The sequence below is a fragment of the Camelus ferus genome, chromosome 25 (assembly GCF_009834535.1).
Source record: "Camelus ferus isolate YT-003-E chromosome 25, BCGSAC_Cfer_1.0, whole genome shotgun sequence".
NCBI lineage: Eukaryota > Metazoa > Chordata > Mammalia > Artiodactyla > Camelidae > Camelus > Camelus ferus.
This window is the reverse complement of record NC_045720.1, coordinates 18,385,549-18,507,444: the sequence shown is the minus strand read 5'-3', so window position 1 is coordinate 18,507,444 and position 121,896 is coordinate 18,385,549. Positions and strand designations below refer to the sequence as shown.

General features: G+C 36.5%; 3 protein-coding genes across 5 annotated transcripts; 1 reads left to right on the top strand and 2 right to left on the bottom strand.

The window, feature by feature from the left end:
• Positions 1–5,698: 5,698 nt before the first annotated feature.
• Positions 5,699–103,090, bottom strand: EIF3H (eukaryotic translation initiation factor 3 subunit H). Of its 3 annotated transcripts, XM_032468109.1 has the most exons (10): positions 103,085–103,090; positions 88,873–88,875; positions 86,755–86,886; positions 65,898–66,054; positions 19,764–19,931; positions 18,131–18,230; positions 16,760–16,909; positions 9,666–9,786; positions 7,572–7,704; positions 5,699–5,922 (listed from the first exon to the last, which is right to left on the bottom strand). In XM_032468109.1, exons 3-10 carry the CDS (start codon positions 86,884–86,886, stop codon positions 5,825–5,827), a joined length of 1,059 nt encoding a protein of 352 aa, XP_032324000.1. In that variant the 5' UTR covers positions 88,873–88,875; positions 103,085–103,090; the 3' UTR covers positions 5,699–5,824. The 3 variants fall into 3 exon arrangements, with proteins under 3 accessions (XP_032324000.1, XP_032323998.1, XP_006186527.1); XM_032468107.1 differs by lacking the exons at positions 88,873–88,875; positions 103,085–103,090 and adding an exon at positions 96,403–96,421; XM_006186465.3 differs by lacking the exons at positions 88,873–88,875; positions 103,085–103,090 and adding an exon at positions 96,170–96,188.
• Positions 87,249–87,718, bottom strand: LOC102511640 (28S ribosomal protein S21, mitochondrial-like). Its single transcript, XM_032468110.1, is given in 3 exon segments — positions 87,249–87,474; positions 87,477–87,529; positions 87,624–87,718. Coding segments are annotated over 3 exon segments (261 nt in total). The 3' UTR covers positions 87,249–87,361.
• Positions 98,603–107,626, top strand: UTP23 (UTP23 small subunit processome component). Its single transcript, XM_006186466.3, has 3 exons — positions 98,603–98,901; positions 99,799–99,973; positions 100,910–107,626. The coding sequence occupies exons 1-3, from the start codon at positions 98,714–98,716 to the stop codon at positions 101,291–101,293; spliced, it is 747 nt and encodes a 248-aa protein (XP_006186528.1). The 5' UTR covers positions 98,603–98,713; the 3' UTR covers positions 101,294–107,626.
• The last annotated feature ends 14,270 nt before the right edge of the window (positions 107,627–121,896 follow it).

The following is a 121,896-nucleotide window of genomic DNA, read 5'->3' as shown; positions in this document are numbered from 1 at the left end:
GTTCTTTCTTGAGGGTGTTTGACCTTTGCGCTCCAAATGCTTCAGAGAGCACACCTCAACTCCAGGGTGCATCAGGAAAGACAGAAAGAAAGTGCATCAGCATGAAAGGGGCAACACTTGAGCTCTTTGAGAAATGATGAGACAGAGTACAAAAGAGGAGTGAATGACCTAGGCGATTTTGGAAACAGTATTTAAAGCTCTCGGAGCCTGTTTCTACATCTGGAACTGGGTGTGTTTGAGGTAGCCAACAGATCAGGCTGTGTCCCCTCCTGCTCTGAAATGTTACTATTTGCAAAATAACTTTGATCCTCCCATTGCCTTGTTAAGACTGCACCTTCTCAAATTCATTCAGGCCTAATAATAAAGAAGCCTTATTATACACGAGTTGGATTTGGCATTTTTGAGGTTAAAAGCAACAGAAACCAACTCAAATTTGAAGGAGGAAAAAAGGGCAGTGTTATTAAGAAGATTCCAAGGTGTTCTTAAAAGATCCAAGGGCAGGAATATAAACAGGCCTCAGAAAGGGACTGGAAAGAGAAAAATCCAAGTGTCAGGGACTTGGAAGCGTTCTTCCATCCTTGAACCTCTCTGCTTCTCCCCATGCTCTGGTTAACCTATGTTACCAAATGGTTAACCAGAGGTTAGATATTCTCTAGTCAAGAAATAAACCCCAGTGGACACTGGAATCCCTTAACCTCAATTCTCGTTTATCAGAAGAGGGCCACTAATTGGGTAAGGTGTCCACCCTGGTCTAATTACAAACATGGGCACTGGAAGCTCACCAGTAGGATCCTATGAATGTGGGGTTGGGTTGAATTAGGGGGCAAAACAGGAAGGGAGGAGGGGAGAGAGTGAGTCACTATAGGAGTGAAGATACCACACAAATGAGAAGCTGTGTTGAGATGAGAACTCTTTCTCTAGAGTCGTGTTGAGCAGGGAGGTTGTGCCAAGTACTCCTAAGAGAACTCAAGGCCTGGGCTCCGGTGCTGGTCCTGCCACCTAGGAGTGTTGTGAGCTTCAGTTAATCACACCTTTTCGAAGTTTGGTTTCATCATCCCTGAGCAGGAATTACCAAGTATCAAGCACACTGGCTTCATAACACATCTGTACTCCTTTCCTATCCCAAACAAGAAAACACATGAGCAATTACTTTGAGAACTGTGAAACATATTAATGTAGATCGTTCTTAAAAGCTGTTTCAAATGCAGTGCACTCTATTCACTTTCTTCTCCAAGTACCTGGGGTAACATGAGTCCCCTCTGGCAGGTTTGGAATATCAGACTAGAAGCCAAAACACCGCTCGTCCATTAAGACCAGACTAGATATTTTATGTAGGCGGCACATGCATTTTGTATTTCTTTGGCCCATTGCCTTCTGAGAGTGCATTTCTGTTATAGTACAGTGGGCTAGAAGTGGAAAGCATCAGCTGCAGTTCCTCTCTGTATCTCATTAGAGGTCTGGTTTCCCCTAAATGCACACGAAGACCTTTCATTAGCAGTAATGGTTGCTGCACGCATCAAAGAGAAAAAATAGACCCTCACCATTGTGATCTAGGAGATGAGGTTATTGGGAGAATTGTGACATTCAGAGACGTGTGATTCCAACAGGGAAAAATTTAAAATCTTTGTGACTTTAAGAAGAATGAAATGCAATTTTAAAACCTCAAAATGGAGAAAAGCAAGAATCAAAACTAAAGAATCATAGGCAGGTTGAATATCTAGGAATGAGTTAAGCAAGTGAAAGCCAAATGACAAGATAAACAAAGGTGGAGAAAGATTACCCAGGGGATTTGACAAAATAAGAACGGTTTCCAACACATACAAAGTAAAACATTGGCAAGAAGAGACTCCGGTCCAAGAAGAAAAGGCAAGGACCATTTACCGTCAGAAGCAGTAAACACTGCTGAAAGTTAAACAAATCCGTTGCCTGCAAGTCCACAAAGGAAGACAAGAGATGCCAGAAATGGCTGTGCCCTGGAGAAGGGTCAATGAAAAAAATATATTACTGAAGGAAATAGAAGTGACACCTGAGTTTACGTCTTGAGGCTGACACAAATGCTAGAAGCAATAAGAATATTTTCCTACTGCAATCAACTCGACTGTAAATAAGGACACATGGAAATGGGCCGCCCGGCACTGGTAAGGCTCTGATGATGTAGAGTCCTTCACTTTTGTCCAAATGTAAAAACTGTAACTTCTGGATTAAAAGAAGAGAAAAATCATGTTTACATTTCATTACAGTACAGTATTCATGGGTTAAAATTTCCTTAGACTTTTTTTTTTGGAGGGGTGAGGGAGGATGCACGTGGAAAGAAACTAAGTGTTTATCTGCGACCTGTTGAAAAGGACCTCCCAGCAAGTCCTGGAGTGAGCATGGACTCAGCACCCCATCTACTATCCCCTCAACTCACGAAGGTTCCAGGGACCACTTAAGTTGGTAAGACTCTGAGGCTGCATCCAATCTTTGGCAGACCACTTGCCATTGATTCAATGAAAGGACTGAAAATGGGATGTCTAATTCATAGTTGTCAGAAAATGTAACTGACCTCAAAATCAATCCCACCAAATCAAATTGTGACTCTAACAAACTAGTCATATGACAACTGATGTGAGGGCTTAACAGCCTCTGAGAACAAGGGAGATGCAGGTATTTAAAGAAATACCTGGAATAGACCAAACCCCTACACAGTGGCCCAGACTCCCAAGGTTGGGGTGGTAGCTCTCGGAAACCATTTCCACATCCATGGATTGTGTTCCTAAAATCGCTACTGAGGCTTCAGTATCGCCATTCTGGTTTCCAGCATAACGCCAAGCAGGCTTATGGTGCATCGTAAGGAGAGTGCATCCGTGTAAAAACAAAGCTCGAGGTAACGGGTGTTAGGCCACGGCTGTCTGTTCCAGCAAATTGTAGTTTCCCAATAGCTCTGGCTTCCCAACCCTCCTTCCCTGTCTCAGGTAACCTGGAGTCAGATCAACCCCTGTTCCAACTCATCCAAAGATGTTCAGAATCCAATCTGAGAGTCACTGCACAGTAAGCAGGCTCGAACTCCTCCAGTGCACATTCTCAGGCTGTGAGATGCACAAACCATCCACTGCTCTTCTGACATTAATGCACTCAGATCTTCACTGTTCCCTCCACTATTTATCTACTAACCACCGTCACTCCTTCCACACATGCCAAGTAAAGGAATCCTCTGTTGGCACTGACGACTCGATCGCGCTTTCTATAGATGAGCCCTTGCTAAAATAGGCCCTTATCGGCATTTGGCTTGTCCCAATTTGATTATCTCCTTAAACACCCTTGCCCTACTTCTATGATAGAACTACCACAGAAAAAGATGCCTAACGAGAAGAGGAAAAAAAAAATTGATAAATGGTATCTATTCAATTTGAATGAGAAATGTTTACTGTCAGATGGAATTTATAACTCAAATAAAAAATTTTTCATAACATTCTGATATCTGTTAAGAGTTCAGTACCGGCATGGTTTGAAAGTAAAGCTGAAGTAGGTTTTCCAAACAATGTTACAAAAACATACTGTATAGTAATATTTTGGAAGGCTAAAATTTAAATATTTAGATGCTGTGAGAAATCACACTGAGCTCCACTAATGAGGTTAACATTAGGTAACCAAATCTCTATTTCCAAGCTTCCAAAAATGGAGAAAAAAGTTCTTTTACTTTACCTCCATACTAAATGAATAAGGTATTTTGGGCAGGCTAAAGATTCATTCTCTCAGGTATTTTCAATTAATAATGCTGTTTTCTAGAACCTTATAGAGCACTGTCGATAATTATGGGGTTAATATCAAATACACTTTACTTTTCTTGGTTTTTAACTTTAAATATCCCATTAGATTAACATGCTAGCTTTTTCTGTTTTTTTGTTCTTGGGTAAGTGAATGATTTATTAGACCTGGTACTCAGTTTATGAGCTTAACTCATTTCAACTTCAAGAAACTGCAAATATTTATAGAAAATGAACCACACGTATTTGTTCCTGAAAAATGTCAGAATATAGCACCCAACTCAAATGCCGAACCGAAGCTATTCCCTAACGCTACATACTGTGGAGACTTAATTTCCATTAACATGTTTTCCTAAACCGTTTTTCCCACTACAGTAATTTCTAACTCAAAAACCACTGAAATCTAAGTGTCTATTCTCAAATTACTGAGTTACGGGCATCTAGACATTCATATCAAATTTAAGAATCACCTTTAAAAATATAATTGAATCTTGTTATATTAATCACACACCATAAGGAAAACAGTAGGTTGTGACTGAACTGATTTTCCTTTTAGTTTGCTCATTGACACTTCAAGGGTGCTCTGTTTAACTCCACAATACAATTCCAAATCTAGGCATTAAGGATACAGGAAAAGCAACCAAGAGAGTGTACCATCCACAAGGGCAGAGGACCACGACGACCTTTGTTTATCAATACATCCACCTGCCGAACAGTCACACTCAAATATGTGTTCACTCAAATACGAATTAACGTGGGTAGGAAAGCAAATCTGTATCATCTTTCTTGAAGACAATTTGGCAATAGAACTAAAAAGCCTTAGAGTTTTATATACCCTTCGACCAGTAAGTCCACGTACCCTAGGAAAATTTATTACATGTGAGCAAATACCTGAACTCTAGAACGTTCAAGTGCCAGACCTTTTTAAAAGCAAAAACCTGCTAACAAGCCAGTATCCTGAATGGAGAGCCTAGAGTGCCTTTTTTCACCTCTTCCCATCTCTTCTGGGTGAGGAGAGTGAGGCACAGGGAAGCTGAGCAACGTGAGGACACATTGAAGGGAAGGGCTAAGCTGCAATCCAGCTGCCTGATCCCAGAGCCCCAGGGCTACTATCAAAACAGCAATGTTGGGAAAAAAGGGTTTCTCAACACTTCTTACCTGTTATCCGTTCCTTGTGATCATCGTCCTAGGGCCATGTCTTCCAGGTGAAAATCAAGTAAAAGTCTCATTGGCACACCTCCACCGGCTGGTAAATCCCACTGATTTTGATGTTATACAAATGGCAAGATTTTTTATTTTCTTTTGAATACAAAATTATTAAAATAGTCTTTTTTTTCCCCCAATGTAGTACTGGTCTCCCAATTCTTCTTTCCCCACTCATAAAACTTGCTATTGGCAGAATCGTATTTCACGGTATGAAAAAAAATAAACATGAAGTCCTCAACACACACACAAAAAAAATATACACAGAATGAATTTCATTTTCATACAAAATAAAAATATGGTCCTTTGGTGAAATGACTTTTTTTTTTTTTTTTAAATTCTTGTGCCAAATGACTGGCCTATGAGCATGGGGATCGGGCGAACTTCACCTGCAGAAATGAAAAAGCAGATTCATGGGAAGCATGCAGAGCAACTCCAGGCCTGGGGACGAGCGGTGCCAGAGCAGGCACAGGAAGCCGGGGCTTCCAGGGGCACTCATTTGGGGGCGATGATGGACTAGAATTCACAGTAGGTGCCCGGGCCTCCAGGTCAGGCGTCAGGATAGGCAGCATGGGCTGTGGCTGGAACGCGGCACCACAGAGGTAAGAAAGGTGATGGAGCCTGCAGGTCTGAGGCTGGTGAAGCTTCGGGTCAGGCCTGCTTTATCTTTGGAAATGCACAGTTATAAGAAAAACAAAAATATGAAGCTAGATAGAATATGTCTAAAAGCAAATGAGCAAGCAGTCGAGACTGTTTTATTTTTATTTTATTATTTGCTGGAAATACTTTTCAGTGAGCAGTGTGTTTCTTCCGAGAGGTACTCCAATGTGATCTCAAGAGTCCACATTAACTCCTTTTCTGGAAACTTCCTTTTCTTAATTGTTGTATTCTTGAAGAGCCTGGGCCATGAAGAGTTTGCCTAAGTTTTGGGCAGTGAACTCCTTGATGTTCTGGCAGTAAGTATTAATCTGACCTGTGCATTTGGCAAAGAGAAAGACAGTCACAACATTCCAGAAAATTGTAAAATGACCTAGAACACTAGTCAAACGAGAAAATCAGCATAATATAGAATCACCAGAATTTTATTTTGTTATGTTTTGAAAAAAGAGTTTGTAAGAATCAATTCTATTTGTTCATAAAGGATAATGAAGAATATAAGTTGTTTTGAATATAAACTACCTTCCACTCTTGATTACATGGAGAATAAAGAAAAACTACAACTTTTTAAAAGATTTTCAACAGGTAAGCACATATTAGCTGTACTGACTGTGCAGATCGGACCAACACTGTCCTAAGACAAGTGAAAAAACAGCCTTGGCTCTTCTTAGCCAGGTAGGAAGGAGATACCAAATCATAGAACGGCAAACTAACCTGACCCAGCTGTTAACCAGTACACTAGCACAGTCTGTGCTCTGGAAATATTAACAGCCTTCCGGCACAACCCTGGAGCCGAGACAGAGCAGAAGCAGGAAGTCCATGTGAGGAAAGGGCGCAATCACTGCTTTTTAAGTCTTAAAACTAATGATCTAATCTGATGCAATGGTTTCATTTTTTTTTTTTTTGAAAGTGTAAGAAATACATTTCTGCTTTATCTGGACCTTAAGTAAGTAATGTATCTCAGTTTCCCAAATTTAATGTATATGTGTACCAGAAAGTTTGAAGGAGTTTGGAATTTCCTCCCACACTAAAAATACATCAATGGAATTGAGAAATTGCAGAAGATCAGCTTTTCTTTGATTAGGATTTTTCATTCTAAGAAATCTCTCATGGACAACTGGCTGATGGAATCAAGCAGTATTTAACAACATGTATAAAGAAATACGGCAGTACAGCTAAATAAGAGCATGAATTGTTATGTGGCCAAAATCAAGCCCGAGCATAGGAAACAAGTCCTCTACCCCTTGAAGGCGGCGTTAAATGTCAGGAATCCCCAGCGAAAGTCCATCCAGAGTTACATTCATATTGCTATAATACAAGTCTAAGTATCTGTACTCTTTTCTGTTTTTTTCCCCCAGAAATTAGAAATGTGCTGTATTTATGAAATGTAGGTATGGAGGAAATAAAGCTTATAGGCACAGATGGCACCTTTTAAACAAATGTTTATATATTTATGAATTACGAGACAAGAGTCCACTATTTTTAGTGCACTTAATGGTGTCTTCTGGGGCAATGAACAGTTAGGGAAATACTTCTTCAAATCAAAAAATCCAGTTCAAGTCAAACACCCACATACAGACATGGGCTGGGTGCTAGACTAGAACATCAAAAGTAAGGGGTTTGAGCTAAATGATCTTTTGCATTATGAGGTTATAAATATTTTTTTTCTTGGTTTCCATGAAAGATGACTCACATAAAACCTTCCCATTTTAGAAAGTTTATATAATGCCATCTCAAAAGCGTTTAGATAAACACAGAGTGAAGCACTGAAAGGACCTCAGAAACAACAAAGACTGACAAATTGTTAAATTTCAGAAATTACAGGTGCTGGATTCAAATTCATCATTCAATCATTTTAAATATGCCAGCTATTATGACGTATTATTCTGTTTGTGAATCTCTCAGTGTCTTCTGCTTCCTAAAGAGTAAAGAAAACCAGCCTCGCCCTGCACTGGCTAACAGTACCTGCAATGAGCAGAGAATCCATCCTGGCAGGGGGCTGGTGTGGTTTGAAGAGTTTGGACAGATCCTCCTCAGGGAGCGGGGGTTCCCCTCGACTCTGGCGCTGCATATTCTCCTGCTGGCGACGCTGCTGATACTAAAATTCAGAGGAGAAATGATGCGGTTATTTTTCTCTGCCTGAGACTAAAAAAGACCTCCCTGACCTCTGCAATCAGCAAAACCCTATTGCTCTGAATTCCAACCTCGGTTTTATAAATGGCAACCTTAGTTGAGGCTAAATATGGCTACAGTCAAAATTTCCTTGCTGTAAACTTGAGTGTCACTCTGAGCTCTAAGAGTCTGTAACTAATGATTTGGAAAAACAAAACTGGTTATGTGAGAAACAGGGGGTTAAAAGCAAAGAAGCTCAAGATTAGTGAGTAAAAAGGAGTAACTTTACCATCACAAAGGCGTAGGTAACTGCACTACAAGTACGATTCGTCTTTAACTACTAAGTAATGAAACACCATACTGGGGAATTTTTTCAACTTTACCTGTACTAAAAATAACAGTAATACTGATGATGTTACTATTATAACATCACCATTACCGTTACTATTATAACAGTAAATACTATTACTATTCTTAATAACAGATAATCATCTGTGCTATTAGCTCTGCAGCTAAGAATGAATATTAGCTCAGATAATGTTTCAAAAGCTTTCAAACTCTGGATTCCCATGACCCTCTGCAGAGAAGGCAGGGGTGTATATAAAGGTATAGATCTATTATAAACTTATAGTTCAAATTACAGTCAAGATGCTAATGCTGTAGCATGCTTACAATAGCAAAGAAAATAATACTCCACACATAGCCTGAAAAGGTAGTAGCCGAAATCTGAAGTCCCTGCTTTCCTAAAGAAGGGGAGTAACTTGCAACGACTTCTACACTCATGATGGGGTCTGAGAGCAGAAGTGAGACAAATCTAAAAAGGGCTATGAATGGTGCTACTAAGTAAGAATAAATGTCAAATGCAAATTTTTTAAGACATATTAGAATTCTACAGAATAGCTCTTAAGATTGGTCTCCAGAATCAGCTGTCTCATGGGTGACAGATTTTCAATTTGATCCTCCATGTTGAGTCCTTCACCTACAGGAGGAGTCAGCTGGAGGATCAAATCAAGCTGGATTTTTCTCCTCCCCAGATTATAAGACATTTTCACTATCGTCATCTTCATCACCATCTTCTCAGTTAAAAAGAGGTACTTTATAGCTTTATCTGTGTTTTTTAAATTCTATGTATGGTAGAAACAAAGTATTTTAAATTTCACTGAATATATGAGCAGTGATAATAAAAAAAAAAGTAATGTAATATTCTGAGACCCACCTAGGTGTGCTTAGAATCCTATAGTTACCAACACTTACAGTACATTTTAATAAATGTGGAGAAGTCAAACACCTCACATGAATATGCATTCTGGAATCAACTTATTTATGAATCAAATACTAAGAACTTTTCAAAACAATACAGTCCAAAGCAATACTCCAGGAGGTGGGAAATTCATGTGGCCTTCAGGCAACACTAATAAAGAAAAGATTAAATGGCTGTAGCAGTGTGGATGTGCATATGAGAATATCCAGGTAACTCTAGGGTTTTTATCTGTATCATACTATCTATTTCACAGCAGTTGGTCTATTATTCCCTATCAAAATTGCTTGCTCTTAATCACAATTGCTCAGGTTTTTAAATGAACTGAAGATTGCTAACTATGCTGCAATGAGCCACTAGCAAACCAATTACAGTTAGTAAAGAAATGAGCTGTGACCCTCTAGACTCTTTCTGCCTCTGATTTTCTCAATAAATGTATCTTATTTGCATAACACTGGCATTTCAGTCTGAGCTTCGCATGCCAGTTCTCTTTAAGACAGGTATTTATAAGTACAACCTGTAAACAGTACATTAGGAACATACTATACAAAGAATGAACTTTTAAAATATGATAGTTACTAGCTAAGAGTTAAGGCTTTAACAAAGATAATTCAGGTCATTTTGAAGGTGACTTGAAGCATCATACTTAGAAATGAATCCTGTTTGCTGAGTTTTCCCACGATACCAACCTGATGTTTCTGCTGCTGCTGTTTACTCGTGTTCCGCAAATACGTGTTATATTTAACTATGTCTTGGCTCATTTCATCCACTCTGTCCATCAGCAACTGAAGGTTCTTCCCCAGATGATTGCTGAAATATAAAGTAAGTATACTGCCACGTCACACTGTAAAAGTTTTAGCTCTACCACTCTACGCAGTTCTTAGACAGGAAACTAACCTGCCATTTGCTGAAAGAATGAGCACACGGCACAAGAAAACAAAGTGGAAGAAAGAATGGGAGTCAGCTTGTTATTAAATTTTCCGTATCGAACCCACAACTGTAACTACAAGGGTGTCTCAAAAGCAGTTCAATTTCTTACTGTCAGAGCACACATATGTCAGAGCAGGAGCAGTCAAACATATTGAGCAGGCTATCTGCAATGTGTGTTTGCTGAACCACCAGGTTTAACCTAAGCTCAGTACTCCTGAACCCTTTTCCTCAGCCCAGCCCTGCCCTCCCCAAATGTGCTCCGGGGCATTCAGATAAGTAGCCACCGAAAGGAAGAACCATGCTGAGACTTCCAGCACATGATTTCTCTACATACAAGGTTCTAAAAGAGTAACAACAGCATTGACTCTGCAAAGCCAAGGGACGGCGGGCGTTCCTTTCCTCTGCCCTTCCTAGAATCTGAAGTACTATCATTCACCATTCTTTTACTCTCCAGAAATTTCTATTGCAGCTCATTTACCAAAATCTTCTTTTATAAAGTGATGCTAATGCTTAGTACAAGGCCTGCCGTACTCACTGACTTATGCCCACAACTACATCCCACCACGGTGAGGCCCACCATACACATATGTACTCTAAACGTAACTAGTTGACAAAAGTACTCATGCATGCATTTCAAACAGGTATTCACTAAACACCTATTATGTTCCAGCCTCAGTGTTAGCAAATAAAGAGACGACAGTGAATGAGACATTCAAGGTCTCGGTCTTCACTAAGCTTACAACTGACTGGGAGAGGGGAGGAGGCAGACAGAGAGACACTTTAGAGAGCATGGTCAGGATATCTCTTTAAAATGATGGCAGGCTGGAAGCAAAAGATAAAAAGGAAATCAGCCATGTAAAAGTATTCTAGGTGGAAGAAAGCACAAGCGCTGAAGGCCTGAGATGGGCAAGAACTAGACCTATGAAAAGAAAAGGCCTAACATGGCAGGAGCACAGAGATAGGGTTGGGGTCAGACAAGCACATACAGGAAGCCTCTGCTGCACCACAGAGCACCCCAACAACACTATGCACGGGACCCTGCCACTCCAGTGTGAATGGTGCTCTGGCCACATATTTTGCCTTAAATTTTAAAATGATCACCTTGGCCGCTCTGCAGAGAATTCACTGGAGAGTAGAAACTAGGAGATGACTAAGACTCTACTGTGGAATGCTGGCAAGAATGCAGAGAAATCAGAAAACTCACATACGGTGGTGAGAATGTAAAATGGTGCTGCCGCTGTGGAAAACCGTTTAGCAGTTCCTCAAACAGTTAAACAGTCACCACACGACCCAGCAATTCTACTCCTAGGTATATACTCAAGAGAACTGAAAACTTAAACTCACACAAAAATTTATGCATGTGTGTTGATATTATTCAAAAGAACCAGGAAGGAGAAAAAACCCAAATGTCTATCAAAGGACAAATGGATAAATTGTGATACATCCATACAACAGAATACGACTGAGCCATAGAAAGAATAAAGTACTGATGCATGAGTGAAACTTAAAGGCACTATGTAAGTGAAAGAAGCCAGACACAAAAGGCCACTTACAGTCTGGGTCCATCTACATGAAATGTCCAGAAGAGGCAAATCCACAGAGGCAGAGAGCAATCAGTGCCCACAAAGGGATGGGGGGAGAAGGGACCACTTAGGGGCATAGGGTTTCTGTTTGGGTGATGAAAATGTTCCAGAATTAGTGTAACAGTTGCAGAGTATTGTGAATATATTAAAAAACCACTGAACTGTATTCTTCGTACTGTGATATTAGAGAGAGAAACAGTGGTGGCTTGGGCTGACACGGTGGCAGTGAGCATGGAGAACAGTGGGCAGAGCTGAGAGACAGGAATCAAGGGTGACTCCCTGTTTCCTGGCTTGACCAGCTAAACAGTTTGGTTAATGAATAAAAATAAATCCAGTTAAAACATGGATTCTATACAGATTCCAACTGTAACCTGAAGAAAATTAGAAAGTTAAATAGAAAGGAAGAGCGTGTGTGTGTGTGTGTGTGTGTGTGTGTGTAGATACATTTATCTTTTAATCCCAGGTCTGGTAGTTGGTCCAGCAACTTGGCCTAAAACCTAAGAATCAACTGCTTTTTTCAAATTACATTCTATTTCATATTTATCTTATTACATTGTAATTTTATGAATCACTTTAACTTTTAAAATTTCTTCTGCTTTGGAAGCCAGATTTAGTATTCACTTCTTTTTTTTCCAATTTCTTAGTAGTCTGATTTTAATTCATTCATAACTTGAGCTGATGGTGCAAGTGAGGAATTAAAATAATTTTTCCCAATAGTTAATCCAATGTCCAGACCCACTGTTACATAGTAACACTGCTTTCCAAATAACTGCGGGATTGTAATTTAACAATACTGTGCCCTCTCACAGGCGTTCTTTCAACACACATTACAGAGTACATACTTACTTTTCCAGTCACTCTGTTATAAGATACTATACATAAGACACTGTTGCACTCAAAACATTCTGGTGAGAAGAGAGGAATGCAACACAGTGGTGGGAGAACGCAAGCATAAAAGATAGTTTGGTAGGAACAGACGAGACGTTCCAGATTATCCGACAGCTAACTTTTAAGTTTCTGAAGTAGCTGGAGATGGGAACTGGAGACAAGGAGGATTGGGGGGGGGGGGGGACAGACACTGCAGATACTGTGTGTAGGCAACACATTCGGAGACAGTGGCATGAAAAGCACAATGCATGTGAAGAACTGCAAGTAACTTGGGAAAAGGGCAAGAACGGGAAAAAAAGAGAGCTGGAAAACTGAAGAGGCAAACGGTCATAGCGAAAAGACTCCTGGAAGCTAGGGCTTTAGTTTGGATTCTATTTCAAGGACAGTGGGGAATCAGCCAAAAAATTTTAAGCAAAGGAATAATATGACCATATAATTTGCATTAGCAAGATCGCTGCAATAAAGATGGAAAGGTTAGAAGCAGGAAGTTAGGAGACTGTGAAAAGTAATCAGGAATAGAAATAATGAGGCTGACTTACAAAGTAGCAAAACACAAAGAATAAGATGAAATCACATGAGGAAAGACAGACACCCAAGGAGCACTGATATTTAGGGATGAGCAGAAAAAAATCTCACTGTGGAAAATGAGAAGAAAACCAGAAGTAACCCAGTGGTAGGATCCTAGACTCCAAAGAAAATATTTCAGGAAGGTGTTAGCAACACATTAATTGCTTAAGAGTCTGTAACTCCCAGCAATATCGTGATAAAGTCACTTTTTGCGACTTTAGCAAGAGCTCCAACGACAAAGAGTAAGCGGAACACTAAGTGTTGAGGATAAGTGGGAAATGAGTAAATACAGACAGAGACATGTAGAAAATTCTATTAAAAAGCTTGACTAAAAAAAAAGAGAAAATGGAGTAAAAGATGAGAGGAAATGGTTAACAACGGTTCGAGGTCAAAAGGTGTTCTTTCTATATCTTTGTTTTCTTAAGATGAGGGAGGCTTAAGTAAGTTTAAATTTCCTTACTTAGGAAGATGCATGTTCAAGTATTTAGGAGTTAAGTGTCATGTCCACAATTTCCTTTCAAATGGCTCAGGAAATAAAGTGCACATTTTTGTCTACAGAAAGAGCAGGTGCAAACATGGCAACATATTCAAATGATGAATTCAGGTAAAGGTTTATGGGTGTTTCTTGTATTATTATTCTATCAATTTTTCTCAACAGCCAAGCATTTTCAAAAACATTTTAAAATGGGAAACAACAGTCAATAAATGTAACAGAAAAGAACCAGTTCCTCTATAGAGGAACTGGAGATGTCTGAGGAAAGAGTGTGCAGAAAAGCAGAGGCCCGGAGGCCACCCCAGGGGAGACAATGACCCTTCACTTTCCCCAGTGGGAGGACTGAGGCCCTCAGAGTCATTTAGATACAAGAAATATTGTAATTAACTACATGGGTAGTTGTTAAATAAGTAATTTATGTCCTTAAGGGCAAAAGAATTTCACAGAAGGGAAAGATCACCACCAATCCTCAACTGGATGATCAAGGAGAGAGCAGTGACACTGGAGAAAGCCACGAAGGAGAGTTACTGGCACTGCAGAGAACAGATCTATTATTCTTTCCCAGACCTTAAATCTTGGAGGCTGACTACGCTGATTGTTAGCAATGAGAAAGCTGCTGCTAGCATAGACCTTCCCTCTCCACCAAAAGATGCGGAGCACCAGCTTTAATGTAAAGTGAGAACATGATGCGCTGCAGGTGTACCTCATTACAGTGAAAGACCACAAGCACAGGTATGTGGACTATAAACATTTCATAGCATTGCTGTTACTGTAATGCTCTTCAGAAACCTAACCAGTAAGAAATACTTGAAAATTTGCACAGTAGAGGCAGGACTTGAAGGGCAAAAGGAATTAACAATAGCACGTAACTATTTCACAGATAACGTTATTCACAGGAAATCAGGTCCATTACCAAGAGCAATTTTACGGGGCCCTTTTCAGTACCAGTTCAACTAGAATACTGAAACAGGGAGTTATTGTCAGAAGCTTCAATAATATACCCTTTTCTTTTATTGCCAAGGGAACAACTGAAAACAGACAACTTAAACAGATGTGAGCCGAGACAGGCAGTGATAAGTCTGCTCTGGCTGTAGTATCAACTTATCCTTAGTATCCTTCATATCTGATGCCCACCCTTAGTTTACTTTTTTAGAGACAAAATAAAAACAAAGTTGTTTTTTCATGTGTGAAAAGTTGAAGACTGTGAAACACATTTTTAAAAATTAATAAAGGCTGTTATGAAGTAACCATTACTAGAACTTCCACATAACAAAATTAAAATTGAGAATTAGAATTTTTTAATGAAAAGGAATGCAGTATGTTTTACTCATAGCATAGAGCAAATTCATCAGGTAAATCAAAGAGCTTGTATACACATATGGGTTGTGAATAGCAAGACCAAGTGAAATATTTAAGGAGCCGCTTAAGAATGATTTCTGATGTGGTTTCTCAGAAAAAAAATTTTTATGGCAAATGGCCTGATTACCATCATCATGCTACTAATGTTAGAAATTAAAATTTGAGAGGTACAAAGGTTACATTTCAGTCTTTTAAATTAATATTATCAGTGTTGGTCAAGGTAACAGTCCATTAGTATAAGCACTGCTTCACGGTTACTTTTTTTTTTCCTCCCAACGGGAACACCAATTTACCCTTTAAATAACTTCAAATGGAAAGCAAAGGGCTTCTCTTCCTAGTTCACATAAAATACAGAAGATAAAAACTATAATAAAATATCTGTCTAGATTTTAGTTGCTGTAGCGAACTAGGAACATTTTCCTGGCTATTATAAATGCTGCTTTGGACAAACAGACATTACAGACCAACTCATTGGTAATGGGAAAGCAGAGAAGGGCTCTATTTGTTTTGTATGCTCAATAAAGGAAGCTTGGGAAAAGGTGAAGACATAAATTATGTAAGCAAAAGCTTTCACATAGTAAATCTGAAATTATTATATAACTATATACTTAATATATCAAATTGTAACCTTGCATGCTGAAAAAGGTTCTTAGCTCAAATGCTTTAAATACAGGTGCACTGAGCATGTTTGTAAAAGCAACAAAGAAAAATATGACCTTCTACAAGAGACAAATTAAAGGGCTGTTATGAATTTATGTTTGCAGTCAAACAGTACACTCTTTAGTGCCAAATTAGCCTTGCAACCTGGCTATATTACTGAGCACTCTGTTTACCATCCAGTTTCCATCTCCTTCCCCTGGACAGACTTCCTAGTGGCCTCTGTGATGGATTCACGCAACAGAAGGTGGCACTTCAACCACAGTCCTACCCATCCCAGCGCAGAAGAAAAACACTGGGTATGCTGGTCCTTCTGGGTTTAGCCCACTTGTCTTGTATCGAAGGATTCTGAAGTCTGTGTATTCTTCTGTGCAAGCTTCTATCTGGGATAACTAGAGATCTGATAAAAAAAACTGATAAATAGCTAAATGTTCCAAACTGAGCACCTTGCTATTCTCAGACATTCAACAAATGCATACTGACTGATTGCCTGCTCTTTCCATTGAATCATTCTACAGGTCCGCTGTTAGCCCTCTCCTACCACAAAACAATCACTAACATCAAGCTTAAAGGATATTTAAGAGGGGCTACACACATGATTCTGTTCATATTTCTGTCAAAAGCAGTAAGTGAGGGAAAATGAAACATTAATTCCATTAAGGAAATAATCTGTTTTGGAACACGTCAGTCCGCATTTTACCAATATAATAAATAATACCTTAGCAACTGGACAGCTAAAAGCAGTCACAATGGAGGAAACTGTGTCACCACTGCCTAAGATAGTAAAAGCCAGGGTCAGGTTCAGGAAATTCTAATTTTAGTTGAAAATTCAAAAAGGAAGTTTACTACTAATAGAGTCTACATCTGAACAAGAGTAAGTACCACCAGGAAAACAAAGAAGAATTTTCGGTTTTCTCTCAAGCATTATTACATATCCAGACATAATACCATAAGCCTCTAAGGACAGTGTACAATAAATAAAGCTGAGACAAATTTAAAAATCGCTCCCCTATGGGCATTTACTAAATCAAAATGACACAGCAAAGATAGCAGAGGGTTCTTTTAATAACAGGAGATACTACAATTCAAACACTGTCTTGCTTTATCAGTAAGCTTGGCTTTTCCCTAGGACTGTAGCAGGGCTGGACAAGTACTACATGTGAACACTACATCTTAAGAGCCTCAAAATGTGAAGTAATTTTTTTTTTCTTGTTTCACAGGTTAAAGTCTAAGTAAAAGAATCTTTAGCAGAAAGTGATTTAAAAGGGGGGGTGGGGGGGACCTTTCATTAGACAGGACCGCTTACCTGCTAGCAAGACTGAGCAATTCATGTTTATCTGCTACAGCTGACTTTTTCTCAAGCTCCCACATTAGGACGTTGATCAGATGTGAATTTTTAATTACAATCGGCACTTCTTCAAACATGTGCTCAAAGGTGATATTTCCCTTTTTCAATCTGTGAAGCATGTTAAAAAATATGTTAGTCTGGTGGTCAGAAGGAAGTGTTAAAGTGACTATTTCATACATCTTTCCTAATTACAGACCCTCTCTAGGATCTTTGTTTCATTAGCACTTTTTTTAAAAAAGGGAAAGCAACTAGAGTTTTACAGAGTTAAGCATAAGTTGAGTGACTTGAGCAACTTTGAAAATCATCTGAGTTTGAGCTATAAGACCAGAAAATAAGACTCTTGGCAAAAGAAACTATTCTTTCTCTATATCAGGTAACTTCAAAATGTCACGAATACGAAAATGTAAATGTCATAGTAAGTTATGCTATATAATCTATATCTAAAATATTTAAAATAAATAGCCAGAAAAGAGAAATACTCTAGTTCTTGGAAAATTCATTTTAAAAGCAAACTGAACTAAAGAGATTAAAAAAGCAGAAGGCTTACAGGGTATTCCACATACAATGGTTCAGAACACAGCAAGAATGCAACTTCTCATAGTTTAGTTAGAACTACCAGACACAGGAATTGTTCAGGAGTTAGCTTTTCTTTTTAAATTCTTTGCAACTGAATTTCTTTAGGAGTCAAAATGGGAAACTACCAATGAACTGTCTGTCCCACAAGAAGTCAAAGCCACTAACTTTAATTTAGTTAAGATGTAAAACTTCTTCTAATTAAAGAAAATGAAAGAATTCTGACTTATTTAAAATGTTGGTATAAAACATTCCAATGCCATTATGTAGGATCACAAAACCGCTTTATCAATTCTCTGCATACCTGTCACCCATTAAATATCCAAAAAGCCACATTCTTCATTTAAAATGTTTGTATCGTTCCACCCACCAACCCCACAATGAAACAGATCAGAAAACAAGACATATAGTTCGCAACTATTCAGACACAAAACTTACAATCTGACAGCCGCTGATTACTCATCCCATCTCCCTGTATCTAATCATTTATTTCTTCAAATCCAGTAGCTAGCTAATTAATTCCCACTCTAACTGAATTCACCCATGGTGAGAACAGATGAGACATTCCATAAAGAACAGTTTAAACATGGAAAGGGAGAGATCAAGTGGCACTCAGCCATGCAGAAACTTCTCCCGTCCACATGGCAAAAACATTACCACACCACCACCAGCGATTCAATAAATGTAACAAACTAATATCTTAAAAGAAAAACACCCAATCCTTAACATATGCCTCATAGGCCCCCAGACACTTACGCTTCAGGAGAAAAATCCTTCTCTTTACAAACTTCCATCAGTTTAGGAGTCAGTCTGTATGCCTTTAGTGAGAGAGACCCTTGGGCAGTTTTTATGGGATCTCAAATAAGGAAAAGAGAAAGAAATTACTAAGAATTTTGACACTATCAGTGCTCAAATAACACTGGTTCTAGGCATATTCTGTTACTTACTGTATAATCTTTAGAAAATGAAGATCAAAATAAATAATCAGAACACAATCGGAAGCAGATTCAAACCAGTATAGCAAACAGTAACTGAAAATGTAGGAATCTATTGCCCTACTTATAATAGGCAGAATAACTTCCTTCTGAAAGTAAAAATAGGAGATTCAAAATAGTTATTTTCAAATCCATTCCTCAGCTAGAACCAGCAATCTTGATGAAGATTAAACACAGCATATGTTCTACACATCTTATATACATCTTGCATAATTAGAAGGAAAATACTGATGAATATTAAACATGAAAATTCACTGGATACATCCGTATACTTCTTCAGTCAACTAATTTAAGTGAATGCTCTGAAAACAAAATTTATTCATTTTAATAATCGCTGTTCAAATTTTTTGGTTAAAACAGATTCTAAAAACAAAACCACTAAAGTCAAAGTGCAATCACAAGTGTCTTTTTAGTTTTAGAGAAGCTAATTTTGTCAAAACTAACTGCTTAAACGCTCCGTGAGTCAGGGAGCTTAGCGCTTTGCCGCATGATAACCGCTCCGGCACACCAATATTCGCCTGAAACCTGTGTTAACATTCATGTTGTCTGAAACTTAACACAGTGAAACTTTTAGCAATAGGTGATAAAATGAAAACCAAAATAGATTGAAACAAGTGGAAAATTCATCAAGGTCTGATGATGCAATGTTTCCAGCCAATATAAGTACACTTTAACAACTTGTTCTTTACTGTAATCCAATTGTTAACATACTGAAACAATTTGGGGGCAGCTCATAAGATTGATCGTATTCATTAGTATTTTTTCTGACAGATACTCAGGACGTTACATTTACTTCTCAGCTGGAAACTATATGCAAGTCTGCCAGATATGGCAAACTGTGAGTGTTTGGGGAGGGGGAAGGCTATAAAGCTGTTAAATTGCCTACAGTTCTGATACAGCACAGAACATCTGGTCTGGAGAGCTTGAGGAAACACCATTAAATAGGCCGAAAAGAAAAAAATCTTTGTGCTAAGAAACAGTCCAGGTTTTGTACGCTGCTGTCAGAGGTATAAAAAAAACTTGGCACGCTGTGTTATGATTGGTCAGTCACGTACAGAGCCAGACACTCCAGCAATCGGGGTTTGTTAGACATCTGGTCTAGTTCCACCAGCCCCTTCAAATGAGGGAGGGGAGATGGAGGAATAAAAATGAAGCAGCTACTCCAGCATTCCAAAATGTACACATCAGGGCTCTGATAGCAAGAAAAATAAACAGAAAGAAGGAAACCCTGTCTAGACGTAGCTGCTGCTGAGGCTGCTGCAGAAACAGGGTTGGTATTTACTTGAGAAGGCCTGCCAGGCTGCTCTTAGAGGCAAAAAGGCAGAAAGCAAAAATAGTAGTAGTAGCAATAATATTAAGGGAAGAAAAGAATAATAAAGGAAACTCCTACTAACCGTAAATGAGAACGACAGATTCTTCAATGGCATGCTGGTAACTGAACTGAGAGTCCAGAAGCGCCCGGGTGACGAACGAGCCATAGTACGTGGACTGGTACCAGCCCACGTGCAGGTGATCAATGTTTACGTGGCGAAGGCTCCGCATCATTTCCATCTGATACTGAACTAGATGATGGGGGTGCAGGGGACAAAGGAAAAACTATTCAATGAAGTCACCATATTAAAAACAAGCCTTTTGGGAAACAAATTTCCATACAACTATTTATTAGCTAAAGGGAACAGGTTTCCAGATTTAAAATTCATTTGGTTTACATATAAAGAAAACAAAATTAAGCTTTCAAATCATCAGAGCATTCCTTTCCTCATTAACAAAAAAACATTTTGTAGAAAAGGTATTAAAAATGGAATAATAATGCCTTATTGCAAACAAGGAATTATTAAATGTGGTCTCTACTTTTAAGAAAAAATTTGTGTAATTACTAAAGTGGTTGAAGGAAGTTTCAATTGAATTAATAAGTGAGAAAAGTTATCAATGTCTTCTTCAATGCAGCTTTTAGAACTGAGAAGTTAAAATCATCAAGAAAACTAATGGAGAAACAATTAACTACCACATTATTTAAATATGAACAGGATACAAGCTGTAGATAATTAAAACTGTAAGAATTCATTTTTGCCTTCATCTGGTGCCCCCTGCTGCATGTGCTAAATTTTAAAAAGAATTCTTTTTTCTTGTCTGTGTGTTCTTTTGTGTTAAGTCATCAACACTGTTTTGTTTTTTTTTTTTTCATTAGAATCGAGTTATATTTTAAGCACCATGTAAAGAATTAAATGGTTGGATGACTACTCATGAAATTAATGACTGTAATGTATATTATTAACTTCAAGCAATGTTACTAGAAAAATAGGTGCAAACTGACAATATAATAAATAATATATTTTTAAAAGCAATATAGCCCAATAATGAGTAGCAAATACATAAAACAGAAAAATATTATATAGTTAACATAATATCCAAGCTATTTCTATTACATGAATGCATGGCTACACTGAATAAATATGAAAAAATTAATATTTTGCTTAACTCAGAATCTAACAATTTCATTTTAGAAACTCTTAATCAGGTTTTAGCAAAAGTAAAGTTAAATGTCATTTCCTTGTTTATAGTGCTATGGTTTTATAAAGCAAACAAGATTCAGGATCATAAAGTATAATCCTCAGATGGACACAGTCTTTTCAACACTTGTTACTAGGTAAAGCAATTATAAATCTGCTTAGTCCAAGGAAAGTTATCTTTCTCTTGACAAAAGATGGCAGCCAAGTATTCAACTATTTAAGAATTACACATTTTTTGAAGTTTTGTTTTTATATAAAACATGATGGCTTCAAGAAGCAGCAGTATAAAATTAATATGGTAATCTTATATCAATTATCTTTTATCTTAATTTTTCGTCTCTGTAACACATAAGAAACCCCTTCCTAGTCAGTTTAATGGATTCTTATTAAACACATAAATATGGGATAGAACTACTGCTATGGTCTCTTTCTGCTTTAAAATTTCACAACTATTTTAAAGTAAAACCACTGATTCAGCTAATAAAATTTAATCAAATTTAGTTTATGAATAGAAAAATCCTAGTATCATCAGTAAAATAGGAGCCAGAACTAAATTTAATATTTAATTTAAAGGGATGGGAAACGGGAGATGGGAAAGATTACCAAGTAACTGACAATACAAGCACACTTCTATAGGATGAATTTTTTTTAAATTGGTACTTCCAAAACATGTTAACTGTACAATTTAGCTATGATAGAAGCAGAAGTCAGATTCTACCAACTAGCAATAGTAGAAAAGAAGGAAAAACCTGGAATCTAGAGATCTAGGTTCTCAAGTCAGCGCTGCAATTTCTCCCACAGGGGACCTTGCTGTCTTTCTCCGATGCTTCCTGTGTCCAGAAGGGTCTGAGAGTTCATCCCAGTCAGAATGCTACGACTCCACACTGTTCACTGGACATGCTAATTGTAAGTAATGATCTTTCTATGAACTAAAGCAGGACCTCTAGCATTAATAATTTTTAAAAATGCATTTATCTGAAAAATATTCCGTGATCTTACTAAACCAAATAGCCTGTATATAATAGATTTTATAATAGCATTTTCAGGATGCATGAGGTAAAAACCTTTACGATCAGCAGCAAACTTTCAGACTCTTTCTTCATTCCTTCTTCTTCCCTACCTTACAGCCCCCTGGATAAGGATGAGGAAAATGCAGTATTTCTCTCAGCTAGGGAAGAGACTAAGATATGAGGCCTGCTGCTCTGTGGAGTTACCATGTAATAAATACCAAAATATTTATTTCTAGACACTGAGGAATAGAGAAATAAACCTCTATATTATGGGTGGGGGTTAGAGGTGGAGCACTCCCATTTTCCTCTTCTACAGGTTAGAAAAATCATAACATACAAGATTTTTGAGGCTTTAGTAAAAATTTATTTTTAAGGTCATGAGAGTTTTCATATGACAAATATTACAGACGAAATTACAAATTTAAGGGTTCAAAGCAATGACAGGTGAGTTAATAAAACTGCTTTTGAAAATCTACAATGAACTGGAATTTCACTATTCACAAAAAATATGTGAACTTTCAGGTCATTCTTCATCTTGGTTTGGCTTACTACCCCAATTTTTTAAATTAAAAAACACTTTAAAAAAAAAATGTGTGTCCTCTTGGAGGCATCCCACAGAGAAAGAAAGGATCTGAAAAGACTGCAAGTGATCCTTGAAAAGGCGAGAGTGAGGGTGCTAGAGCCCCCAAGTGAAGCAGGGGTGCACTGAGGCCCAGTCCTCACCAGAACTACACATGAGGTTCCAACAAATGCATGGTTTGCTTTGATTTAATAAAAATAATTTTTTTAAGAAGTCATATTTTCTATTACATGCAAGCCAAGGAACAAGAGACAACTCAGGAACAGCCAAGTGAATTTTTAACTCTGCAGGCTTTTAGGTCTATGTCCTTGTTCTGATGTTGATGTAGACATGTGACTCTTGTCTCCCTTCACCCACAGTTTCTCCTCCTCCTCTAACCCAAGTTCTCAAAAAGTGCAAAGTCAAACCCTGCAAAAGCTTCCTGGTAAACCTAAGGAGGGATAAGACATGCAGAGCAGACTGTCCCACTTAACTGTCTCAAAACTGTGCTCCCAACACCTCCATCAATCAGCTAAGCTGAGCTGCCACACCAGCTGACACCTATTTACCCCTCTGACAAGGAAAAAAGGCGTGACACAGTGACATGCCAGTAAACTTTACAGGGGAAGTAGGACCAGCCATGCCAGAGTCTACTCTCCCAGGCAAACGCCATTGCTTTTATGGCTATGCTAATCCCTCCCAGGGGTTCCGCTTGACGTGGAGAATACACTGCGGGTGGGTAGGGAGGCATGAACAAGAAACCCGGTTTAGCGAGGACACTGATGCAAACAGGGAGGGGAGGAGGCTTGTGCTATCTGGAAGTGGCTGTGAGGATGCCAGTGGACCAGCCCCCAGGTTCGGGGGGGGGGGGGGCGAGGGTGATGCTATTTCCTTCTCATTCCCAGCCATCCTCACCTCCAGGCTGGAGTTTTAAAAGAAGGGTATAAAAGATGTGGCTAGACACAGGTAAGTGCCCCACCTTACAAAGAAGAGAATCACAGCAAAAGAAACAAAGAAAGGAGAAAGAAAATTGAAGTTCCTTGACACACAGTCCCATACCTCCCTATCGCTGAATTGATGCAGATGAGAAACAAGGGTTTATCGGCAACTTTGCCAATAAAAGTTGGTTCGGGGTTAGACACACTTTCATTTTTGTTCTAAAGGTCTCACATTTAACAGAAGTCCAAGCGGCAATTTCAGCGATATTCACTTCTAAGTTAATGGCTAAATATTTCTGGAGAATTTTCCAAAGATGAATAGCAAGGGAAAACTTTTTGGGAGAGGGGACTACGTTAAAATTTATGATAATATTCAACAGAAAGGCTCAGGATTGTGTAGTGAAAAGTTTAGGAAAGAACGTTTTAAACATTCTTAGTCTCCTACCGACTGAGGAGAAACAGTGCGCAGCAAATGAATTTCAAAGACAAATTGGTAGTTACTACTAAGCCAACTCAAATTACTAATACAAAAGCTACACTTAGATTCAACTGAGGTGGTGCTACAAAATTTGGAAGGATTATAAAAATGAGTCGAAGAGTTATAAATCTCTTCAACCTCTACAACCGTCTTAATTGGTTACGCCTCTCCCAAGCAAAGGAGAGCCTGGTTTACAATATTGAATACACTAGAAGTTTGGCACCAGTGTATTCATATTCACTTTTTCCAGATACCCTCTTTGCAAAACAGTCAATCTTAAGTTGCCTAGAGCTAAAACTGTCTTAACTGAGGTAAGCTGCCCAATAACTATTCCTTTCAAAAATCCACATTTGTTGGGCTTTCTCTTGTTTTTATCTTCAAATATGAAAACACTGAAAATAATGTGCTGTCTCGTATTAAAATGCTCTATCTGCACTCACAGTGGCAAACAACCAAATAAGAGTCTGAGATCTGAGTTCTCCTGAAGACCACTGGGAAGGACATGAATTAGAAGCTTTTCAACTCAGCAGAATAATTAATTAGCATTCTTTTCACTTTCAATTCCTCACCTTTATTTTAAAAATCATCTCTATTTTATTACTTTAAAGTGAGACTTCATGAAATACAATTTATCACCAAAAAACAGGAACAAAGAATTACCACAGTTGGCCAGGCTGCGATGAGCTGAAAGCAGAAAGCTAAAGTGGAGGCATACTCTAAATAAAACTCAGTATCTGTCTCACAGACGTCTTATTAGGGAACTCTTAGAGGACAAAGTAATAATCAAATTTAAATTTTAAAAGTTAAAAACAATTCAATGGATCTGTTGTCTTATTCAATGACTTAACGTCTTACAAATAAACCTAAAGCATTTAAAATATAATAAAATCACATTAAAAACACACACTGAATCAGCCTGGAGGAAAATGGCAAGGCTAATAAGCACCAGGAAAGAAACCAGCACTTAGTAAGCACTTTTTATGTCAGACTTCCTGCTAACTGGTCTACAAATGATATCTGACTGTATTCCTCACAATAACTCTAATGAGCTAATCATGATTATTGAAATCCTTTTAGAAAAGTTGTTTACCACAGCTTACAGCTTGAAAAAGTGACAGGACTCAATCTGACTTCAGGCTTTCTGACTCCAAAGCCCAGGCAACCACCCATTTACAGAATCTCATCTCTTCTTGCTGATAAAGTGTTGAGTAAATTATTTCTGAATCAGTACAGCATAACAGATACAAAAGAAATACACTTTCTAGGTTTTCAGAAACCACAGCTTGTGCACATCTGATCACCAAACAAACCGTTTTTAGCACTACCAGCAGGATTTTAAGCGATAAAACGACCTTCAAAGATTTTTAAATGTTGAGATCGAAAACTTACCACAAATATGTAATCAAAACTCCTAAAATACTGCATTCTATGTTACTATTTGCAACTTATGCCAGGACTACTTTGTAATTAAGAACTGGCTTAGATCAAGATGACCTGCACAAACACATCAAGTAAAGGAACAAAGAAAGAGGGATCTAGTACACATGCTCTTTGCAGCAAAGAAACTAAGCTCAATCAAGAGATGCAAGTATCTTTAAAAGCAAACAAACAAACAAAACCCCACAACTCTGAAACAAATCAATGATTGCAACAAACATGACAGGGAAAAGGAATACATCAAAATCTCCTATCTGTTCTAGCACTAGGGCTCACCTAAGTAGAGCTTTCTAAGAAAATAATTACAAGTCTCTTTTCCAGCAGCACCATGGGACACCAGTGAGCACCCAAAGGCTAAGAACTGTGAAGACTCTGCCCCATTATTTAATAACACAAACTATTCTGTGCTTTCCCCCTTCATATCAGACTTTCTGCCAAGCCACACATACGTTTCAGGCAATGTTCAAAGCTAGTAGCAGATGTAGATTTACGCAAACAGAATGTGCACTTGAAAAAAGAATTAAATAAGAGTCTACTTTGGGTAAGAGAACTAAAGAGTACACATTTCTTAAAACTTCCATATTCTCTTCACCCAGCATATAGTAGGTACTCACCCTTCCCCTCCACCAATACAGCTGTTATTAAGGCCACTCTGGGACTGCTTAAGAATTATGGCCAGAGTTCAATTTCTCACAGTAAACTGTCCAATATAAATTAGACTCTACCTAGAAAGTAACCTGTTCTATTTAAAAAAAACTAAAAATATTGCCTTTCTTAATAATCGTATCACAAACAGTTTTTAAACAGTTCATTTGTCCTGGGTAGTTTAATTTCTTCTTTAAAGCATTTATGAATTCTGACAAATAATTTCTTCTGAATGCCAAGCTGGAAGTAAGGGAACAGGGATGTATGTACCACTCTTATCTTTTAAAACTAGCAAAGCTTTGAAAATTATTGGAAATAGGGGTTTTGAGGTTTTTTTTTTAAAGAGATTTTAATGTATCTCAAGAGGCCTCCTATGAATAAAACTGGATTCTTCACAGAAAATACTGTGTATATACTGCAACAAATTCATATTGTTATCTTCTTAACCAAATCATGAAACATAGCCAAGAGATCCTATTTCACTGAAGTTATGAGAATTTTATACACACACACATACACACACACACACACACACACACATGCCCTTGGCTGTGAAAACAGATGCAAGAAAGATGATAGAGCAACTAAGTTAATTGTATGTCATTTGAGATCTGTTTACACAAAGTGAATTCACCTTGATGGGACCAAGGGATATAGAGCCCCTTCCTTACTTCTCATCATGAAGAATTCTTACTTAAAGAATAATATAATGACCACTGCTACCTCTTGCTACAATTAAAAGCACAGTATGTTGGAAGACCAAATGAAAATCTCTGGATTTAGAAAAATATTTCATGTTTTCATGAGGACAGGTAACATCCCTGTCATATTTAGAGCTATGTATCAGGTATTTGATTAATGCTGGCACAAAGTCAGGTGCCGAAAGAAATGTTTCAAAGAAATGTGATTGTTGTTAATGTACTAGAGAATGGTCACATTTATCAGGAAATGATAGCGATTGATCGATCTCCATCTTACCATGTTCACAAAGGACATGAAGTAGCTTGCATTAAAACATAATCAGTGAAATTAGATCTAGGGAAAGTATAAATTAGAATAAAGAAAGCAGAAATTGAAGGTGAGGCACAGACCTGAACAAAGTGAAGCAAACCATAGGCATTTTGATTAAAATGCACAAATTTAGGTCTGAGCATTCTGGCAATCAAAACAAAAGGGGAAACATGGTGATTTATATTACCCAAAGGGAGAAAAACATCAGAGCTCAAAGTAAGACTTTCTCTAGTTCTCAATCCTACAATAAAATTTTCATGTGGGATTTCAAAGGAAAACTATTGTGCAGTTTTTGGAGAAGCAAAAGACATTTGTTACAGAACAATCACAATTGATTAACCTTTTTTTTTTTTTTTATAAATCTACGATGTTAATCTAAAAACAAGGAGACAATGACTCATGAGCACTTTTCACAACACAGAGAACAGCTGGTACAAGTTACCAAAAAAAAAAAAAAAGAAGAAGAAGAAGAAGAAGTAGAAGAAGAAGAGCGAGCTACTAAAATGAATTGTTTCATCCTGTAAGAAACTAGCTATCAAACTCAGGCTGTTCAAAAAATAGAATGGGATGCATCAGTAGTGAGCACCAAATATTCAAAATAGGGAACAAATGGTCACTTTCTGGAAGTACTGTTTGTAGTGTGCAAGCAAAACTGTTCATTTTGAAACCATTGTCTGAGCACCACCTGTGCTGGGAGCCTGACAAAGTCATAGTGACATGTTGTTTAATAAAGGTGCTCCCTCCTCAATACAAGCTAATTGGTGGCTAATTAATGTATTATTCTCTCTGAACCTTAATTTCCTCATCTAGAAAATGGTGGTTTCAACTTCCAACCATGTGATGACAGCAATTTTAAAAACTTACCTCCGGTCCAGATGGCCGTTTGCTTTAACGAGCATTGTCAGAGTGACTACTTCCTTAGGTAGTGCACTCTGTAGAAGTATACCCTGACTTTATCAATCCCACCCTCCATACCTACTCATGCTATGTTTTCTCCCTCAGTGAGAGGCCACCTTCTTCCACACTCAGGTCATATAGTCAGTCTTCTAACTTCTTAGTAGCTGTCAAATTTGTTTTCTCCAAGACAGAAATCATTTAGAGTGTTTCTAAAACTTTAACTGGGAAAATGCTCATGAGATGCCAAGAGGAAAAAAAAAGTAGAATATGTGAATAACCTGGGTTGCCCCTCCTCCTAAAAAGAAACACTGGAAACAAATATGCTAAAACGGTAATGGTGATAGCTCTCCAGGGAGTGGGATAATAAAAGATTTTTGTTTTCTTATTCTTATGCTTATTTTCCATGGTTTTCGGCAAAAGTGTGCAATATATATGATATTAAAGGAGTACATACACATATCAACAGAATTTTCTTTTGCAGGTCAATTTGTTACATTTAACATAGTCACCAAATAATCTGGGTACCAGAGCTTCTAAACTGTGGGACCAGGGAACAAAATACAGTATAGACTATTCAGAATCTAAAGCAGTCAACCTGGTCTGAATACCATCTGCTATGGACTGAACTGGGCCCAAATGCATATGTTAAAGGCCAGCCCCCAATATGATGGTATTTAGGGATAGGGCCTTTGGGAAGTAAGTATAGCTGAGGTCAAGAAAGTGCAGTCCTCACAATGGAGCAAGTGCCCTTGTAAGAACAGACACCCCGGAACTTGCCTTCTCTCTCTCCAGCCACAGGCAGTATTGAGTCATCAGGCTATGTGAAGACACAGCGAGAAGGTGGCCTTAACCCAAGGAGACAAACTTCACTAAACCCTGCTGGCACCTTGATCTTGACTTCCAGTCTCCAAAACTGTGAAATATATAAACTCCTGTCGTTTAAACCATCCAGTCTACGGTATTTTGTTATGCAGCCCAAGCTAAGACATCATTTTTAACACACATTAGCTGTGTAACCTATGACAAATTACCTCAGCCTAAGTGTCTGCCACCGTAAAATGGGAGGAAACAGTATCAACTTCATGAGGCAGTAAAGAGGATTAAATGAAATCATTTGTAACAAGAACTTGGTGCCTTAAGTAACCTCAAGAAGAGCTCAATAGGTTTTCACCATCACCTATTATTCAGAAATGCTATTTATAATACAGAGGTTACGGTACTTATCTGCATCAAAGGAAAGTTTTCGGAGAATTGGGTCTGATTAACTTGGTCCCCAACTGTCGAGTAAACTCCCCTTTCCATCGGCATTTTGGGAGTAGGAGGAAATCAGGAAAATGGGGGAAAGGATTAGAGGCTGTATATGTGGCTACTAAAACACAGTCTATGGATTTGTAACATCAATTTCATGAAACAGAATTCATATGTACAAACAGGAATATGATCAAAAAATAATCTACTATGAAAAAAGATTACAAAAGGAAAAAATACTTCTGAGACACTAAAATTATAAACGAGTTATATTCAGTACAATAAAGAACAGATTCAATAAAGAAAGAGACAAGCTACAGAAATTAGGTTTCAAGGAAAGGTAATCCTGGATGTTCTATTATTACTGTGTATATAACAATATAATTGCATTGTACTGTATAAGTTTCTATCTCTTGATTTCATTTGTAACTCTTCCAAAGACAGGAAATAAGCTCTGTGCCCCTTCCCCAACAGATGACTTTAAAAACAACACTGAGAACAGGGGTGGCAATGGGAAGGAGGAGTGAGTAGCAGTGTGACCTTACACAGGGCACTAACTGGGTAAATGTTACTAGAAATACTGCCCAACCAGTGACATAGTTAAACTCAATTCACTATAGCAAACAGCTTTCTAATGTGCCAACTATTGCTTAGTGGGGTGATCCACTCCAGCATCATCAACTGTCCAAAGACTGTTTCCTTTACCTTCAAACATTAGGACAATTTAGGTTAGAAAATCAGTATTAAAGATGCTGTAAGAGGAAAGCCTGAAGGACACAATCTTTTAAGAGTATCCTTAATCACAACCCAAAGAAAGGATAGCTGGCAAGAATGGAAAAGCAGGAGTTACAGAAAAGATTAGGAAGAGCAAGAAAGTTCCTATGGATTATTTACTTCAGAGAAACAGAAGAACTTACAACCGCACTTTCCACCCAACCCTTTCTTGTCCCCATCTCTTCCCTACACATTCTGCTTCATGCAAACTTATTTTTATAGGGTAAGGAATATAGAGGTATATGTTAAGACAGTGATCAAGGAGAAATCCTCATAGCTGCCATAATAAATCCTGGAGCTTGTTTTTAATGAGACCACGTTACTTTCCTGTTACAATCTCCTTTCCCCGAAACCATATGAATGTGTACTTTTATTTAGAGAGGCTTTCATCAAATTCTCAAAGGGGCTAAGATCCAGAAGAGAGTAACAAGTACTGAGATGCAGTGGAGAACAAGCCAAATGTGGTCTTGGCCCTTAAGAACTTCTATTCCTCTGTATGTATGTAGGGGGAAGGAAGGAAGAACGTTAGATGTGAAGCAACCATCAATTCAGTCCAGGGACAGCCAAGCAGTAGCACAGATAGCGCTGAGATCACCACAGACAACCATCAGGAAGAGTAAGAATGACAAGTCAAAGGTCCCAAGAAAACCCCAGCTTTCAGCAGGAGACCCAACAGATTGTCACTCTTACCCCTGTTCTACCAAGACTATCATAAGGAAAGCTGGACAGAGGTTTCATCTAAACTACTCTGTGATTTGGACTAGTAATTCCCAAGGTAGGCAAGGGAAAATAAATGCCTTTACCCACCAGGTGATATGCCTGGAGCTAGTAAGCTAAGACTGTTCTAAAGGCAGGGAAGGGAGTAGTGATCCTAACAGAGAGAGAACTCTTTTTCTATTTAAGAATACAGATTAAGGGGGAAAGTTGCTCTCTAGCAAAAATGTTACATTATAGAAACATACTTAGCACAAACTGTATTCTGCTATGTGACTAACGTACCTTGAAATGCTGTTCTATGGTGCCACACACTAAAATCCATCCTCAAGCACCTCAGTAATCTTGTTATCTTTTGGAGTTTTTACAAAGAAATCTCAAAAAGCCATTACTGAGACTAGCCTAATCAGCTGTCATGTAATCTGAAGCTTCTGAAGATGCTTTTCAATGGTGGGCCTCTTGGATTAGAGAGGAAGAGGAAATAGAGAGTACAGGCGGGAAGTAAAAATCATTGAAAGGCAAGGAAAGCATTACAGAAAGATGCTGGAAGGCTACAAAACAGAACAAATAATTCTCTTCCACAATTGGCAAGCATGATCCTGCCAGATGTTTCAAATAGAATTAACCTCTATGGGCAACACTGATAGAAATAAACTGCAAAACTATAAATAAATAAATATCTAGGGAAGCATAAATAACTATCGAGGGCAAGGCTATCTTTGTTTTACTTTCCCTGAACTTGCTCCAGATTGTTCACCTCCCCAAAACCACCCCAAAAAATCGTCCCTCACTGCTGTGTCCAAAGATCTAGAGCCATCAGTGTATGCCGAGGCTTTTGAAAATGTGCCAAAAGCAGATCAAACAATACCTACTTTAAAAGCTAATAAGTTTAATCAGAGTATTTGCAATGTTTCAAACCAAGTAATATCACCTTAACAGTAACAACGAAAAAAAACCCTCTTTTATCCCCAAAGGACATGTATCTCTTCCTTGCAGAAAAGATTATGACAGTCAGATAATGACAATACAAATGGCTTACAGATGCTTCTTCCTTATTATTTCAGGGGGAAAAAGTCTCAAACAGAAAATTCATACGTGCATCCCTTCATATATTCATACAGTAAGTATTTATTCCGAGCTATAATGTGCTAGACTTTTAGTTATGTCCAGCCATAGGGCGATGAAGATGAAGAAAAGTTTCCTGCAGCTGACATGACAGTAGAGGAGCAGACACGACACACAGAGTACAGCCAGCGTTCCTGGGTCTACTTAAATGCTTACTGCTCCCTAAACAAAGTATCTGGGTTATCCCCATGCAGTTCTCTGGGCCGTTAAAGTGAACAAGCTATCTCTGCTAATAACAACCAGGAAATCAAGCCTGGGGCTCAAAGGCCTGGCTTCTTACCTTGCAAAATAATACAGTGCAAAAGAATAGTTGCAGGCTGAGAAGAACAGGCAACCTGAATGGCATTTTTGGCTCTGCCATTAAATACAATAAAATGAAGCAGGGGAAACCCTCCAAATAACCAAACGCCCTCAAAAGTGTAATTTTTAAATTCTAATTTTAAATTTATCTCAAATGAAAAAATGATTTGGATTAATGCTTATCACCTGGTAACAGTGATCACAGTAAATAGTTAATAAAATGGTAATTATTACCCTTGTGAGAAATCTGACATTTTAAAAGAGTTAAGGCATGAACCAGATAAAAATTCTCCATGAATAAAATTTTATGTGTTTCTTTGCTAGGTATTGAAATTGGAATCAACTATTTCTATTATGCCTTCAGGTGCTAATGTTCCAGAGATAATTTGGAAAAAAAAAAAAAGTCAGTTTCACTTCAAAATATGGTTTAGAAACCCTTACAACAAGAATGGTCAGCAGAGAGGAAGAAGTAACAAGGATCACAGTTGAAGAAGTGACAACTGTTCTAGGCTACAAAGCATATGTGGGTTCCTCGCACAGAAAACAAGCCTCAGGCTAATCCCAGAAGGAGGAAGGAAAGGTTCAAAAGACATCATTAGATTTTCTTCCCAACACAATTTTGGTTCGGGCAAATGAGCAATGGAACAGTCTCTCTCACATATGAATTATTTGCAGATCATTTAACGGACATTTGGCACTCATGAAAACCACTGACTTAAAGTTTTTAAAAAAGTTACTTTAATTTTAATTATATAAATGAAAATTTTAATAAAATTAAAAACAAAACTACTGTAAATCAGTGACAGAGATGATCTGCATTTACCTCCAGGCTTCAAATATACACCTTGGAGATGGATGACTTGGATTATAGGTTTTATATCTAAGAAGTTTCTTTTCTCATTCTATCTCTACTAAATCAGCAGCTCCTTACTCAGACTTGTAGGTCATCAGGAAAAGCAGCCAGCATTTTGTTACTGCTGGATGATCCTACATAGAGGGACTCCAAAATTATGGAGATTTCTCATTAAATCTCTGTCCAAGGAGCACACTCTACCTAAAAATTAATACTTCAAAATACCTAAAAAAAAAAAAAACTTAAAAAAAAATACTAGGGAAATCGTGTGGACTACATTCTAATCCTTGATTTGATTAAGCTCTGGAGCTATTCATATCCGGCTGCAGTATTTAGATGTAGTTTTAGAATATGTCCAGCAATCTTACCAATTTCTTCCTCTAATAAATTAAAATTATCAAGGCTTAGTAAAGTGGGAACATTACCCATCCAGTATCATAATTGCAATGTTAAAAACTGTGATATTTTTACTCAAATATAATACTGTAAAGCTACTCAAGATACTACATGTTTAGCTAGAACATGCCACTTGATATCAAGTTATTTGAAGGAGGGAATGGAAACAGGTTTTACTGGCAGTGACTGTATTCAATGTAACCTCTACTCTCATGTCAAAGAGTCATGCAGGCACCTTTCTCCTCACAGGCAGCTGGGGAAAGCAGGGTCAGAATTAACCTCTTACTACACATTTTTCATTGAGCATATTCTAAAGATAAATACTGAAAGACTAAAAGTTTAATTTTACTGTTTTCACTGTTTCTATCCATGCTAAATTAAGATTAGAAAGCATCATAACAAATTTCATCAGATCTAAAATCCCAAGTGTAAGAAAGGAAAGAGAGCCAACAACTTTGATTATGAGACACTATGGATTAAAAAGTTCATCCCTATTTCACAGATGTTCAGGTGTTAAAAAAAAGGAGAGGAGGGGAGGAAAATTCTAGAGCCAAAGAAGCCGTTCCCTGTAAACAAAGTAGCGTGTGGGCAGCCACTGTGGTAGTAATGCTCTTTTCTTGCCAAAAACATAATTGTACTCTATCAGTGCACAAACACCTTTTTCCTAGTCTATATAACTCCAAAACAGTTGTTAAATAAAAACCCTGTCCTCTTGAATCATGGATTTTCCATGATGAACAACAAAAAAATCACCCAACAGTTTTCCTTCATACAGGAACATGTATGTTAAGAATGAATGCTTTCGTGCATATCAACTGTGAAGCTGAATACCTAGTAGCATGCACATTTAACTGGAAGTGCTTTTGCATACTCTGCGTGATTGATACTACACAGTAGTAGTCATTTTGTAAAGGAAACGACATTGCTACTTTGCTTTCTCTCCAAACAGCATTTGTCATTAACCCTGCAGCTAGTTTTACAAGGGTCTCTGCAAAAGTGGGACTTTTGCTTGTGTGCTATTTTTTTTTAAAGTGCTACTATGAATGATGCTCTGGTAGTTGGGACTCCTGTCCATCTTTAGTGACAAGATTCATTATTTTTGGAAATAATTCTTTGGAAAGTACTATTTTACATTTGTCCTGGAAAAGCTTTATTAATTTAAAAAAATTGTCACTGTAGTTTAAAATCACACAAATATTTTGGTGGCACTATGCCACCACCTGACCAGTTTCATAAATAACCAAAAACTTTGGGGACTAGGTCAAATTATTCAAGTTAATAAAATCTAGTTTGAGGCATGTGCCATAGTGATTCCTATTCACACTTTTCTTTGTCAATTGCTTGTACAAATCATCACATTCTCAGATTCTCAGCCCCAGCATATATAGGCCCACATTCCATTGAGGCCAGGGTTTCTCAACTTGGGCACCACAATATTTTGGGCCTGATTCTTTGTTGTGGGGGGCTGCCCTGTGCATTCTAGGACATTTCAGGGCACCCTGTGCTTACCTTTCACTGGATGCCAGTGGCACATTCCAAAATGGTAACGAACAGAAATGTCTTCAAACACTATCAATGTTCCCTGAGTAGCAAACCCCAACTCTCTTCAGGTACTGGAGTCCTGTTCAATTATCACATTTATGTTATTCTGAGACACAGTTTTTTTTTCTTCTATTTTTATGATTGAATGACCCCCTCCTCCCATTTTTGAGATGGAATTACAACACAATAAGAATGAAAAATCCAAATTCAACAAACAAAAATATGTAACTGATATAAAAGTGGTAACCAAAACAAACAACCCTATTAACTATTGCGAGACACACTGACCAACTCACTATCCTTCAGAGCACACATACAAGGTTTAAGAACCTAACAATTATTGACAATGTAGAAAAGTCTTCCAGGAAAGTCATAATCAATCTTACACTAACACTAACACAATTGTTTCAATGCCTTTTCCTCTGAAAATACCATAATTTGAGGGTAGAAAGGTTAAATTTTTTTCTTATTTTAAATGTTGAATATAAAAATCACTACTACCAATTAGTAGTGATTAGGCACTAGTATATCTGACAACAGGAAGATGTTAACTGTGAACATCTTCTTCAAGAGTTTAAAATGCAGTTTTAACAACGATGAAAATCATTCAATAACACAACAACATGTAATATAATATGAAGCAAATACAAAATGTATGAACACTCTAAAAGTAAAAATATTAAGGCATATTTTAAAAACTCAGAAGGAAACATCAAATTATTAACCATCATTGTGTTAAAGATACAAGATGTATAATTTTTCCTCTTTTCCAAATTTTCTGAAATACTGTTCTACTAATTTTTTATAATTCAAAAAGCATATTTAAAAAAGAAAAACTTAGCAAGGGCTAAAAGTTCAAATAGAGAACATCCTGTTCCCTAATTTATAACAAAATTCTCATGCTCACAAAAGTGATAGTTAAGTTTAAAGATATAGATAAGATAGGAAAAGAAAAGGCAAAAAAAAAAAAGAGATGTAAGAATGTGAGTTCAGTAACAGAAGGATTTCAAGAGGTAAACCAGATGTTCCTATAGAACTGCAGCAGAGGGCCAAGAGACAGAAATTCATAATGCCAAAGGCTACATTCAGATCAAAGAGCATAAAAGTAGGGTCCATTTGCTACAGAACTGTCCATTACACCTGAAGGGATCAAGCCACACTAAGCTCTCAGTAAAACTCGAAATTAAAATCAGTTGAAGGCTGTTGAGTAAGAAAACACCGGAAAGATGAGAAGACTGCTTCCTCAAGCATTTCACTAGGAAGAGGAAGCTTGGCAATCAGGTCAAAACACAGAGGTCAAAAGAATAATTAAGTAAACAAGGTCTCATTTGAGGCTATAAGAAGTTACCAACAGTAACTAGCAAATACCCATTTCACTTGCTTTCACTGCCACCAATGCCTCTCTCTCCAAGCACCTCTCTTCTGATTAAGTTTTCTATAGATTAGGCAATGGTACAGTCCTTTCGTCAAAGACTTCTCAAACCAAATGAAAAACTCTTTAAAATTATACTCCTGTCTCCAGAGGCAGCATGGTTCAAATGCCCTCACAAAACACTTTGCAGGTCACATTTCAAGAGGGTAGGAGATGCATACTCTGGTTAAGTTACTCACTGATAGATAAAGAGTAAAAATTATTCTAAATGGTTGATTCGTACCTAATAAATTTACTTTCCCTACAAAATTAACAAATGGAAGGATATGCAGAGTGGTATCAAGCCACCTGAGCAGGAAATGTTAGATTTCTTGGAGGTTAAAGTCTTACTTTCCAATTGCCTGTTACTTCTACTCAACAACCTAATCAAGAGAACATTTAAAAATGAAATTTTGTGATATGTTGTTTGCTATGGTTATAAAGCACGAACTTTTCCAGAGACCTCTGCTTAGATGATAACCATCTGACACTGAATTACGACTAGTACATTAAGTGTACAGAGAAAATCAACTAAACTCACATGAATGTTTAAGGTCAAAACATCTCAGAGCACCTACCACCTACAAACAATAACATTTTACACATGGTATCATTAAACAAAAATTTCAGTAGACATCTGCTCTCCTATCAGGAATAGGAACATTAAGCAGAATGTCTTTTCATTGTCACAATGCCCTATATAATGAATTTCTCTTCAGTATGAGAGACATCAGCATACTTCCTACCTAACTACTCCAATTTTGCGCTTCCCTTGTGTATTAGTCTCCTGGGGCTGCCATAACAAAATACCATAGAAATTTATTTCTTCACAGTTCTGGAGCCTGGGAAGTCCAAGATCAAAGTGCTAGCTCATTCAGTTCCTAGTGAGAGTTCTCCTTCCGGCTCGCCAGCCTTCTCCCTGTATTCTCATATGGCAAAGACAGAGGGGGAGCAAGCTCTCTGGTATCTCTTCCTAGAAGGACACTAATCCTATCAGACAAGGGCCCCATCCTCAAGGTTTCATCTAGCTCTAGTTACCTCCCAAAGGCCCCATCTCTAAGTACTATCATGTTGGGAGTTAGGGTTTCAGTGTATTAACCTTGGAAGGACACACTCAGTCCCTAACAATGTCTGTTTAACTTTCTCAATTTGGGAATGGTGTGTGCATAGGGATGGATGACATAAGCTAAAAATGTTTATTTAAATCATAAGAATGTTTGAATAGAAAATGGTTGATATTAATACTCACAGATAAGACTATAAGAAAACAATTCCAAAATTGGGCAGAAGAAGGAAGTAATACAATCTCTGGTTATCATGAAGATGCTGCTTTGTAAATGCTATGGTTGTAATAGTACTCAGTGATTTATATAACCTAGGCAGGTTACGTATGTTGAACTCTTTTTAATTTTAGCTATCTTTATTCTTTAAGGCACAAGATGAATAATAAGTGCCTACATTTACTATCAGCCTATACCCCTCACATGTATTTATGATAATCCTCCCAACTGTTCCATGATGTAGGTATAATTATCCCCCATTTTAAAGACAAGGAAAGTATAAGAACTGTTCATTATAGTAGTACAATTTTAAAATACAGAGTTTAAAAGAATAAAGTAAGACTTCTCTAATAATTCACTACCTGGAAAAAGGATGATTCACAAATCTGTAGCCTTTCATTTGACTATTAATAAAAAGAGTCTGTCTTTGTTCTGTGTTTTAATCTCAAAGAGAAGCTATTATGCTACAATCACTGGAGAGAGCCAAGATGAAACTGGACAGAAAGGACCAAGTTCTCACCAAATGGAAGTCCTGCAGACATGAGGGCTTTTTCCAAAATATTTGATTGAAAGTAAGGAGAAAAGAGAGTGTATCTTCTGAAATGCACTAAAAAAACTGTTCTTGCTGGATGGCCCCCTAAAGTGAAGATGTAAAATGAACATGAAAAAAGCAAAGTTCCCAAAAGAAAAGACATCAGAACTCTTCCTCTTCTTCAATTAATACACATTTTTAAATTACCTTGCAGCTATTATACTTATTATTCCAAAGACAACAAGATGATGCATTTCTCAATACTACTGCTACTTTTACAAAGCAACACTTCTAACGTTACATAAAACTGCTAGACCATTATTGATGGGAAGGAAAAACACAGAAATTTGGAATATCATGAAATCTTTTCCAGACTCAGAATTATGACTAGTGCTAAAATTCAAAGATTGAAGGAAATAGATAAGAAAATAATTCTTTTGAACTGTAAGCATACACCACAGGAAGTATGCATAGCATGAAAACATTTTATAGTGTTTATAAATCAACATCCTGCAAATGTTATGATTAAGAATATCTACAATTTGTTCAATTATAAAATGTTTTAAATTGTCAAATTAGCAAGAAACTCATATCTGCTCCAAATACTTTTTTGGAAGGAGTATGTAAATCATAAATATCTGTTGCACATTCAACAAAGAATACTACTTTACTATTTATTTTGTAAGAGGTACTTCTTGAAACACATTTCTCAAATCTTTTCAAATAGAATATACATGCAATATCAACTACAAAGTATTTATAAAATGTAGCTGCAGCACAACTTATTTGATATTATGCAAATCACCCAATCTTTCAGGCTATAAAAGACTGTGCCTTTTCTCTTTCTTATTTATAAACAATCATAGTCTGCCTAAAATAAACCTCAAATTCTGATTTCTTGTATGTTTGATACAAGAAACTAACCAGAAGTTTGCCCTAAAGAGAAATGGAACATCTGGTGAAACGTGTTAGATGCTTCAGGATCACATCTGCTGCTAAGGTTAGTATTCCAATGTGATGGCTGTAAGCTCCATGCTAAGTGGTAAAAGTCTAACAGAAAATAAAAAGCTACTATAAAGGCATCTTCTTCAGTCATACGGTGCTATTCCCCCGCCCCCCACCCCAGCAATGGGCTAACAACTAAGCCTCACAGAGTACTTGGAGAACTATTTCTCTAATAAGTACACACTTCAGTTCAAAACATGGACCTATTCACCAGACTGCTTCTACCATGAGATTGCTGATTGCGTCCTTCCCCCAAGTCTATTATTAACCTAGGCATTAATCAAGACAAAATGTATGCCATTTCTTGTCTGTGATTCATCAATCTATTCTGCTTTTATTTTTCAATTCACCAACAAGAGAATTTGGAGTAGAAGAAATAGGAGAGGAAAACTGAGAGAAAGTCCAGGTGACGAGGTGAGACGGCATTATTAATTCAAAAAGGCAGCTCTCACAAGCACCCCATGCTCAGCAGCTTTTCTCCTCCATTGACTTTTTAACTTTCAACTTTCTGCCATAGACAGCAACAACAAAATTCTATGCTTACTGCAGTATAAATTGCCTTACACTTGTGACACTTTTAAAAGCCCCTACTGTGCCATCAAAGGTTCCCAAACAAGGAAAGATCTGCACAGCAGGAGAGGAACCCACTTACATTTTCTAACAGCTGTGAAGGATCAGTCCCCTTGAGTAACAGAAATCAAATGCAAACTGAAAAGTGTTTAGAAATAAAATGTTTCCATCACCTCACACTATCAGCTACTTCCATTAGTACCCATGAAAGAGACATTGGATTTTACCCAGCATTTTAACACAATAAACTTCACTGACAGTAGAAAAAGAGAACACAATTATAGACTAATCCTACTATTAAACACAGGAAGTCATCAGTGAAGAAAATGAACACTCGACTTTCCATATCTTCCGCTTCACTACTGGACTAAAAAACCAATCACAAAGCCTTAGGAAACAGTTTACAAGTGTTATGTATGAAGCTTATTTTGGGTTCCATATTCTGAATTAAAACCATATTACTTAAAATATACAACATTTAGCTTCACATCAGGAATTGATTTTACACCAAGTTCAAAGTCAATGATAAGCCCTATGGAGGAAATTTTGTATAATCTGTGGTGGTTCTGTAGATACCTTGACTACCTACTAATCAGAAAGGATAATACAATCTACATATCCAGGAAAATAAAAGATGAGTGACCAAATGGGCTCAAATCACCCATGTTATGCTAAAAATAGAAGGATGTGAAAGATATTCAAAAGTCATTACACTCCCAACTCCAGTTCCAGATGATTTCTGCCAGTATTTCCTGAGCACTTATCTCTCTTTCCAGGCACTAAGGTAAAAACTGACAATCAGATTTGAATAAAGACCCAGTCCATGCCTTCAAAAGCAGTTCACAGTAGGTAAGAAAGTCACATTAACAATATCATGTGATAAATTCAAGGTATATGGGGTGCAGAGTTGATGCAAAGGGGATTATGGGGACAGGAGCATTAGAAAGGCTTTACAGAAATTCAAAATGTGTGCTAGGTTTTGAAGGCTGAGTAAGATCTTGCCAGGCAGAAAAAGTAGGAGCAGTATTCCAGCCTGAGGAAGCCACTATGCAAGGCACAGAAGTGTGAAAGACTCAGAATTTTTAGGGAACTCTATAAACAATCTCATACTACATAATGTGCACAGGAAAAAGAATAAGAAATAAGGTGGAAACCACTAGGCCTCAGCCCAATCCCTAAGGGCCACAAGCCAGAGAGACATGAACTTTACTGTGCAGGCATCCAGTGCCAAAGAAAGGTTTTAAATAGGGAAGTGACATTCTCAGACTACTGTTTTAAGACATCACTTTGGAGTGGAGAGTGGACTAAAAAGGAAAAGACTTGGGCAAGGAAACCTATTTAAAGACTACCACAATAATATTCAGGCAAGAGATAATAAAAGCCTGAAGTTAGGTAATGTAGACAGACTAAGCAGTTAGCATGAAAATGGGACTTTCTTTACATGCTACCTCTAAAAGGAGCTCCTGCAAAAAAGTTTAAGAGTGCTACCAAGAAAACATCGAAATTCCCAAAGGCATTTTAGCTTGTGTACTGCATTAAAGGAATACTGCAAAACAATTTCAATTAGGAAGAATCAACAAAGTTCACATGCCCAAGAAAAGGACTAGAAATCCACATCCTGCCTGCTCCAAGGAAAGAGACACAAAATTCACAAATCAACCCTATAACCTGAATGTTTCCAAATAAATAACTGCTACTATCTATAATTATGTTACCTGTTACTATATTACCTAACGACAAATGGATGTAAGAATTCAAGAGAAGTTGATTCAGCCACTAGATAGGTTTTATGAAGTGTTCTCTACTGGGCTAATTTTCTTCCCCCCTTTTAAGTTAGAAGGACCAGGAGATATTTGTTTAACCTGGGGCATCATTTCCAAATTGTTTTTCCCATGGCTGCTTTCATTTCTGGAATAATTTTCAAATCTATTGAAAACCACCTAAATTTTAAAAAACCTCTAGCAAAGAGGGTTGCTAAATTATTTACGTAGTTCATGATTCCTTTTAAAGATACTTGTAATAGAAAATAAGTCACAAAAAGCAATCATTCATTCAAGTCAGAAACCTATAAAATGCCCAAGACACTAACCTAGAACAAATCAGGTCTGACTACTGCCTACATATACTTCTAATACAAGCTAAGGTTAGTTAAATAAAGTACTTCAAAAGGTCAAGAGACACAGTCTGACCACAGCTTAAATGCAATACAACAAAACGTTACTGTCAATGCAAAGCATTAAAAAAAATACCATATTTAGCCCAATTTAACTCATAATTTCCCCCACTTTTATCTATAAGATATTCACATTACTGAGAAAAAGTAAGGAAATACTTGAAAACCAACAGAAAAGTTCCAAAAACTTTGCAACAACTAACTAAGGCCAAACTCATCACAAACACATTAGATAGTAGTAAAACACCTTCTTCTCAATATGTTCAAGTACAAGCTCTAAACACAGAGTGGAGTCTAATCTCTCTGGTATTTATACCTTAAGTAAAGGTTGTTAATGGCCAACTTTAGCATACAAAATGTTTTGACATGTGCAGTGCTTTTAAAAATCTAGAAATTTCACATTAAAAACTGGAAGCAATTCAAATGCCCACTGACGGCAGAATGAATAAACAAAATATGATATATTCACACAATCGAATACAGTGATTAAAAAATGAATGAACCTCACAAATACAATGCTGAGTAAAAGAAGGAAGGCATAAAGAAAACATATACTGTCATTACATTTATAAAGTTCAAAACAGATAAAATTAAATTCGTAATGCATAAAATATAGCTTGTAAAACTATCAAAGATAAAGCATCAAAAGTCAGAACACTATTACTTCTAGGAGGAACGCAAGGGGGTTGTGATTAGGGAGGTTCTGTGGTGCTATCCACATTCTATTTCTTAACCAAAGTAGTGGTTATGTGAATGTTTGCTTTATAATTATTCAGTCAAATTGCATTTGTCTTATATACTTCTCCTGTAAATATATTTTGCAATAAAAATGTTTTTAAATGGGATATGGGAGGTACTATTTTTTAAATGATACAAAAAGTTCAAAATTAATGAGTACCTTGATTTTTTTTTAATGTGTAAATGGTTCAGTCACTTTGGCAGCTCCTCAAACTACACATTACCATATGACACAGCAATTCCCTCTTAATTACACACCCAAGAGAAATAAAAACATAATGTCCACACAGAAGTTGTACACAAATGTTTACAGCAGCCTATTCATTAAGAGCCAAATGCCCAATTCACTGATGACTAGATAAACAAAATGTGGAATATTACTCAGACATAACAAGGGATGGGGCTCCAATACATGCTATAATATGGATGAACCATGAAAACATGCTAAATGAAATAAGTCAGACACAAATGGACAAATATCGCATGGTTCCACTTATACGAGGTACCTAGAAAAGTCAAATTCTGGACACAGAAAGTAGATTAAAGGTTACCGGGGCTAGGGGGTGGAGGAACGGGAAGTTACTGTTTAATAAGTACAGAGTTTCTGTCTGATGTGACGGGAAATAGTGGTAATGGTTGCACATTATGAATATATAATTAGTACCACTTAATTATAAGCCTAAAAATTGTTAAAATGACAAACTTTGTTTCATATATATACATATATATTTCACCACAGGAAAAAAATGTATACAAAAAAAAGAATGCAGTGTTGATACATGCTACAACAGGAATGAACCTTGAAAACATAATGCTAAATAAGTCAATCACAAAAAACCACACAAATGTATGATTCCATTAAGAAATGCACAAAACAGAAATCTGTAGAGAAAGAAAGTAAATTAGAAATTAGTGGTTGCTTAAAGTTAGAGGTGGGAGTTGGGGATAAGGCCAGTGACAGGTAAAGGGTACAGGGTTTCTTTTTCAGGCCATGAAAATGTTCTAAAATTGACTGTATCGATGGCCACACAAATCTGTGAGTATACTGAAAACCACTGAACTCTGTACTTTAAATTGGTGAATTGTAAGGTATCAGAATTTTCTCAAGAAAATTTTAAAACAATGTACAAAATACACAATAAGGTGAGAACAATTTTTTCTAGTATCACTTATTTAGGAGTAACAATGTAGATGGTGGAACAATCCAAGCTACAGTTTAAACGAACATAGGTTTCTGAATTAAATAAACATGCTCATCAGCTGAATGCAGAAACAGGTTTCATTCCTTCATTCAACAATTAATTACAATGAATATTTTTTAAGACAAAGAACAACTGGGGCCAAAGAAAATAAGCATAGTACAAAAGAGCCAAGAAATATGGGTTGTATATGAGTTCATCAATCACAGTACTAAAACCAAGGTATTTCGATTGCAGAATCATCAAGAACTCTGCAAACTATGTATATATTCACTGAAAACACAAATGTAGTCAGAGGCCCTATCATATTGAAAAGTAAGATTTTCTGTATTTTAATTAACTATTATGGGTAAAATGAATGGCACTAATAGGAGAATATATGTAATATGAACATACCCCAGAAAATCCAAAGGGTTTGACATCTGGTAGCTGTGATAATGCCATATCTACTCTCCCCCCACATATGATAATATATTCTTATCAATAATAACCACTATTACTTTAATAACTGCTGAAAATCATTTCTACTTTTACAATTATTATTATAAGTTAGTCAGCCATACCTGTTCTTAGAAGACACCAAGCCCCAGGACCTTCTCCTCTCTGGCCCCTAACTTCTTTTTGTTGTTGTTTCCTACTATTGGTCTTACGCAAAAGCAGAGCTGGCCTAGGACTTAGAGCTGACAATCCTCTGATGGACCACTAACACTAACTACTAAAGACACTTGTCTATTATTGAAAATACAGAAAACTAAAACAATCAGATGGAAGGCAGTACAATTAAAAAGAAAAATGGCTCCTTTCTTCCTTTATCACCTCAACCCCACCAGTAATAGCATTTGTTGAAAATACATGGGGGTTGGGGGGCTGTTCCTAGGGGAGAAGTTTGAAAAGAAGTTCTGAGCTAAGGCAATTTACTGAAAAGTTGCAGACACTGAAGCCCAGAAAAAGGTGTACTAGATTTATTCATTCTTCCAAACTGCTATAACACTACTTTTGATCCTAACTACCATTTCTAGGTTGATTTACACTGAGATCTAATTACAACCTACTTTTCTTATCATTCTTAGTGTGTAAAAGAAAATGTTTAATATAATTGATACAGCTAATGTTCAAAGATTAGTTCTGCTCTGTGTATTCATTTTAAATAAAATAAAGAGAAAAGTAAAAACACAGGTAGAAAATGCTTTTAAGTGTATTTGCTAAATTAAGCAACTGACTAAGAAGAAAGCCATTACTCTCAACACATTAAAGGCTCTGACAATTAAAATGTGAGAACACTATGAACATGTATCATGGCTAAATTCACAGAATTTTCACAAAAATTAATGACTGTGTTGTATCTTTGAGAATACACTTAACCCTGATGCTTACTGTTCAGATAAATGTTTCCTAGTATTTTTAGATCAAAGGGGCATTTAATAGCCTCTAGTGCAAACATAGTTTATTGCATTCCTAAGTTTGACAGCAGCTCCTAGGATGAGCAAGCGCTTGCTTAAACTATTAAGTTAGGAAATATAAGAACAACTTTCATTTTCCATGTATAAATAACAAGCAATTTGCATACTGCATCCATGATACATATGCATACAAACCACAGTTTGAATGAAATGCTGCTAACAGTGCTAACAGCAGACTCCAGTTCAAGAGCAAATGCCACCTTTTGGTTTTGACCACCACTCCACAACTCCCTACAAACCTAGCTTTTGGTAGGGGAGAAGATGTGCTTTAAAAGCCCCAAGGACACGTCAAATAATGTACTCTCAAATGTTCTTTCTTTTGGTTGTTTAACATATACCAAATAATCTTGCATTTCCTGCCTGCCACACTATGTGTATTTTTCAGTCATTTAAATTTTGCTTCAAAATACCACCACAAGGCACCTCTGTTAAAAAGAAATAAATTTTTTAAAGCCTACAAAAGAAATGCCCTTCTAATTAAAAAAAAAAAAACGGGGATAGGAATGTACCAATTTTCTATTTTAAATGTTAAGGTTTGGTAGATTAGATACATTTACTTTTTATATTATTCCTCTGGAGCAGAGGTTTTCTCACAGCTAGTGAATCACCAATACGAAATTCCCTCTTCCTGAAGCTTACTGTTTTACACGGGCGGATAACGTCCTGCTTTCTAGATTAGCAACCTCCTAAGAAATCCTCCCTAGGATTCCACTCTGACACCACCCTCTTTACTTACTGGACTGAAGTAAATCTAATACACTACAAGAAGAAGTACAGAAAGATACACATGTAATTTTGCAGGCACATTAAAAGGCTCTCTAATTCCAATAAAAGTTTAGCATGACTTTGGTAATAACATGAAATAAACTAAAAGAAACTGGGGGAAAGAACCATTCTCTTTTTAAGACTTACTCAAGATTCTTCTTAATGGTAAATTCTCAGTGCATTCAAAAAGATTATCATACTTACAAACATACAAACCATGCATTTTTTCAGAAGCTTGATTATACAGAACAAAAAACAAAAAACATCAATGCAGTAAAGACCAATTAAATCTTCTGATTTACAGAAAGGACCACCTAACTCATTACCTTGTACTAAAAGTAAATACTGCTTTAAAATCTAACCTAAGTAGAACTTAGGCAAAACATTTAGAGACTGTTTTGGCACAATAAATCACTAAGAATCAAGACAGGGTTCCACAAAACAATTAAGGAAGACTTGGGAAAAGTATTATATTTCCTTCAAAAGAGAAGTCCTTTTCTGCTGTATTCATCTGATACTGTGGCACTGAGAAATTTATTCAGAAATGCTCTTCAAAATAATATGCTTAATGAGTTGATTCTCCAAAGGAAAATATTAAAATACTTGTTTAATATCTAATTTAAGCAACACTAAGAGAAGAGCAGGTCTTCAGCTGGTTTTTATCTTCTCAATAAATCCCAAATTCTTTCACCTGGCATAAAGCTTATATTAATTTTATCTTTACCATACTTTCTATGTAAGTACCTCTTTCTACACTGGAATAAAATGAATTTACTTTATCTGCCAAATAACTAATTCTGTAGAGAAGGTTTCTTAAGGTCCAAATCTTTACTCAAAGTTCATGTCCAGAAAAGCACAGAATTAAACAGAAATAGTATATCTCCAAAACACTAGGTAAGTTTTTGGCCTTCAGTAACGACACGAGAATATATTAGGATGTCAAAGTACTAAATTTGATTATGTTAGCTAATCAAATAGAGCTACACTATAACCAAAAATATAGTGAATGTTCAATTTTGGGGAAACTACATTTTTAATCGTATAACTATCTGAGTATCATTTAAACATCCAAGAATTTTAGTAACTGTTCATGAATATAAGTTATGGCTTAACAGAACATCCTCCCTAAGGGTGAAGGACGGCTATTTTCAGGGCCATTCTTTCCAGAAGTAAAGTTTTAATCACTTTTCAAATGCCATCACCTACAACATGATAATGAATAAAGAATCACGTTGTTGTGTGAAAAAGTGAATTATGAATGTTGAACTGGGCAGCCTGCTAGACTAATTCACTAAGTGATTATTTATACATTTCAACCCCAAGCTGGAAGAGAAAATGATAAATCTGTGAATGTCAAGAGACTTGATAAAAGATAAGCATATTTCATATCTACACCAAAGATCAGATTCCAAAGCACTACACAAACCGTTTCTGAAATAATGTTATTTCTGCCTAACATACAGGGTTGATTCAATGACTAGGGCTAGAGAGTACTTTCAGAATGCTTACAGTACAGGGATTTTTTTTGTTAGCATGATACTGAATTTCTACCACATACTCCTATATTTAATCCTTGTGTCATGTTTAGTCTTGAGGAAAAGAAAAAAAAATAATTTGTGAGAATAATATTGATGAAATATAAATTTGACTGCAAAAGATGAGGCAGAACATCCCTGCCCCAAATATAGAATGAAAAGCACATAAACCAAAAAAAAAAAAAAAAGAAAGAAAGAAAGAAAGAAAACAAACAAACAAAAAAACCAAAACCAAAAACAGTAAAGGCAGTACATGAAGTCAAACAAAAAGGCTAGAACACCAAGCCTTTCCATACTGCAATACATTCATACCACACAATAAGGTCACAGACATAGTCTCACTGTGGCTCTTCCAAGGGATTGCAGATCACCCCCAGGGAAATACTGGGCCTGGATGAAATTCTTTTAAAAGAAAGGGAAAAAAGGGAGAATTTTAGGTTTTTAGAAAAGCAATTTTTTTTTCTAAATGCATGCCTATTTGCGTACATATAGACACTGAAAACTCACTGTTGTGTTCACAAACCCAAAGGCTACTACCAGTGAATACCTTCCTAGAGATGGGGAACAAAGTGGGGTTTACTCCAGTGAGCTTGTGAACTAAACAGGAATTGGTATGACCACAGCCCTCTCTGTACTCAAGCCACTACAAAGAGGCGGGGCTCCCTCTGCATTCATTACGTTACAAAAAATTTTTCCCCCTTTACCAGGAACCTCTATCTGAGCCTGTCCTCCTCATACTGAATTAGTAATGGTTTATGTTTCTTCCCTCGGGGCCTAAACCTTTATTTGTTCCTATTAAATATCACACTGTTTAAAACTCCTCTAAATTTCAACTTGCCCTGATTACTTTGAAGTATACATACAATGCAAATTTGTCTACTCAATAAAGTTTGATCTTGAAATGTGATAAACAATCTCAGCTGATTAAGTTAAATTATGCTCCAGTGGAAGACAGACCCTATATATTTCATATACTGCCATGCTATAATGAACTCAAAATTATACCCCAAATGTACCCAGTTATGCTTTTGAGAAAAATAACAATATCTACCACTCATTAATGTTTACTACGAGTCAGGTTCTATCTTAACATTTTACCTGCGTTTTTACTTAATTCCCAGAGCAACCCTAAAGGTAGATGGTATTATCATGGTCAAGATCAGATCACATTCAGATGCAGCAAGAGCCTACTCTGGACCAGTACAATAGAGAGCACCTATCATGACTACTAGGTAGCTATGGTTTCACTTGCAAAATAATTATAACAGCAGTTATTTTTACCAGAGCTTTAACAAGTTGATGAATGTGATATAAAATAAATCTGACATGGCTGACAATTCAAAAAAAGTAAACCTACACATCTCATATTGCATTCAATTCAAAACTGAGTTTAAGCTGCAATTTTCTATATCCTCACATAAGGCTATTCTATAAATTAGCTGTCACTCATTAATGCAAATCACCCCTCTATCAGAAGACATCAAATTTCTCTGTCTACTCCTTCTCTCATTCTCACCATCAATGCTCAAACTGATCTTCCTGCAGTTTAATATTTTTTTCCTTAAAACAGACCTGAACATTGTCATAATACAAAAAGCTTTCACAGCCGCCTACTGTCAATGGCACAAAGGCCAAACTCTTAAATAAAATGATCAAGACGAATATACACTATGTTGTAGGTATCGACTGTCTCCATTTTACATATGACAGAATTGAAGCTAAAGGACTAACTTACCATATTCTGCATCTATCTCTAAGCACCTTGATCATGCAACAGCCTCTATTTCAAAACCTCTCCCCACCAACAACTTCCTTCCCCAATTTGAGAAATGTTAATCTCCCATGTGAACTCCAATTCTTTAATGCGGCCAACCCCTAAATTTCACTATTTGTGGGTTTTTTCTACCAAGAGTTGCAAGACATTGTTAATATCAGTGGCTCATCTCAGCAAGGGACAGGGGTTCGGCTGTTAAGAATTTATACAAATAAATTTTACACACAGACACACATGTATTTACTTGGGTGTGTATGCCTAAACTAAGTCATAGGTCCCACCATTCCTAAGTCACCCAACTCTATTATTTTATTAATTAAAGCTGATATGATGACAGTCAATTACATTTCTATCCATTTCATAATCAATTTCCCAACAATTTCTGTCATCAATAAAACACTCAGCGTTTGACTTCTCTTAGCTCAACAAACTTTTTCCTTAAATTTCACCCAAATAGTTAATTTAAATGAACACACAGGTGCTCTGATTATTCTCTTCTAAAGGCAAGGGCTCTTGGCAAATGACAACGTAGTTTGTTTTGTTTTAATGGAAATAATGAAATAGAAGACAGTGATTTAACATTCTCAAGTAGCCACTGATATCTAGCATTGGAACAAGACTGCTTAACCACCTAGGAAGAAAAGCAGGTAAGAAAACTCATACTTAGTGGGGTGGTGGCAACAGCAGCTAAAACAAAAGATTAAAACCAATGATCAATCTCCTGAAGTCTTCAACTTCTTAAAGAAAGCTCCTCTGTACTTTTTAGCCACTATTTAGCAAAAAGCCAGTGGTCAAATGCAAGCATGGTTTATTGTTCTTATTTTTAGTCGATCAACTGACATTTTTTTTTAAAAAAGAAGTAAAACAAAAAGATTTATACAGTTTGAAGGGAAGCCAGAAAGAAGAAGATTTATACAGTTTGAAGGGGAGCCAGAAAGACATCCATAAGTAAAACTGGCATCCAATATGGAAGTTAAATTTAGCATGCTTGGTCCAGAAAATCCATTTATAATGTAAAAGCTAGGTTAAACATAACATTGGTACTTTTAAACACCTTTTTTGAGAAATGGGAAGAGATTTTTCTATCATTGCTAATTTACTTGGAAATTATATGCTTTCCCAAGTTAAATCCACCCTTCTAAATATAGAGTATGCTCAAAACATTCAACCAGCTATCTTAAATCATAAAATAAGACTTCTGGCCTAAATTTATTTTGTTAAATTTCTTTATTCTAATCAGTTAGCCTTCAAAGATAAGAAAAAAAATTTTTCTAAATATCATGTTAAAATTAGGGAAGAATACATTCCTTAATCATAAACAAAATTAAAACAAAGGAAACTAGAACAGTAAATTTTTGTCACATTATTCAAACACTGTTAATACTATTCCACTACCTAAAAGAGCAAGTTTAACTAATTTAGCTTTGCATGCAATTTACAATCTTTCAATCTTTTTCAGTTCTAGCCATTCAACAAATATTTAATTGAGCATTTACCATATGCCACTGTTCTATATACAAGGGAAACAATACATCAGTCTTAGCCCCTGAGCTAGGTAAACATCCAGTCTAATGAAAGTGAATAACTGAAAAAGAAAATTAAGTCTAACAGTCCTCATAATATTTATTAATTACTGGGGTGTTTTTCACTTATCTCCAAAAATTCTTTGACACCCCTCCCACCAGGAGGTGGAACTTAACTACCCTCCTCTTGAGCAGTAACTCACTTCTACGGAAAAAACAGTAACTATTCAGTAGAGAAACCTCGTAATCACCCCCCAAACTGAGTGACCAAGTTTAGTCTCACTCGTACTAAGGCATGTTGAGATGATGTACCCCCTGATATGATGTGATGAGAAGGGCACTTTACTTGTATTCTTCCCCAAAATCTATAACCTCAGTCTAATCATGAGAAAGCATCAGACAAATTCAAGTTGACAGACAGTGGACAAAAGACCTGAGAGTACTTTTCAAAATGTCAATGTTGGGAAAATAAGAAAAAGGCACAGACTGGAGGAGACTAAAGGGACATGAGAACTAAATACAATATGGTATCCTGGACTGAACTGTTGCATAGAAAAAGAACATAATTAAGCAAATTGGAGAAATCTAAATAAAATTTATAGTTTAGTTAATGTATTGTACCAATTCTTAGTTTTGACAAATGCACCATGGTTATATAAAATGTTAATAGTAAGGGAAATTATGTGGGTGAAGACTATGCAAGAACTCTTTGTAATTTCTGTAAATCTAAAATTATTTCAAATTAGGAGAACAGAATCCACTATCCAGGAACAAAACAGTATTAGTTTGGGTGGAAAACAAGTGGTTTAGTACAGCTGGCATAATTGGGGGGAGGGGGTAGAATTTGGGGGTTGTGTCAAAGGATAAGGACAGAAAAAGAAGCAGGAACCACATCTATCTTCAAGATCTAGCTCAAATTCCACTAGTTCAACCTAGTGCCGAAGTGGCTTCGTTTTCTCAAGACATTTCCTGTACCAGCTATTTGGCCATAACCATGTACTTACCTGGGAACACTACAGTATTTACTTCATAAAGTAGCCATGGAAATTATATTAATGCATGCCAAGTGCTCAACGCAATGTTTGGCACTTGATAAGTGATCAATAAATGTCAGCCATTACAAACGAGGCTGTAATGTTATCATTACCAGTACAGTAATGATGGCAACTATCACAAAGACAGCATTCAAAGATTACTGCCTCCTCATTGTTAACTTTCAAGCCTTTTACTTCAGTTAAATAGAGGAAAAAGAAAATTCCTTACTGCTATGTTCTTACTAACAGCTAGGAAATATATCTATTTTATTAATGATAGCTAGTAAAATCTTGATGTACAATTGCTTTTTTCCCCATAAAAAGAAGAGTAATAAGGTTAGTCAAATATGAAGAGCTCCTTGGAGTCAATAATCAAATAAGACTTAACACAATTTGTAATTATTTTATTTAGTTAACCGTCTAATGTCTGTCTCCTCGACATGTTCACTATGTTATCCCTCAATATCTGGCAAAGTTCCTGAGATAACTGGCACTCAGTAAGTATCTTTTAAATGAATGAATGAATCCATCGACTTGTAAAAACTATTCTGAAGATAGGACACAACTATCTAAGGAATTCCATCCCATGAATGGACTAGTTCTTTATAATGGCTCCTTTGGAGCTTTATAATAAAGATTAATCCTCTCTCCTTAAGACAACCCTAAAAATACCAGTCTACATCTTTATCACAATGACTATTCCAAACAATATGTACTTTTCAAAATGGTCCCAAAAGTTCCCTGAATTGAAAAATCTTAAATACTAAATATTTTAGTAAAGTTGGTATTGTTACAAGTGCAGGAATCCCCCCACTGGTTATCAACAGCTCACATTTACTGTACCCATCTGCTCTATCATACATACCATTATCACAGAACAGGTGCTTTCAAGAGGAAAAGGGATGGTAAACAGGATTTAATTCTTCTAGAACATGTCAGATATTAAAGTTATTTGATGCATAAAGTCAAGCCCTCAAAATGTGTGTATAATCTTGAACTCAACCATTTTCCATTTCATCCATCTCCACAATATTCACCTTTTCATTCTTATTGCTACTGCACATATTTCATTCAAATCTTCATTATCCATTTGTTTTTTCCTGCTCTAGCCCAAAAATACTGATTTTGTACTGTCACACCTCTGCTGGGGAACCTACAATGACACACAACTTCAAGTCTAAGCTCCTTTTTCCAGCATCCTGCCTTCCATAAATGACCCTGTATATTATTAATTCAGACCATTCCCCTGAACTACAACTTTGCTCTAAGTGACAGACCTTCCCATTTTTCTATGAGTTTGTATCATATGCTTGCCCCCAAATCTATGCCTCTGCATTTTATCTGAGTTCATCTTTCCTCAGTAAACTAGCTACATATCTCTAAAACTAAACGTACTACCCTACTTTCCAAAATAAGAATGTTAATCTTGGTAAGCAATCTTTCCAATACTCAAATCATTTTTTTTTAAACACTTTGCTCCTCTGTCTTATCAGGGAAAACAAAAATGCTATTGGTTATCATTTCCATATACTTCTTTTAGTGCCAAGGGTGACTGAGGTATGTTAAAAGAGGACCATTATATTCTTAAGCATCCTTAATCAGGCTTAAAAGTTACACTGGGACATGGAAACTTTAAGCCAAATTACTAAAGCTGTAAAAGGACTCAAAAATCAAGATAGTGAAAATGAGCACATCAATAAACGTAAAAAGCATTTTACATGTAAATTTTCAAAACAGCACTTAATAATAATTAGTATTACTATTATGCTAAGGACAACAATATCATAAATTATTAAATCTTCCCTGTCCTCCCTTTACTAGGCAAAATGAACATTCATTTTCTTAAGCCAAAACATTTGCTTAATTACATAATAAAGATATTATTAAATACCTGTGAAAGACTATTTCTAAAATTAGTGGAAGGAAAGTCTGTTGATTTTGATAACTAAAATTTCATTTACTATATTAACAGGCTAACTAAAGTTTAAAATTTCAGCTCAAGGAGAAAGCAAGACAAATTATCAAACAAATTAAATTCTGTGATTAGTATAATTCACTCATTATGGGTGAAGTACTTAAAAATCTTTTCATAAATTCTCAAAGACGCTCATCAAAACCACTTAGTCCCAGCTGAAGGGGAATTGATAGCAGTACTATATTCTCAAAATATGAAATATGTATTTTAAATTCATATATTTATATCAAACAATTCACTGAATTATACCAAACAGCATTATAGTGTTCCAATACTATATGATAAACAAAAGCATAACTATGATCCAAGCAAAAAACTAAAGAGAAGCAAGGTCAGAAGAACTTGATATTCAACTGCTATATTTTCAAGCTTCTAATTTTATGTTTAAAAGGTTTTCTCCTTCTAAGGTTTGCTTAGCTGTTGAACTGGCACCTCCCCAGAATTTGGCTTGGTCAGAGCCTTTCTTTTAAAAGAAAAAATCTTTGCAGTGAAAGACATTATGGTCTAAAACACAAAGATGACAAGAAACCTTAGCAATTTAAAAAAACAAGCCTTGAAATAATATTGTGATCAAAGTATCAAGCAGCCTAATAAAACCCAGGTGTCTCAAGCTTATCATATATGGTACTCATTACCACAATTGCACTATTTAATCTACTTCCTGGTGTCAACAAAAACTTTCTGTTATTAATTCCCCCCAGTTATGGATCTGCTTAAGTTACTGCAGTTTCCTGATAAGACAACTCTTTGTCCAAAAAATTTTTAAAGAGGGAGAGGGTCTCATTTTAAATGTTTTAAAACTAGAACCATGGTTGGTAAAACCACAGAAACCATGGTGGCTTTGTGTTATTAGTCATCTATATAAGGTATGTTAATTCCTAAGGAGGAACCAGATGACTCATGATTAACAAGTTTTATAAGGGCTCATATGGTTACATCAAAAAGGTAACCATATGCACACACAAAGAACTGTTCTACAAGTTATAAGCCTCAGATTCAAATATGAGATTTACTCACTGACAAAGGTATACAGGTTAGAATCTGCCAGTCAGTTCCTCTTACCCATACACAACGTCACCATCATTCATATTGTTGGTTTGAAGCAATTTTCCCATCTATAGGTCTTAGGACCTTTTAAAAAGTACTTAAATGTTTCTCAAGAAACTCACTTTATAGCATAATTTGTTTCCAAAAAGACACCATGTAAGCAAGGTAAAAATGCTAGCATTAATAAATCTACCTCAACAATGGTGTCAAACACGGAAGCAGCAAAAATATTTCATCAAAAAAACAGAGAAAAATAAAACAAAAATAGGGTGGCATGATCATGTCATTGTCCTTGGATGAGACAGTTGGTCTCAACCATAGGTACCATGACATCCAAAAGATGAAGTTTAAGAGATATATGTATTGCAAGCCTCCAGTTTACAGACGGCTAATCATACTGGTTACAAAGGAAAATCACTAACTGCTCAGTGTTTCATGAGTGGCACCCAGTGTTCACACAGGTTCCTTACAACTAACTAATTGATCCATTTCCTTTCCATGTTCTCTTCTCTGTCACTCTGCTGGCAGATGGCAGTCACAGCAGATTGGAAGCATTGCACAACATACCACTTAAGCATACTGTGTACTCAGTAAAGAAGGAAATTCACATGACAAGCTTTATCAGTATTGTCTGTTTAAGTCATCTGCAAAGCAATGTATTCTAGAAAGTTTTCCTGTGTCATCAGACACTGATCTCCTAAGTCAAATTAAACCATCTATTCAACCTATTGTTTGTAATTACATTCAACAGCATTTAATAAAAACATACTTTTCCTCCCCTTAACCTACCCAGATCAATTTATACTTTCAATTAGTTTCTCCATTCTTTCAGCATTGAAATGGGCTTAGAGGGTCAAGCTGACTACACACACACACACACACACACACATTCAACCACCATTGTTTTCTGTTAACCTGACGGTTAGAACTGCCCTTTATTTTTATTTAATACCTAGTATACAAGCACAAATATAGGACACTTTCTGAAGTTTAATGTTAAATTCAATAATCATTTGATTCCAGCTGTGCTGACAGTAAATGATAACATCAAGAAGTTGCCTTTTAAGTAAACACATCATGCCTACAAGTCACAACTGCATGCATCTATATCACTCACTCTCAGTTATTTCAAAAAAAATGCTGGGATTACTGACAACCTCCTAAATTGTGATGGATTACGTATTAGATGGGCATATTGGAATTTCTAGTTTTGGCCACTCATTCTAAACTTGGGCCTCTTTGGGCTTCAGTTTCCCACCTGCTAAAAGAATCACAAAAGTTCCTGTTGTGATCCACTCTGGAAATGTGAAAATTGAGGCTACAGATCCATGATTACAGTTAATATAAGCCAGAACTTGATCAGAACTCAGTCTAAATTTCCTTCCTTTTATGCCTTTCAGAAAGTTTGAAAGATCTACATATGAATGATTTACATTTTTTTTTCTCAACTAAGAACTATAAAGGTATATGTGCACACACATCATTTCCATTTACTTGGAATTAGCTACACTTACTTTTTATCAGGCTGCCCGTAGGATGAGGAGACAAGTTAGAAAGAAATACAAATCTGGATCTTGGCACATCATCAGTCTCATGGTTAGTCATGTCAAACATCTAAAGGAGCAGGGAAATCACCCAGGTATGCTTACAGTGATTTTAACACTTCACATTATGTCTATACCATCCCATTCCTCATTTATTCACAGAGAAAATGGCTAATACCCATCAAGGTATTATACCAGCACTCTTTATACAACCTTTCACTATTAATGAATCTTTTTTTCCTTTAAAAAAATTTTTTTAATTGAAGTATAATCAGTTTACAATGTTGTATCAATTTCTGGTGTTCAGCATAATATTTCAGATATACATACATATATTCCTTTTCATATTTTTTCATTATAGGTTACTACAAGATATTGAATATAATTCCCAAGTACTGAACCTTTTCAATGTTTTGTTTTATCTGTGTGTTCAAGGTAGGAATGGTGATAACAGTAGTAGGAGGAAGAGAAATTTTTAAATCAAGGAGAAATAATTTACTTCACCAAAAGAGTCTTGTAAATGGGCTTTTAAAACAGAGTACACTTGTTCACAGACTAAATTATTGACAGAAATCTAAAGGTTTGGGAGTCCCCACCAAGTGAGATCAAAAATAAAAACTAAATATTTCTAATATGAAAATTAAGAAAACATGATGAATTTATAAAACTTCAGGAACCAAATTATTTTACAAAATAACGGAATCACTCTGAATTGTTAACTTGGAAATGTGTGGATTTGCAGACACATATTTGTAAAACCCAAGTCATTTTCCAATTACATAAAAATATTTCCTAGACACTTTCACCTGAACAGCAACATAATCTTCACTTTATACTAATAATCTGATTTCACTAACAGAATGCGCTAACAAATCTCCCCACACTTCAAGTCAAACATACCGCTAAGAACAGCTAAGTTCTTTAAATAATGAACACTTCAGAAAATATCCTTAACAGACATAGGAATGAAACGGCCAGTGGAAATGCCTAGCACATAGCTCCCACTGAAATACTGATCTGATGAATGAACAACAGAGGAATAAAGAAAGAAAAGAAAAGGAGAAGGTAAAGTGAGAGCAGAGGAGCCTGGAAGTTAGAGCAGCCTGAGAACAAAGGCTGTCTGAGGAGTGACTTCGGCCACCCTGGCTGCCTGCTGGGGGTTTTAGCAGTGTGCCCCGAGGCCAAAGAGCCCAGCCAGGTTCCACCGATCGAATCTTACAGCCACTGTTGCTTCTTAGGGGATTAGTAGCCTGCCACCAAAAACTCATCACAAGGTTCTCACCTACCCAATTCTACAAAACAGAAACAAGATAGATACATTTCTGCAAAGACACCTGGAATAATTTTCTGATCCCCTCATCAATCAAGTGGGAAAGAAAGACTGCATGTATATTAAAATGTCTGTAGTTAAACATTAAGAGAAAAAAAGGGTAACTGCGTACAGGATGAAGAGGCAGAGGGTTGCATTACAAACCTATGCCACTATATTGTTACTTCAGTCAAAATAAATGTTGCTTTTGTTTTTAAATGTGTCAGAAAGCATCTAAAATGTACTGAGTAAAAATTACCGATTAAAAATAAGGCAGCCAATAATCCTCATGTTGGATAAGAGATAAAGGTATGAAAACATCACTCTGAAACTGATAATAGGTAAGCCTGGAAGAGTAATCTCAGACAGATGAAAGTTTCAAGAGTATAAAAATTTCATCTAGAGATGAATATGAAACAGAATACTTCACTGGCATGACTAAGATATCACTCTTAATATAAAGGGCAGTTTGAAAACCTTAGTATCAGCACCAAAACATCAAATCTAACTACAATTAATCTACCTTGCAGATCAGGTAGTGTATTTAATTGGGGAAGTGAAGCTGGGGAGCACTTCTGGGCAAGACTGAACTGTGTGGGTTAGGACAATTTTTGGAAAAACAGAAATAGAAAGGATCTTTGGTTACAAACTGGAGCTGTGGCTTTTTGACATTTTAATTAGTGCCCAAACAGTTCATTTTTAATGGTTATTACCTTAAAGTTTAGTAATAAATTCAAATATCTATACCTAAAGTTGTTGTGGTTCAAAAGTAAGGCAATTTTTATTTAATTAAAACTTAAACCATTGGGAATAGTAATTTAAGGATTACATTTTTAGACTTGGAAACTTAGGAATTTTAAACACTATTTAAGTATTGTATCCACCTGTAATTTTCAAATCTTAAAGTATTACTTTAAGTCTGCACAAAATCTGAACAGGTTTTACTTGGCTTCTCTCCAAACCATAGCACTTATGCTTTAGGGACCAAGGGAGAGTACAGTGTAAAGCACTTTAATTTCTTAAAGAAGAAAAATCTTTTACCTTGACCACACTTTCAATAGTATATCCTTCCATACACAGAGGTTTCTCAACTCATTTATAAAGGGAGAGAGGGAACCCTAAATTTTAAAACATGAACACAAAAATACTTTTCAAGCTTTTCAAATGAAGCCAGACTTTGCTCCTACTCTTATATTTAAACTCTTGAGACACCCAGACTGAAAGAAAAAAAGCTTAAAAATATTGAGATTCATGCTTTATATTTGGATTTTACTTCTCATATCCTAATCACCTTAATGAGCCAAAAACTAAACATATAAAGTAAGGTTAAGGTTTTTAAGTTGGTTTCAAATCACAAACCATCACTTTCTTAGTGATCAAAATAATTTAAGTAAGCAATAATCTAAAGTTCATTACCCTGAATATTCCACAATAAATCATTCAAGTGAATGGTTTAACATTTTCAAAATACTACCATGAATAACAACAAAGAGATCAGTACCCTGGAGATTTGTGCCATAATTTAGTGTACAGATTCTCTCTAGTTACCTGACTATGTTTCACTTAAAATGAAATACATATGAAATGTTTTATGAAATATCTAGAATTTACTGAATATCCTATTTAAAAATTCAATAAATATTTTAAATAGAGCTAAATGCAGCATGGGTCTCGAGTTCCTGTAAACAAGGCACTCAATTATTGTCAGGCATCTTTTCATGGATCAAGAGTCTAGAACTCAAAAGGAACTTTCTCTACCTGATACAAAATCAGCAACAAAATTAAATATTATCAAGGAACATAATTATCTCTGAACAATAAAGATGCCAAATTGAATGTATATTAAATAGTTTGCTCTTTATTTCTAGAGATGCTTGTGTTATCTACGAGGACCCAGAAATGTGAATTGGAGAAAACTCACAAGGCATAACTTTCTTAAAAATTACTTAAAATACAACTAATAACCATCTACAAAATCAAACTTCACCTCCCCTGTGAAGTCATCCCGCAAAAGGAATTAGTAGCTCCTATCTGAGTGTTCCCATCATTTTTTCTCCTTCCTCACTCTAGCCTCAAATCCATTCTGTTTCACAATTCTTTATTTACACACTTGTCTCTCCCACTTAAAATCTTTCAAAGCAGTAACTAGGATTTTGTATCTGTATCTTTTTCACCACCCACTCAACGTAATTTGCTGGATAAAAGCTGAAAAGGAATTTTTTCCCTGATTTATCTGAAACATTTTATCATACCTCCACTTAATGATTTGAGATCATAAAGTAAACATACTCCTATTTCTCCAGTAAGTTTCAAAATACACTCCAAAACTGTCAATATTTCCAACATTTCTACCAAAAAAAGCTCTCTGAAATTAAAAAAAAAAAAAAGCAAGGAAAGAAATAGGATTTGTTTTTAATGAATCTGTCAAACAGTTCACAGTGATCACTGACTATTCAAGCAGATAGAAGATACTGCAAAAAAATAAGTAAACATCATGTCTTTTCACAAAATGTCCCCATCTATCTGAAAAAATATGGAAAGCTTTCTCTATCCTGACTCAATTCTTCCATGAAATCAAAAGCAACACAAGGCCGAAATAGTAATCATCGGCTAGGTTTCAGGCAGTTTTGCCCTGGGTATGAGCTGCAAGCAAACTAAGAAGAAAGAGAAGAGAGGTGAGACACTTCAGGAAGCAAGTAATTAAGCAGAGACTTTCTCCAATGTAAAATATGGCTTACTGATGTAGAAAGCATTGCAAATAATACAACTATACAAACCCACTCCCTCCAAACCCAGTGATACAAAAGTAACTCCGATGCTGTGAAAAACTACTGTGATTACATTTTATTTTAATTACATTTTTTCCAATTCATATTTTAGCCTTTGAAAAATCTGTTTAAGACTCCACACCACTGCTTTTCTTTTGGAAGCTTACTGATAAAATGATTGTATACAACAGTCTATAGTAGAGTTTCTTGCTCTAAAACCCAACATGAGTAATAGAAAAAGAAAATAATTTTCAAGTACTCGAAAATAAACAGAAAAGTTAAAGGCTATGCGTGTATACATACCACTTCAACATGTGGAATTACTTCAGTAATTATACATGCTGCACACATTAACACTCTAAATTAGGTATCATTTCATTCCTCTAACTGCATTTTAGTAGCACAATACAGTCTTAATGCTTCATTTCTGAAACAAACTTATCTGAAGGCCAAGGAACATCTTTTGTGACTGACTTACAGGATCAAAATATAAAAATCTGTCTACTCTGAATATGAAAATTATGGATTTGGCTCTGATGCAGAATAAAGTTAGCTTCTTATATCACCTGCAATATTACATTGATTTAGTCTGCTGAAAAACAAGACAGTGAGTTATTGGATCTGTGTTTAATTCAGTGCACTTTATAACATATTTAAGGAATTCAGTTGTATAAAATAGTATCTGAATCTTATAAGATGAAAATATTTCTCCCTTTTAGCAAGCCTCGGGTAGCATGTCTGAGAAAACAAATTAGTCTCCAGTTCTCCTAAGCTTGATAATAGTGCCCCCTAATGGGAATTTTAATATGAGTTTTTCTACTTAATTTTTAAAAAATCATATATTCTCCAATATGAGCCCATTACCTCTCTAGAAAGTAAATTCTGTAACATAAAAGTGCATCAAGATTTAACCCACTCGAAGGAGTTATCACATATGCAAAAACAAAATGTGAATGCACAGAGAGAAACAAGACAAACTTCATATAATACAGTTTCTAATTTTTTGAATCGTAACATAATCCATGGTAGCACTACCCAAAAAGTTACTCACATAAGAAAATATCCTTCAGTTATGTTTCCAGTATTCAGTTAGTGAGCAATTCATATGTTCTAGATAAGAGATACTAGAAAGTCAAAGAAAACTGGCTCAGAAATGAATTATTCAGCATCACACAGGTCCTAAGTACAGAGCTGAGACTTCCACCCTAGTTTTTCAGCCTCATACCACTACCTTCCCATGATACCTGGTCACAGGTCTACAACCATTAAATGAAAGCCTTTCTTCCCTACTATCTAGAGACAGTTCCCTTAAATGTCAGTAATTCAATATGTGGATTTTTTTTTTTTACAGAAAAATGCATTAAAATTAAAGCAAAAACTACCATTTAACTTTTCAGGTACACCAGTGAAACAAAACCCTTGATGATACCAGCATTTTCATTACAGTGCCACAATACATTCTGGACCAAGAGTCAGTGCTAAGGGCAAGATCTAGAAGAAATAAACAACAAGCAAAAAGTCAATTTATGATGAAAAGAAAAACTATCTTTATGAGAGCAGAAAAATAACAAGAAAAGTTATACATAAAAAAGAAGCGGTCAAAGTTTCTTAAAGAACCAGACATTAAAAAAATTCAGACTCAGTGCCCATGTGGTCTCTGTCACAAATACTCAACTAAACCACTGTAGCAGGAACACAGCCACAGAAGATATGTAAGTGCATGGGCAGGACAGTGTTCCAATAAAACTTTACACGCAAAAGCAGGCCCACAGATCATACTTTGCCAGGCCTTAATTTAAAACATCTCACTTTTGGACCAGAATCTCTACTTTACGTGAGGCACAAAAACAAAGAAAGAAAAAACCAACCTAAAACAACTCAAAATACGTAGTCACTAAAATTATTAAATGTTTGTTAAGTATTTTATTTTACCTCCATAGGGTGAAAGGCAGAGGAAAAGATCTTTCCCTGAATATTAGTTTTAGGATGCATAAAATAACAAAAAAGCAGTAAGCAAAACAATAGGACTTTAGCATAACATCTTAATCAACGTGCAGGACTATAATGGGAAAATTTAGCTTTTATCAAGATATGATAAAAATCTACAAGAGCTGCATACCCACATCCATTAAGATAAATAAATGGATTAGGTGAGAGAATGTAAAATTCAAGACTGTATAGGACGCTATGAAGAAATTCAGGGCATTGCCTTTGACTTTTCACATATATAAGAAAAATGCCAAATCCTACTAGCTTGTAAAGCAAAAAAATTCAGTTGTTTTTCCCAAAAAGCAAATTTAAGATACAGCATAGTGATCTTCTACACTCAGCACTCTCTAATCACTGGCTTCCACTTCATTAAGTTTCTAAATCAACACCATCTTAGTAGGAAAATCATGGCATTTGGGATCAGGTACCCACAGATCTCAACCCCTAGTCCCAGTTAAATGATTTTGGACAAGTTAGCAGCAGTCTCCTAAATCAGAAAATAGGACTGGTAAGACCTTCGATTATGCAGAGTGAGTGATTACAGGCAATGTACATATAATACACAGTACACAATGCTCTGTAGCTTATTTAAATTATTTAATGCTAAACTGAAGTCTCTTCTTATCTCAGTGTTATTAAAACATTTTTAATGAGCTTTCTAAAGCACCTGTTAATGAAATACCACACAGGCCAGTTGCCTCAAGTCCGTAAGAGTAAGACATTTTGCTGTGTTCACCTACCATAATTGCACTGAACATTATTTCTCACTCATATTCTAAATGAAGAATTTTATAAAACAAAATTAATTACCTGAGAAAACCACAAGACAATGTAAACTCTTCAGGAATGGATTCTACTCCCAACTGTGCCACTAACCAGGAAACTGAGTAAGCCACTCCACGTGAACCTCTCAGGCTCCTCACTTGTAAATCAAAGAAATTGTGCTAACAGTCCCTGGTCTTCTCCCGCGTCTTCCAGATCTAAAAGAGCTATTACTGAATTACAACTGAGCATCTCCAGATATGCTGGTGAATATGGGAACAGATATATCCTAATACCTGCCAGAATGGACTGAAGAGAAATCCCAACCTTAATCCTGGATATTTCACACATTTAACATTAATATTACAGAAGTTCAGAGGAAACAGGGAGATCCTGGCTGGTAAAAAATAAAATAAAATACACGTAATGCACCAAAGTTCTTTTAAATTGCAAACATCTGAGTGCCTAGAATAAAACAGCCTTGGTTCGTTTCTAGAGGTATTGCTTCAATAAGAAAAAGATTTATAGACCAAACTGCAATACCATGGTATTACCCTTAGTAAGAATATACTTTGTATTACTATTTGTTCAAAGTATTATGAGGATGTGAAGTCAATTGAGGTAACATTTTATCAAAGTTAAAAGTGACCAATTAAAACTTATACAGAAAATGAACAATAAAAAATAATTTTTTAAACAATTCCATTTATAATAGCATCAGAAAGAATAAAATACGTAGGAACAAACTTGACCAATGAAATAATCTGTACACTGAAAATTACAAAACACTGCTGAAAGAAAGTAAAGATGACACAAATAAATGGAAAGACATCAACCCGTTTTCATGGATTGGAAGATTTAATATTGTTAAAGTGTCCATATTATTCAACACAATCTACAGATTCAATGTAATCCCTATCAAAATGCCAATGACAGAAATAGGCAAAAAAAATCTAAAATGCATATGGAATCTCAAAGGACCCTCAACAGGCAAAATAATCCTGAGAAAGAAAAACACAAGCTGGAGACATCAAACGTCTTGATTCCAAAACATATTACAAAGCAACAATAATCAAACAGTATGGTACTGGCATAAAATTCCAAGAAGGAAATACACAGTAGACCCTTTGTAACACTGGTCTTGGCAATGATTTCTTGGATATTACCCCAAAAGCCAGGCCACAAAAGCAAAAATACACAAGTTGAATTATATTAAACTAAGAAGCTTCTGCATAACAACAACAACAAAAAAAAACCAATTAAAAGAGTGAAAAAGGAAACCTATGGAATGGAAGAAAATATTTGCAAACCATATATACTATAAGGAGCTAATATCCAAAATATATAAAGAATTCCTTCAACTGAACAAAAATTTAAAAATCCTAAAATGATCAAAGGACTTGAATAATGATTTCTCCTTCTAAAGAAGACATAAAAATGGCCAACAAGCATATGAAGAGATGCTCAACATCACTAATCATCAGAGAAATGCAAATCAAAACTAAAATGAAAGATTACCTTACACCTGACGGCTATCATCAATAAGACAACAAATAACAAGTGTTGGCAAGAATGTGGAGAAAAGGGAACCTTTGTGCACTGTTGGTGGGAATGCAAACTGATGTAGCCACTGTGGAAAACAATATGAAAGTTCTTCAAAAAATTAAATATACAATTATCTTATGATCCAACAAATCTCATTTCTGAAGAGATTATATATCCAAGAGAACTGAAAACAAGATCTCAAAGAGGTATTTGCACATTATGCACAGTAGCCAAATAATCTAAATATCCATTAACAAACGAATGGAAAAAATATGTACACATAAAAGGGAATATTCAGCCTTAAAAAAGAAGGAAATCCAAAAAATTAAATTAAATTAAATTAAAATAAAATAAAACGTAAAAAAAAGAGAAGGAAATCCTGCCAAATGTTACAACATGGATGAACCTTGAGGACATTAAGCTGAGTAAAATAAGCCAGTCATAAAAAGACTGCATAATTCCACTTATATAAGGTATCTATAGCAGTCAAACTCTTATGAACATAAGGTTAATACTATTGTACATTTAATAATTAAAATGATATATTTTTTAACTACCATAAAAAAATAAAAGTTATACATGCAAAATGAGTTCTGACAGTTCAGACAAGTGGGAAATTATTTTCAACTAGATTTTTTTTTAATCCTTTCGGATGCTTACTGTGACCTGTGGTGTGAGCCTTTAACTCCTACTAGCCATCCCTAACAAAGCAATTACACTTGTAGCACAAAAATAAAATGCTTAAGGATTGTCTTCCTTTTTTTTTTTTTAAAGGAATGTCTTTTGAAATAGGTAGATCAATTCATCTCTTCTTAAACAGTAAGTCAAATACTACAGAAGGAAATGGGTGTTGGGCATAAAGATGATCCTGTCCTTCACAATGTATTTGGCAAGACGGTTTCCTAATGGACAAGTTAACATCAGCACAGCTCCAATCTAGATTATTAACATCAGAATCACAAATTCCAAATAAGGAAAGGCCAAGCTAATCAAGTTTTTGATAATAAATCTTCATTTCAGAGAATGTGTTATCATTTTTTCAAGAAACAGCCTGACAGGCTCCCAACAACAGATCGTCAAAGGTTATGGTGAGAACTGGATTAATAACCATTTGTGTGCACTGCAAAGACATAGTTACGATGAGTACCCTTACCTTCATCAAAGTCAGCATCGTCTTCTGTGTGCTGGGGGAAAGGAAAGCAGTTGGTAATTTCAAGCCGATCTTCTACAACAAGGCCCAAAAGCACTCCTTGAACCACCTCAGTTCCTTGTCCTTCTTCTTGGTAATGTTTGATTATCTTTAATACCACCTAAAAGAAAACACAGAAAGGAGCTTAAATACCATTCTTATAGTTTACACTTTATTTCAAAGAAAAAATAAATTTTACTGGTGGGTTTGCAAACCCACAAATTTATATAATAGAACTAACCAAATTTCTTACAAATCATTTCCTTTGCCCTTACATAAACAATGAAGTCTTACATAGTCTAAATGTACATCTGAAACTCCTGAAATTTGGAGACACGTCAAACACATCCACGTAATAGCACTCATAACCTTCAAGTCAAGACTCCCCAAGGGTCTGGCATCCAACAGTTCCTTCAGCCAAACAATATCACCTCAACCTGCGATTATTACAAAGAAAGTGATCCTGTTCACCTTTGTTAAGAGAAAGATAATTTCCTGCCATAGATGATAAAAGTATCAATAAGACACAGAGATAAAGACCTCAATTACCTGAACACCTAAAAGCAGGGCCCTCTGACAAATTCTCAACACCTCAAGATGGTTCTTGAACAGGGCATCTCAGTCAGAGGAAGCAACAATGGGAATGGGTATCCAAGAAGAATCTGCTTGGTAATGGAGAACACAAAGAGAATCCAGTCTCCAGGACTGACTATTTCTTCTCAACCAGAAGGACATACCAAATAGCTTCTAATGGAATTGCCGGCTCTTATATTACTCCCTCCTTCAATATTTCCATAAAGATAAAGAGGTAACACTACATGACTGAAAAGGCAATTAATTTAAAATTTCACAGTAACAGTAATGATTAATAATAATTCCCACAACATGAGTTTGTTAATATATTAAAGGGCTTTGAATGGTGCTTGGCACATAGTATTTATTAGTCGTAGTAGTCTGTTATTCAGTACAAGCCCATGGGATAACGCAGTCTAAAATATAATAGAAGGTTCTCAGAGGGAAAAATAAGTCTAACAATAAAGTGGTAATTAGTATTTTACTGATCAGTGTTTCATTTAAAATACATTATTGATAGAAATTAATCATCAGTAACCAGTTAATAATAAAGGTTACAATTATTGAACATCATGGTGCCAGGCAGTATTCTAATTATTTTAAACACATTATCAAATCATGTAATTCTCACAACTACCCTAGGAGGAAAGCATTATTATACTTATTTTACAAATAGGAAAATTTAAGCAGAGAGAAGTAAATGGCTAAAGATCACACATCCAGTTAGAGCCAAGACTTAAACTAAGTCTAACCCCAAAGCTTGAGTGTATACTTTAATAACAAGGAGATGATTTTCATATCAGTAACTAAATAATTAAAACCATGGGTTAGTAGTAACATGAAGCAAAGACTCTGTGATGAGTAGACTCAAAAAGACTTTACACCAGTAAGATCCAGACCTCCTAAGGACAGCAAGCAGTTAGCAGGGAAAAGGGCTTAATGTGGAAGGACACTAACTGGTAAGACTGACAGACCTTCAACGCCATGAAGAAAGTGCACAAACCTTACACATTCCTATGTAAAAGACCTCTCCACTTCTTGAAGGCATAAAATGGGCTTTAAGAGTCATGAAGAATAGGTAGGAGTTCTAGCTCCATCATTTATTAGCTGTGACCTTGGAAAAGCTATTTAATCTTTCTAAGTTTTGGATTTCTAACAAGAAATGGAGCTGTTTCATAGCATTACTGACACAACTAAAAATGAGAAAGTATAAATACTTCACACAGAATTTGCCATGCAATAAATGCTCAATAAATAATCAACATTATTGACTTTGTCAATAAAAGGAAAGCAGAACTATTTAATTCCTATTCAACTTTCCTCTCTGCCATGGACAATCATTTTCACACTTAAACAAAACTGATAAAGAGTTACTACAAACACACCCACCAATTTGCCTAGATTACCTAGCTTCTGCGATACTTAACCCTCCTATTACAGAGATCACTGAACCACAGTTGAAATCAAAGTAAAGGAGAGGTGCTAGAAGACATCTGAGCTTAACGCATATCTTTGCACAAATTCTAGAACCGATTCCTAAACAGCTGATTCCTATGTGTGCTGAAAGGAGTATTGATGACTAGGACCTAGTATAGTTTCACAAAAAGCTGGGCCAAAATAACCTTATTTCCTTTTATAAAGAAAAGAAATGAGAAAGAATAATTACTATGTTTAAAAACCAACCAGCATAGTTCAAAAATGTCTTATATTGACACACTATCTTAACTCTTACCAATGTGAACTGTAAAGGGATTGGAGGCCATGTAACCAAACAGCACAGCCTGCCCCAAGAATCAATGCAATTTATACAGCAACCACAGAAGTACAGTGCTTAAAGTCAGAGAAACAATTACTTCACTCTTTTCAGCATTGCTGACCAGCTATATCCAGTTCTCTATGATGACCAAGAGAAAATTTACCAGTAAGAGTACTCAACTGAGCAATGGGAAAAGCAGCGGTTTAACTATCTGCTAAAGATAATCAACATGAGTAAGTATACCCAGAAAGGTAAATTGTAAGAAAGCTTAAAACCCTGTGATGAGAACCAGTTCTCTGAATTCAAATCTCTCTCCGAGGCTAGGGACAATCACAGAGAGCACCTTCCAAATAGTGAGGCACTAGAGAGAGGATGCGTCTTACTTTGAAAGGCTAATGAAGGACCACAAGTGATAGCTTCAGGGAAGAAGGTCTCAATTTTAAGGATGAACTCTCCCTAGCACTTACAGCTATCCAAAATAGAAAGCCTTTAGAAAAGGCCTGGCGATCACTAAAATAATTTCTAACTCTAATATTTATGATTTTGCCAGTTTAATAAAATGTGATGAAATAAAGCATTCAGAAAAAAAACTTTATCAAAACTAAGCAGACTCATTCTTCATTGTGACATTTTATAATCTTCCTATTTCCTACATACACACTAAAATTTCAATTCTTTGGTTTAAAAAAAATGTAGTGGAATCTCATTACAAACTTCAGAGCAGGCTCATTTCGATGTCAAAAGGAAACTCCTATCTTGTGGTGGCTCACAGCGAAAGAGAATGTGGCGGTGAATGTATGTATGTTCATGCATAGCTGAGGGATTGTGCTCCACACTGGAATTTGACACAGCATTGTGGGTGACTCTAGCTCAATGAAAGAAATGTTTAAAAAATAAATAAATAAATAAAAGGAAACTCCTGATCAGAAGTAACCAACTGACATAAAGGCTTTTGATATCCTGCATAAATACCCAAGAACTTACTGTATATATAAAAACACTCCATAGATTATATTGGTATTTATAAGTAAGACAATATCCATGTTCCACTCATGGTCTCCCCTCTTACATGTTATAAAAAGGAAGGGACGTTTCACTCATCACATCTTCAACCCCCAACACAGGTACTCGCACATAAAAGATACTCAAAATATACCTGTTAAAGGAATGCATGGTAAACATTTATTGATCACTTATTGCCAAGCACTCCAAGTGTCTCACATGGCTACATATTACAGCCATCACTATTTTTTAAACAATGATGCCTGAAACCCAACCCCTGAAATTCAGAGTTAATTAATCTGGGTTGGGGTTCCTATATTGGTTTTGGGGGTTGGGTTTCTTTTTCTTAATTTTGGTTTCTATTTTCGTTTTTAGGTTGTCCACATGATTCTAACATTCTACTTCATTTTACCTTTTGATGAGGTAGCATGGACCAGCCTTCTTTTTTTGTTTTGTTTTGCTTTAACTCATTTAATCCTCGTAATCATTCCGTGAAGTAATATTATTTTCCCATTTTTACAGAGCAGGAAACAGAGAATCTGACATGGATTTATTAAACCAGGGAGGTGAGATCTGACTTCTGACTCCAATGTACATTTAATCACTTCACAACAACTGAGTAACTTTATGCCCTAAGCCTGTTTTTCATAGAATGCAGTGGCAACAGCTCTGAAAGAAGTCTCTGTGACCAAGCTGTAGATTCAGGGCTTCTGCATGGAGTAAGACAAGTTCAGTGAAGGGTTTATGGGGTCAGGCAGCAAAAAGACTGAGGGAATGGTGGTGGTCGTGACATTTTTTTGTGCCCTGGTCACTAGAAGGAGCATGAGCAGGAAACTGCCATTGGTGGCAAGAGAGCAATTCAGCTCTTTAACAGCACTATTCTCACGAGCCACAAGATGGGAATGTTCCACCACACAAGTCCTGTTGTACTCATGCTTACTGACTTTTCATTTTCTCTTCCTCCAGCCAATCATATGCTTCTGTTCATATTTTTAATTAACCCTGTTTACCGATGTCATCTTCCCCCGTTCTTATAAGATACATGGGAAGCTTAATAGCTCTTCAAAAGAAAAACATATTCCTATATTGTATTTTGTTTTTAAGTATCACAAATGATCCCACATACTCAGGAGCTCCCTATCACTTGTTCTCAGATTTTTAAATAAATGAAAAGAGGTCTTCACCCTGGCTACATATTACAGCCATCAGTATTTTTAAAATACTGATGCCTGAAATCCAGCCCCTGAAATTCAGAGTTAATTAATCTAGGTTGGGGTTCCTATACTGGTTTGGGGGTTGGGTTTCTCTTTTTTAATTTTGGTTTCCATTTTTGTTTTTAGGCTGTCCATGTGATTCTAACACTCTACTTCATTCTATCTTTTGATGACCAGCCTTCCTTTTTTGTTTTGTTTTGCTATCACTCTTCACATGATTGCAATGCACACAACTGGCTAAGCCACAAGTTTCTTTTCCTGTTTCAAGACAGTGTTGCTGAAAAGTGAGTACACTGAGACCTCAAAATGAACCTTTAATTTATAAAAGCATAAATATCACCCCCTAATAAGAGGAACTCAAGCCCTACTTGGAAGGATCACTACACTATAGATATGAGAGGAAAGTTAATGCAAGCAGTCCATCTGAGAAGCATTCAAGTGTCTGTAGCAGAGTAAGACTTATTCTTTATGGCTTGACTCCATATTTATGACTGCTTATAAACTACTGCTGACCAGGTTCCTTTATCCTATAAACTAGTGGGTAAATGAAGATTCAACTATAAGTCATGCCTTAAAGGACAGAAACAAACTGGCCAGCAGAGCCCTAAATTACCAAATTCTTCTACATCTACCTAAAACCGTCATACTCTGGGTCTAAATGCTTACTAACCTATTTGGTGTGCCCCGCACAGTAAGTATTGTTCTTGGAATAGGTCCGCTGCTCTCTAGAACCATCTCCTAGCTTTCTAAGGTGTCCATGTTCCCAGGATGGGTGGATCTTAAAGAATCCCAAGTTGCAAGATAGTAAACAGATTTCCTATCTGCTGAAATTACCCTAGAGGAACCACTTCTACCTACTACTGTATATTATTCAGTGCCAACAATTTGAGAAAGCAAAGCATACTATTTCATAATCTCTGATGAACAAAATACTATTTCTTTAAGTGCCTGGCTTTTTTAAAAAATGAAAATCTAACTGTCCAAAAGGCTTAAAAACAGCAAAGGATTTAACTTCTAAGACAACAAATATTCCCAATGTTACAGGATAAAATATTAATAATCTAAAATAGCCAAATAAATTAATTATACCAGGAGTCAATCAAAAAGAACATTTAGCAGAATCTCTAATACCTCTTGATTAAAATCGTATCAAAAACTTTCAGTTCTATACCAGGGAACAATTTAAATCTGGCCAAAATAAAGATTGTATTTTCTAATGAATTAGAATAATTTTCTATCAAATATGATATCTACAAAGACCAGTTACTACAGAACAACTTGGAAGCCCTGCACAAAATTACTAGAATTCTGCTATTTTCAGTTTTTCCCATGCTCTCATTAATCCATTCACCTAGATATTCTCTGAGTGACTTCTACAGGCCAGTTATACCTCTGCCAGATCCTGTGAATATGAAACTAAGTCCAACACATAAGATCTTTACTTTCATGGAGCTTATATTTTAGAATATCAGTTCTCAAATCTTTTGGTCAAAGGGCCCTTCTAAGACTCTTAAAAATTACTGTTGACCCCCAGGAACTTTTATATTGATTTTTACAAACTAACAACTCAAACCAAAAAAATGTTAAAAATATTACTTAACAAAATAAATGCATCACACACTAACTTAGACTACATTTTTATGAATAACTATTTTCCAAAAAAAATAATTTGTTAAGGATAGAAGAATGACATTGTTTTACATTTCTGTAAATTCTATTAATGTCTAGTTTAATAAGACAAATGGATTCTCATATCTGCTTCTGTATTCAACATTTTATATAACACATCATATAGCATCTGGAAACCTCCATTAAACACTCATGAAAAAATGAGAGTAAAAATGACAAGTTAATGTTTAATTATTATTAGGAAAACAGTTTTGATATCTGAGACCCTCTAAAAGAGTGCTGGGAATTCTCACACCTTAAGAACAACTACTCTTAGAGTGACAACTAAGAAAATTAATGTGCTTACAGATTGTAAAAAGCGCTATGAAGACAATAAACAGGAAAAAGTACCATTAGCTAGAGTGACCTGGAAAAGGCCTCCCTTTGAGACAACACCTAAGCAGAAAACTGAAGAACAAGCAGTCAGCCCTATGAAGATCTGGATGAAGAGAATACTTGCCACCTATGGATTTTAAAAGCTATTACCAAAAAATGGCTAAGATTTGCTTTTCATAAAGTAAACAAGTTGTGTTTTAGGGGAACAAAAAGGCCTAAAGTATATAATTAATAAACCCAATCTTCCTGGCAGAAATAATTATGTCTTCAGATACTATTACATAATTCAGGACTAACAATTTCCTAACTTTTTTTGATGAATTATGAAACAATATATTAATAAAATCCTTTCAGGAAAGCTTTGTCATGGCTTTTATAATCAGCAATAGTTCTAATACCAGTGTCAAGGTCAATCTTTACCTAGTAAACATATGTCTACAAAGTTACCACCTAAAATTCCTCTAATGAAGGTAAAAACTCTAATAAATTTTTGAGTTAAAAACTGAACTAAGAAATATATCTGGAACTTTCAGGCCTTGCAATATACCAACATAAAGTACCTCAACCTCCTCTACTCCTGTGTACATGAAGAAATGGTGAATAGGCTGCATTTCTGAAAAGCTGAAATAAACAGTCAATCAAGCCAGAAGAGAAAACTCACAAACCTGGGCACTAACCCTGTGAGTTAATACAGCAGTATCCAAAGGTATATCAGACCTAGGTACACTGCCCAAGACAAAGAAGCTGGGCTGCAGCCCAATTCCTGTCCTGGGTCAGGAGGTGGAGTCTTGGATCTGTTTGACTCAGGGAAATGTAAATTGAGAACTTCCCAAAAAGCAAGAGCTCAATGAAAATTGCTAAGGGAATAGTAGAAAACAGTAATTACAGTATCTTATAGTTAAATATAAACCACTACATGACCCAAATTCCTGCTCCTCAGAATTTACCCAAGAAAAATCAAAACGTTATCTATACAAAGATATGTTCATGAATGTTCATGGTAGCGTTACTCTTAACAGTCAAAACCTGAAGGCAATCCAAAGGTCTACCAAACACAGATGCATAAACAAACTGCAGTGGTATATCCATTCTACGGAATACTACTCGGCTATAAAAAGGGACAAAGTATCAATACAACAACAGGGAACAATCTCAAAAACATCATAGTAAGTGAAAGAAGTCAAACAAAATGCTATACACTCTATGACTTTCTTTATACAGAATTCTAGACAAGGCAAAACTATAGCTGACAGTGCCTGAAGCCAAGGTGAAGGGGAGGATACTGAGGCACAAGGGCACAGTCTTCAAGGTGAGGCAACTATTTTACATCTTGACTGTGGTGCCCTTTATACATTTATTTAAAACACTGAAGTTCATCAAACCGTACATTTAAAATGAGTGGATTTTATTGTGTATAAATAATACCTTAACTTTAAAAAACTGTACATATTTTTTAAAAGTCCACTGATGGAGAAACAACTCATATGTGTACCCACTCTCAATTCTGTCCTCAATTCCAGAGCTCAAAGACCCCCTGAAATGCTATAAGGTCCAAGGAAGTAGATTAAAAACCACTGCTATATTCCAATATTATTTATGTTTTATGTATGTATATATAAACTCTCAAGTTTAAAATAACTAAAGTTTACAATAAGCATAAGTAATCAAAAACAAATCGAACTGTATTATTTTATAAGTCGAAGAAGTATGACACTTAGAATTTTTCTTTTAAAGTACTTTAGAATTTAATGAGATTAATTAGGTAATTAATAGATAATTTCAGTTACCTAGAAAAATCTATGTAAAACTAATTCACCAGAAATTGGGTAAATGTTTAAATGTTTATAAACAATCACATAATACACTGCCCCCTCAAAAAAAAGACATGGCTAAAAAATAGTCCACACTACCCAAAATTCTGTTAACAAGTATACTTCTCAAAGTGTATAAGCCTTAAAAGCAAACATTCAAACTTGACAACTATAGACGAACTCAAAGAGATCTAAGAACCTCTTGAAATCACATGTCTATGTACTGAGGGCGTTTTCATGGAAGAAAGGTCCATGGTATTTGTTAGATTCCCAAAGAGGCCCGTGACACACCAAGGGTTAGAAAGAGTTTTAAAAATTAATAGTAATAAAAATTTATTATATACATGCAGATATGTATTTATGTCTGTATAAACCAGGATATGTGGAATCTTTGTATTATTTACTTAGTTATAAGCATATATTTGTTTTTAATTCAAAAACATCAAATAAAGAAAAACAAGGGGAAAGATTTTTAAATACAGTAAGCATTGCAATTTACTGTGTGGAGTTTCACAAAGAACAAACTAATTTAAAAAAAAAAGAACAGACTAGTTTAATTTCCTTTTTTGACAGTGCCACTGAGTTGACAGAATGATGTGGACATAATATATCTTGATTTTAGCATGTTCTTTTGGGTACATTAAAAAAATATATGGACTGAATGAAGCACAGTTAAATGGCCCTGAAAGGAGAAGGAAAAAAAAAATCCACACACTATAAGCCCGAGCACCTGCTGACTTTAAACTCTAATCTCCTATTGCTATGGTTACTCTTCAACTCAATTCACAGATGTCACTGCACACACATACACAAATTACCAGAAAATACACATATGTATACAACATTAAGGTTAAAGAGGTAACTTCTGGATATATAGACTAGTTTTCAACAAGCAAAGTGATCTCTTTAAGAGAATCCTAACCTAAGCCAATTATAAGTCAGCAAAATATCAATTCAGACTTTGTGTCAACTTATGGCAATAAATCTTCACCAGGAAAAGCAGGTTTCCCACTGTCCCTGTAATACACATAAAAGGGGTCTGTTGAAAGTGCAGTTTAAATGATTGGGGACCTAGGTAGTTTTAAATTATTAGAACTATACCATCTATCATTTTTAACCCTCTTTTATAAAGCTAAGCTCTTAAGGAATGCTCAGAAGTTGCAACCTGTATTGTGCACCTACAGTAAGCAAACATCAAATCGACTTATCTTCACAGATTAAGAAATGCTGACGTTATTAAAATGTTTTACCACTGAACCTAATAATAAAAAAAGTAAATCTAGTGGTATGTAGTGATCACAATACTATTTTAGATAAGGTTCTACTAAATGTTATTAGATTCTGGTTATAGGAACACTGCTGTTATCTAAAATAGGTATGAAAATCATTTATAACTGTGCTTCTCAAACTACAAGTTAACAAAGAACTAATCATCCTTCAGTCCATCAAAGGCCAATATTTTAGGCAAAAAATAAAAAATGTTTACTAGAAAGTGAAAAAAAATTTAAAAGACATAGAGAATATAAGCCTAGGGATCGCAAGCTTAGCTACACAGCAATATTAAACTGCTGTTAAAGTTTCTAAACACTCAGTCTCAATCCTGTGCTTATCTTGGGCAGACCAGCAAACAGTTCAGGGACCATACCGCACATTTCAGGCAGCCCTGGTTTACAGAACCTGTAATATTAGGCAGGTACAGTTCTATCCCAATTCCAGAAGTTGTGAACATTCAGACTTTGTAATCAAATACTTCTTAATGTATCTCACTGATAATGAAGTCTTTCAAAATCTAAGATTATCTCAATAGATGTGAACTCTAAACTATGTAGCTATCAAACCCATAGCTCCCACCACTCCCCCAGCAAGCTGCTGCTATAGGAGAGGAGAGGCATGCTCCTCAGCTGAGGTCAGATCACAGGTTCTCTTAGTTTTGATTCTATTTTGAACATTGTATTTTTAAGAAGGGTAAAAATAAACTCATTTCAGCAGCAGGAACCTACTTTGAATCACATGCTCTGTAAGACAGAGGTGAGACAGTGAATTTATTACCAAGTGAGCCCAGCTGAAGCCCCAACCTGCAAACCTTGATCTACTGTCTTCCACTCGTCCAATGCAGTAACTCTAGAACTAATCTACTAACCATTATTTTTGTGAAAAAAATAATGTTCAAGTGAGAGAGAAAACACTAGTAAAAGCTTAAAATTAATTCTTATGAGTATGCACAAATGTGAACCTCAGGTCTATCCTGTAAAGCAGGAAAATTATATAGCACAGTTGAGAGACAAAGCACTAGAATTCAGAAAACTAAGTTTGAAATGCCAGCTCTGTGGCCTTAGGCAGACTACCTTGTCCATCCTAGCCTCACTCACCTCCTGTGGAGATAAGTCAGTCAGTACTTTTCTCATAGCATTATTACAAGGGTTAAAAAAAATAATCCAAAGTACCTAGCACATTGTGCCTAGTAAATCCTGTGTTAGCTTCTATTACAACTACCATTATTACGATAAACATTTCACCTCATCTATTCACTCATCCATCCATCTATCCCACAAATATTTAGTGAGTGACTAGAATATGCCAAGTACCCTCCTGGCACTGACACTTGTCTTCCCAGAATGTTCAGTCTATTCCTCAGAGATTTTTTTCTTAGTCTAATAAGCTATAAATATGACTTATTAGAAATCAACCACCTGACACCAAACTTCCATTTTTGTTAAGATTTATCAGTCATCTCTACCAAGAGTTATCTCTTATAACAACCAATATCACAGGGTTTCAAGACAAGATATTTTTAATCTGTTTTAAAAAGTCAAGAGTACGATTAAATTGATTTATTCAACATATTGTGTATATGTGTGTTTATGGACAGATGTAAGTTTCCTTAAAAACATCATTATCCTTGCTAAAAATAAAGAATAGATCTACTCCAAGAGCGTCTTAAAAGTCTAAAATAAAAAGGCAAAGCCCAAACTGCACCAGTTGCTGGCCAGTTGGAGAAGAGGTCAGACAGGATGCATAATTCCTAGCTGGCTTTACTCCAGTTTTGTAGATTCTGGGAGGTAAAGTCCACAGCCTGAATTTCTCACATCAATCACTGTCAAAGAACAGCTATTACTGTAGAAGAATTTTAGTCTCAAAGAAACTGTAATGCCACAGAATCTCCCCTTAGCATATTCTGTAGAGTCAATATCTAGACTTTCATTTAATTCTGGCTTCTTTCACTGACTAATCTGTGAACTTGGCAGTTTTCTTATTTGGTTAAGCCTGGATCATTTTTTCTAACACTGAACAAAGAAGGCAGTTATTGCCAAAATGTAAATTCAAAAAGCAGAAAGCAGTATTAGTCTTAAATTTAACACATTTTATGGCTCAAGTGGGATGGGGTTACATTTCATAACTGGCTGAGTCAAATAATAAATAGGATTTAAATCACTGCTGTTAAGTTCTGATGTGAAAGAAATTCAACAAACTTTAATAGGAAAAAAAAAGATATTTTGCTCCTGATATCCATGGGATTAGTTATGATGTTCCAATACACTTAATCAATATTACCTCTATAATATTTCAGTTGAAAAAGTGTATTTCATTATTATTCTCCTGGATCTAATGCTCACTGATGGTCCAGCAGTTTTAAAGTTAAATCAACTAATTGTTGGGAAAGAGGGGAGAAAGACAATGTAGCCTGGGTTTGAAGAAATTAAAAAGAATAGCTCTGCTCTCACCATAATAGTCATGAGAAAGCATAATGATGCAATCAAGCATACAAATGTATTATTTTAATTAATGTTAACTGATAAGGATATTTAACTTGTAACATTCCATTTTTACTTTACCAACTCAATATATATAACCAACCAGCAAATTTTCCCACATGTGGCTAAAAGGTCATTTTCCTCAAATAAAATGAGTGATAAAAAGGCTTACCTGGAACAAAATTCATTTCCTCTCTCATTCAAAACAAACAAAAAAATTTCAAAGTTGTTATGAGCTGTCTGCTTCCTAACACAGTTTAAGTTTATTATATTCAGGAGCATGAACCACTGCTTAATTAGAAGGCCTTTAGGTGATTTTTAGGCACTCCAACTACAGTTTGTCTCTGCTTCCTTAATAGGAGGTAATACTTGCTAAAATAGATTCAAAGGAAACATTAAAAAGGAGTAACTGATTGCCTCTGGGAAGAGGGTGGTTGAAGACAGGGATGAAAGTGACAGTTTCTTGTCACTACCTACTCTTTTTTGCCTTTTGATTTGTGTACCACATGTACCCAGTGTAATGGCTGATGGCTGTGTTTAACAAGTTAAAAGCATTTCAACTTCCCAGTATAAAAAGTATACCACAGTAATCTCAGGGGAAGGTAATTAGTATTCACCTTTCTCCTCAAGAGGTCCTCCAGAACAAAACTGACGATTATGTATTTCTGCACAAAATGTAAAACAAGGGTTTTCTTCTACCCAAAAGGAAAAGATGTTGGTTTTGTTTTAAAGGCTACCCTTATATCAAACTTGAAAGCCCTCGTTTAGTAGAGGCTAAAAACAAAAAGTAAAGAGGATCTTAAAGTCTGTAAAGTTTGATTTTGTTTTGTGTAATGAGGATTTTTCAAAGGGTTTTTGCATTCTAGGACTACAGCTACTAAGGAAAGTGATCTTGAGAGAATCCAAGGGAACACTAAGGAACAATCAAATACCAGAAGACTAGGTGACTTGGGCATATGGTGATATCACCACAGGTCAGGAGATATGTACTGAATTGAATCATTGGAACAAGCACACTAACATGCACAGTTAAGTTTAAAATTAACTACGATTTTTAGAAATCACAACTTTTAGTCGGCAATGGTGCCAAGAAACAGCAATCCATACTCTGTAGGTGAGAAAGTAAACTATACTATACAGCTATTCCGGAGAGCCGTTTGGAAACATGATTAATATGCTTAGAAACATGCACAACCACCCTTAACCCATTAATTTCAACCGAAGGTATTTATTAAAGCATCGGAGGAACACTAGAAAAATAAGTTCCAAAGCCCTAATGGTGCTACCCACCTTCAAGTTATGAGCTTATAAATTAATTCCCTTTGTGTTTTTTTTTTCTCCAAATTCTTCTTACAATGACTATATATTGTTTTTTTTTTTAAACATCCTATTTTAAGCACATTACGGTTCTCCCATAGATAAATAAAGATTTGCTACTTATAGCAAATGAAACTAGTTGGGGACAGGGATGGAAGGTAAAGATATTGAGAAAAGAAAAATCTCATATTAATTATCAGGATACAATGAATACCTGTGGTGTTTAGTTACTATTTGGGGGAAAAATAAGATCTTAAAATTTTATGCCAAAATACAGTTGATACTCAGGCTCAAAGAGTAAAATAGCTTTATATTTTGACCAAGTTAATATTGAGTTACCACTATTTTGCTGAATCCATTTTTTTTCTTGTATGCTTGGGCTTAGTACCAACATCAACAAAAGGCAGGATACGACTCTGGTATATACCAGTATCCACTTCAGTCCTTTCAGTTTTGATGAAACAAGTACAGTAGAAATAAGACATATAGAAATTATACAATACTTTGCTATTAAATTTAATCTTTACAGGAGATAACCATATTATAGAAAGATCGTCTACAGTTTATTGTAAAAAAACAAAGCTATTTTCCCTTTAAGTATATTCTCCCATGCCCTGCCAAATGAAATAATATCCAAGTACCATTACTTAAATGGTATTTTACAAAAACAAAATTATGAACTAATTTCCCAGAGGAAAGCAAATGCAACCAAGTTTCGTGTAAGTGCTGAAATTGGGAACTTTTATCTAAGAAACTAGAGTTGGTAAAGTAAAAGTGAGAGTATCTGACCACAAGAATAAGAACTGGCAAACACCCTATTCAAAGCCAAATGCTTTACAGAGCTTTTTCTCCCCAATACCGGCTCTAGGGCTGAACTAAAAGTCCAGAAAAACGTTGCTGAGACTTAAAATACCTGTATAAAAACATAAAATCCTGGGTATTACGCAGAAGATGAGGATTTATAATAGGAGCTAATTGAAGCCAAAAGGTGACAAGAAAGTAAAAGAAAAGAAACCAGTAGTCTGAAGTAAAATACTTATTGTGCACTCACACCTTTTAATGTCAAAGCAGGCATTTGGGGATAATGTATGCCACTTCATCTAGGCCAGATATGCTGCAACAACTACAGTTTAAATCTCTCATATTCATTCCATTTACTGGGTAGAGCATCCAGTTTGGAACTCCAATGTAGCTAATACCAACTATTAAGATCAACTACCAAAACTGCTATTGACAATGATTAAACATCAGTAAGAAACTTTATATGTTAAGCTTTTATTTATTACAGTAAGAAGGCCATGCATTATCCTCATATTAAAGCAGAAGAAACTAAGGCCCAGAAATGCTCTGATTTATCAAATCATGTCCTCCAAGAGAAATACCACGTATGCTAGGCTCCTTAAATTATCCCCACAATAGCTACAAGAAATAACACTAATATAGCTTGTCATCACTGGTATAGAGGCCATAAACACAGGAAGCACTGTCAGGAAGTCTGGTTTTTTTTAAGGCAATGGATTTCACTGGGTACAAGACAGACTACTGGGATGTATTATATAACATGGGGAATATAGCCAATATTTTATAATAACTATAAATGGAGTATAACCTTTAAAAATCGTACTAAAGAGAAAAAGGGCAATGGAGTCCAATAAGCTCTCAGACCTTAAGGGAAAGGAACAATGCCCAGGATACCTGCAGGGTTATCCAAATCTTGGAAGCATCCTGAGATGAAAAAGTCAGATGGATTTAGGTTTGCCTGCCTAAACTCCCTGACTTAGTGGCACCTAGTAGCACTCCTCCCAACTCTCCTTAATATAACTATTTACTTCTTCAATATTCCCCAGTATCTTAACCTGTGTGACTCACAAACTAAAGGTTGCCTTTTTCCCAACTTGAGATTATTTACTAAATTGAATTATTTTAGCTACAAATTTCCTAGAATGACAGATTTTCAAAGATAAAGATTCTATTATACAGTATTAGCTCTCAGTACATTTTCAAGTTTTAAGTCCGTAAGATACCTAAATTTCGGAAAATACGCTTCCTAATGCTTGAGCAAGGAGCACCGGATTATTTTGTTAACACCTTTACTTCTATTTCCTCCATCCTAACACTAATCAAGTCACATAATCTATATATACCTGAGCTTCCTCATTTGTAAAACGGGGATAGTAATGGGTCCTACATCAAAGAATTGTTATATGGCTTCAGTGCTATAATATATATAAAGTTCTTTGAACAGTACCTGGCACATAATAAGAGTTAACATCTATTGAGTCCTTACGATGTAAGCAGCAGCTGTAATAATGGGAAGCAGAATGAATCGAGGATGGCAAGATCTGAGTTCAAGCTCTAGGATATATTTGCTTTATATCCTTGAAAAGCCACTCAGTTTCTATGAGTGACTGAGTCATACGTATACATGTATAACACTGGTTCTGTCAGCTCCTGGAGCTCCTAAGATATAGTAATGTATGTCAAATGCTTTTATCTACTGCTAAAAGCTATTACTTATAAGCAGTAACACTTTGCTTGCCAAAGCAAAGAAATATAACTAAGCAGTCAAAATGTCAGGCTGCCTACTAATTCAATCCTCATTCATGTTAAAAACAATGCTAACAAGACTGTTTATCTGGTTTTCATTCATAGCAAATGAAAAGCTGGAAATCAAGGCAGTGAAAGATAAATTTAACAACAGCTCCAACTCCCCCCACCAAAAAAAGATCACAATTAGAAAGATAAATTGTTCAAGGCACCTAAAATTCAAGACAGGGATATTTATTATTAAAATAAATAGATATAAATACCCTAAGGGATTCTTGAGGACGCTCGCCCAGTATGGGACAATAAATTATGTTTTAATGATAATAATAAGTCATCAAAATATGGTTAAGCTGTGTTCAATATTCCCTGATTAAAGAGGCAGAAAATTATGTAATACACTTCAGAAACATTTATAATTAAGATGGCTAAAATGTAAAAGTTCTGGAGCTTGAAAGAGTTTCAAGAAATACACATACACGTCAAAGTTATTCATTCTCCACTAAAGTCAGAAAACTGAAAGGAGCCAAGAGCACGTAATTTTTTGTTGTTAAAACATGAATAAAAGGCCAAAAACTATATTCGACTTGAGGCTAAGATTTCAGACGAAGCTTCCACTTCATAGAGCTTAACAAGCTTTATCTAGTCTTTGTAACTTCATATAGAAGCTACATACAGTATAAACAAAACAGAATGGTACGTGTCATAGCCCAGTATAAGCCCTTTAAAAATCTGAATTAGTCATTTCAGTTCACAAGCATTTCTTACCAACATTTTCTCATTAAAAATGAGAAACCATCAGGTAAGCACAGTAGAGATTAACATCTATTGTGAGGGTCAGACATAATCTAACCAATCCTTCCTGTTAACTGAATAGATGCTCAATTAACATCAGTGATTTTTTTTTAACAGAAAAGATGACTAAAAAGACAAAGAAATATAAGCAAGTTTATAAAGTTAACTGGTCTCCTGGCCTCACTCACTCCTGTACTCTTTCCTCACTAACACACTATTAATTTCTACAAACCATTTACTAATCCAGTTTCCTCATGATTCATCTTCAAGAAAATTTCCATACACAGGACTGTATTAATTCACTCACAATATCTGAGCACTTTCTATGTGTCAGTCACTGTTCTAGACACTTGTAAATATTGTAGTGAACGAACTTGACATGGGTCCTGCTCTCAGGAAGTTGATATTTTACTGTGAGAAGACAAACGAGAATTTTAGACTGTAACAAGGGCTGAACAGGGTATATGAGTCAGTGACCTGATGGAGCCACTAAAGATTAGTCACAAAGCCCCTAAACATCTAAACTGACACCTGGATAACAAAAAAAGTATACATTAACTGACTTTTTCACTTATTAGTAACATACCCTACCTTACTTCTAGTAAAGGAGAAATAAGGTAGCTAACAATTTCAAACGATAAGATAACTTTTTACATAAAGGAGAAAATAAAATTTAAAAGGTATTAAATCTCAGTGGCAATGGGTTTTAAGCACTGGAACTATGTAAAATATCTATGTTTTACACTTTTGCCTTCAAGTCATCATCTCAGTGAGAAAGAAAAATGCATAAACAGTAAACCATTAATAAAAAACATATGATTGCATGCCAATGTGAGCGACACAAGCTGCCGTCATAAAAAGTTCAGAGAAAGGAAGAGATCGATGTGGCCCAGAACAGTACATTAATATGCTATAAATCACCTGAAACACCAGGTCAGAAGATTCTGAGACACTGTATTTCTGCATTTCTAACAAGCTATTAGGAAAGACCAATTCTCCTTGGACCACACTTTGAGTATCAAAAGTATAACGTAAAAAGGTAAGATTCAGACAGGTTTGAGATGAATAAGGTGGGTTTTACATGAAAATGCCAATAAGAAGAATTAGCTTGATCTTATCTAGGAAAATGAGAAGAATTAACTACAATGAAGATCCATTTTTCTATTCTGAAAGGATATACTAGCACTGACTCTGCACAAGGTACAATAAAAGACACACTGACAAGTCTATTGGAATAGACAGTTAAGATTATTGAGATACTATTTCACACAGGGGAAAAAAAACAAGCCATCTAACTGTCCAGTAACAGTCAGATGAGGAAAAGTATGTACTATTCATACAATGAAATACTACATAGTAATGAAAATGAAAATGAATTACACCATCTCATTCTAGAACAGACTAATCTCAAAATCATGGTGTAAGATATGCATATACAATTCAAGACACAGTAGAACATATACTATAACTTAATTCATATTTATTAATATAAACAGGCAAAATTAAACAAATCGTTTAGGAATACTCTGTGGTGAAGCCATAAAGAAAATGAAATCACTGAAACAAAGCTCACAATAGTGATTATAGGTTGCAGAGAAGGGATGGGAAGAAAGGATGAAATAGGGAAGAGGCTTCGAAGATATTCATAATGTTCTAGTCCTGAAGTTAAATGGCAGGTAAGTGGATGTTTATTTGATGATTGTTTAAGTTATGTTCTTATAGACACTATTTTGCATGAATGATATATTTTGAATTTTTTTTTTACAGCTCTTTCTTAACATTATCAATGATCTTTTAAAAAACTAAGTCAGGGAATCGGTGATAGGTAGATTTCATAGCAGCGAGTAAAGAAAGAAAAGAAGACTACAAATAGAGACAATTTTTTAACCACTGACTTCAAAGGAAAAAAGTGGGGACTAAGAATGGAACACAGAGCACCAAGTAAAAATAGACAGCTGAATATGTTAATATGGGAAAGTCTGACAATAGTCACATATTAAAAGAAAAGTAATATTAAAGACATAGAAAATTGATGACCCAGGATTAAAGGCAGGAAAGGAAAGGCTCAAGAAGAAAAGAAAAACTGGCCCTGGCCAAAGTGCCAGGAACAAATGTGATTAAACATCAGCCTAACCAAATTAGTCCTGTGTGCCTGAAATGAACAGTTGCCATGAAGCTTGGTAATAGCAGTAAACAAACCTGAATAAAAAGCCAGAACAGCTTGGTGGGCCTTGAATTCACTGAAAAATAACTGAAAACATTTCAGGAGGGAAATTAAGGATCTGAACTTCTACATAAAGTGAATGTTTTAATGAAAGTATGAAGGATGGACTGAAGTGAGCTAAGAAAACAATTCAAGATGCCATTAAAATGATATATAAAAGAAGATAACAGGACATGAAACAGAAATGGTACAAAAAGAAAATTAAATCTTTTATTCATTAATTTATCCTATCTGTGTGAGTTAACTGATTCAGTTTTAGGAATATAACAGGTGAAAAAGCATAATCCCTGCCTGCCCTCAGTAGCTTATATTCTGGTGGGGAGCCAAACAAGAAAGCAAACCAGACAGTTATAGGCAGTGGGAAATGCTACAAAGGAAATACAGGGTGGTGTGATGGAGAGCGATGGGGATAGGGCTATTTTTGACAGGGTTGTTAGGTAAGGTCTTTTTTGAGATGGCAGCATGTAAGCTAAGGTTTAAAGACTCAAAAGAAGCCACAGAGAAGAAATATTTGAGAGTACTTCAGACAGAGAAAACAAAACACTGAAAGCTCATTATGACCGAAGCCCAGAAGAAAGTATGAGGTGAGTTTGAAGAAAGAGACAAGAATATCAGGACCTTTAAGACTGTGTTAAGAAGTCAATGTTTTTTATTGTAAGTGGTTGGTGGCATTTAGATGAGAAGCAGATGGGAATCTGATACATTTTAGAGGTGTAACCAACAGGACTTGCTGAGGGACTGGATGCTGAAGGTTAAAAAAAAACAACAAGCATACGTTAAAATGCCTAGGTTTTTTGACTTCTTAAAATGGGTAGAGAGCAGTAGTTCTATTCACTAAGATGGGACAGACTGAGATAAAACCAATGAGGGGAAGAGAGGAAGGAGGGAAGAAATCATTAATTTTATTTTTGACACATTAAAGCTGAGGTGCCTATAATATCCAAACAGTGATATCAAGCAGGCAGTTGGGTATGTAAGAGTGGCATTCACAAACCACGTCTGCCAAGAAATAAAAACCTAGCAGTTATCAGAATACAAACATTTAAATCTTTGAAAAAGGACCTGAAAGAGAGTCCACTACTATAATTACTACAAATAATAACAGCAACATCTAAGATTAAATGGTAGCACGCATATAAGGAAAATGAGGCACAAAGACGTTAACTAGCCCAATGTCATTTAGCTAATTTTAGACCTAGATTCCAACCCAAGCAGTCTGACTCTAGATTTGTGCTTTCATCTACTCTGTCAAGCAGAGACCAGGTAGAAGGAGATCTAAACCCAAATCCTGAGGCATTCCAATGTTCCCAGATGAGGAAAGGAGAAGCCAACATAAAAAAACGTTTATTGTAATTAAGTAGTTTCAGGTAAAGCGCTGAACCACAGGCTCAAAAGTAGATACAAAGTAAATCTCCACTTGGGGATTTACAGATGTCAGATCCCAGCAGGGAAGCACTAAAGTTAACCTTACTCTCCCCTTCCAAAAGCCCGAGTCCTAGATCCTTTTCGACAGCCTCCGTCACCTACTCGTCTCCCTGAAGAGTCATTCTCCACAGACCCTCTCTCAGGCATCTCAAGACTCCAAGAATCTGTCCCACATACTCCTAGCCTAGGTCCCCTTTCTCAGCCCTCCATTCTCCCATGAAACGGCAAAAAAGGTTTCGGCGTCTCACGAACAAAAAGTGAAAATGAAGAAAGAGGGTTTTAGGGAAAAACCCTGACCCAGCCTCAGCAAGTCCACACGGGAGGCCGCCGGGAACAGCGTCTGGCGGGACCCGACTGGGAACTGCGCTCCCCACGTGGGCCTGAGGAGACGGAACCCCACTCACCAAGCCATCTATCTGCACTTGCTTCACGGCCGAATCTCCGGACCCGCCTTTGCTTTTGCCTTTCCCTGAAGCGCCGGTGGTGGAGCTGGAAGAGGTGGCGGCAGAGCCGGTGCCTTCCTTGCGGGACGCCATCTTTCCAGCCGGACAGGAAAAGAGAGAAACGTGAGTAACCGGAAGCGGAAGTATAAGCTTCGCGTGACGTCACGCGCAGTCCGGCGTTTGAGGGGCGGGGCTGGAAGGCAAGATTGACGGGGAAGACCCCGCCTCCCTTCTCTTTTCCAGGCTCACCTTCTTCGCTAGTGGAATCTTTGCGCATGTGTATTGTGCGTTTGTGGCTTCCTTGCTGTTGAATGCGTCAAGAAAAACAAGACATTTTAAAATGTTTTCCTCTTAATGTTTAGTCGGTCTCCACTCGGCAGTTGATGACAATAGCATGATACATTTATGTAGCATCTCATTCGTAAAAATGCTTTCATTTCTAATTTTTTTTTAGATGTATGCGATTGAGTTTATTGTAAGAAAGGTAAGAGAAAATGGGGTTGGAGAAAGAAAAGAGGTGGAGACAACTGGAGAAGGGTTTTCATACTGGGCTTCCTATCCACAGGCCTCAGTAGCCCTGCCATAAGTTTGCCCGATTCTTTCGCATCAAGAAGTTGATCTTGCGAGCCACTACAGTGTTGTAGATTTGCCCGCAGATTTCATAGCTTTCCCTAGTTGCCAACGGCAAGGCTTCTCCTAGTACCGCCGTCGCTTTATGTCCTCAGTGACCCCATCCGTGGCAAAGACACCCAAGCTGGCTTTTTCCAACCATAGACTTCTTGCACTGCTTTCCCAGACAATCCCAGCCACATGGTTCGAATTTTCCGAATTCATAAAGAAGCCTCTTTAGGGTCCTGTATGCACCTTCCACGTTCCCTTTCCGTACTATCACAGTACTGGCAATGAACTTCAGATGTTTTGCCATGACCTTGGATTTAAGTCTTCAGTCTGCAGGACCTCTCACCCCTCAGCGTCCAGTCGATCCCTTTCTTTTCGAATTTTTTTAATCTCCATTCCCTATCTTGTAAACTGTGAAGAGCTATACTAACTCCCGTTACATATTAGGAAATTGCAGCATGATTTCTCTAACATCATTCTGTTGATTAATAGTCAGCCAGTACTGCAGTTTGTTTAAAAGTTCTTTGCATGTTTTGTCCCTGGAAATATCCCACTAAGGTTTTCTAGTCATGTATGCTAATCACACTACATGAGGTTCTTGTAATCTGACCCAAGGCAGTGTATATGGGCCCTTTGCATGCAATATCCCAGAGCCAAAAGGTACAAATACAGAGAGAGAGGCCAAGAAGTAGAATTTTAAAAAGGAAATCAATATGATCACTCTAACTAGAAAAGGTCTAGAAGGAATGACACTTCCTTCACTTAGATTCCTGGCTTCCTTCCTATCTCACTGGCTGCTCCTTTCTTCTCAGTAACTTTTGCTGATTTCGTTACCTTTGCCAAATTTTAAAACACTGAATAGCACCAAATTTCAGTCCTTGTACATCTTTGTTCCCTTGTCTTTACTCCCTGTCTCAAGGCTCATCATGCATATGCTGATGATTCCCAGTTTATATTTCCCAGACCTCTCCACTGAACTCCACACCAGCATGTCCATCTATCTATTCAACATCTCCACTAAATGTCCCATAGACCCCTCTAACTTAACCTTTCAAAAACTAAGCTCAAAATACCACCTCCCCTCAAAAAAAAAGTTCTTCCCACAGTCTTTCCCATCTCATTTGATGACAACTCTATTCTTCTAGTTGATAAAACCAAAACCTATGGGGTCACCTTTGACTCCTCTGTTTCCCTCACACCCTACCTCTGGTCTGTTGAAAACTCCTGTAGGCTCCATAATAAAAATATATTCAATATCCAGACTTCTTTTGGGAAGATGAAGGAGAAGTATTTTTCCTATTCCTCCCGATAAGTACAACTAAATCCCTAGACATTATATATAAAAGAAACATAAGAAGACTCTACAAGGTGGAGAAAAGGAGAAAGACTGCTTTAGGGATGTTGGGAACCAAGGAACAACACAGCGGTGATTTCCCAGTTTCTATTTGCCATATGTATCACAGACTTGAAGCTGGTGTCCAGTGACCTGAAAACATCAGGCACAGATAAAAAGAGCTCTGACAAAAGTCTGTTCCCTGCACAGTCAGTGGAAACTATTGGTGGTCTTGAAGTTTCACCCTTATCAGACAGTAATAAGGCATCCACTTTATCCCTCAATAGAGTGATGTCAGAGAAGGCCTAGTGGATACTAAGGATTTCACCATGGCTGCTCATGATGCCACCCATTCCTAATGCCAGTGAAGGAAACAAGAAGAGCGGTAATAAAGCATTCCTACCCCTCCCATCCAAGAGGTGTAAGTTCAGGACTCACGGGAGCGGGAACTCCCATACTCCAGCAGTAACAAGGAACTAGTCCTACTCTCAGGGGAGCCAGTAGGCTGAATGTAGAACTTCTATTTGTACCCTCATGGGGCAGTAACGAGAAAGACTCCCTTCTCTTTCCATTGCCAGAGCTGTGTCAGAGGAAGCTAGGTAAAACAAAAAGTCTCAAGATTCAGAGTTCTGCACAATACCAAATGTTGGCAAGGATGTGGAGGAAAGGAAACCCTTGTACACTGGTGGTGGGAATGTAAATCGGTGCAGCCACTATGGAAAACATTATGCAGGTCTATCAAAAACCTAAAAATAGAAATACCATGTGACCCAGAAATTCCCCTCCTGGTATATATCAAAAAAACAAAAAAAAAAAAACAAAAAAAACACTAATTTGAAAAGATACATTGACCCCAATGTTCATAGCAGAATTATTTACAATAGCCAAGCTATGGAAGCAACCTGAGCATCCATCAATAGATGAGTGGATAAAGAAGATGTGTTATATATACACAATGGATTACACAGCCATATAAAAGAATGAAATTTTGCCATTTGCAGCAACATGGATGGATTTGGAGGGCATTATGCTAAGTGAAATAAGTCAGAGAGAGAATGACAAATACTGTAGTATATCATTTATATGTGGACTTTAGAAAGTATAACAAACTACTGACATATAGGGAAGACAGGCTTCTATAAGTCACTTGAACTGGTAAAATGACTTAACAGTAAACTCTGATAAGTTATTTTTATCTAATACCTAGAGGAACCACTAAAAATGCTTTACAAAGGGATACACTCAAAAATACCATAGATAAGTCAATATGAAATTCTAAAGAATATTCAAATAACCCACAAGAATGTAATAAAAAGAAAACAAATAAAAACAGAGAGAATTAATAGGGAAAAAATGAAATGGCAGTCTTAAATCTAAATATATCAATAACTAGATTAATATAAATGGTCTAAATACACCAATTAAAAAAACAACAATTGGCGAAATGGATTAAAAAAACATTAGTAGAATGGATAAAAACAACCTAACCATAGGCTGTCTAACAGAAATTCACTTTCAAATATAATGATATAGGCATATTGACAGTACAGTGATGGGAAAATATATCATGCAAACATTAACCAAAAGAAAGCAAGACTGGCTGTATTAATATCAGATAAAGGAGAATTCAGAGCTTAAGAGAATCACCAGAGACAGAGGGAAATATTATATAATGATAAAATGGTCAATCACCAAAACCACATAGCAATTCTAAATGTGTATGTCCTAGCAACAAAGCTGAACTTATCTCAAGAAAAAACCGATAGAGCTCAAAAGACAAATAGACACACCCACAGTCATAGTTAGAGGTGTCAACTCCCCTCTTAACAATTGAGAGAACAACCAGAGAGAAAATCAGCAAGGAAAAAAAGCAATTCAGCAACACCATGAATCAACAGGATCTAACCAACATTTATAAAACATTCCACCCCGCACCCCGAAACAACAGGATATACACTGTCAAGTGGCCATGGAACAGACAGATCATATCCTGAGTCATGAATTAAACTCAACAAATTTAAAATAATTGAAATCATTCAGCGTATGTTCTCCAACCACTGTGGATTCAAAATAAAGTCAAAACATAAAGGTAACAGGAAAGTTTCTAAATACTTGGGAGCTATAAAACACACTTCTAATAACCCATGGATCAAGGAGGTAGTCTTAAAGGAAATTTTAAAACACATGCACATTAAACTGAATGAATATGAGAATACAAAATGTCAAAATTGGTGGGACACAGCTGCCTCAGTACTGAGAGGTGAATTTATAGCCAAATGTGTACATTGTAAAAGAGGAAAAATAACATTTCTCAGATCAATAACCTAAGCTGCTTCTTCAAGATCCTAGAAGAATAAGAGCAAAATAAACCTGAAACATGCAGAAGAAATTAAATACTAGGATTCCGAATATATTTGGTCACTCAAAGAAGGTTGCTCACAATCATTAAATTGTATTTTTGCCCTCCTCCAAAAGGCAGTGTGATATTGTGGGTCTTAATTTCACTGCGGATATTCATATACTAGATAAAATTAATTTACCCTGTATTCCCAACAGTATGTTTTTCATTCTCTCTGTCACAGGAACTAAAGTTTTTTAGCATACTTCTATATTTTCTGGAAATATTTCAAGTTTAGTCAGAGGCAAAAAGAGAAGTTGGTGAGGGCCTTCCAAAGCAAGCTGTGGGCTCTGTCCATGGGTGATTACCGCATGGGGACAGGAAGCAGAGGATAGCCTGCCATACCTGAGTGAAAAAATGAAAAAATAAACAGTCTGACTAGTTCTGCTTTTGTGGCATGTAACTCAACCCACTAGGAAAACACAGCCCAGTGAATGTCAGACTGTGACCAGTCCATGCCATAGACCCCGCCAGTACTGGAGCTGTTTTTCCATCACTTGGCTAAGACTTACTTAAATCCTTTTCAATGCAATAAAATAGGAGTCAAGGCACCAAAGATGAGCCAAAGAATTTCCTAAAATGTCCCTTTATTCCTATTCAGTATTCAGATGAACCAAAGGATTTTTTTATATATCAATTTATTCTTTTTCAGTTGTTGCCTTCTTCCAGACCTCTATGGAAGGCAAGGTTCCTCTGAGCATTTTGACAGTCTTGGGCCTGAGCTGAGCTCAGGGCTCACAGGCAACCTCTATAAGACCAATTCAGCATTTGTTTCAGCCTTGGTACGAAGGAAGTGGGTAGAAAGTAATCTGACCTTTCTATTTACTGCCCCTCTGGAAAGTAACTGTACATTCACGACACGTAACCAAGGGGCGGTCCTTCTTTAGTACCCATTAGAAACAAAGGAAGCAAGGAAGCATCTTGCTTCAATCAAAGTTTTCAGCAAGAGCCTGTAAGGTGTGTAGGTTCTTATCTCTTCTGGGCAGATTACTTTCTAGGAAAGGAATACAAAGATCTTTTTTCTCCTGGAGAAGGAGATACCACTACGGGGTGGCTGTGGGATCTCCCCAAACATCAGATTAGCCTGTCCATCTTAGGGAGTCATAAGTAACAGGATATAGAGAGAAACAGGAAGTCTATCTTCCAACATTCCATAAGGAAGGGATCAGAAACTCCCTACTCTCTGCAAATGGGAGGAAAGGGCAATAGCTGTCCCATCTCCTCCTCCTCAAAAGAATATGTGGTGCCATCAATAATTCCTGGACAAGGTCTGAGACGTAAAAATTAGCCATAAGCAAAGCCAGGTGAAACAACACATAAATAGGGCAAATTAAAGTTCTGGATTAAATTAGTACACTTCTCAGAAGTCCACAAGTATTCATTTGGCCAAAGGAAATCATTTGGCTTAAAACAGTAAACACTTTGCTTAATATTTAACTAGAATGGAAAAGATGACTTTGGGAGATAGATGAAAGCAGCTAATAGCAACACTTAGTTCTGTATCCCAGCCTCTTCACAATAGTGTCTAGGATAAAACAAGACACGCGGAACATCTTAAATCTCTTTAGAGCAAGGTTTTATACAGGTAATACAATCATTTTTCATTTTAAAATATAATTTGTTGCCTAGATTCAACAAATACTCCATCAGTTGGGATGCTGTGGGCTATCAACAACCAAAAACGAACAAGGAAACAAGAAACAATTTAAATTATTTTCAACAAAAAGGAAATGTATTCTACGACATAACTAAATGTCTCGAGGGGGCATACTCCAAATGAAGCAGCATAATGATGCCAGTTTTATATTTTTATGAATCTCTTGATTCTGCCTTCTGCCATGTTTTACTGGCTAGCTCTCCTCCTAACCTCAAAATAGCTGCCAGTAGCAAAGGACATAACACACTTCTTTTTTTATGTTTTTTGTAAGAAAAAGAAAACCTCTCCCCCAGAGAGAAAAAAAGATCCTTCTCTGTAGTCTGGGAACAATTTAAGTCATATGCCTCTTCTGTGTACATATGTGAAATGAGACTATGTGAGGTTATACTTTGAAGAGGTAAGTGATTTGTTCAGTATTATGAAAAGTCACAATGGAGAGGTTAAAGAGAGAGCCAATATAAAGAAAATAATACTCAATTATACATATAACCCAGCATGTGGGTATTTTGTACATGTTTGCTAAAATAATAATAATTTTTAAAAAGACATTTGATCTTCTCATCCCAGTATTTTGATTTATGACTTACCAACTAATATTAAGAGAAAGTGATCTTGCACTGAAAACATTTACGCAGATTCTAAGTGCAACTTTTATTTTGTATAATATCATGTAATTAATATCTTGTATTGGTGTAGTTCAATTATAAATACATGACTTTGAAATAATATTCCACTGAATTATTGAAAGCCTTTAATTTCTTGCCACCAGAAGTAAAGTTTCTGCCCTGAAGTCCTCCTGCTGCTTAAAAATATATACGAAACCATGAGTGAAAGGGTTGTCTTCAACATTTTGTTCAATATAAATAAATAGTGTTTTTAGAAAATCTTTTTAATGCCATAAGCTGACATAATTTTCAATGTTTAAACTCCTTTAAGTAACAGTAATAATATTTGCTTCCACAGAGTAATTTTATAAGGATTCATTAATCTTCTAAAACGCTTTGATAGGTTAAAAATGAATGACCCCATAGAGCATAAAATTCTCTACCAATTTCAGTTACGATTTAATTAAATTTCAAATGGCATTTTCTTATGTATGTATCAAAGTAAAACATTCTGCACATTGCTACCACTTTTTAACTTTTTGCTTTTCTCTACCACTGTATGTTTTTACTACTGTAATTAATACCACTGAACATTTTGTAGTAAAATCCCAACGGAGAACACTATTCAGATCTGTTATTGTGAAATACTGAGTTCCCTTCAACTTATATCACATGGCAGTATTTGTTCCCTGTATAATTTCATTCAAATAAACTATTACAGCAAGCAAATTTGCTAGTCTAATTTTACAGCCATCTGACACCAGTTATCTGATAACCAATAGTGAATACTGTCTGGTTTAGAAATATCCTTGACAGAGAAATCCCTTGAAATTTTTTTTCTAAGAGACAGTTTCTCCTTTGTCATTTACCCTGGAGGAAGAGCTCACTGGTACTAGCTGAGCCTACAGACAGAAATTCTGCTTGCTTTCTTTAATTGACAGCTGGGTGACACTAACATTTCCTTGATGTTTCTTGCCCAAGTCACTGAGGTTCTTCATATTTAACTAACTTTTCCAAACAAGAGATACATCCTGCTGACATTCCCAGTTCAAATCAAATTGTTTATACTTTCAAAAGAAACAAATGTCAATTTAGCTTCTATAGTATGTAAAAAGGATTTAGTTTATTTTCCTTTGAAAAGGTATTTTACCTTTCACAGAAAACTTATAAACTAGGATTTTGAACTTATTCAAAGAAAGGGCAATTGTATTGGCAAACACTAACCAACATCAAAGTTTTATCAAAAGCATCTGCCAATATAAAATTCTCTAACTCTGGCAGGTAGTTTTAACTCACTCTAACAATTGGGATTGGGTTTGGCTGCATATAAAAGAAACAATGTGTCAATGTAGCTGCATTCTTAGTTTAAAAAAAAGTACCATTCTGGTGAGTGATGTTGACAATGGGGAGGGCTATTCATGTGTGGAGACAGGGGCTACACGGAAAGTCTCTGCTTCTTTCTTTCAATTTTGTTGTAAACCTAATACTGCTCTAAAAAAAAGTAAAGCCTCAAAAAATGAAAAGAAATCAAAAATAATATTCTTTAAACTAAAAGAGAAGTTTATTTTTCTTCTCATGTAAAACTAACCCAGAGGTAGAAACCCTAGATTTGGAAAGGCAGTTTCATAGTCACTGATGGCTGAGACTCGTTCTCTTATCTACTTTGCTAGCTTAGCATATGGCCTCCATCCTCAAACTTACCTCCTGGTCTAAAATAGGCTGCTAGTGTTCCCTTCATCACATCCAAATTCCAAGGAGTGGGAAGAAAGGTGATGGAAAAAAAACAAAAGTGCCCACCACCAAGTTAGGTCAACTTCTTTAAGCAGCTTTCCGAGAGGTCCCTTGTAACACTTAAACTTACCTATCCTTGGCTAAAACTTAATCGTGACTACTGAAACACACAGAAGACTGGGTGATGGATTCTCTTCTCTGGGACATTATTGACCAGAATAAAATTGGGGTTCTATTACTAAAGGAAAGAGAAGAGATATTGAATGTCAATTCACAGTCTGTTCCATATCCATTGTATTAAATGTGTTGATTTTGTGAGAAATTTCACACAGACATTAAAAATAATGAATGAGAGCTATGCCAACTGACTTGGAGTGTGTGTGCGGAGGGAGAATTTCCACAAGGATTATTGGGTGAGAAAAGCAAAATGTATAGAAGTGATAAAATATGATTCCATTTTGAATAACATAGAGTGACAAAAATCACTACGTACACATGCAAATAAGCATATGACTATGAAAAAAATTACTGAAGGGTACACAGTAGGTTAACATGTGTTATCTGGTCAAGGAAGAGGAGATGAATATCTTTGTGTTGTTCCATTGTTCCTCTTGTTATAACAGGTGTGTGTTATTTTTTAATTTGAATACTATAAAAAATGTTCTTTAAAAACCAACCTTCCTAAGACATTCCTCTATACATAAAAATTCACAGTAAGAAAGTCCCAGGTAGAATTTATCCTAGGGGATCTTAGGGAAGGACTAATAGGCCCTCAATACAAACCATTTTACCTAAGTTGTTCTAAGTGATTTATTTAGGGAAATTATTTATTTAAAGACTATGTTAGCTGGGTAACATTAGAAAGAATGTTGCATTCTTTTGGAGCTAATGGATGTTAACAAATGTTTATAAATATTTAAATATGAATATAAGGCAGAATAATATTACAATAGATATCTTTGCTGAATTATTTGGTATACTACCATTTATGAAATTAAACAAAATAACCTTTATTAATTATATTTAATACTTACCTATTTACTTCCATTTAGGTCATGAATCTTTCATGAAAAGTCTTGTTTGGGAATTAGTCATACCTTGCAAGAATAAATCATTTTCATGTCAACTTGGCTTCATCAAAATTTCATGAAAAAAGAACTTCAAAATCATGTACAACATCATATTATAAATTATTTTTGATCCAGATGTAATAAAGAATATGAAGAGTATGAAAAAATAAAGAAAAGTAAATTAATCCCCTACCTACCTCAACTGCATGTCTATTTGGCCTGGAAAACGTCCAGTGTAGTGACCTGAGAAAACAAAATAGCAGCAATGCTGAGACATTAAGGTTTCTGCACTATAAGGTCAAAAATATTTTCAATGACTATTTAAAATTTTAATAATGATATTATAATAATTTTCAAAGTAAAATTTCAGATTTGAAGTTATATCCAAATAGTTCATCCAATAATGGCAATATTTGTTTTCTGTCTTGGTTGTGGCCAAATATTGATTTTCCAATACTAGGCCATTTGGCATCAGACATAGGAGTATTCAGTGGCCCAATTAGTGAAAAACATCCCATTGGGTAAACAGTGATGCTTTACTGCAAACAGTCCCTTAGGAACACTAATATGCATAATAAGTAGCTTGGGGAGATTGTAATAAATGTCACTTCCTCTCTGAATAGTGTCCCTCTCCTTCAATAATTGTTTTCAGTCAGAAATGGGCATAATAAACAAGTTACTAAGAGCTTTTCTACATGCCCTAGGATCATGTTTTGAGGAATAGTGCTATATTAGAAAATTCTGTTTTAAATTTGATAATCAGCATCATAGACCTTCTTTTTGTTTGTGAAATTAGGGTCAGTTGTGCCAACAACACTGTCATATTCAAAGAGCTTGGGAAAAAATGCTGTAGTTTAATAAATTAAAAAAAAAAAAAAAAACTAGAGCATGATTTAAATCCCTAGTTAGTCCTGCACCACATTTTTCTTAGTGAAACATGGCCAATGGGATGGAGCTGGGAGATAAATCTGTGAGTCTATTTTTAAAATTGTTTTAAGTGTTTTGCAAGGCTGGGAGTGTATATTTTCTCTGTCTGTGGTGGGAGTATAGTCAGAGTAGGGTGTTGGCACACAGGGATAAAGAGAGTATTCAGATTGGAAGTAGTGAGTGATTATACTCAAGAACCATGAATCCAGTCCTACAATAACTCTACATGGCTTCCAATTTCTAAATTTATTTTCAGTTAAATGAAAGCAGCCATCTAAGTGATGTTGTGCCGGGAATCAAGACAGGGTTAACATTATAAAATATCCTAGTTCCAATTTCATAAACCTGTATCTTCAAATAAAACTCCAAACGCAAACAATACATCTCAATTACTTTGTAAGTTACTTTTCTGAGTTGATTTCTTTCCCTCAATCTTTCACCAAAACTAGATCTGGGACAGATTCCAGGCCAGACCGAAAATGCAAAATTCCATACTCCCCATTCTTTGATTATTTTGCCTTGAATTGAAGTGGATACATGGCAATTAGCTACTAGGGAACTCAAAATCTTCTGATTCATTCTCTTGATTAATCAAGTTGACCAAGTAATTTCTGAACTTTCAGTCAGCTTTGTACGTTCCTGTTACTAGCCCAGTATGCAGTCTTCCTACCTCAGAGACTATAGGCATAAAAAGGGTTCTTAGAATTAATCTAGTCCTGACAACCTATTTGACACTAGGAAGTGGAACCCAGCTTTCTTGGAGAGTTGCTCAAGGTTAAATGGCTTGGGTTAGGGAAAGAATTAGGACCCTAGTTTAGGGATTCTGACTCTGAGAAGATGAAGCTCTTGAGAAGCCCTTCTGAAACATTCCTTGTGAGTGATTTACAATGGTCTTAAGAAGAAGAAATGCAGAACAGTGGGACTTTTTGCCCTGACTTTGATCTCTTTACTGATGGTAGTCCTATAAGGGGTGGCAGGAACATCTGAACTCAAGGCAGAGTTCCAGCGATAGTTCTGACGCTAAAGAACCAGGGGCCCTTAGTAAATGTGCCTAACTTCCTTGTAACAAGGCAACCAGCACAAACCCGCCCATTGTCGTCCAATATAGTTTGGGCCCTTTCCTTCCCTCACCTGAGAATTATTAACATTAAGGCAAAAATATAGGGTAAATTACTTAGAACTGTGTCTATAAAATATTAACTCTCAATAATACCACTGATTACCATCATACCGCCGATTATTGAGAGGCTGCCTGGCAGATGACGCTTTAGACGCAGTGTGCAGAATCTTTCAATCCGGCCCATGACTGCGCATGTACGCTTCCGTGAGAAATCGCTACTCGCTTTCCCGCTTGGGCGCAAGCTACGCCCCCGAGGGCGTGCGCCTTAAAGCGCGGGCACCGCGGTGAAGCGCGCGCTCGTCGGGGCGTGACCAAAACCAGGTCCGGCACGTGGGGGTGTTTGCTTCCGGGGCCAAGGGCTCTTCATTTCCGGGGGAAGCCGGCATTGCAGTTCGCGAGACTTGTGGGAGGCGTTGGCTGCTCCTTCGTGGTCCCGTGGCCTCTGTCCGGGAAAGCCAGGAATGAAGATCACGAGGCAGAAACACGCGAAGAAGCATCTTGGCTTCTTCCGCAACAATTTCGGGGTCCGCGAGCCCTACCAGATACTGCTGGACGGCACCTTCTGTCAGGCGGCGCTGCGGGGCCGCATCCAGCTGCGGGAGCAGCTGCCGCGCTACCTCATGGGGGAGACTCAGCTGTGCACCACCAGGTGGGCCTGGCCGGTCCGGGGGGGGCGCGGGCGGTCCCGTGGTTGCGGTAGACGCAGGGCCCTGCTCATAGACCTCCGCTGCGATCTCTCGAGGGGCAAAGCGCCCCGCCCACGAAGAGTTAACAGCTCCGCGGGGCCCGTAGGAGGGCGGGCGAGTAGCTACTTTGTGGGGCAGAAAGTACGATGCCCAGCGGATATTCAACCGGGCTTATTAAAATGCTAATATTTGACTCCTCCACAGGAGGTTCCTATTTAGGGCTGAGAAAGCAGTTAGAAACTGTTATTCTGACATGGGTAGTATATAGAAGACACTTCGAAAAACATTGTATTAATATGAAAATGCAAAATGAAAGAAAGGTGTGATTATTTTGAAACAAGCTGATGACTTCAGAATGTTTACTCTTATGAACTGAAAATATTTTGAAGGTATAACCGATTTGTACTTGAAGAATGTAGCACTGTAGTGGCAAGGATCTACTGTCACATTATTTAGATTCACATTTCAGCTCTACCACCTCTTAGTTTGAATTTGGGATTGTTACTTGAGATCTTTCAGAATGAGGTGTTGTAAAGCAAGGATAATTTTAAAGTAAGATGCCCAACTTTGTAGGACTGTTTTGAGATTAAACGAGAATTTATGTGCAGAGCAGTTAGCATTCAGCCTGGCGCATCGTAAGTGCTCGATACATTTAAACTGTTACTCTTTTCTTTCTACTTAATCTATGTATTTTCTAGGTCTTTTAAGAGTAAAATAATTCTTGTATTATTTGTGGCTACATATGACAAATTCAGATTGTAATGGTACAGTTTGAGTGTTGTTTTTTATACTTGCTTTATATGAAAAACCGATGTACATCTATTACAATTGTGAGTTGCTAATAATATTTCTTTTTTCAGGTGTGTGTTAAAAGAGTTAGAAACGTTGGGAAAGGACTTATATGGGGCAAAGCTGATTGCACAAAAATGCCAGGTTCGAAATTGTCCCCATTTCAAGAGTGCAGTGAGTGGATCAGAATGTCTGCTTTCCATGGTTGAAGAGGGAAATCCTCATCATTATTTTGTGGCAACACAGGTGATACTACTTTTAAAACCGGAGTCAGTTTTAACCATTTCTATTTATACTTCATATGGAGCTATTTATCATTAGAAAAAAATTACATGGAAGTGGTTTTAAGTGTTTCAACTTTTTTAAATGCAGGCTTTCAAGTTAAATTTGTAGTCAGTAGAAGCAATTGTCATTTGAGAATTTGAGATAAGAACCTTAAGCATATTGATTTTCTTCTTAATTACTGAAGTTTCCTTTCTTAAATAAAAAATTATTGATATAGAGATGTGATATGTTTTAGGGTTCTAGAAGGGAAGTAAGTGGAGCAAAGATTTTACATTTTATGTTTATACATGTTTTTTCATGTTCCTGTATTTCATACTATTTATCAGAAAGTCATATTATTTGAGAACATACTATCAATATGGAACTGTTTTAGGCTTTTAAAGATTGGGAAGCATGGAAAGAGATTCTCAGGGTTGATAATAATGAAGTTTGTGTATTTAGATTTGCTTAATATGGTTTTGGAATTATAAAATTACACAGAAGCAGAGCTGAATCTAGAATGAGTCAGCTGATTCCTACTTTGTTTCTACTCCTTCAATCTCTTTGAGCATTCTTGACCCTTTCTGAACCTGTCTAAGAGTAGGAACAAGGAATATCACCTAACATATTTACCTTTGCATTAGTTTGTAATTCGTGGTCCTAGAAAGTCTGTGGTCTTAGAATACTGATCAACATAGAATATTGATAAATCCAGTTCACACTGTCACCAGTTCTTATGTTTCTCTTCCTTTCTTTATCATAAATATACTCCTGTTATTGACACACTGATTTGCAGAGTAAAACCTCTGGTCTCTTTTATTTTCAATATAGCCCTCTTTAAGTTCTTAGACATCTACTTAAGGCATCTGATTTAATTGACATATCTGAACTAAATAATTCTGTTTTTCTTTTTAATAGGATCAGAATTTGTCTATGAAAGTAAAGAAAAAGCCTGGAATTCCTCTCATGTTTATTATTCAGAATACTATAGTTTTGGACAAACCTTCTCCAAAAACAATTGCATTTGTTAAAGCAGTAGAGTCAGGTCAGCTTGTCTCAGTGCATGAGAAACAAAGCATCAAGCACCTCAAGGAGGAACGGGGTTTAGTAAAAGACCCTGAACAGAGAAGAAGAAAAAAGCGCAAGAAAATAAAAGGCCCCAATCCTCTTAGCTGTTTGAAGAAAAAGAAAAAAGCAACGGATACAAACTCATCTGCCTCTGAGAAGAAAAGAAAAAGAAAAAGAATCCGGAACAGATCTACTTCAAAAGTACTTTCTGAAAAGCAGAATGCAGAAGGATAATGAATCCTTTGGATACTTTTAAACACATTCAAATATGAAAAATAAGTTTCTTTTTGAAGCTGTGGAAATATTTATGGTAAAAGAGTAAACTTATTTTTGTAATTGTAAATATTGACCCACAAGCCTTTGTATAAAATTATTTGTTTAAAGAAAGAGTGGATAAGAGGGAGGGTATAGCTCAGCAGTAGGGTGCGTGCTTAGCATGCACAGGTCCTGGGTTCAATCCCCAGTACCTCCACTAAAAAAGAAAATAAAAATTAAAGAATAATTTAAAAATACGTAAAGAAACCTAATTACCTCCTCCCCCCCAAAAAAATTAAAACTAAAAAAGAGTGAATGAATTTTGATGTGATCCTGTTCACTTTTCTTAGTGAATTTCAGGGTGGGCTTTTTAATGTAAAACCATTGTCTCTTTCTGTCTTACTGCTGCGTCTCTCCTTCCAACCTTATATGCAAATAGTTTAAAAAGAATCAAATAGTACCAAAACACTCATGACAAAAAGCAGATAATCCTTTTATATTCACAGAGGAAACTTCCTCTTACAACTCATGTAGTTGTTACAGAGTTTACCTTTGTATTTCCTGGTAATATGAATATGCTGCTACCTATGATCTACCCATTATTTATTAACTTCCTACTAGAAAGAATAGAGATTTGCTTGCTTATTTTATTCCACCATTTTTCCAATATGTTAATATTTTAATCTTTATACATCCCAAATTCAGCATTTTCACTATGATGACCATAAACTTTATTTAGTACTGAACAAAGTAGCATGCTATGATTGAATTTATTTCTTATATTTTTCTGTTATTTCGGAAGTTAATAATGGCCTCATTTTCTTATAGCATCTGACTTGATCTTGACACATTCTTCAGTAACTCTGGAAAGGATCTCATAATTTTTCATATGATAATATCAGGTAATTCCTTATCCCTGGAGATAATTCTAGAGCCATCCCTCTGTCTGCCAATGTGGAAAGGTTTTCCACCAAGCATGTTGCTCAGCTCTCACCCAGGCGCATCCTGCCCTTATACAGAGAATCTACTCTCTCACTTTTGTAGCCTAGATTCTTCATTTTACTCTTTCCTAGTTTCCTCTTTTGCTGTGGTGGAGCATAGAGTGTGTAGGAAGTACATTTTTTGAGGCTCATCCAATGTGTTTAACCTCATATTTGTTGCACTGATAATCTAGCAAGGTAAAGAATACTTGGTTACAAATCATTTCACTCAGTTTCTCTTGAGAACTTCTTAATTGTTTATAAGGCCCTAGGGGAAAGAAATCCCTTTACTTTTTTTGAGTTCCATTTATCCAATACAGAAGAGGATTTTTTTAGATGTAAATGTTAACTTCAGTAGCAAAAATTCCAAAATAATTCTCTTTCAGTTTGGCTATATATGTTATTTTTAAAATGTCAAAAGGGTCAGTTCAATTAGGAATCAAATAATCAAACGACTTTTTCAGCTCCTTCCCCAATTATTTTAATTATTCATCAGGCCAAAGTTGAAATGTTTTTGCAGTGTAAGATTGAAGTATAAAGTTGTCAGAAGTGCAATCAGTAGCTTCTGACTTTGAGCTGGCAGTGATACTTTCAAAGTGGTTCTTAATTTGTATCCTTAGAATATTGCCATGTATGAAGTATTTCATGAATAAGTTCTTACTTATGCCTAAAATAAGTGATTTTTCTTAAAAATGAGACAATTCAAATTTATTCCTATGGAAATGTCATTCTCAGTTGAATTCATAATTGCTTTTTTTGGTGGAAAGTGGAACGTTAGCTCTACCTACACTGGGAAGAGCAGACAGGCTGTATTTGGCAAGCCAGATGATTGTTCCTACTGTCATTTCATGATTCTGGTTTAAATTTATGATAGGAATATTTTTTAAAAGAAAAGCAAAGGTACTGGGAAAAACTGAATATAGTTCTATAGTTCCTGTGAAGAGAAGTAACATTTGTCAATAATGACAGAGTTAAGAAACAGATCAAATGTAGACAAAGTGATAAATCAAGTGAAATGTACCCTGATGACCTTCATTTCAGTATGCTGAAATGCATAAATTACAGGTGTTTTTAACAAGGCTTATGTTTACTCAGTGCTGTCTGATTGCCTGTATTTAGTTTAACAGCCTACACTGGAGAGCTGGAAAAGTCATCTCATTTTTATGAAGTAGTAATTTTTAAATTAAAACACAAAAATACAAATGCATTGTAAAACATTTAATAGCTTACAACTTGGATTAGTCATTTATATATTTTCTCAGTAAAAATTACTTTAAATTTAACAGAAGGATCTCATATCTTTGTACTTCAGTTCTTTAAAGAATACTACCCTTTGCCACCACCCTGAAAATCGCTAGCACTACTTGCTCTGTTTTCTCCATACAAATTAGGGAAGACGGGGGCCCTGGGAGTATGCACAGGCAATCAATCCATTTTGTGGTTTGGAAAAAAATGTTCAGAACATCTGCTTTAAATGGTAGCTACTTGCTTTGTTGGGGATAAAAGTGGAACACACGTGCTTTTCAACTCTGAAGTTTGCTAGACTAAAAACAAATAGTATTTCTGAAAACTGCTATCCTTTTTGAACGCTTTAAAATAAAGTGTTTGCAGTTGTGTTTGGGCAGGATTCTGTATTTCCTGCATTTTCAAAGCCCTACAGCCATTTTTTATTCCCATAAGTATATAAAGTAAAACTAGAAGTCATTTCAGAACAACTGAATTTCAAAAGCAAAAAGATTTCCTGTCTTCTATTTATGCATAAAGTTAAGAGTTAAGAGACTGTTTTATGACTGCATCTAGGTAAGGCAGAATGGCTGTGACTTGACAGGTTTAATTAATAGGTTTTCATGGATGGGTAGAATGAATATTTTAAAATATTTTAAAAATATGTCTTGAACTATAGCTTAAGAATTCTTAGTTGTAAATGAAAATGTATATAAATGAAAAAATGTGAGAACTTAGTATAGCTCTACCTATATTGAAATCCAAAACTGTTTGGGGATAAAGACAAAAGATTAGGTGTCTGGACTGAATTTAGGAACTGACTTCTCGTATGATCTTAGATTAGTGGCCTCCAAATATTTAATCATGCATCCTTGCCTGTAAAAAGCTTTTGTGTACACCTATAATGTGTATATTTATCAACTATATAAATTTACTACTGTACATTCTAAGGTATACACAAAAATATAAAGGATAAAGATAAGTTATTTAAAAATCTTTGCCATTAGCTAATATTTCAAAATACGATGACTTCATTAGCTAATATTTCAAAATACGAGGCTTACCAATTATACTTGATACGAATCTACTTCAGGTAGTCTTAATTACCTTATTTGTCAGATCTGTCTAGGTCATTGGTTTTCCTTTATATTAATGATAAAGTGTACTAGGAGTAGGTGTCAATACGTATTTGTTGAATAAGTGAAAATAAGAGCAGGTCTACTACAAAGAGTCATAGCTTCTCAACCAGTTTTCAGACCTAAACCAGCTCACAGGCCCAGAGCCCCTCAATTTAAGGGGAGGCTGGGTTCCCTTGAGAAAGGTCCCTGGAAGCACTGCTACAAGTTTTCCTCTAAGCCTTCCCCCAAGGGACCTGTGGCCATTTTCTAGAGTGAATGTGCTTTGGGGAATAGAAATACCCAGGCCTTTTGGGGATTACTAGACCCTGGCTCTGAATTGATGCTAATTGCTGGGGACCCAAAATGCATCTGGTCCAACATTAAAAGTGGAAGTTTATGGTGGTCAGGTGATAAGTTGTGTTGTATGCGAAGTTTGAGTCACAGGTCCATGAGCCCAACCTGTGTTTTTCCTCCAATTCCAGAATGTGTAATTGCTAAAGACATACTAGGCATCTGGTTGTGTCTCCATATTAGCTCTCATTTATGGACTAAGGGTCATTAGGGTATGAAGAGCCAAAGGGCAGCTATTGGAATTTCTCCATGCCAGAGTAGTAAACTAAAAGAATAGGATCTCTTTGGAGGAAATGCAGAGATTACTACCATCATTAAATACTTGAATGATGCAGAAATGTTGATTCTTACTTCATCTCCATTTAACACATCTCATCTGTTTAGTCTGTATAGAAGGCAGATGGTTCTTAAAGCATGACTAGATTATTTTAATGTTAATCCAAGGGTGACTAATTTGCAGAACCTCTTCCAGAGATAATATCTTTGCTGGAACAAATCAACACAGCTCCTGGCACCTTGTATGGAAAATGCTTTTTTTTTCTCCTCTAATTTTTAACAATTTGCTATGACCACCAAAATCAGTTTGCTTTTCTTTGACAAGGTCAATAGTACACCATTACAGTCTGGCTTATGCTAATTTAGCACACTTGCCTTCAGCCATAATGAAGTCTGCAGAGATCATGATCATCTTAACATTCCACACGTCACACTGACCCCCGACGTTGATGACATTGTGCAGGTTGAATTTGATGAGCAGGAAGTAGCAAATGCTACGAACATCTTAGTCAACTTAGGGACTTGGGAAGTATGGGATTGGAAGATTGATTAGAAGAGTGTCTGGTGAAGAGGTATATGGATGGATCTTTCTGAATGGGCACAGAGTGTGAAGATATTTGGGTCCCACGTGAAAAATCCATCAGGCATTCACTGTAGAGGAGACTCAATTATCAGGTGGTCAAAATGGCACTTTCTGTAGATGTCAGCTTCTTTTCCTGCCATTGAGTGCTTGTTCATTGGGCCTGTGAACAAAGTAGTTACAGTGGCAGAAATGGAGACTATGCATGGTCTTCATACCTAACCTGGCTAGCACTGCTGCTGAATGCCTAATGTGCCGAAAAGAGACAACCCTGAGCTCACAATTAGGCACTGTTCCTTGTGGGGAGGGGAAAGGAACCAGTCAGCCATATGGTGGCAGGTTGGTAACACTGGATCCTTTCCATCATGGAGGGAGTTGAAATTTATCCTTAATGGAACAGGGCCTATTCTGTATATGGATTTTCTTTTCTTTCTTATAATGCTTCCATCAGTATCACTTAACAAAATGCCTTATTTACCATCATGGTATTCTGCTAACACGGCTTCTGATCAAAGAATTTGTGGTATTAAATGGTCTTGCTTTAGTATGTCACTATTTACAGTGCCAGTTTAGAGACAGCACCTTGAAAGGATGGATATTCTCTTGCAAGATGCACGATAAGCTTTGAATCAGAGGCCACCATGTGGTGCTCTCATCCATACCTAGAATACACAGGTCCTGTACTTAAAAGGATGGAAGTGGAAGTACTCTTCTTCTCACCTTTACATCTTATAACCCACTCAGAGAATTTTTATTTCCTCCCCCATGACTGAGCTCTGCTGGATTGGAAATATCGTTCCCAAAGGAGAAATGTTCTACCAAGGGTGCAGCAATAATTCCAGTGATATGGAAGATGAGACTGTCACCAGGTCATCTGGGAGTTTCTTATGCTTCTGAACCAACAGGCAAAAAAGAGAGTTACTATACTGGCTAGGATGATTGCTCCTGATTTCAGTTAGCAAATTGGATTGCTGCTACAAGATAAGAGTAGGGAGGGCTGTTTCTGGAATCAACGAGAGTCTTTAAGAGGCTACTTAGGTGCTTCTATATCTGATAGTAAATGTTAATTAAAAACTACTGCAAACAAAGGGAGGCAAAACTACTATGTATTCATATACTTCAGGAATGAAGGCTTGTGTTACCTCACCAATTAAAGAACAAATTGAGGTTCTGCCTGATGTCAAAAGAAACATAGAATGGGTAGTGGAATAGCCAGCCTCCAAGATGGTGCCCAAATAGTCTCACCTCCTGGTATATATGAGCCTGTGTGTCCTCTTTCACACGGGATAGAGCTGACTCATGTAACCAGTATATCAATATTATGAAAATGATGGTGTGTAACTTCTGAAGCTAGGTCCTAAAAACATAGTAGCTTCCATCTTGCTTTCTCTTGGAGCACTTGTTCTTGGGGGAAGCCAGCTCCTATATTGTGAGGCTGTTTAAGCTCTAGAGAATTCTACGTGGAGAGAAAAGGAAGCCTCCTGCCAACAGCCAGCATCACTTTACTTGCAACGTGAGTGAGCCGTCTTGGAAGTGAATTCTCTAATCCTCAAACCTTCTGATGACTGCAACCCAGCAAACATCTTGACTGTGACTTCATGGGAGGCAGAACCACTCAGTTAAGCCAATCCTGAATTCCTGACCCATGGAAACCACGTGAGAAAAATGTTGTTTTAAGCCATTAAGTTTTGGAGTAATTTGTTATGCAGCAATAAACAATAATGGAAGAAAGAAGTTTAATATATCAAATATGGACTTGTGACTAGTTAAATAAATTATGTTTCTAACAGCTATGAATATTTTCTTTGTTATGTGTATATGTAGCTATGCTTCTATCCATATATGTATACACATATATACATTTGTACACATACATTATGTAAATGTTATACATACATAAGTGTATGTATATATGATATATATGTAATAGAATTATACACTCATATATATACTATCTTCTCTCCCTAATTATTTTATTCAAGTGTTTTTTCTCTTCATATGCATTTTTATTTATTTTTGTTTATACAATTTTTTAAGGTTACACTCCGTTTACAGTTATTACAAAATATTGGCTGTATTCACCATGTTGTACAATACATCCTTGTAGCTTATCTTACACCCAATAGTTTGTATCTCCCACTCCCCCACCCCCTATATTGCCCTCCCCACCTCCCCACTGGTAACCACTAGTTTGTTCTCTGTATCTGTGAGTCTGCTTCTTTTTTGTTATATTCACTAGTTTGTTGTGTTTTTTAGGTACTACATATGAGTGATATATACTACAGTAATTGTCTTTCTCTGTCTTGACTTTTTCCACTTAGCATAACGCCCTCCAAATCCATCCGTGTTGCTTCAAATGGCAAAATTTTATTCTTTTACATGGCTGAGTAATAATTCATTGTGTAATATATCACATCTTCTTTATCTGTTCATCTGTTGGTGAACACTTAGGTTGTTTGCATATCTTGGCTATTATAAATAATGCTGCTATGAACACGGGGGGGTGCATGTTTCTTTTTGAATTAGTGTTTTGGGTTTTGTTTTTTTATATATACCCAGAACTGGAATTGATGGGTCATATGGTACTTCTATTTTTAGTTTTTTTTCCATACTGTTTTCCATAATGGCTGCACCAATTTACATTCCCACCAACAGAGGGCTCCCCTTTTCTCTACATCCTCGTCAACATTTGTTATTTGTGGTCTTTTTGATGGCAGCCATTCTGACAAGTGTGAGGTGACATCTTACAGTGGTTTTGACTTGCATTTCCCTGATAAGCAATATGAGCATCTTTTCATGTGCCTGTTGGCCATCTGCATTTCCTCTGGAAAAAATGTCTATTCAGGTACTTCTGTCCATTTTTTAATCAGGTTGTTTGGTTTTCTTGATGCTGAGTTGTATGAACTGTTTATATATGTTGGATATTAATCCCTATCAGTTATACCATTCGCAAATATTTTCTCCCACTCAGGTTATCTTTTTGTTTTGTAAATGGTTTCTTTTGCTGTACAAAAAGCTTTTAAGCTTAATTAGCTCCATTTGTTTATTTTTGCTTTTATTTCCTTTACTTTAGGAGAAGGATCCAAAAAAATATTGCTGTGATTTATATCAAAGAGTATTTTTTTTTTTTTTGAGGTTAACTTTACCATTTAATCTGTAGATAACAGAATTTCAGCTGGGACTGAGATCGAAATTGAGGGGTAATTAACATAGCCTAGAGATAGCTACAGTGACCCTTAGGATTTTGCATCTTCTCATTTTGTGAAGAGAGTGAGAATACCTTCATTTGTACGAAGGACAGTCACATCACGTTAGGTGAAACAGGGAGTATTTAATGGTAGTATGAAAGTTTAACTGTATAAAGAAGGATGCACATGGATGCTGAGTAGCCTAAATGGTGGATTGTGCCAGCCCCAAGCCCACATGTCCACACTCTACACTGTGGTGCTGGAGCTGGAACTCTGCAAACCACAGTTCTTTGGCAGCTGCTTTCTTTTAAATTCTGCCAGTGAGGGGCACTAAGGCAGGACTTGGAAGGAGGATGGAAGAAGAAAGGACACGCTTCTTCCTGTGAGCTTATTGTAGACTCCTTGACTGCTTGAGGTTCTTGTGAGAGTCACTTCTTCACTCAAGCTGCATCAGTTTATTACCTATGGTCCCTAAATCCAATTTGTAACACTTGCAGAAACAGCTTTATTGCCTCCACCCCTCTCCCTGCAGTAGAGAACCAGACACCAGCACTAACTGGCCAGAGCCCATTCTTATGAGATGTGTCTGGGTAGTCAGACCCATGGGGCCCCTCCTCTGAGCTGAGAGACATCTGCACCAATGGATTAGAGTTTACCTCCTTAGAGGTTTCAGCCCCAAGGGCTCCTCTCTACGCTTCTATTTTAATCATTCTAACCTCTTCCTTTTCTTCTCCGTGCTTTAAAGGCGGAAGCTGCTTCCTGCAGTTGCTACCTCCAGAATTCTTAGAGTTCTCTTTTTACCTGTTTAGTGTCCTGGTAAACAACTGGATACCCAATTAATATCTGTTTGTATTAAATTCTCTTTGTACACTTAACTGGTGTAGTTTTTCTCTCCCAACTAGACCCTGGTCGAAGACAAGGGTTCTAGTTACCTGATTCAAGTGTTCGTTCTTGGGCTAGGGGGACAGGGACCAGCTCTACTCAAGTTATATGGATGGAGATTGGAAAAGGGGTAGTCCTCATCAAAGAAAAAAAAATTGAGGTAGATTATATTATAAATATAAAGAGAGGTGAGGAGGGATCAGGCAAAAAAAATCATATCTAAGCATTAAGATAATCTTTAAAGGTTATAAAAGAAGGAGGTTTCACACCTTTCTCTCCTCTACAAAAATCTTCCAAATAAAATTATTGTGAAGGTGAAAAGACGAATGGAAATTAGATGCCATTTCACACCCACTAGGATGGTTATAATTAAATAGACAAAAATAACATGTGTTGTCAAGGGTGTGGAGAAATTGGAACCCACATGCATTGCTGATGGGAGTGTAAAATGGTGCAGCTGCTTTGGTAAACAGTCTGGCAGTTCCTCAAACGCTTAAACATAGAATTAACTATCTGGGAATTCCTTTCCTAGGTGTATACCCAAGAGAAATGAAAGCATTATGTCCACACAAAACTTGAACACAAAGATTCATAGCAACATTATTCATAATACCAAAAAGTGGAGACAGCCCAAATGCCCATCAACTGATCAATGGATAAACAAAATGTAGTATATCCATACAATTTGTTTGGCAATGAAAAGAAATATACTACAACATGAATGAACCTTGAAAGCATTATGCTAAGTGAAAGAAACCAATCACAAAGGATCGTATATGGTATGATTCTATTTATACGAAATGTTAAAAATGGGCAAATCTATAGGGGCTGGGAGCAATGGCAGGCAGATGGGGGTAAGGGGTGTAGGGTTTATTTTTGGAGTAATGAAATATTTTACAATTGATAGTGGTGATTAGATGTACAACAATGTGAATATAGGAAACCATTGAATTTGTACTTTATTTTTCTGAATTTGTACACTTTAAATGGGTGAATTGTGTTATGCAAATTATATCTCAATAAAACTTATGAAAAATATGCACACAGTAGGTATACAGTGCATACTTGTTCATGAATTAGTCATGTAACCAAGTGGGCCAAAGAAATATACTTCTGCATTTTAGATGATTTTAAGAGGCAGCTAAAGAAAAAAATTAAAAGTATAAATTGTTTCCAGTTTCTTTAAAGGAAAAAAAAAATCCTACCAAACTATTTGGGTGGTAATGTTTCATTTCTTTTTCTCCTATGAATTAGCCCAGGTGGCTCTCTGCCAACTTGCTAAGGCTCACTGTCCTCTCCCTGATGCAGTCAGATGCCTTCTGTTCCTTTCTGTTGCCAAAATGTTACAAATGATCTCAACCTTTCCACAGGTAGTAAATGCTGAAAAGGTACATCTCTCAAATCCTCATCACTTTGCACAACAATTTTACAACGTCTTTCGTTCAAGTTGGTGTGAAAATGGGAATCCCTATGGAATGAAATATTTTAATCTCCAAAACTGAATTAGCACAGGTAAATATTTTACATTTTGTAAGCAACACAAGCATGGTGTGGTTTAGTTATAAGACATAATAATGTTCGTACTGGCACTTAGTTTTCCACATTCAGAAAGAGCAGGGCATGAAAGGAAACTGTCAAGTAATAGCATGGGTGTTGAGAAGACCTGTGTTTGTTGTTACCATGTACTGTCAACATTTGTGGCCCCTTAAGGTGATGGGAGCCCAGACAACTGGTCAGGTTGGTAGCAACCTTGATCCTGATGAATTCTGGGTTTTTCTGTTGCCCCATCATTCCTTCAAACAATACATTTTGATATTTAGAGCCATCACTTGGCTTTTCTTTGGTTAAAGTTCAAAGAACATGATTTTATTTTATCCTTGTTCTCTTGTAGTGCTTGATGTCATTTGTGGTGCCTAGGTGCTTAATAAATGGTATTGCGGTGAGTGAGTGAGTGAATGAATAAATTGAATTGGATGAAATGAACTCTATTATCATCACCTCTATTACAGGGTCGCTAACAGCATCTTCCTTACTCATGATGGTCAGTATCACACTGTTTCTTTTATGTGTGACAAAATTCGGACTGTCTAACTTGGCTGGCCAGTGTAGCACATCCATTGCTCCAAACTTTATTCCTTGAGCACTTTGGCATTTGGAAATAACAAGTAGCTAGAAAAAAGAATCTTACATTTTTGTGAAAAGGAAGAAATATTTAGAAATATGTTTGGCAAAATATGTATCCTAACTGAAATATTGTTAACTTCATCTGTCTCTAAAAATTATTCACTACTTTTCTCTTCACTCTGTTATGAATTATTCTGATTGCGGTAATCTGACAACATGTGCGTATGGGGGGCATCTAGGGAGAGGGACTGTGTGCATATGCATGTGTGTTGCACATAAAACCCAGTTGTTAGAACAAGTATGGTTACAATACACAGCTACCCACTGGGCCCCGTCATCAATTCTGAAGCTTTGTTTCCCAGAGGTCATCGCTAATTCCTAGACGACAGAGATGCACTGTGTCTTTCCTTTCCATCTCTGTCAGCCAAAAGAAAGGTTGATTATAAGGGAGGGTTTATCCAACCACATTCAAAGGTGTTGCCTGATTCAGTATCCTTCCTACTATGTCATTATCCTTTGCACTGATACACACTCTGCTCCAACATCCTGAAAGGACAATTTCATAACATCCCTCATTATTTCTCACTGCAGAGAGGAAGTCGTTTAATCTTTCTGGATATAATATCCTGTCGTTGTGTATCCTGGTCCTTACCACGTTCTGGCTGAACACACTCTGGACTATCTTGAGATTTTTCTGGCAACTTTGGAGAAGTAATGAAAGCAGCAGAAGAAAATAACTCTGATAAAACCAAAAAGGAAAAAGGGTTCAGAAATAGGTCTATATACAATCAGCACAAGAAGCAAATGCTGTGGGACAGTAGTTCTTAGCTTACTGTGCATGAGGAATAGTAAAAACAATAAATAGTAAAAGCAATAAATAACAAACCCCACCCTAGAGATTTATATTCCTTTAGTCTGGCAGGGGATCCAGCCATTTGTGTAAATGGAATGTTTCTCACATGTTTCTAATGTGCGGCTAGACTGAGAACCTCTGGCATAGAAAAGAATTTGGGTTTGGAATTCAGGTAGTTCCAGGTCCAAATAATCAACTGGGGCTTCTTTCAGCCTCAGTTTTCTTATGGGTAAAATTGGGCGAATACAGATTGTAAATAAGATAGTGTCTGGCACTTAGTATATGCTCAGCAAATGATTCACAGGGTATAATGGAATACCATACAGCCATTAAAACTCATATTTTTGAAGGCTACTTAATGACCTAAGAAAATAAATATTTGTTCCCTTAGCCCCATTCTCTCTCCTCCCCTGCACTGCCAACTTCTGTGGGCACATACCTGGGCCCTATCTTCCTTCCTAAGGGCAACATTATGATTCAGAGCAGCCCTTCTCATCTCATCCGTTGGTTGCAAATTTGTCTCTAATGAGATCTTTCAGAAAATCAAATGAGAATCTCTAAGGGAGGTGCCAGGCTTCTGAATATTTTTCAAGGCTCCCCAAGTACTTCTAATATGAAGTCAGAGTTCAAAAGCACTTAATGGAACAGTGGATCTCAAACTTTTGTGTGCGTAAGAATCATTTGGAGATTTTATTAAAACTCAGATTTCTGGGTCTTAACCTTCAGTAGGTCTGCCGTAGGGCCCAGACTGCATTTATAACAAGCTCTCAACAACTGGGCCAGCCTCATTATCATCATCAGCTGGGAGCTTGTTAGATATGCAAATTGAAACGCCCCACCCCAGAAAAACCACCAATCAGAGTCTCTGGGGTTGGGGTCGCGGAGTCCCGGCTTAACAAGCTCTCCAGGTGATTCTTAAGCAAGTTAAAGTTGAGGAACATAACGCCAAAGCAAGGCAGAAAGCAGCACCAGGAATCTGGAAGCAGCACCAGGAATCTGGGAACATCACCAAAATTTCAAATGTCTGACGTGGGAACCAGAGTCTGGGGCTAGAGCCAGAGAAACCACAAGGAGTAAGTATAAGGGAAAAGTGGGTCCTTCAAGGAAAGTCAGGTGACTTTACCAAAGTAAGAGGAGTGAATGTTAGATAAAAACATTGCTATCTCCTACAAATGTGGACGGGTTATGAAAGTACGGTGTTTGTTTTGAGGATGAAATGAGACGAGGCATGCAAAAGTGTTTTTCAGTGTCTGGCTCATTAGTATTTAGTGAATTATGTGAATTACTTTTCTAAAAGCAGCACATTGGGGGCACTCGGTCTAATTAGCTTAGGAAATAGAACCTTTATGCTTTATGTTTCTGGTGTTAGCGAATGATGAAAGATAACAATTTCGGTGATGCAAACAAGCTTTAACACTTCATGAAGCAGTCTCCGTTTGGAGAACTGCAAAATGGGGTGGAAGGCAGAAAGCTTTTATAGGATAAAGAGTAAAGAATGAGGAAAAGAAAAATAGAAAATATCTGGCTGGGACCACATTGGCAACCTTGTTTGGGTGAGAAGGAAAAAGAAATAAGTAAAGAGCTTTGGGGTTTGGGGATTGGCTGAATGGATATACTGCATTTCTGGTCAAGCAGAGCATTTAGAGGGACACAAAAATTAAGATTTGGTTTGCTGACAGGGCACTCCAGGCAGGAGCAGCTCCATCTTGGGCCTAGAAACTTATTTCAACATTGGGTTTTATGCTTAGGTCTACTGGCCGTCTCAGGTTAACTTTTATGTCTGTAATGAGTTAGGGGTCAAATTTCATTTTTTTTCTATGTGGATATATCCACTCGTTACAGCAGCCTTTGTGAAAAGGACTTTCCTTATTAGATTAACTCCACTCCTGTGTTCCCATTTATTTTTGGTTAGCAGGTTGTTCTTTTAACAACATGTAGCTGATTTATAATATTAGTTTCAGGTGTATAACAGTGTTTCAAAACTTTCATAGAGGGGAGGGTATAGCTCAGTGATGTATATACCTAGCATGCCTGAGGTCCTGGGTTCAATCCCCAGTACCTCCCTTAAGAAATAATTAAGTAAACCCAATTACCTCCTCCCACAACAAATTTTAAAAATAAAATATAAAATTGAAAAAACTTTTATAGATTATATTCCATTTATAGTTATTGTAAAATATTAGCTATATTCCCTGTGCTGCACAGTATATCCTCGTAGTTTATTTATTTTATACATAGTAGTTTGTACCTCCTAATCCCCTACCTCTGTCTTTCCCCCTCCCCCCAACTGGTCACCACTAGTTTGTTCTCTGTATCTGTGAGCCTGTTTCTGTTTTTTTATATTTAGTAGTTTGTTGTATTTTTTTAGATGCCACATGTAAGTGATAATATACAGTATTTGTCTTTCTCTGTCTGACTTATTTCAGTAAGCATAATACCCATCCATGTTGTTGCAAGTGGCAAAATTTTTCTTCTTTATGGCTGAGTCGTGTGTGTGTATGTATATGTATATATGTATGTAAATTTTATATATATATATAATATATATATATACACACATACACACACACACACACACACACACTTCTTGTTTATCCAGTCATCTGTTGATGGACACTTAGGTTGCTTCCATGTCTTGGCTATTATAAATAGTGCTGCTATGAACACTGGGATGTATGTATCTTTGAATTAGTGTTTTTATTTTCTTTGGATGTATATCCAGCAGTGGAATTGCTAGATCATTTGGTAGCTCTATTTTTAATTTTTTGAGGCCCATCCATACTATTTTCTGTAATGGCTGCACCAGTTTACATTCCCACCAACCATGCACAAGGGTTCCCTTTTCTTCACATCCTCACCAATGTTTGTTATTTGTGGGGTTTTTTGATGACAGCTGTTCTGACAGGTGTGAGGTGATGTCTCATTGTGGTTTTGATTTGCATTTCCCTGATTAGCGATGTTGAGCTTCTTTTCATGTGCCTGTTGGCCATCTGCATTTCCTCTTTGGAAAAATGTCTATTCAGGTCTTTTCATTTTTTAATCAGGTTTTTTAAAATGAAATTTCTTTAAATTCTATATAAGCTTTTTTAAAATGTTCCTTTTTTATTTTTTTAATTTTATTTTTTTATTGACGTGTAGTTGATTTACAATATTAGTTTCAGGTGTATTTCACTTACGTGGAATCTAAAAAAAGATATAAATTTTATTTACAGACCAGCAATAGATTCATGGAAATAGAAAACAAACTATGGTTACCAAAGAAGAAAGGGCCAGGGAGGGATAAATTAGGAGTTTGGGATTAACAGGCACACTACTAATATAAAATAGACAAACAACAAGGACCTACTGTATAGCCCAGGGAACTATATCCAATTTCTTATAATAAGCTATAATGGAAAAGAATCTGAAAATATATGTGTGTGTGTATATATATATATGTATATATATATAGGTTGTTTTTTGATAGAGTTGTATAAGCTGTTTATATATTTTATATATAAACAGTCATATCATTGGCAAATATTTTCTTTTTTATAGTCTTTTTGTTTTGTCAGTGGTTTCCTTTGTATGCAAAAGCTTTTAATTTTAACTGGGTTCTATTTACTTATTTTTTCTTTTGTTTCCTTTGCCTTAGGAGACCGATCCAAAAAATATTGCTAGGATTTATTTCAAAGACTGTTCTACCTATGTTTTCTTCTAGGAGTTTTATGATTTCAGGTCTTACATTTAAGTCCTTAATCCATTTTGAGTTTATTTTTGTATATGGTGTGAGAAAATGTTCTAATTTCATTCTTTTACGTTTATCTGTCCAGTTTTCCTAGCACCACTTATCAAAGAGACTGTCTTTCCCCACTGTATATTCTTGACTCCTTTGTTGTAGATTAATTGACCATAAGTGTATGGGATTATTTCTGGATTCTCTGTTGTGTTCCACTAATCTATGTGGCTGTGTTTGTGCCAGCACCAGTAATTTGATTACTGTGGCTTTGTAGTATATTCTAAAGTCAGGAAATGAGATTCCTCCAGCTATGTTCTTTCTCAGGATTGCTTTGGCAATTTGGAGTCTTTTGTTTCTATACAAATTTTAGAATTTTTTTTTCCAGTTTTTTGAAAAACGCCATTGGTATTTTGATAGGGATTGCCTATTTTCCATTTTGATTACATACTCCTGGAAGGCTTCGACTTTATCTTCTGCTCCTTTGTATCTGAATTAATTAGGATTTGGTTTGGCCCTGAATAACAGGGAGGCAAAATGACAGTCGTGTGAATAAGAGCCTCAGTTAGATATTCCTAAGCAACAAGCCACGCCAAACTCACAGGCTTAAATCAATAATTTTCTACAGTTGTTGGCTGTGGTTTGGCTGAGACCAGCTGGATAGTTCTTAGGTTGTCACTGCAGAAGCACCTCTGCTTCTCCCTGAGGTCTGTGTTTTGGCTGGGATGCCTCCTGCCTCCTTGGATTGGAGTGGGGGCCAGGCTAATCAGAGCCATTCTTCTGGTAAAGGAAGAGGCACAAAATAGCAAGCATGCCCCACAAGGTTCTGGCTCAGAACCAGCACACTGTCGTTGCTACCCACGAATAAAACACAGGGCTGAGCCCACAGTCAGAGGGAGGAATACTCTCCATCCATGATGAGGTCGTGGAAAGGATGTGGGTATAGGGAGAAGTGAAGAACTAGGGGTAATTGTTCAATCTACCACAACAAGATAGAAATTTCTTTCTTTCATCTAAATCCAGAGATTGGCAAAATTCTCAGGAACTCGAGCTGCTTCTGTCTTGTTGCTCCTCTGTGAATAGCCTCATTGTCAAGTGTAACTCATGGATTAAGGTGACTTCTTTAGCTCTAGCCATCAGATAGGAGGGAGGAACAATGTAGAAAGGGAACAAAGTGCATATGCCGACTGTTGTTTAAGAGAGGTTCTTAGAAGTTGCCACGTGATACTTCTATAATGTGTGGCCAGTTGGTTGCAAGGGAGACTGAAAAGATAACCTTTATTCTAGTTAGCCACATACCCAGGTAAATCAGGACATTATTTACTATGGAAGTAGAGAAGAATGGATACTAGGGACAAGACAATTAGTGATTTGTATATATGGCCTTGTACAGAATATGGGTGCAATAAATATTTGTTGCTTTTATTTTAAATGTTTTACATGCTGTGGATTTTTTTAAATGGTAGTTATTAATTTTTTATGGGAGAAGAGAGTAGTTATTCTCAGTAATAAAGTAATAAGAAAAATATGTTTTTAAAAATTCAGTGATTCAAATTTGTTTGTCATCAAATGCTTCTTTCAGGTCCCACAATTATAACTGAGAAACATTTTTTTAAAATATAAATAGCAATATTGTCTCTAAATCTCTAGACTTGACTCATTGGCTTTAACAGTATTCAAACTAAGGGATTAAAACTTATAAAATTGAAAACCACAACAAGGTGCCATCATGCCCCTATTAAAATGATCAGACTGAAAAAACATGGACAAATGGTGGCAAAAATGTGAAACAGGTGGAACTCTAGTACGTTGCTGGTGTGAATGCAAAATAGCAGAACAACTTGGGGAGACAGTTTGACAGTTGCTTGTAAAGTTAAACATTCAGTTACCATAAGACCCAGTAATCTTACTCTTATGTATTTACCAAGGAGAAATACAGGCATACATCAACATGAAAACCTGTTTGCAGATATTTATAGCACCTTTATTCATAGTCACTAAAAACTGAAAAGAATCAAAGCGTCCATCTATAGGAGAATGGAAGAAAAAATTGTTATATCCATTCAATGGAATACTACTCAACAACAGAAAGAAATGAATTACTGAGAACATACAGCAAGGTGAATAAATCTCAAAATAGTCATGCTAAGTGAAAAAAGAATCAAAAGTCTACAAACTGTGTGATTGCATTTATGTAACGGTCTGGAAAAGGCAACGTTACAGGGACAGAGATTTATTAGTGTTGACGGGGGCTGAGAGTGTGGGAAGGAGGTTGATGGTCAAAGAGGCACAGGGAATATTTTGGGATAATGGAAATAACCTTTATCTTGATTGTGGTAGCAGTTACAGAACTGTATGTGTTGTCATCTTTCATAGATCGGTACACCTTAGTGAATTATACAGTGAATACATCTATAGCATAGGAAAACAGTATATAAATTACATCTCTACAAACCGGACCAAAAAGAAAAAAAATGTTTTTAATATACCAAACACGCAAAAGAGCAATACAAATTTGATAAAACTCAGGAGGGAGAAGTGATTCTGATATAAACTGGTGTTTGAAACTTTTTTTGGATTAAGAAAATAGCCAAGTCAGTTATTTCCATAATCAAAGATTCATTTATAGCCTAGAATTAAATCTAGCTTCAAAGAATTAATGACTTTTACACTTCTCATTTTAGTCCCATATCTGCAGTTGCTCATTGTGAAACAGATAAACCCATATAGGCAAATGCCTCTCCCTCAGCATTGGTTAATAGTGGCTAAGGTTAGAGTCCACTGGCTATTGAAGGGCTAAAAGGAATTGATTTCATAATGTAAAATGGCATATCCTGGAGCCATGGAAATATGAGAAAATTCTGTAAGAGTAATTGTTCTGTTCTGGTAAAAGAAAAGATTAATAATAGCTCTCTCACAGATTCAAGATGCAATCTTTTGCTTTCATTACCACCTAAGCTTACTAAATATGACAACTAAAGATTTTCCTGAAGGAGGGCTGAAGATACCACAGGGTGAAGAAATAAAGCCCCCTGAGTCGTGTTAAGAGGTGAAAATATAGGCTGAGGGGGTGGAGACATTATAGGAGGAAAGTTTGTCTCTGGGAGGGGCTTATCCTCAAAAGGCTTCGATCTAACTCTAGAGAAAGACACACGCTGAGAAGGCAATGGATAGACAGGTTAAGTTCCACCTCAGGGACCTTGGAAGTCACAGGGCTTATGAAAAAGGTAATTTGAAAACTGAGACAAGAGAGAGGAGTGAGTGTCCCATGTAGCTGGGGTAGTTGAGCACAGCTGGGAAGTATGGAAGGCCCCAGAGTGGACAGTTGTATGGGGTTGAGGGGTGGAGGACTGGTTGGGCGTGGCTCTAGAGAGGCTGGGACTTGCGGGGAGGTGGGCAGGAGGCAGCTCTGTGAGTCCCTGTGGATCTACATCTCCACTGGAGCCTGGAGGCAATGGAGGGGCATTGTGGAAAGTAATATGTACAGATTACTTACGATTTTTCGACTCTGCAATGGTACAAAAGCGATGCATGTTCCATGGAAACTGTACTTCAGATTTTGAATTTTGATCTTTTCCCAAGCAAGCTGTGTGCATTACGATACTCCCTGGTGATGCTGGGCAGCGGCAGTGAGCAGACGCTCCCAGGCAGCCACGTGATCACAAGGGCCAACGACCCATCACTTGCACCCATTCTGCACCCCTATAACCGTTCTGCTTTTCACTTTCAGTGCAGTGTTCAATAAATTATATGAGATAGTCAGCATTTCATTATGAAATAGGTTTTGGGTTAGATGATTTTGTCCAGCTGTAGGCTAATATATGCTTTCTGAGCATGTTGACAGTAGGCTAGGCTAAGCTATGATATTTGGAAGGCCAGGGATTTTGAATGCTTTTCTGACTTAAAGATATTTTCAACTTACGATGTGTTTATCAGGATGTAACCCCATCATAAATCAAGGAAGATCTGTATCTGAATTTTGAATAAATCACATTGGTAACTCTGAGGAGTGTGGGGATGTGTAGGGTAAGAGGTAGGGGTGGACAGTAGGGATGAGGAGACCATTTCGGAGACTCTTGCAAAAGGCCAGTTGAAAGATGGTGGTGGCCTGAAATGAGAGGCAGTAGCCATGGGGATGAGAGGGACAATTTTGAGAGCTATGTAGTACCATCCTCAGGATACAGTTCTGAAGGTGTAGAACCTTGGGTAAAGTTCTTTTTTTCTTTTTAAGCATGATTTAAAAACTGTATTATCAGCTGGCTCCAGCTTACTTCTGTAGTTCATGCATCACCACCATCTCTTTGTTTCATGCCCTTACATCCTGCCTCATTTGTTTTTGTTGGCTTCATTCTCAGGCAGGGTATGTAGACAACGGCCAGAAAAATGGTCCAACATTTTTAAACTTACCGAGAAAAGACCTTGAGTTGGGGATGCTGGCCAGTTCTCTGTCAGAGTCCACTTCTGGCGCTGGGTTCACAGTGGGCGTGTATGAATGTATTTCTCATAGAGAAGAGAGGTGTTATTATCTGGAGAAGGGTAAAGGAGACTCAGCAGGAAAACACAAATTACAAAAAAAGGCATCCATTATACTTTCCAAATTCCCACAGCAGGCCAGATTTTGGATGGGCATAATATGCAGCATCACGTTGCTACGAAGTTAAAGAAATGACTAGGCTAGCTGGCTTGGCATCCCAGAGTGCTGTCTTATCTAGTGCCACCTGGCGGTCTATGTCTGCTCTGTCTCAGTACTTCTCAGGACAATTACTTAGCTTCTCATCTGAACTGATTGGCTTTTATCTGGGATAAATGCTAAACTAGACCAATACTAGAGTGACAGGTATAAACCAGGATGGTCCCAAGCAACTTGTAGCACATGGTCTTCTAGTTCTAGGTCCTGCGTTTGGCTGAACTTGCAGGAATCTCCTGCTTAGCTGACGCTTGCTTCCTTCGGTCTGATTCTGAAACATGGAGCTAAGACTTGATTTATCAGTTGATCTCACAGCTGAAACTTAGTTATTCTTATAATATTTTTCAAAATATTAGGCAGAGATGGTGTGCTGGTAAATGTTTAGCAGCCGGTTTTCCTGGGGAAAAAAAAAAGACCTGATTTTAGAGCTTGTCAATTTCTGTGATGTAAATACTGCCACCACGGCTAATTCCAAACTACCAACATGATGCCACCTGAACAAGGAGCTGGGAAGAGATGGGAAACTGGTGTGAGCAGCCTCCAGCAGACCACTGAGTAGGTCAGTGCAGAGCTGACCCAGGCCTGCAGCTGATGTCTCTTTTCA

Excerpts from the sequence above, each read along its gene's own strand:
- EIF3H (XM_032468109.1), bottom strand. The coding sequence starts at position 86,886 with ATGGCGTCCCGCAAGGAAGGCACCGGCTCTGCCGCCACCTCTTCCAGC. Across the intron at positions 19,932-65,897 it reads CGATGCTGACTTTGATGAAG|TTCAGTATCAGATGGAAATG; the intron begins GTAAGGGTACTC and ends CCCATCATCTAG. Across the intron at positions 9,787-16,759 it reads TTGCTCAGTCTTGCTAGCAG|CAATCATCTGGGGAAGAACC; the intron begins GTAAGCGGTCCT and ends TTTATATTTCAG.
- UTP23 (XM_006186466.3), top strand. The coding sequence starts at position 98,714 with ATGAAGATCACGAGGCAGAAACACGCGAAGAAGCATCTTGGCTTCTTC. Across the intron at positions 98,902-99,798 it reads ACTCAGCTGTGCACCACCAG|GTGTGTGTTAAAAGAGTTAG; the intron begins GTGGGCCTGGCC and ends TTCTTTTTTCAG. Across the intron at positions 99,974-100,909 it reads ATTATTTTGTGGCAACACAG|GATCAGAATTTGTCTATGAA; the intron begins GTGATACTACTT and ends TCTTTTTAATAG.